At 43.7% G+C, this 126,064-nt stretch overlaps 6 protein-coding genes and 1 pseudogene across 11 annotated transcripts; 3 read left to right on the top strand and 4 right to left on the bottom strand.

The window, feature by feature from the left end:
- Nucleotides 1-23,268: 23,268 nt before the first annotated feature.
- On the bottom strand, nt 23,269-28,812 carry LOC113876210 (orphan sodium- and chloride-dependent neurotransmitter transporter NTT5-like). Its single transcript, XM_027515171.1, has 6 exons — nt 28,277-28,812; nt 27,869-28,110; nt 26,321-26,507; nt 25,730-25,931; nt 25,453-25,612; nt 23,269-23,967 (listed from the first exon to the last, which is right to left on the bottom strand). The coding sequence occupies exons 1-6, from the start codon at nt 28,385-28,387 to the stop codon at nt 23,955-23,957; spliced, it is 915 nt and encodes a 304-aa protein (XP_027370972.1). The 5' UTR covers nt 28,388-28,812; the 3' UTR covers nt 23,269-23,954.
- Nucleotides 28,406-30,158, bottom strand: LOC113875857 (orphan sodium- and chloride-dependent neurotransmitter transporter NTT5-like). The gene is made up of 5 exons (XM_027514520.1): nt 29,816-30,158; nt 29,239-29,396; nt 28,941-29,064; nt 28,591-28,766; nt 28,406-28,456 (listed from the first exon to the last, which is right to left on the bottom strand). Exons 1-5 carry the CDS (start codon nt 30,156-30,158, stop codon nt 28,406-28,408), a joined length of 852 nt encoding a protein of 283 aa, XP_027370321.1.
- A 15,914-nt stretch (nt 30,159-46,072) lies between these two features.
- On the bottom strand, nt 46,073-89,072 carry SLC6A16 (solute carrier family 6 member 16). Its single transcript, XM_027515170.1, has 13 exons — nt 88,904-89,072; nt 73,775-73,850; nt 71,904-72,397; nt 71,309-71,466; nt 70,994-71,120; nt 70,604-70,779; nt 70,258-70,368; nt 69,843-70,084; nt 50,072-50,258; nt 49,530-49,731; nt 49,229-49,388; nt 47,130-47,292; nt 46,073-46,919 (listed from the first exon to the last, which is right to left on the bottom strand). The coding sequence occupies exons 2-13, from the start codon at nt 73,777-73,779 to the stop codon at nt 46,659-46,661; spliced, it is 2,286 nt and encodes a 761-aa protein (XP_027370971.1). The 5' UTR covers nt 73,780-73,850; nt 88,904-89,072; the 3' UTR covers nt 46,073-46,658.
- On the top strand, nt 82,677-84,166 carry LOC113876209 (annotated as a pseudogene).
- An 8,699-nt stretch (nt 89,073-97,771) lies between the features above and the next one.
- Nucleotides 97,772-103,286, top strand: CD37 (CD37 molecule). Its single transcript, XM_027515169.1, has 8 exons — nt 97,772-98,363; nt 98,466-98,538; nt 99,570-99,694; nt 99,822-99,896; nt 100,413-100,517; nt 101,226-101,459; nt 101,805-101,888; nt 102,900-103,286. The coding sequence occupies exons 1-8, from the start codon at nt 98,295-98,297 to the stop codon at nt 102,975-102,977; spliced, it is 843 nt and encodes a 280-aa protein (XP_027370970.1). The 5' UTR covers nt 97,772-98,294; the 3' UTR covers nt 102,978-103,286.
- Nucleotides 101,142-117,563, bottom strand: TEAD2 (TEA domain transcription factor 2). 3 transcript variants are annotated; one of them, XM_027515165.1, is made up of 13 exons: nt 117,469-117,563; nt 115,597-115,834; nt 115,146-115,210; nt 114,623-114,685; nt 113,503-113,514; nt 113,166-113,273; nt 113,008-113,066; nt 110,534-110,598; nt 109,340-109,488; nt 106,641-106,814; nt 105,429-105,590; nt 104,592-104,744; nt 101,142-104,080 (listed from the first exon to the last, which is right to left on the bottom strand). In XM_027515165.1, the coding sequence occupies exons 2-13, from the start codon at nt 115,826-115,828 to the stop codon at nt 103,967-103,969; spliced, it is 1,356 nt and encodes a 451-aa protein (XP_027370966.1). In that variant the 5' UTR covers nt 115,829-115,834; nt 117,469-117,563; the 3' UTR covers nt 101,142-103,966. The 3 variants fall into 3 exon arrangements, with proteins under 3 accessions (XP_027370966.1, XP_027370967.1, XP_027370969.1); XM_027515166.1 differs by lacking the exon at nt 117,469-117,563 and adding an exon at nt 117,425-117,445 and having other exon boundaries at nt 103,276-104,080; XM_027515168.1 differs by lacking the exons at nt 113,503-113,514; nt 117,469-117,563 and having other exon boundaries at nt 103,276-104,080; nt 115,597-116,637.
- A 1,042-nt stretch (nt 117,564-118,605) lies between these two features.
- DKKL1 (dickkopf like acrosomal protein 1) lies at nt 118,606-123,367 on the top strand. Of its 4 annotated transcripts, none has more exons than XM_027515162.1 (5): nt 118,606-118,679; nt 119,261-119,435; nt 119,866-120,006; nt 120,139-120,231; nt 122,978-123,367. In XM_027515162.1, exons 2-5 carry the CDS (start codon nt 119,280-119,282, stop codon nt 123,287-123,289), a joined length of 702 nt encoding a protein of 233 aa, XP_027370963.1. In that variant the 5' UTR covers nt 118,606-118,679; nt 119,261-119,279; the 3' UTR covers nt 123,290-123,367. The 4 variants fall into 4 exon arrangements, with proteins under 4 accessions (XP_027370963.1, XP_027370964.1, XP_027370965.1 ...); XM_027515163.1 differs by having other exon boundaries at nt 118,643-118,808; XM_027515164.1 differs by lacking the exon at nt 118,606-118,679 and adding an exon at nt 118,832-119,012 and having other exon boundaries at nt 120,139-120,180.
- Nucleotides 123,368-126,064: the final 2,697 nt, after the last annotated feature.

The raw sequence follows: 126,064 nt of genomic DNA, 5'->3' as shown, positions 1-126,064 counted from the left end.
TATAACAAGAGGGAATCTGGACACACACACAGACACAGACACACACACACACACATGACATGGAGAAGAACACGTGAGAATGCCGATGAGATCTACAAGACAAGAACACCAAAGGTTGCCAGCAAATCACCAGAAGAGGCATGGGACAAATTCTTCCTTACAGCCCAGGGGAGGACACAGCCCTGCCAATGCATGGAGCTCAGACTTCTGGCCTCCAAAGCTGTGAGACAATACATTTCTGTTGTTTTAGCCACCCAGTTTGTGGAACTTTGTTATGGCAGCATCAGAAAATGAATACACTCAAGATTTTCTCTTTTTGGACCTTAAGTTTGGAGTGCTGGGTTCATCAGGCGCGTTCATGATACGTTTTCCTCAACCAGCAGAGAGGACTGGTGTGTTTGACCTTTTTTCTCCTTCAATTTTTTTTAAAACTATTTATTTTATTGGCTGTGTCAGGCCTTAGTTGCAGTATGTGGACCCTTCCATTGAGGCACACAGGCTTAGCTGCCCCACAGCACGTGGGATCTTAGTTCCCCAGCCCGGGATTAAACCTGAGTCCCCTGCATCGGAAGGCAAACTCTCAACCACTGGATCACCAGAGTGGACCACCACTGGACCTCCTTCATTTTTGAATTTCACTCTTTCCTCTGCTTCTGTAGTGACTCACTTTCATGTGTTTCAAATATGGATATACTTTGTGGGAAAAATATGTTGTTTTGTGTGTCGTCACTGAAGTGTCATTGTGCTATAAACAGCATTGTTTCTTACTTTTCCTCCTTTTTTTTTTTTTTTCCTTTGCTGATAGCTATACGTTGCTGAATGTGCATCAAGTTTATTGCTCCTGACTGCTGGATTGTACTGCATAATACTTATTTACATTCCAAGTAGTATGTCTCCAACTTGGTTTTTTTTTTTTTTCAAGATCGTTTTGATGATATATACATCCTTTGCATTTCCATATACATTTTAGAGTGATCTTGTCAGTTCTATGGTAAAGTTTGCTGGGATGTGAACTGCCATTTCACTTGGCAGTTTGGGGAGAACTTATATCCCAACATCAATGATTCTTCAAATCCATGAACATAACATAGCTCTTCACTTATTTAGGTCTTTCTGTCAGCAACGCTTTGTAATTTTCAGTATGGAGATCTTGCACATCTTCTGTTAAGTTTGCTGCTAAGTCACTTCAGTCGTGTCCGACTCTGTGTAACCCCATAGACGGCAGCCCATCAGGCTCCCCCGTCCCTGGGATTCTCAAGGCAAGAACACTGGAGTGGGTTGCCATTTCCTTCTCCAATGCATGAAAGTGAAAAGTGAAAGTGAAGTCGCTCAGTCATATCCAACTCTTAGCGACCCCATGGACTGCAGCCTACCCGGCTCCTCCATCCATGGGATTTTTCAGGCAAGAGTACTGGAGTGGGGTGCCATTGCCTTCTCCATCTGTTAAGTTTAGCCTTAGTATTTGATGGGTTTTGATGCTAATGTAAACGGTTTTGCTTTTTTAAATTTTAATTTAACTGCTGTTTGCCATTCAGTTCAGTTCAGTTCAGTCGCTCAGTCGTGTCCAACTCTTTGCGACCGCATGAATCGCAGCATGCCAGGCCTCCCTGTCCATCACCAACTCCCGGAGTTCACCCAGACCCACGTCCATCAAGTCAGTGATGCCATCCAGCCATCTCATCCTCTGTCATCCCCTTCTCCTCCTGCCCCCAATCCCTCCCAGCATCAGAGTCTTTTCCAGTGAGTCAACTCTTCGCATGACGTGGCCAAAGTACTGGAGTTTCAGCTTTAGCATCATTCCTTCCAAAGAAATCCCAGGGCTGATCTCCTTCAGAATGGACTGGTTGGATCTCCTTGCAGTCCAAGGGACTCTCAAGAGTCTTCTCCAACACCACAGTTCAAAAGCATCAATTCTTCGGCGCTCAGCCTTCTTCACAGTCCAACTCCCACATGCATACATGACCACAGGAAAAACCATAGCCTTGACTAGACGGACCTTTGTTGGCAAAGTGATGTCTCTGCTTTTCAATATGCTATCTAGGTTGGTCATAACTTTCCTTCCAAGGAGTAAGCGTCTTTTAATTTCATGGCTGCAGTCACCATCTGCAGTGATTTTGGAGCCCAAAAAAATAAAGTCTGACACTGTTTCCACCGCTTCCCCATCTATTTCCCATGAAGTGATGGGACCGGATGCCATGATCTTCGTTTTCTGAATGTTGAGCTTTAAGCCAACTTTTTCACTCTCCACTTTCACTTTCATCAAGAGACTTTTTAGTTCCTCTTCATTTTCTCCCATAAGGATGGTGTCATCTGCATATCTGAGGTTATCGATATTTCTCCCCACAATCTTGATTCCAGCTTGTGTTTCTTCCAGTCCAGCATTTCTCATGATGAAAGACTAGAGATCTCTTCAAGAAAATTAGAGGTACCAAGGGAACATTTCATGCAAAGATGGGCTCAATAAAGGACAGAAATGGTATGGACCTAACAGAAGCAGAAGATACCAAGAAGAGGTGGCAAGAATACACAGAACTGTACAAAAAAGATCTTCACGACCCAGATAATCACAATGGTGTGATCACTCGCCTAGAGCCAGACATCCTGGAATGTGAAGTCAAGTGGGCCTTAGAAAGCATCACTACGAACAAAGCTAGTGGAGGTGATGGAATTCCAGTTGAGCTATTTCAAATCCTGAAAGATGATGCTGTGAAAGTGCTGCACTCAATATGCCAGCAAATTTGGAAAACTCAGCAGTGGCCACAGAACTGGAAAAGGTCAGTTTTCATTCCGATCCCAAGAAAGGCAATGCCAAAGAATGCTCAAACTACCGCACAATTGCACTCATCTCACATGCTAGTAAAGTAATGCTCAAAATTCTCCAAGCCAGGCTTCAGCAATACGTGAACCGTGAACTTCCTGATGTTCAAGCTGGTTTTAGAAAAGGCAGAGGAACCAGAGATCAAATTGCCAACATCCTCTGGATCATGGATAAAGCAAGAGAGTTCCAGAAAAACATCTATTTCTGCTTTATTGACTATGCCAAAGCCTTTGACTGTGTGGATCATAATAAACTGTGGAAAATTCTGAAAGAGATGGGAATACCAGACCACCTGACCTGCCTCTTGAGAAATCTGTATGCAGGTCAGGAAGCAACAGTTAGAACTGGACATGGAACAACAGACTGGTTCCAAATAGGAAAAGGAGGACGTCAAGGCTGTTTTCCATTAGCATGTAGAAAAACTTGTTTGTTTTTGTATGGGGACTTTTATTTTTGTGGCTTTCCTAAATGCACTTATTTATTTTAGTTTTTTTTTTTTTGAAATTCTTTTAGGTTTTCTAAGTACATACTTATGCCATTTGTGAATAAAGACACTTTTAGTTCTTTCTATGCTCTATTCTTTTTATATTCCTTTTTTGCCTCCTTTCACTGCTAGGAACTTCACTATAATATTGAAGAGATGTGATGAAAAGAGATACCCTTGTCTTATTTTTATATTAGAGGAAAATGTTCAATAATTAACCATTAAGAATGACATTGGACTTCCCTGGCAGTGGTTGAGTTTCCCCCTGTCAATGCAGGGGGCATGGGTTGGATCCCTGGCCTGGGAGGATTCTACATGCTGCAGGACAGCTGAGCCCATGCGCCACGACTACTGAGCCTGTGCTCTAGAGTCTGCGAGTCTCCACTACTGAGCCTGGGCGCCCCAGAGCCTGAGCCCTGCAACAGGAGAAGCCACTGCAATGAGAAGCCCACCGCAGCTAGAGAGTAGACCCTGCTCACTACAACTAAAGAAGGCTTGTGTGCAGCAAAGACGACCCAGTGCAGTCATAAATGAAATACAGTAAATACATTTTTTTAAAAAAGGATGACAGTAACTGTTTTTCTGTTGTTGATATCCTTAACACAATGGTTTTCAACAGAGGGTGATACCCCCATCTTTTTCCCAGGGACATTTAACAACATCTGGAGACAGTTTTGGTTGTTACAACTGAAGCAGGGGAGGGCACTGATATTTGGAATCTAGTGTTTGACGTATATCTCTTATTGTTTTGTTTTTGATGACTACGCTAGAGCTGTGCTGTCTACAGTGGCCACAATAACTGTACAGCAAAGTATGATCTTTATTTTATCCACTAAAAAATGCTGCTGCTGTACAAATATGGACTTTTGCATCCTTCAATATCTTAACTGGAAGAAAAATTCCACTCTGAGGCTTTAGAAAATCCCAGTGCCTGAATGCACTCCAGACCAAGTAAATGAGAATTTCTGCGGGGGTGGGAGCACACAGACGTACGTATTTTCTAAGTCTTCCCGAATGATTCCAATGTACTGCCTGGGCCACAACCACTGACTGTGGCTCAGAATGCTCTAACGTTCCTCTCTGTGAGCTGAAACAATTGATTCTGAAAACTTCTTTACATCATTTGCAGTTTATAGAAACCTTTGGACAGTCATGGAATCTACCTGACCCAGGGGTTGAACCTGGGTCTCCTGCATGGCAGGCAGATTCTTTACTGTCCAAGCCACCAGGGAAGCCCAATATTTGGACAGTCATATAGCTGAGACTCTTTTCTTATCTATAAAGTGATGGATATTAGACTATTCCCTTCTAGCTGTTTTTCTCTGAGAGTAATGTGATATTATTCTTGCTGTTGTTGTTATTGGAGAGGTTTGAGTTTGAAGGTCCCTGAGGCTGGGGGACTGCTGAAGTAGAGGAAGGGGGACCTCTTTTTGGATCTGCAAAGCTGCGACTACTCACTGCTTGATACAGGCATGCCCGCTGGTGGTGGTCCAGAACCCCAGCACTATAAAGATGATGGACGTAGTCAGCAGTGAAGTCACCAAGTTGACCAGGATCACCAAAGAGGCCACCTGGGCATAGTTGTCACCTCCAGACTTGTAGGAGAATAAGATGATGGTGCCCATGCCCAGGCCCAGGGAATAGAGCACGTGGCCTCCTGCTTGACGCCACAGGTCCAGCGAGGCCCAGGCAGAGAACTGTTGATTGGGGTGGTGGGCGAGAGGAGTTTGGGAATGGGCTCAGAGTGCAGAACCACCAGTGGGCTGGCAGAGGGGGCAGGCTGGGGTGGAAACAGGAGGGACAAGAGATAGGCAGGGGACAGAAGGAGAGAAGATGCAGAGGAAGGAAACTCAGAGAAGGAGGGTGAAGGTTTGGAGTGCCCAGCCTCACCTCTGTGGTCACCATACGTCTGAGGCTGGTGGTTGCACCTTCCAAGAAGAGACATCGGATGAGGAAGCAGAGGAGGATGATGTAGGGAAGGAATACTGAGAAAATCAGCGTCTGGTCAGAGAGGTCGGGACAGAAAGCCGAAGTCAGGAGACATGGGCAGGAGGGGAGCATAGGACAGAGAGGCAAGTGTTATCAGGGGCCAGCAGGAGCGGAGACAGTGAGGTGAGCAGCATTAATGTGGCCGGGATGTGACAAGAGGGAGTTACAGGAGGATTATTCTAAGGAGACAACAATGTTGTGTGGGGAAAAAAAAAATCCACCAATCAGGTGGAGGCCCCGGGTAAAGATGGCTTTTAAATGGTGGTGCAGTTGTGGTTTAGTTGCTACGTCTTGTCCAACTCCTTTGTGACCCTATGGACTCTAATCCTCCAGGCTCTTCTGTCCATGGGATTTCCCAGGCAAGAATACTGGATTGGGTTGCCATTTCATTCTCCAGGGGATCTTCCTGACCCAGGGATGCATTGCAAGTAGATTCTTTACCACACCGGGGAAGCCCTGTGGTCCAGTTGGATACAATCAATTCACGGGCTTTGGTTATTCTGACCTATTTTTAAATTTAGGGATAAGAACTGCAAAGGGGAGAGGAACCAGTGAGGCTGAAGACTGGATGTAACACCTTCATAGCTGAAGGGGAAAAGAAGAAATGGAAAAGAGACTTTGTGAGAAGATGATATGCTTAATAGGAATTAAATTTTTTTTTTTTTTTTTGCTCAGAGATTGATAAGGGAAACTCACCTCCCTGCCACCATGTGCTCTACTAAGCCTTTAGTAAAACCCACTTTTGTGTGACTGGCTTATTTTGAAGGCTGCAAAGACATGGTGAGCTGGGCTTCTAGGGATGCCTGGCATGAAAGTTGACTGCTTGCATAGATACAGGGGTCAGAAGGTACAGGTAATGTTAACCAAGATAATCTGACATTACTTTTCCACAGAAGGAGAATATCCAGGTGCCAAGGGGGTGGGTTGGAAATAAGGATTGGAATAAAGTAATCTAAATGAGAAACTTTGAAGTCAGTGCCAGTCGGCTCCTTTAGGGGTTAATGGGCACTGTCAAGATGCAGGAAGGTGGGGTAAGCCAGGCTCAGGGAGTGAGGCCATGGTCTGATCTATAAGGCTGTCTGCAGGTCCCCACATGCAGTGGCATGCAGATGAGAGATGGGGAAGAGGGAACTGGGTCAGTCTGAGGTGCTCTTCTGTGCCACGGATGGGAGATGAGCGGTTCTCCTTGAGAGGAGCAGTGACCACTGCTGAGGGCAAGTACACCATCTTCCTTAGGACCCTGATGGAGTGGCTGTGTGGTCACCTCTGAGCTTACCCTCTGGGTGGGTGGGGGGGTGTGGGTCATGAGGATTGGAAAAGAGAAGTCAGCAGGAAGGAGTTAGATGGTGTGGGGGCAGGGAGCCTGAGGATCTTTGGACCTGGCAAAGGTGAAGGGGTAGTGAGACCAGCAGTCAGAGTGGCTTACCTGCATTGAAATCTTTAGCCCTACCATCATGATTAAGAAGAGGAGGAACCAGACTGTGAAGATGCCCAGGGTGAGATTCAGGACGAGGGTCTCGACCTCTTCTTCAATGTGGTTTGAGGCGTTCAGAGTGGTGTGGTACCAGAAGTACTGGTGGGTTACAGTCTGAAGGCAAGAAAGGTCTGGGGGAAGCCAGTCCCTCAGGTACCACCTCACCTGGTGGCTGCCCCTGCATGCCACTGCCTCCCCTTCAGCTCTCACTCCCTGTCTCTTGCTGCTTGGTTCCCCTGCCTCCCTTGGCTCTGCTGGGCCTCCCCCTCCCTCTCCTCACCGGTGACATTGATGTTCCTCACCAGTGGGCACTTGTCCCACGGCAGGGGGTAACGAAAGGAGTTGCTTAGGTAGGAGAGGCTCCAGGTGATGATAATGCTGTTGTACAAGCTCACCAAGATGCACACCTGGGGGTGGACATGGTGGGTCTGAGGTGGGGTGGGATGGGTGGAGATAGGGAGCCTGGAGACCATAAGGGGTGGGCTGGGATGCCCCTGGCTGGACCCTCATTCACCAGTATGCTGGCGTAGCCTATGCCGCCCAGCCAGGGGACAAGCTGCTTCCAGACCCGGATGTTGTCCACGCGCAGACATTTCCCCATGATCATCTCCATGTACATGAGGGGAACCCCGAAAAAGAGGAGCATGAAGAAGTACACCAGGATAAAGCTGCCTGAAGAAGAGAACCAGGAGCTGTGCTCAGCCAGCCAGGAGTCCTGGCCCCCCTCCTCTTAATCTCCAGTTATCTCTTCCCCCAAATCCTCGGAGCCTAGGTGCCCAGCCGGAAAACTCCTTCTTTAAACTCAGGATCCAGGTCCCTGGCCTCACCTCCTCCATTCAGATGACACAGGTAAGGGAACCGCCATATGCTGCTTAGACCAATGGAGAAGGCAATCTGGATCAAGATGTTCTCAGCTCTTTTAGTCTGAGCAAAGTAGTTTTGGGTCTTGGTGGCCAGAATCTCCTTGGCTGTGAGCTTCCAGGACGGTGTTGAGGAAGTGTGGCGTTCTTTGGGGGATTCTTCCTCTGATATTTCTTCAAGGGACTCCATGACTTTCTTCTTACAGGCCCACTAACTCCTGAGGGAATCTTGGGGTCACCAAGCAGAGCAGACGTTAAGGAACATGTCTCAGGATACCAGACTGTAAAACCCCATGACAGAAAAGGTTTTAGAGGGCTTTCCTGGTGGCTCAGTGGTAAAGAATCTGCCTGCCAATGCAGGAGACACAGGTTCGATTCCTGGTCAGGGAAGGTCCCACATGTCTCTGAGAAACTAAGCCCATGCGCCACAACTATTGAGCCTGTGCTCTACAGCCCGGGAGACACAGCTACTGAGCCCACTCGCTGCAACTCGAAGCCCGTGTGCCCTAGAGCCCTTGCTCCACAACAAGACAAGCCACTGCAGTGAGAAGTTCGAGCACTGCAATGAAGAGTAGCCCCTGCTCTCTGAAACTAGCAAGAAGCCCTAGCAGCCAGGAAGACCCAGCACGGCCAAACATAAATAAATTAACTTTTTAAAAAAGGGTTTAGACCAATGAAGGCCAGAGTTTCAATCTTGGCCCTTCTCATGAGTTACTGACTTTGAGAAGATAATTTCATTTCTCTGACACTCAGTTTTTTTCTCATCTTATAAGCAACAGATCGATTTCAAAATATTTAATAACTGTTACAGCAAGTGGGAAGTGGAATTAAATCTTTAAAGTGCTGAAAGAAAATAACTTTGAATTTGGAATTCCATTTCTAGAAAACATATTCTTCAAGAATGAAGATGAAGTAAATACATTTTCGGACTAACAAAACCATGGAGTTTTGTTGCCAGAAGCCTGGCACTACTAAAAATAATACAGACATTTCTTCTGGAAGAAGAAAATTTACCTCAGAAGAAAGGTCAGACATGCAGAAAAGAATTGAGAATAATTGAAAATATGTGGATAAAATTGAAACTGAAAAAAAATAGGAATGTAGAGAATTAAATATATAACAACAAAGATTAGGAGGGTGGTAAATGGGAATTTAATTACTGTAAGTACTTTTCATTGTCTAGTAAGAGGATAAAAGTACAAATAATATAATTTGATAATATATATATATATTTAATATGTGGGGGAATCATTAAAACAATAGTTTAAATGAATAATTCCTAAGCTATCAGAGAAAAAAAATGGACTAATGAAAAAAATCAATGTACAAAGAATTTAAGAAAGAAGAGAAAAAGAAATACAGAATAGATAAGACAAGTTCAAAACACCTAATCAGATGGTAGATTTAAACCTAAATCTGTCTCTAACACCAAACACAAAAATAAACTCAAAATGAATTCAAGAAGACCAGGTACTATAAAACTCCCAGAGGAAAACATCAGCAGGACACTCTCTGACATGTCGAAGCAAGATCTTTCTTGATCCACCTCCTAGAGTACTGAAAACAAAAATAAAAATAAACTTAAAAGTTTCTACACAGCAAAAGAAACCATGAGCAAAATGAAAAGACAAGCCACAACATGGGAGAAAATATTTGAAATGAAGAGAACCACAAGGAATTAATCTCCAAGATATACTAACAGCTCATGCAGCTTAATTAAAAACAAACAAAAAAATACTTCACAAACAGCCCAAAAATGAGGACAGGGATTTCCTTGGTGGTTCAGTGGTTAAGACTCTGCACTTCCACTGCAGAGGGTGGAGGTTCTATCCCTGGTTGGAGCACTGGTCGTGGTGCAGCCAAAAAAAATGGGTTGGAAGATCTAAATGGACATTTCTCCAAAGAAGACATACAGTTGGACAAAAAGCACATGAAAAGATGCTCACATCATTAATTATTGGGCTTCCCTGGTGGCTCAGACAGTAAAGAACCTGCCTGCAATGCAGGAGACCTGGATTCGATCCCTGGGTTGGGAAGATCTGCTGAAAGAGGGTATGGCAACCCACTCCAGTATTCTTGCCTGGAGAATCCCCACAGACAAGGAACTTGGCAGGCTACAGTCCATGGGGTCGCAATGAGTCGGACTGAGTGACTAAGCACTCAGAGAAATGTAAATTAAAACTACAATGAGGTATCACCTCAAACTGGTCAGAGTAGCCATCATCAAAAAATTCTACAAACAATAAATTGCTAAATGCTGGAGAGGGTGTGGAGAAAAGGGAATCCTCCTACTCTGTTGGTGGGACTGTAAATTGGTACAGCCACTATGGAGAACAGTACTGCTGCTGCTGCTGCTGCTGCTAAGTCGCTTCAGTCGTGTCCGACTCTGTGCAACCCCATAGACGGCAGCCCATCAGGCTCCGCTGTCCCCGGGATTCTCCAGGCAAGAACACTGGAGTGGGTTGCTATCTCCTTCTCCAATGCATGAAAGTGAAAAGTGAAAGCAAAGTCGCTCTGTCATGTCAGACTCTTCGCCACCCCATGGACTGCAGCCTACCAGGCTCCTCCGTCCATGGGATTCTCCAGGCAAGAGTACTGGAGTGGGGTGCCATTGCCTTCTCCATGGAGAACAGTACAGAGGTTCCTTAAAAAACTAAAAATAGAGCTACCATATGATCCAGCAATCCCATTCCTGGGCATATATCCTGAGAAAATCATAACTTGAAAAGATACATGTCCTATAACTTTTAAATAAATTGCTTCTTAATTAGCAATATTCCTCCATAGCAAACTTCTGACCTGGTGATTTTACTGATGAATTGTACTAAATATTAAAGAAATAAATACTACTAATCTTGAATAAAAATCTTCCAGAATAGAAAAAGTAGCGAGACCAGCCTCACCTTAATACCAAAACCTGGCAGGGAATTATGAAAAGAGAGAAAATCACATTCCTATGTCTTTCCCAAACAAAATAGTAGCAAATCAGATACATCAACACATAAGAACAACATAACATCACAACTGAGTTGAGCTTATTCCAGTAATGCAGGGAAGTTTATAAATTAAAAAAAAAATCAATCAAGATAACACAATAAAGGATACAAGTCATAAGATCATCTCAATATTTGTGTAAATTTTTGATAAAATGCAAAAACTATTCATTAAAAAAGAACTCTTAGGAAAGTAGGACTAAAAATGAAGATCCTTGAATCCTCCTTCCAAAGCAGGGGACGTGGGTTCTATCCTTGGTCAGGGAACTAAGATCCCACATGTCTCGGAGCAACTAAGCCCATGCACCACAACTAAAATTGAACATTCTTAATTTCATAGAGATTATTTACAGAAAAGCTTACAGCAAATATCAAACTTAGTGATAAAATTTTGAAAGCCTTCCCTTGGAGGTCAGTAATAAGACAAGGTGCCCACACCACCCCTTCTAGTCAAACTGAATTTAAAATTTGGGTAGGTTAATAGCATCCATGGCCCCAAATCTTCAAATTTTCCTTTATCTACTCCCTTCACAATGTTCTGAAGATCCTCTCACTAAGACAGGCTGTAATCTACTTTGCTATCACTTAACTCTAGGCTGGTGTGCTAATTCAGAGACTAGGCTGCAAAAAGCTTTGTTGCTTGCTCTCTTACTATCTCTTACTATCTCTTTTGCTATCACCATGAGGACCCATCTAGACTAATCTGCTGAAACAGAGACATATAAACCAGAGCTGAACCACTCCAGAGGTCCCAGCTCAAGCTAGCTTAGATCAGTCAGAAGCCCCACACGTATTTGCTGACCCCAGCCTAACGACTCATGAGACACAGTAATAAGTTCCTGTTGTTTTAAGTCACTGAATTCTGAAGTGATGTATTAAACAGCATTTTGATGGCAATAGATAATTGATATGAGGTCCTAGAAAGTAGAATAAGATTTTTTAGAGTATAAAGTTTGGAAAGAGAAGGAAAAGTGTCATTATTTATGTGAAAAATAAAAAAGAATCCATAAGTACATAATTGGATTAATAAGTGAGTAATAACAAGGTTGCTGAATACAGAGTTAATGGAATACTAATAGCATTTCTAATACCAACAATAAATAGATAGGTAATGAAAAAATTAAAGGTAGTGATTATAATAACATGAGGATATTTCAAGTGTTTAGGAACCAATCTAACAAAAGATAAGACCTTTATACCAAAACCTACAAATGATTACTGAGAGAAGTAAAAGTTCTGAGTAACTGGAGAGGTATTCCATGTCAACTCAGAAGATCATGGAAATGACAGAATTAAGTAATTATGATGGGTAAAATGTATATTCATATTGAAAAAACAAAATTTGACTATTATCTCACAACATACAAAAATTAATCCAGGAAGCTTCTAAAGAAATTAATATGGGAGAATATCTTCATGATGTGGAGGTTAAGAAAGATTCCTTAAACAGAACTTAGAAAGGGCTAACCATAAGGAAAACAATAGGTAAGGTGAGTTTATTAGAATTTAGTATATCTGTTCATAAACAGACATGGTTAAAACGAAGACTGAAGATCCCGTGTGCCTTAAATAAGACCCAGTGCAGCCAAATAAATAAATAAATGTTTTTAAAACTAAAATTATTAAAATTTAAAACTACAATTATTAATACATATATGTCTACTTCTTACAAATGAGATACGATTATAGAACATATATATTGGATAATACCGTTAAATGTAACACGAAAGTGAAAGTGTTGGTCAATCAGTCTGTGTTCGACTCTTTGGGACCCCATGGACTGTAGACCACCAGGCTCCCCTGTTCATGGACTTCTCCAAGCAAAAATACTGGAGTGGGTTGCCATTCCCTTCTCCAGGGGATCTTCCCCACCCAAGGATCAAACCCACCCCAAGGGTCTCCTGCATTGCAGGCAGATTCTTTACCACTGAGTCACCTGGGAAGCCCCAAACGTCAGAGTATATAAATATACATTAATATATACTCTATGAACATATATGTTATTTCTTACAGACTGGAGATTTATAGGATATATATAATATACATTTCCATTATATCATGAGTATATAATGAGTATTTTCCTAGGTAATAAGGCATTCTTTTAAAATGTGATTTTTAACGGCTACGTAATATTCTGGAGTCATTATATAAACCTGACCAAATCTACAGTCTGCTTAAATCTTCCTGAGTATGCTTCACAGCCGGTTTAGTTTAGCACCTGAACAGCCCACTGCTTCCCGCTCGACTCCCAGCCCCCACCCTACCTCCAACAGCAGCCACCCCTTGTCACCCTTTCAAGGCTTCTCACCTGCAGTTTGCTCTTTGATTCAGACGGGAGAGTACCAGGAGTCTAGAGTCAGTGAAGGCCGCGCCTATCACATCCCAACCCTACCGGCCTCAGCCCCATCTCCTGCTGTAGGGAGTCGTTGTCTCCAGGTCGGGGCCATCCGAGGCCTGGTTGAGGAGAGAAAAAGCGGGAAGAGAGGGGAGGCGAGCGGGGGAGCAGAGAGGGGGCCGGATGGGCCACCAGACTTCTGCTCTAACCGCTGGCGTTTTGCTACCCTGCTTGGGGGCCGACCCTTCCCTCCCAGGGTCAGGGCATCCTGGACCCCTAAATTCCTGGGAAGAAAGGGAGATGAGAAGCTAAATTCCGAGGTCTGCGTCCAGAGGCCGAGCGATGCAGGAAGCGGGAACAGACGCCTGGCTCCCAGAGAGGTCAGGAACTGGGACCACCCCCCACCTTTACCCGCCACTGACACGCGCATCTGGACAAGACCGGTCGCTTCTGCGGGCGCTTGGGGGAGGGGAGGGGCGGCCTGGGCACGCGACGAGGGTATGAAGGCCGGTGCAAACCATTGCAACTGGGGTCAGAGGAGGTTTTAATATCTCGCTGTAGCCGAAAGGTGAGTTAGGCAATTTACCTTGAAGATGCGCTCGCATCTGCGGTGCCTGCCTTCTTCAGACCCCTATCCCAGCCCCTGTGGACTCACTCTTCTAGGCTTCGGACCCACAGTCCGTAGACCGCTGCAGGCGTCTTGGACTTATCTCTCTGAAGGAAGCCGCATTCCCCACGGTTCCCAGAGCTTTGAAACCTGAGGATCTGCGCGCTTAGGTGTGATTCATAGTTCAGTTCTTCCCACTCCTTTCACCCCATCATCCCTGCCTTCTTGGAGCATCTTCTCTCCAAGTTTATTCTTTGAGGAGGATCCCTTGCTGTGATTAGAGTGAGATCATCTGTTGCTAGGCAGATAGTAGTTTGGTGGTATTGCATCTCCGGATTTTAAAAGGTGAATTCATTACTAAAGATGAAGCATAAAAGGAACTTAATAGTCCTCCTAAGAAATCAGAATAACACCCAAACAAGCTAGAAACAGTATAATAAAATAAAGGTGGAATTAATGCAACAGAAAGTGAAAAAAGTAAAAAAAAAAAAAAAATCTAAATAATCCAAATGCTGCTTGTGAGCCTGATTTTAAAAAAGTAAAAATAAAAGTATACATTAAGAATGAGAAAAGCAACATCGTCACCAAAATTAGAATTTTAAGGGAATCCTATATGAAATTCTAGATCAACAAATCTAAAACCCTAGAGGACACTGACATCATTTAGCAAGTTTAAATTGTTAAAAAATGATCCAAGAATTTGGGGGTAGGAGGAATCAATAGAAATGATTTAGAAGATGAGTAAAGGTCTACCATTGATACAGGCACTGGGACCAGATGGGTTCAGTGCTGAGTTTTGTTTAACCTTTAAAAAAACAGATGGTTCTAATGTCAATTAAACCATATAACTCAAAGTATGATCCATGAAGAAAAAGGCAGAGGAACCAGAGATCAAACTGCCAACATTCGTTGGATCATACAGAAAGCAAGAGGATTCCAGAAAAACATCTACTTTTGCTTCACTGACTACACAAAAGCCTTTGACTTATGTGAATCACAATAAACTGGAAAATTCTTAAAGAGATGGGAATACCAGCCCACTTTACCTGTCTCCTGAGATTTGAGATGGGAATACCAGACCACTTTACCTGTCTCCTGAGAAACTTGTATGCCAGTCAAGAAGCAACAGTTAAAACCTTACAGGGAAAAACAAACTGGTTCAAAATTGGGAAAGGAGTATGTCAAGGCTGTATATTATCATCCTGTTTATTTAATTTATATGCAAAGTAAATCATTTGAAATGCTAGGTTGGATGAACCACAACCTGGAATCAAGATTGCCGGGAGAAATATCAACAACCTTAGATATGCAGATGATGCCACTCTAAGGGCAGAAAGTGAAGAGGAACTAAAGAGCCTCTTGATGCGGGTGAAAGAGGAGAGCAAAAAAGCTGGCTTAAAATTCAACATTCAAAAAACTAAGATTATGGCATCTGGTCACATCACTTCCTGGCAAATAGAAGAGGAAAAAGTGGAGGCAGAGACAGATTATATTTTCTTGGGTTTCAAAATCACTGTGGACGGTGACTGCAGCCATGAAATCACAAGGTGCAATTAACAAGGTGCAAGCATTTGTGTATTACCTCGGAGTCAACATTATCTTCATTCAGCTCAGTTCAGTTCAGTTGCTCAGTCATGTCCAACTCTTTTCGACCCCATGAATCGCAGCACGCCAGGCCTCCCTGTCCATCACCAACTCCCAGAGTTCACTCAGACTCATGTCCATCAAGTCAGTGATGCCATCCAGCCATCTCATCCTCTGTCGTCCCCTTCTCCTCCTGCCCCCAATCCCTCCCAGCATCAGAGTCTTTTCCAATGAGTCAACTCTTCGCATGACGTGGCCAAAGTACTGGAGTTTCAGCTTTAGCATCATTCCTTCCAAAGAAATCCCAGGGCTGATCTCCTTCAGAATGGACTGGTTGGATCTCCTTGCAGTCCAAGGGACTCTCAAGAGTCTTCTCCAACACCACAGTTCAAAAGCATCAATTCTTTGGCGCTCAGCTTTCTTCACAGTCCATCTCTCACATCCATACATGACCACAGGAAAAACCATAGCCTTGACTAGATGGACCTTTGTTGGCAAAGCTTTTCAATATGCTATCTAGGTTGGTCATAACTTTTCTTCCAAGGAGTAAGCGTCTTTTAATTTCATGGCTGCAGTCACCATCTGCAGTGATTTTGGAGCCCCCCAAAATAAAGTCTGACACTGTTTCCACTGTTTCCCCATCTATTTGCCATGAAGTGATGGGACCAGATGCCATGATCTTCATTTCCTGAATTATCTTCATTACCTCCACCATAGTTTGGTCTCAGGTCAAACAACAGGGTGGGGAACACAGCCCTGCCCATCCACAGAAAATTGGATTAAAGGTTTACTGAGCATGCCCCCACCCATCAGAACAAGAGCCAGTTTCCCCATCAGTCAGTCTCTCCTATCAGGAAGCTTCCATAAGCTTCTTATCCTTATCAGAGGGCAGACAGAATGAAAACCACAGTCACAGAAAACTAATCAAACTGATCACATGGACCACAGCCTTGTCTAACTCAATGAAACTATGAGCTAAGTGAACAATGCAAAGAAATAGAGGAAAACAATAGAATGGGAAAGACTAGAGATTTCTTCAAGAAAATTAGAGATACCAAGGGAACATTTCATGCAAAGATGGGCTCAATAAAGGACAGAAATGGTATGGACCTAACAGAAGCAGAAGAGGTGGCAAAAATACATAAAAAAAAAAACTGTACAAAAAAGATCTTAATGACCCAGATAACCACGATGGTGTGATCACTGGACTAGAGCCAGACATCTTGGAGTGCAAAGTCAAGTGGGACTTAGGAGGCATCACTACGAACAAAGCTAATGGAGGTGACAGAATTCCAGTTGAGCCATGTCAAATCCTAGAAGATGCTGCTCTTAAAGTGCTGCACTCAATATGCCAGCAAATTTGGAAAACTCAGCAGTGGCCACAGGACTGGAAAAGGTCAGTTTTCATTCCAATCCCAAAGAAAGGCAATGCCAAAGAATGCTCAAACTACTGCACAATTGCACTCATCTCACATGCTAGCAAAGTAATGCTCAAAATTCTCCAAGCCAGGCTTCAACAGTACATGAACCCTGAACTTCCAAATGTTCAAGTTGGATTTAGAAAAGGCAGAGAAACCAGAGATCAAATTGCTGGATCCAACATCTGTTGGATCATTAAGAAAGCAAGAGAGTTCCAGAAAAACATCTACTTTTGCTTTATTGACTAAGCCAAAGCCTTTGACTGTGTGGACCACACGAACTGTGGAAAATTCTTAAAGAAGTGGTAATACCAGATCACCTGACCTGCCTCCTGAGAAATCTGTATGCAGGTCAAGAAGCAACAATTAGACCTGGACATTGGACAACAGACTGGTTCCAAATCGGGAAAGGAGTATGTCAGGGCTGTATATTGTCACCCTGCTTATTTAACTTATTTGCAGAGTACATCATGAGAAATGCCAGGCTGGATGAAGCAAAAGCTGGAATCAAGATTTCCAGGAGAAATATCAATAACCTCAGATATGCAGATGACACCCCTTATGGCAGAAAGTGAAGAAAAACTAAAGAGCCTCTTGATGAAAGCGAAAGAGGAGAGTGAAAAAGTTGGCTTAAAACTCAACTTTCAAAAAACTAAGTGTTGCCCTAATTGGTCCAGGAGCGAGCAACGAGAATGAAGACAGAACACGAAATCTGTTGCAATGGGTCCAGGGACCTGCAACCTCTGTTGGACTGAGGTGCAGAGTCCACTCTGAGTCCAGCTCTTATTCCTAATTGCAGACTACAAGACTTTCTCAGATTTTCTTTTTTTCAAGACTCATGCTGTGTTAATCACGTACTCCTAAATGTCATGGACTACACTGACATAGTCCAGATTTCCTTGTGTTTACCCCAGACCTTTCCCTCCTGGGCTAGTCTCAGGAATTAACAAGTGCATAGGCAGCGTAAATGCCTGGCGCCGACCCGGTGTTCCAAGGACCTTGCTTTCATGATCCCAGTCATACTCCCTTCTGGGTCTGGCCTTGGGGTTTGTAATAAGGCAATTATTCTTAGGAAAAAAGTGAAAGATAATCATTAACATAGTTTCTTAATATATGCTGTTTTCCCAGGTGCTATTTCTGTGAATATTCTGTGTACAGAATAGCTTTTCTGTACAAAAAAGATCTTAATGACCCAGATAACCACGATGGTGTGATCACTGGACTAGAGCCAGACATCTTGGAGTGCAAAGTCAAGTGGGACTTAGGAGGCATCACTACGAACAAAGCTAATGGAGGTGACAGAATTCCATTATGTGAAATTACATTATCGGGAATTCCCACTACAGAGAAGATCATGGCATCTGGTCCCCTCACTTCATGGCAAATAGATGGGGAAACAATGGAAACAGTGAGAGACTTTACTTTTTTGGGCTCCAAAATCACTGCAAATGGTGATTGCAGCCATGAAATTAAAAGACACTTGCTCTTGGAAGAAAAGCTATGACCAACCTAGACAGCATATTAAAAAGTGGAGACATTACTTTGCTGACAAAGGTCTGTCTAGTTAAAGCTATGGTTTTTCCAATGGTCATGTATGGATGTGAAAGTTGGACGATAAAGAAGGCTGAGCGCTGAAGAACTGAACTGTGGTGTTGGAGAAGATTCTTGAGAGTCCCTTGGACAGCAAGGAAATCAAACCAGTCAGTCCTAAAGGAAATCAACCCTGAATACTCATTGGAAGGCCTCATGCTGAAACTGAAGCTCCAATACTTTGGCCACTTGATGGGAAGAGCTGACTCATTGGAAAAGACTCTGATGTTGGGAAAGATTGAGGGTAAGAGAAGAGGGCGTCAGAGGATGAGATGGTTGGATGGAATCATGCACTCAATGGATATGAGTTTGAGCAAACTCCAGGAGATAGTGAAGAACATGGAATCCTGGCATGCTGCAGTCCATGGGGTCGCAAAGGGTCAGACACGACTGAGTGCCTGAACAACAACACATAAATAGCAGTGAGCTGGATTTAAAACAATTCAATCTTCAGTATTTGCCTTTTTACTAGTCCATGTGTAAATAATTGCAATTACTAGTATGTGTGGATTTATTTCTAATACTTTATCTTCTGCTTGTCCCACTTTTTCTTTATTAGCTTTCGACATTTTGTTCTGCCTTCTTTTGGACTGATTCCCACCCCCGCTGCTGGTGTGTGAATGCAGCAGCAGTTACCAGTGTTTTCTAAGATCAGTGTTGCCCGGTTCTTGCAGCCTTCTCGTTCTGGTGAATAGAGTGTGAACAAAAGTGACATGCTTCACTTTCACATCTGGCCCATAAAACTCATTCTCTTTCCACGTGCACCAGCTCACTGGAAAGAACTCCAGAACCTAGAGGAGGGAAGAGCCCTAAGATGAAAGAAAGAGCACCACCCCCATTCCAGGCTATATTGTTCTGTATTCTGGTGTAAGCAGGAAATAAAATTTGATTGTTGGAAGTCACTGAGATTTTGTTTGATCTGTTAGAGAGGCCATCATTATTTACCTTAGCTAATACAGAAATTCAGAGAAGGCAATGGCACCCCACTCCAGTACTCTTGCCTGGAAAATCCCATGGATGGAGGAGCCTGGAAGGCTGCTGTCCATGGGGTCAATGAGGGTCGGACACAACTGAGCGACTTCACTTTCACTTTTCACTTTCATGCATCAGAGAAGGAAATGGCAACCCACTCCAGTGTTCTTGCCTGGAGAATCCCAGGGATGGAGGAGCCTGGTGGGCTGCTGTCTATGGGGTCGCACAGAGTCAGACATGACTGAAGTGACTTAGCAGCAGCAGCAATACAGAAATTATAAGTTGTTCCTTTTTTAGTAGTTACCCTTGAAATTTTAACATGCATTTTTATCGGCGTCTAAAGATCAGTGTTTATCGTTCTGCTGAGTGTATCATTCTCCATCTCTAGCTATGTATTATATATAGCTGCCCGGTATTTTAGCTATTTGTCAGTTTTTTAACCATACAAATTAACTATTGCTATTATTGCTTTATAAGACTTAGTATGTGTTTACATTTACCCACATTATCATCATTTTCTTGGCTCAGCATTTCTTCTGTCTCAGGTCTCAGACCTGCCTTCTGGGATCATTTTACTACTCCTTGAGATATATTCTTTTTTAAAGTTAAAAAAAATTTTTTAATTAAAAAAAATTATTAGATTTTTTGCTGCATTGGGTCTTCATCACCATGTTCGAGGACTACTCTCCAGTTGTAGTGCACAGGCTTCTCATTGCTGTGGACTCTGCGTAGAGCATGGGCTCTACGGCACTTGGGCTTCAGTGGTTACAATGCACAGGCTTAGTTGCCCTGCAGCGTGTGGAATCTTCTTGGATCAGAGATCAAACCTGTGTCTCATGCACTGGCAGGCGGATTCTTAACCACTGGATCACCAGGGAAGTCCTCCTTGAAGTATATTCTTTACCAAAGATTTGTGGGTGGAAAACTGTTGCGCTTCCCTGAAAAATCTCTATTTTGCTTTGTCCTGGAGAAATTGGTTTTGCTGGATTTACGTTTTTAAGTTGACGGTTACTTTCACCTCTTGGCAGATACTCTTCTGCTGTACCCTGGATTCTCTTGCAGTTGATAAGAAACCAGCTGTGGACTGTCATTCCTTTTTGTACATTTTATTTATTTTTGGCTGCGTTGGGTCTTTGCTGCTGCAGGAGGGCCCTTCTCCAGTTCCCGAGAGCAGGGCTACTCTTCGTTGCGTTGCGAGGGCTTCCTGTGGTGGCTTCTTCCTGGAGCAGGGATCAAAGCTGTGTCCCCTGAATTGGCAGGCGGATTCCTATCCACTGCACCAACAGGGAAGTCCTGTCATTCCTTTTGATGGAAGAAATTTTCACATGTTGAGGTATATGAAAGTCATTCTAACTTATACATGATGTAACTTAAGCTTTATGATAACCAAAACAGCCTGCCTGTGGCCTATCAAACATATGTGGCTCAGTTCAGTTCAGTCGCTCAGTCATGTCCGACTCTTTGCCATCCCACGAACTGCAGCATGCCAGGCTTCCCTGTCCAGCAGCAACTCCCGAAGCTTGATCAAACTCATGTCCTTTGAGTCATTGTACATCTGCTTTAACCATTAAAGAAAATAATGCATTTTAAAAAGTAAAAATGGAGTAATTGCAGTTCAGGCATCCAAATTGGAGCTGGATGGCCATTGTGGATATGGTTTCAGACAGGTTCCTCCATCAACTGAGAACTTGAATTTTCTGGACTGTATCAGACTCAAAGACACCACCAGCCATTTTCAAAACAGTGTCGGCTAGCAGCTGTCAGCTGCAACCTGAGATCTCAAGGTCTTCCCGTAAAACTAGGCAACCATTTTGGGCCCCAACCAATCCTTGCTTAATAAGCATCTTTATTTCTTGCAGCCTCTGATTATAATCTTGATAAAAAAAACTTATATAGTTTTGCAGTTTTTGCCTTTATAAGCCACCTCCATCTTGTAGTCTAGCAGAACACAATTCAAGTGCTTCTTGACTCTGTATTTCCAGGGGTGTAGCTCTCAGTTTGGCTCAAATAAAACTCTTTTCCAGTCCTAATAATAGATTTTTATTGTTTCTGTTGATACTTTATAGGCAATGTCTTTTCTGCCTGGTTGCTCTTTATTTTGGGGATACTGCAGTTTCCTTTTATTTAATCTTTTCCATTTGTTATGTTTCCTCAGTCCAAGGATTTGAGTCTTTCCTTGATTTGGGGAATATGGTCATCTTTTTATTTGTCTTTGTATACTGTCTCTCCTGTAGTCTTTCAAAGGTCTCTTTTTGGAATTCCTATTAGAGGTGTGTTGAACTTTGTCCCATTATCCTCCATGTCTTTTAAATTCATATTGTTTTTATTGGAATATAATTGCTTCACAATGTTGTGTTTCTGCTTCACAATGACATAAATCAGCTATATGTATCAGTTATATGCATACATATATCCCCCCCCTCTTGGAATCTCCCCCCACACCCAGTCCCACCCATCTAGGTCACCATAGAGCATCAAGCTGAGCAGCTCCCTGTGCTATACCACAGGTTCCCATTAGCTATCTACTTTACACACAGTAGTGTATTTATGTCAAACCCAATCCTCCAATTCATCCCACCTTCCCCTGTATGTCCACATGTCCATTCTCTGTCTGCTTCTCTATTCCTGCCCTGGAACTAGGTTTATCTGTACCATTTTTCTGGATTCCACATATGTGTATTAATATAGGATATTTGTTTTTCTCTTTCTGACTTACTTCCTTGTGTATGGCAGACTCTAGGTTCATCCACATCTCTACAAATGACCCAGTTCCATTCCTTTTTATGGATGAGTAATATTCCATTGTATATATGTATCACATCTTTATCCATTCACCTGTCAATGGACACTTAGGTTTAAACTCATATTTTTAATGCCATGGTTTCTCTGTGCTACATCATTATGCTCTCTTTAGATTTGTCTCTCTTCTTAGTTTTTTAATTTGTTGTTTAACCTACCCATTGATGTTTTAAATCCAAACGATTTTTTCATTTCTAAAAGTTCTTTTTGGTCCTTTTTCAAATACCCTGATCATTTCTGAGAATCTCTTGCTCCTCATTCTTAGTTTCAACTCTTTCTTTTTGTCTTTAAATATATTCAGCACATTTATTCTATATTATATACTTGATAATTCTGATATATAAGGTTTTTGCAGGTCTGATTCTGCTCATTGTTGATGCTAATCCTCCCTTTAGGGTGCCTCATTTCCTTGCGTATTTTGTGATTTCTTTTTGTTATCCCATGTTCATTGGTAGTTTATTGGTGGGAATCCTGTGAAGCCTGGTAGAAGTTGTGTTTCCCCGAGATTATTTATATGTACTTATGACAGGTGCTGGGGCAAGGTGCTATCCACCAGACACCTTTTATGCTCATCCCAACTTGGATTTTTCAGATTATGCCAGTTGTGTGAATTTGAACCACAATTCCACGTAAGAGTTACAAATTCTCAAAAACTAAACTATTTCTCTCCTATCAAAGACAGCAACAGACATATGCATTTTATTGTTATTTAACTCTTTCACAGAGAGTACAGTCCTTAAGCTTTCTATGTACAGGGGTTTCTTTTTCTTTCATGGAACCAAGGCTTTGTCTTCACCTAGCCTTTGAAATCAAAATCCCTAACTTACCAGACAGTGGCAATTCCCCCAAAGTGATCACTAGCTTTACTACCTTACCTATCTTAATTCAAGTTTAGAAATCATTTTTGGCCTCTTAAAGATTTCTTCTAATTTATTCTAAGCTCATTTACACATTTGAAGAGGATGGTTGATATATTTTATGCTACATTTAGGTGTCTTGTAATAAAGTGTGTTTTGTCTTATTTTTTTGTCACGTTGCCCAAAATGAGTCCTCCTTGGGTTTTCTTCAGTTTCTGCAGTCAGCCTCTACTGTCCCCCTCATTCCCTGCCAAATATCCTTCTTCCAAACTCCCAGACCACCTTAGTAGAAAATACAATGTTGTGAAGTTTTAAGCCCCTTGGTATTTAAAAGATATTGACAAGGTCACCAATTAGCAGACAGTTAACTACTTTGCCATAATCAGTGACTCTACTCTATTTAGCCTAATGTACTTATAGGAAGAACCAGGAAGAGAGAACCTGGGGTTCTAGCATTTGAATTTAACAATCAATGGGAGGCAATACTGGAAACTGGGATTTTCTTTATGACAAAAGTAAAGTTTCACTGAACTGATTAATTTACCAGGATTATTTTTGCCCTGATTTCATAGGGACCAGACCTTATACACCAATTCCAAGAGGAAAGTAGCCTAGGAGAAGTAGTATCAGCATTTACCATTAACCAAATACCAGAAGTCAAGAACACCATTGTTATAGGTCTGGTGAGGGAAAGTATGGGAAACACAGGGAATGACTGCTAATGTTAATCCCTATCAGGCCAGAAAAACTCTGCCAGTCCAGCAAAACTAGTATTTGGGTCCAGTTACATTAGCAGTTTCTGCATTTGCCTCTTCTAATACAAGTTGCCAACCAGAGAGTTCCACCTTGATAAAGGAGTGATGTTGTGCCAAATGAACCAAGTCTTTATTTCCAATAGGAATTATTCACAGGAAAGAAAGTTTTCCCTCTGTTTTTGGTTTATCCATTTTAATAATCTTTTGTCTTTTTTGCCTCACCTGAAGCCGTGGACCAACCTTCGGTGAGTCCCCCTTAGCTTCAGGTTGGAAGGTTATTATGGCCGTATTGTGGCTCATGGAGACAGGAGAAGCCACCCGAATGATGACGGTGTAGAAGAAGTAGACAGGGACAGGCAGGACGGTGATGACGACGAGGAATATAAGCAAGGCTTTAGCCCATGATGGATAAATTCGGGTCACCTCATGTGACTATGGAGAAAAGGGAAGAAGGTTTAGAATGCCCAGGTTCTCTGAAGTGGAAGGCTGAAGAGGGTAGGGATAGGAGACAAACCAAGGCCACAGACTAAATAAATGAATCCCCAGGGAATCAGATGAGTGTGTCCTAGTTGTAAGAGTGGATTTAGGAGTGGGAGTGGGGAGGAAAAAAAGTGGACTGAAAAGTCTCATGTCCACTCCTTAGGGGGGTCTGGGGAGGGAGGCTCACAATTCTTGAGTCCCAGGCCAAGTAGGTGATCTCCTTCACAGACAGGTGAATCAGGGTGCTTAAAAACAGGACTAGCAGCACAAATGGAGACAGAAAACACCACAGCCAACGATAGATGGGGGAGATGGGGTGGCCCATCATGATACTCAGGTCTGTAAGGAACCTGGGAGGAAGGGTCACAAGACTTTGGGAGGCCCATTCAAGTCTTACCCAGCCTTGGTGTGGGGGTCAGTCCAAACCTAACCTGGGAGAAAACCCTTAACATTTCTTAAACCTTTCTGTTCACACCTCCACAACCAGCCTTCTTGCCACTAATTCATCCACTTTCAGTCTGGTTTCTGTCCCATCCCAGGGTTTTTCTTTTAAATCTCTCTGCTCCATCACCCTTCAGGATAAAAGCCCAACTTTCTGAAAGTAGGTTCTTTAAGCCCACACATCCAGCTTTCTTTGGTGAACCTTCTTAATCCCAATACATACAATTCAGGTTCCTTCTGCTTAGAACACCCTTCTCTCTTTCTCTCCCTTGACAAACTTCTCCTTCATCTTTCTATATTCTATTCATGCATCCTCTCCTTGACTGACTCTTCGATCTTCTTTAGATAAAAATCTGTGTTTCTAGAGTGCCCTCAGTTGCCTCCATCCTGCTCAAGGATATGTCTTTCTCCTTGGACTCTGAGAGCAGAAACTAAATTTAATTTATCTCAGTATCCCCCAGTACTCACCACAAGGCCTGCCTGGCACATAGGAGGCTCTAAGAAATATTTGAGAGTGACTGGTTGCATGAATGAACAAACTGATGCCAAGAGTCACTGTCACCTATAAACATGGCCACCCTTGGATTACACGGGGCCTCTCAAATGGTAGTGTGCATATGAATCACTTGGGGTTCCTGTTAAAACACAGATACAGATCCAAAGGTCTGGGGTGGAGCCCGAGGGTCTGCATCTCTGATAAGCTTCCAGGTGCTGCCAATGCCACTGATCCACAGAGCAAGCTTTCAGAAGCAAGGGATTACACATTTCAGATGTCCACACTACCCTGGTTGAAAGAAGAGCTCAGGAGCCCCTAGGACTTGATCTAGACTGCTCGCCACTTTCCCTCTTTATATTGATATTCCCCTGGAACCAGCATGCTCTTCTTTTTTCCCACCCTCTTGGGATCTCTCCATATGCCCTGTGATAAGAGCCTGGCAGTGAGAGCAAAAGGGACTCTTAGTTGTGTGGCAGGAAATCCTAGGATTGGGACATCACCTCCTGGCCCCATAGATCCAGGCCATGGCGATGGTCTCCAAGATGACGATGAAGAAAAGGGGCAGAGATACCCAGTAGTCATCCAGCAGGTTCACATAGTAGCTGCCGGAGGGCCTCACAAAAAGGAGGCTGCCCAGGAACATAGGCACACAGACACCCACTGGAGAGAAACATCAGATATAAATCAAGATCAGTACCGAACTTGTGCTGTGTAAGTCCCATTGGGGTTACAGTAAATGATGGCCATAGGTGGGAGTAGAGTCATAGGTCCGAGTACCTGTGAGCAGCTTTGAATGCTCCCTGAGGGAAGAGAAGGTATCCTGGAGAGGAGTGATGATGCCTTGTATGATTCCTATCACAGTGCTCAGCCCCAGGTTCACCAGCAACAGGAAGGTAACGATGGACCAGAAGGTGGGTCCAGAAAACAAAGAGACGATGTCACTAAACGTCACAATGACCACACCTGGACCGATCATAACCTGTGAATGAAGGAAAGAACGGTGAGGGCTCTGAGCTCAGTCTGGGGAGCCCTAACTCTGTTTCCATCCTCTCCCCTAGAAAACTATCTGTAGCCCTGTTCATGGCTATTATTATACTCATTTGGCCTTGAGGCATGAAGATTTCCTCCTGGTCTAGCAACTCTTTGGGGTTGGGGTAAAGAAGCTTATATGAATTCTAGTGCTTTGTGCTACAAAGGCTACAACTGCCTTATCACAAAAGGATACTATGAATCTTGGTCTTGGTTGTCCAAGATGCTTCTGAGAATTGCCTTTCCGAATTCTACAGACATCTAAGCAATGTGGAAGTTTCTGGTGCTCTGGGGGCTTTAAGGGGAACTCTACAGCCCTATCCCCAACCCCCTACCTACCTTATTCAATTCCTTAGATAAGTCGCAATCGGTCAAATTGGGTAGGATTCTGCTTTTGATGTGTTCAGGGAGGTTGTTGAGCCACTTGGGGTAGATGGCGCTCGGATCATGGTACAGACTGTCTGGAGGGTGGGCCTCAGGCGGCAGGACCTGGGCAGTGACCAGGTCCATCACTTTTTCAGCATTCCTGGGGACAGGAGTAGAATTATATAGAACCATTTGGCCTTTGATGATAACCTCCTCCCTCAGCCTCTAGATGAAGAGGGAAATTACTAAAGTTTTTGATTTGATTAAAGTAGGGCCTGCACTGAATCCTAGGTATCCAGGATCCTGCATGACACCTATTTTCATAATCACAGAAATGTTTGTGTGAGGCCAGAGAATTTCTGACTGAGGCAGACTCTTGGAGGGGTCTTTCCTACAGTACCATTGAGGGTTTTCAGATTTTTACCTCCTACTGGACAATCTCAGGATAATGTTATGGCTTCCCAGCTTTCTTGACCTGCTGGCCTCTTCAACTTCTTTACTCACAACTCTCTCAACCTTCTGTACTTCAGCTGTCCTCAATTACTAAGCCTTTTTCAACTTGCCATGCTCTCTCGATTGTCTTAGTGTCTTGGTCCCTGATGTTCTCTCTGCTTAGAACTATCCTATTCTATCCGCACTTAGTGTACCCCAATTCTACCCCCTAAACATTCTCCACTTGGCAAATTCCTCCAAATCCTGACTCAGCTCACTGTACTATTTACTCCCATGGAAATCTGTTCATGATCTCTTATGAGGGCAAAGCAACAAACTGCAGAAAAGTAGTACGGTATAGGCCAATTTTTTAAAAAATAGCATGTTTTTATAAACGGGTCTGTGAATTCGAAACACTTGAAAGAACACTCCCAGTGATTACTTGTCAGGAAACAAACTCAGCTCAGGATTGCCTCTACCAGGAAACCTTCTCTGACTTCTCCCAGTTAGTAGCTCCCTCCTCTGTGTCCATTCATCATCCCTACCACTAGTCCTCATCTAGTTTGTGATTATCTGTTTACTATTTGCTTCCTCATTTTCTTGAAGTCAGGGATGGTAGTCTAGTTTACCATTGTCTGTGCTGACAGAGCTCAACACAGGGGCTGGTAGATAGGAGATGTTTTTATAAACGTCTGACGAGCATTTTTGGAATGAACATTATAGGAGAAGAAAATGGGGACTATGGCTATAAAAAACAGGCTATGGGGACCCTGGTGCAGCAGGACCTTTTTTTGTCTAATGGTTCAGCTGAAAGTATCCTCTAATTTGTCCATGGCAGCCTCCAGTTAAGAATGGGGTGAACACACTTTTGAAAACTTCCAACTTTGGGAATTTCCTAGTTTAGAAAAGCATCTCTGAAAGAGACAGAGGTGGTAGGATTCAGGTGTTTCTAAGGTTTAGGATGCTCCAATTGGAGGACCCCATATTGACAGCCAACTTCCTTGAGTGATGGGAGCCTAGACTGGAGTTGTGTGGGCTATTTCTAAGACTGGTTTTTGTGATGATCTCCATATGAAAGATTGGGCTCACATCAAGTAACATTTTTCGTTGTTTTTTGTGGCCAAGTGGCCCATTACAGCAAATACAAACACTGTGGTAGTCAGTGAAACAAGCAAGTTGAGAAAAGCCACAGCATAGGCATCAATGACACAGTTATTGGACCGAGGGATATACGAGCTGATTGCTGTGAAGCTGCCAAAGCCGGGGCCCAAGGACAAAAAGAGCTGGTTTCCTGTTCGGCGCCACACTTCCACAGAGTACAGGGCTGGTACCTGGGAAGGAAAAGTACCATGTAAATGGGGATACATAGAGGGGAGAGACAAGCCATGATGGAAACAGAAGATGAGAAGGGAGTGAAAGAGGGAGCTAGGAGGGTTTCTATCAGACTATTAACCCTACTATTTGGATAAGAGACTTAAAGAGTGGGTGATGCCTTACCTTGGCAGCCAACAAATTCTTGAGGCCAAAATATGCGCCTTTCATCGTGAGACTCCGGATAAGAAGAGAGAAAAGGATGATGTAGGGAAGGAGTACTGAGATATACAGCATCTGAGTAGGAAGTATGATTCACAAAGAAAAGTTCAGCAGAGGCAGAAGTCTGTAGAGTAAGATCAAAGGCTATTGGGAATCAGAGGGAGGTCAGATTAGAGGGAATGAGAAGTTGGAGATGTATAGGCATCAAGTTAGGAGAATATTAGGGGATCTCAGATAGAAGGAAGTCCACCGTATTAGTAAGTCAGAGGGTAGCTCACCTTCCCAGTGGACTTTGGCCCTTTGATCATGGAGATGCAGATGATTAACCAGATCACAAGGACAGAGGCACTCAAATGCATGACTGGTTTCCCATCTATCTCAATTTCATCTGTGGCCTTCAATACCTTCCGGTACCAGAAGTATGTGGTGGGGCTGGTCCGTGCGCATTCAGAATCTGAGGTGAACTGGCCATGGAGGAAACTGCAAGGCCAGGTGTGCCTCCCCCTTCTTCACATCCACCCACTCCTTCCAGTCCCATTTCATCGTATTCTCCCAAGGATCCTTTTCCTACTTCATTCCTCTGTCCTCTCAGCCCTCCCATTTACCCTTTTCTTCCCTCACTTCTCACCAATACTGGAATTCTTTGATAGGGGGCACAATAACCAAGGTAGTGGAGACTGGAAAGACTGAACCAAATAGAAGAGATTCCATGCCATGAGCACACTGTAGTACAAGCCCACGATGATGCACACCTAGGGACCATGAAGAGTTCTGGAGATGAGAAAAAGGTAGGCTAGCCGGAGGGAGAGCTGGGGAACCGAACAGACTTCACCCTTGGAAGCGAAGTCATGGGACCCATTCCAGGATGAGGGTTAGGATGGGGATGGGGTGTCAAGGGTAGGCCTCGGCAGCCCAGGGCTCCTCACCATGAAGCTTGTATACCCTACACCACCAATCCAGGGGCTGATGACCTTCCACACACCAATGCTGCCCTGACGCATCCTCTGACCAGCTGCCATCTCCAGGAAGAGGAGAGGAATCCCAACCAAAAACATCATCAGGATGTAGATGATGAGAAAACTGCCTGTGCAGGGATTCAAGGAGGAGCTCTCAGAACCAGCCATCTGGCCTGGACTTCTTCATAGGTCCAGGAAGACATGTTCCCCACCAGTGACCTCCCTCAGGGCCACAGGCATCAAGGGTCAACTGCTTCCACATCCCTCACAGTCCCAGGTGTCTAGACCCCAATTCCTGGAAGACCAAGATACCTAGTCTCTCTCGCCTTGACCCAGGCCTCTAGCTTCACCGTTCTTATGAAACTAAGTATTCAGATATCCTGCTCCCACCCTCCCAAGGTTCCAGGGGTTCAGGTACCTGGCCCCTGCCTAGGTCAGTTTCCCAAATCTTCAGCCCCTACATATCTCAGGGATCCCAGAGTAGCCAGGACAGGTCTCTGGCTCCTCACCCCCTTGTGGGTCCATGATTTCTGGTCCCCAGGCTTACCACCTCCATTGTGAAAACACAGATAAGGAAAGCGCCAGATGGTGCTCAGCCCCACAGAGAAGCCCACCTGGGCCAGGAGATACTCAGTTTTATTGGCCCAGATTGGCCGTTCATGGGGAGCTTCATACTTTGGCCCATCTTTGTTTGGGGTCTCCAGTATGTCTTCATTATCTTCATCAGACCAAACATGTGCTGACAGGTCAAACTTCTGGCTCTCCTCAGTAGGTATCTCGGACACTAACTGGTAAGCTGAGGTAGTAGCAGTGAGGGATATGGAAGTTGAAGGTACAGACAGCTGAGATTTCTCTTCCTGAGACTCCGTGTCTTCATTAACAGTTGTCATCCTGGGTGAACTCTAATTCCTGCTTCTGCAGGGATGGGGCCTTCTTCCTCGTTGACCTTAAGGACATTAAGAACTGCAGACTTTAGGTTTATGAGCTAAAGGGAAGATGAGATTAATCCTGCAAAAAACCCCTGAGGCCTCCCCAACCTTCTTATCCTTATGTGGTAAGAATATGGAGTCTCCACTCTAGAAAAGATCTCTAGGAAATAATAACTTAAAACAATACCATCTACAATACCAAAAGGCTTAAAATAATTTTATGAGGAATAATTTTATAACGAAAAATAAGCAAGACCTTTACACACACACACACAAACTATAAAATGTTGTTGAGAGAATAAAGAAGCCCTAACATGCTCATGAATTGGAAGTCTCAGTAGTCTAACAACATCCATGTTGCCCAATTTGATCTATAGATTCAATACAGTTCTTATTAAAATCACATCAGGGTCTTTGAGAAAATCAACAAGCGAATTCTAAAGTGTATATGAAAAGCCTAAACTGGTTAACACAATCTTGATGGAGAAGAAAAAATGGAAAGACTAACTATAAAGATATAGTCATTAAAAGAGTATGGTATTGATAGAAGGATCTACGGCACAAATAAATCAATGGAGTAATATGCTACGCTGTCCAGTGTGATAACTACTAGCCAGGGACTATCTAAATTAAAACTAAGTAACATTAACAATTTAGTTCCTCAGTCATACTGCCACATATCAAATGCTTAGTAGACACATGGATACCATATTAGAAGGACAGATATAATAATTTCCATTATCACAGAAAATTCTCTGGATACCAGTGGGAGAGCTCAGAAACACACTCACACATATACAGACACCTGATTTACAACAAAGATGGCACTGCAAAGCTGTAGAGAAAGGACACTGCTTTCAATAAATGACTAGTTGCTTGCGCAATTGGATATCTATACAGAAATAAATGAACCTCGGCCTCCTCAACTTCACACATTAAAAAAAAATATATTCACAGCAGACTGTAGTTATATAAAAGGTAAAACAACAAGATTTAAGATGAAAACCCCAGGAGAATACCTGTATGACTTGAGGGTAGGCACAGATTTCTTAGACAGTAGTGCACAAAAAGCACTAGTCATAAAGGAAAAGTTTGACATATTGGACAAAATTAAAAATAGAAGTGTCTTTCAATCAAAAGTTACCATTAATTGAGTAAACACAGACAAGTCACAGAAGATATCTGCAACGTACATGATGGACAGAATCATGCCCTCTTCCAGGATATCCACATCCTAATGCCTGGAACCTGCCAATATGTTACCTCACATTTCTATGTGATTAAATTATGGATCTTGAAACGGGGAGATTATTTGGGATTATCTATGATAGACACATAGGTAAGAGAAATGGCAATTCCTGGAGAAGGAAATGGCAACCCACTCCAGTATTCTTGCTTGGAGAATCCCATGGACAGAGGAGCCTGGCGGGCTACAGTCCACGGGGTTGCAATGAGTCGGACATGACTGAGCAACTTCACTCCACTTACTCATGATGGACACAATGTAATTACTGGGTCCTTGTAAGGGAAAGAAGGAGATAGCAGGTTCCAAATCACAAAAGGAAATAGGATAGCAGAAGCAGAAATTGGAGTGATATCCTTTGAATATGTAGAAAGGAGTCATGATTCAAGGAATGTAGATGAATCCTAGTATGTGGAAAAGGCTAGGAAATGGCAAAGCTTAGGTCCTATGTAAAGAACACAGGCCTGCTGACAACTTGCTTTTAGTTCAGTGAAACTGATTTCAGATTTCTGACCTGCAGAACTGTAAGATAATACATTCATGTTGTGTTAAGCCACTAAGTTTGTAGTTATTGTTACAGCAACAAAATACATAATCAAAAAGGGCATGTTTTTCCTCTAAAATTTATTTTTAGAAAAACACCCACAAATAAATAACAAAAGGCAGGGAGGGAAAAAGTGGAGGGAAGGAAACAGAAAGCTCAAACAGGCATATTATCAAAGAAGATATACAAATGGCCAAGAAAGAGGAAAAGATACTCAATGCTCAACTTCATTCATCAATAAGAAAATGTAATTTAAAACCATAAATGAGAACAGATGGGTGTATATGTGATAAATCAAGTAAGGTAATATGTTAACTGTAGAATCTAGGTTGATGGGTATATGGATGGTCACTGTATAAATCTTTGAACATTTCTGTATGCTTAAGAATTTTTTCACAATAAAATATTTTGAAGGACACCACAATAAGATACCACTATATATCCACTAGACAAGCAAACATGAAAAAGACTGATTAAACCAAATAATGGCATGTGTAGAAACTTCTGGAACTCATATACACTGCTGGTAGGAACACAGATCGCTACAGCCACTTCAGAAAACTAGTTGAATGTACCCACATACTTTAAATATTCTCATACGTTATCACCCTTTTCAAAGTGATTATCTAACAGAAATGTGTACATAAGTGCGCCAAAAACCACATCCAAGAATGCTCATAGCTGCAATATTCATAACTGCCAAACCTGCTGCTGCTAAGTCGCTTCAGTCGTGTCCGACTCTGTGCGACCCCATAGACGGCAGCCCACCAGGCTCCCCCATCCCTGGGATTCTCCAGGCAAGAACACTGGAGTGCGTTGCTATTTCCTTCTCCAATGCATGAAAGTGAAAAGTGAAAGTGAAGTCGCTCAGTCATGTCCCACTCCTAGCGACCCCATGGACTGCAGCCTACCAGGCTCCTCCATCCATGGGATTTTCCAGGCAAGAGTACTGGAGTGGGGTGCCATTGCCTTCTCCGGCCAAAACCTGAGAACAGCTCAAATATCTTTCAACAGTAGAATTAATAAGTGAGAGTATATTCATATAAGGAGGAGACAACAGTAAAGAGTTAATTACAGGTATGTGCAACAATCTGGATGAATCTCAAAAATCTTTTGAATGAAGGAAGCCAGGCCCAGAAGAGTACATACTATATAATTCTATTTATAAGAACAGGCAAAACAAATTTATGGTATCAGAAGTCAGGATAGCATGTTCACGTTGTGACAATTTATCTAGCCATAATTATGATTTGCACATGCCTTAATATGTGATACTTCAATAAAAGTTTATCTAAAAATAAACGTTTGGGGAAAAAGCTGGATTTCTATACAAAACAATAAACAGAAAGTGGATTTTAAAAAGAAAGATAGCACAGTAGCAACAAAAACTTTATGACATCAAGAAGTAAATATAAACAACATTAAACGTCTTAAATAAAAGCAGAAATATTCTATGTTCATGGGCATAAATACTCAGCATGGAATTTCTCCCCCAAATTTATAGATTCAATGCAATTCCAATCAAAATATAAACTTTCTTTTTTTTTTCCACGAAAGCTAGCAAAGATTTTACTCTATATTTATTTGGCTGTGCCAGGCGGCATATGGGATCTTAGTTCCCTGACCAGGGATCAAACTCACATCCCCTGCATTGGAAGTACAATCTTAACCACCAGGCCACCAGGGAAGTCTCTACAATTTATATAGAGGAATAAAGTGTCAAAAATAATGAAGAGACACCGTCTGTTACTGGCCAAGGTGGAGTAAGCTAACGATATATAACCAATCCTCACTAATTAGCTAAAATCTCTGGATAGAATATAAAAAGCAACTACCTGAGGACTTTGAAAAGTAAATAGCAGCAGTCAGAATGGGTATTTAACTTGAACAATGACTTATAATGGAGAGAATGAGTGTCACACATTTTTTCCCTCCTTTGTCTCCGGTCCAAGAATAAGCCAAATCATAGAACTGTACAACAAGCACTAAATAAAAAAAACTCCAGGAGAAATCTCCTATTTCTCAAGGACCAGGAAAAGGAGCTCCTATGCCTACTCCTCCCCCCAAATAGGATGGAGGAAATACCAATTTCCCCTTCACAACCTGGAGGCTCACCTCTGAACTACACAAGTATGGAACGAATGCAAAGAAGTACAGCAAGGCTTTGAAAACCGAACAGTGTAGAAACAACTTCCCAAGCCACAGACTAACCCTGGGGTGGCACATGCTAACCCAAATAGCATCACAAAGGCTGTGAAAATTGAACTAACACTAACCACACCCATAGAAGATATGACAAAATTTTCCATCTGAACTCAACCAGGTTGATGGTCTGTTAAAACAAAATAAGCAAACAAATTCAACATTCTCCAGAGGATATTAACAGGATCTTGAGTCTCAAGACATAATATTCAAATTTTCCAGGATACAATCCAACATAACTCAGCACTTACACACACATACACACACACACACACACACACACACACACGCACAAATCTGACCATTTCCCAAGGGAAAAGACAATAGATGTCAACCCTGAGATGACCCAGATGATGGAATTATTACACAGACTTATTTTAAAATTTTTTATTATTTTTCCAGCTTTAAGGAGGTATGATTGACAAGTAAAAATTGTAGGGGCTTCTCTGGTGGTCCAGTGGCTAAACTTCATGCTCCCAGTGCGGTGGGTCCAGGTTCAATCTTTGGTCAGGGAACTAGAACCCACATGCCGCAACTAAAGATCCCCTGTGCTGCAGCTAAGACCCAGTGTAGCCAAATAAATATATACATATGTAAATACATGTATATATATATCTTTAAATTATGTATATTTATGGTATACATGTGATGTTTTGATATATGTGTACATTGTGAAATGATTACTACAATGAAGTTAATTAATGTCTCTCACCTCACACCATTAATTTTGTGAGTGTGGTAAGAATACTTAAGATCTACTTTCTTAGTAAATTTCAGATTTACAATACATCATTAACTGTAAAGTCATCGTGCTGTACATGGAGAACTTACTCATTTTATAATTGAAAGTTTGTTCTCTTTGACCAACAACTTCTTTTCCTCCTTCCCTCTGCCCCTGTAATCACTCTTCTTCTCTTTGTGTGAGTTAGACTTTTTTAGATTCCACATATAAGTGAGATCATGCAGTATTTATCTCTCTGTGCCTGGCTTATTTCACTTGGTTAATGTTCATGAGGGCTTCCCCCGTGGGTCAGCGGTAAAGAATCTGCCTGCCAATACAGAAGACTCAGGAGACGCAGGTGCAATCCCTGGGTTGAGGAGATCCCCTGCAGAAGGAAATGGCAAATACTCCAGTATTCTTGCCTGGAAAATCCATGGACAGAGGAGCCTGGTAGGCTATAGTACCGTAAGGTTGCAAAAGAGTCAGATAAGATTGAGCACAGCACACAGCACAATGTCCATGAGGTTCGCGTGGTCACAAATGGTAGTTTCCTTAAGGTCAATAATATTCCAGGGTGCACACGTATGTGTGTGTACATGTGTGTGCTATTAATACATTTTCTTTACCCCACTAAACCACTGTGGACACTTGGTTGTTTCCATTTCCTGGCTGTTGAGGTGAACGCTGCAATGAATGTGAGAGTGCCGATATCTCTTCAACATTCTGATTTCATTTCCTTTCAATGTATACCCAGAATTGGGATCGCTGGATCATATGGTAGCTCTATTCTTAATTTTTTGAGGAACTGTCATCCTGTTTTCCATAGTGGCTGTTCCAAGTTACATTTCTACCAACAGGGTATAAGGGTTCCTTTTTCTCCACATCCTTGCCAACACTTGTTATCTTGCGACTTTTTGATAATAGCCACATTAACAGACGTAAGGTGATATCTCATTGTACTTTTGACTCGCATTTCCCTGATTAGTGATTTTGAGCACCTTTTCATAAAACTATCGGCGGCCATTTCTATGTCTTCTTGGAAAAAATGTTTATTTTTGAAGTTGGATTTTTTTTTTGCCAAAGTTGTATGAGTTCCTTAGTATATTTTGAATGTTAATACCTTATGGATACATGGTTTGCAAATATTTTCTCCCATTTCATAGGATGCCTTTGTATTTTTTTGTTTCATTTGCTGAGGAGAAACTTTTAAATTTAATGCAGTTGTTCTTGCTTTTGTCCTGTGTTTTTGGTATCATAACTCCCTCCCTCCAAATCATTAGTTCTAGGAGTTTTATGGCCTCTGGTCTTCAAACAACACAGAATTGTTTTGTATGGGGTTAGATAAGGGTCTTATTTCTTTCTTTTGCACGTGAGAATCCAGTTTTTCCAGAACCATTTATTGAACAGAATATCCTTTTCCCACTGTGTATTCTGGGATCCTTTGTTTAAGATTGGGGATTCCCTGGTAGCTCAGCTGGTAAAGGATCCGCCTGCAATAAGGGAGAACCTGGTTCAATTCCTAGGATGGGAAGATCCCTTGGAGAAGGGATACTCTACCCATTCCAGTATTCTCGGGCTTCCCTGGTGGCTCAGCTGGTCAAGAATCCGCCTGCAATGCGGTATACCTGGCTTCAATCCCTGGGTTGGGAAGATCCCCTGGAGAAGGGAACAGCTACCCACTCCAGTATTCTGGCCTGGAGAAGTCCATGGACTGTATAGTCCATGGGGTCACAAAGAGTCGGACATGACTGAACAACTTTCGCTTCACTTGTTTAAGATTAGTTGACTGAATATGTGTGGCCTTATATCCAGGCTCTCTATTCTGTTCCATTGGCCTAGGTGTCCGTCTTTATGCCAGTACAATATTGTTTTGATTTACAATAGCTTTGCAATATAATTTGACATTAGGAAATGTGATGCCCCCCAGCTTTGTTCTTCTTGCTCAAGATTGCTGTAGCTATTTGAGATCCTTTACAATTCTGTACAAATTTTAAGATTGTTTTTCCTATTTCTATGAAAAACCATCACTGGAATTTTGATAGGGATTGCATTTAATCTGTAAATTACTTTGGGTAGTATGGACATTTTGACAATATTAATTCTTTCAATACATGAACACAGGACACATTTCCATTTATTTTCATCTTATTCAGTTTCTTTCATCAGTGTTTTATAGATTTCAGTGTATAGATATTTCACCTCTTTTTTTAAAATTGTGTTTCACTTTATTGCACTTTGCAGGTATTGCATTTTTTTCTAACTGAAGGTTTGTGGCAACCCTGCACTGTAAGATGATGGTTAACATTCTTTTAGCAATAAAATATTTTAAAATTATGTACAATTTTCAGACACAATGCTATTGCACACTCAATCATATGGTAGTTTTACTTTAAAATTTTGAGGAAATTTTTTTATAAAAATAGAAAAATTCATCCTAAAATTCATATGGACTCTCAAGGGATCCTGAATAGCCAAAACAATCTTGAAAAAGAAGAATAAAGCTGGAGGACTCATACTTCCTGATTTCAAACTTTACTACAAAGCTGCAATGATCAAAACAGTGTGGTACTGACATAAAGATAGACATATAGACCAGTGGATTAGAATGAAGAACCCAGAAATAAAACCCTTACATATACAGTAAATTGATTTTTGACAAGGGTGCTAAGATCATTCAATGGGAGAAGAACGGGGTATTTTCAATAATTTGCGCTGGAAAAACTGGATATCCACATGCAAAAGAATGAAGTTGGACCTTTACCTAACACCCTATACAAAAACTAACTCAAAATGGATCAAAGATCTAAATGTAAAATCTGAAATTATAAAACTACTAGGAAAAAACATAGGGCAAAACTTACACGATACTGGATTTGATTTCTTGGATATGATACCAAAGGCACAGGCAATAAAACTATATGTAGATAAACTGGACTCCATAAAAAATTTTTGTGTATAAAAAATAATACCAATAAAGTAAAAAGGTAACCCACACAATAAATATTTTCAAAACCATATGTCTGACAAGGGATCAATATCCAGAATATACAGTGTGTATGCTAAGTCGCTTCAGTTGTGTCTGACTCTGTGCAACCCAATGGATGTAGCCTGCCAGACTCCTGTGTCCATGGGATTCTCCAGGCAAGAATACTGGAGTGGGTTGTCATGCTCTCCTCCAGGGGATCTTCCCAACCCTGGGATTGAACCCATGTCTCCTGCATTGGCAGGCAGGTTTTTTACCACTAGAGCCACCTAGAGAACACCACAAATTCATTTAAAAATGGTGAAAGGATTTGAATAAATATTCTGCCAAAGAAGATATATAAATGATCAAGAAGCACATGGAAAGATGCTCAACATCACTAATGGTGGTTTCGTCGCTAAGTCATGTGCAACTCTTGCCACCCCATGGACTGTAGTGCGCAAGGCTCCTCTGCCCATGGGATTTCCTAGGCAAGAATACTAAAGTGGGTTGCCATTTCCTTCTCCAGGGGATCTTCCCAATGTAGGGATCAAACCCGGGTCTCCTGCACTGAGGGTGGACTCCTGCACAGGAGGTGGATTCTTTACCAACTGAGCTCCGAGGGAAATACAAATCAAAACTACAATAAGATACTATATCACATCCATGAGAATGGCTACTTAAAAAAAAAAAAAAAAAAAACAGAAAATAACAAGTGCTGACAAAGATGTGGAATGACTGGAGTCCTTGTGCCCTGTTGGTGGGAATGTAAAATGATATAGCTACTGTCTGGAAAATATTATGAAGGTTCTGCAAAAAATTAAAAATAAAATTGCCACATGATCCAACAATTCCACTTCTGGCTATATACCTAAAGTAATTGAAAATAGGGTCTTGAGAATTTTGTACGTTTATATTTATAACAGTATTATTCACATTAGCTAAACGTGGAAGAAATCCAAATGTCCACTGACAGATAAATTGGTAAACAAAATGTGGTATATCCATGTAATGGGATATTATTCAGCCTCAAAAAAGGAAGGAAATTGTGACATATACTACAGCATGGATGAACATTGAGGACGTTATGTTCATTGCTAAGCCAGCTACAAAAAGACAAAGACTATATGTTTCCACTTGTATGAGATACTTAGAATAGTCAAAATCATAGAGACAGACAGCTGTAGAATGGTAATTGTTAGGGTTAGAGGGAGGGAGTAATAAGGAATTACTGCTTAATGGGCAGAGTTTCAGTTTCACAAGATGAAAGAAGTTATGCAGATGGATGTTGGTGATGGTTATGCAATATTATGAATGTATTTAACCACTGAACTGGACACTTAAAAATGGTTGAGATGGTAAATTTTATATTATGTGTATTCTTCCACAATTAAAAAAAAAAGGGAAAAAATGGAATGCACGGGGTATAGCCAGCTTGGAATCAGATAAGATTGCAGTTTTAAAATTGACCTTAGAACAGATTTTTAATGAATGAAAATGAGAAATTAAGGGATCTGGAACACAGGAAGAGAAAGTCAACATAAAGGTGAATATAATACTTGGGAAAAAACAAATCTTTTCATATTTGTAGTTTATCACTTCAGACTGTTGTTAAAGAGGTTTCTTTTTTTTAATTAAGGGAGAAATAAAATTTAAAGTGGAAAATTCTGGCTTTTAGACTGGCAGCTGCTTTTACCTACTTAAACATCAACTCCTGGGATTAATCTGTTCACTGAACAAATATTTGACTGCCCGTTTGTCCTTAAAAATACATGTCTGACACTGTTCTAAGCCTTATAGACAGAGCAGTAAACAAACAAAAGTCCCACCTACCTTGAGCTTACATTCTAGTAACTTAAAGTTATCTGTGTATAAAATCTGAAAAAAAATGTACAGATTTAGAGAAAATTACATAATCTTAGCATACTATCATCTCTATTAGCTCTTTAATTTTGTGATAATTCCCTTATGCTTAGACACTAAGTTTACCCAACAAATCTGTGGGATTGTTTCACCATCTCCATTTGACACATAAGAAAGCTAAGAACAAGAAGAAAAAGCAGCTTGCCGAGAGACTCAGAGAATGACCTAAGGATATGGTATAACATGAACACAGATTTGTTTGTCTCCAAATGCTATTTTCTTCTCTCCAGGCCCAGAAGCCTCTCAAGACAGGGACTGGAACAACAGAGCCATCAGTGAGTACATCTGGGATTAGTCTCGCTGCCCATGGACCACTAACACAGTGAGAGAACATGTGAACATTTCCATTTTAGATGGGTACAAACCCTACCACAAAGAGTCCTAAAACGACGTTCGGCTCAATTTCCTACCTAGACTCTAGACCCACCAGGTCTAGGTCCACCTGCCCTACTCCCTAGGTGGGAACACACATGTAGGTCTGGGGATGGGGAAATTGATGAGAGACAATTGATAAGAGACAATTTGGGGAAATGATGAGGGTGAGGGCACGTGGGAACCAACTTCTAACTGAGAAACAAACATCAAGAGCCTCAACTGGCGATTTCCCTGGTGGTCCAGTGGCTAAGACTCTAAGCTCCCAATGTGGCGTGGGGGGCCTGGATTCAGTCCCTGATCGGGGAACTAGATCCCACATGTTGCAACTAGGGGTTCACGTGCCTCAACCAAAGATTCTGCAACTAAAGATCCCATATGCTGCAAATGAGACCTATTGCAGCCAAATAAAGAGATTTTTAAAAAAGAGAGAGAATCTAAAACCACATAGAGAAAAAAATATATAAAGTAAGATCCAAGAGGCTAAGTAAAAACTCTATAGTCCTAAATTTGAATTGAAAAAAAAAAGTATGCATTTATTATATATTTTTAGGGAAAAAAGGATTTCTTACCTGTATCTATTAAAATGGCTTACAAACAATGATCAATGCAATACAACAAACACTGCAAGCACAAAATTGTAATCTCTAAATAGGAGAAAGAGTACATCAAGGCTCTATACTGTCACTCTGCTTATTTAACTTATATGTAGAGTACATCATGAGAAATGCTGTGCTAGAGGAAGCACAAGCTGGAATCAAGGTTGCAGGGAGAAATATCAATAACCTCAGATATGCAGATGACACCACCCTTATGGCAGAAAGTGAAGAACTAAAGAGCCTCTTGATGAAAGTGAAAGAGGAGAGTGAAAAAGTTGGCTTAAAGCTCAACATTCAGAAAACTAAGATCACGGCCTCTTGTCCCATCACATCATGGTAAATAGATGGGGAAACAGAGGCTGGCTTTATTTTTCTGGGCTCCAAAATCACTGCAGATATTGAGTGCAGCCATGAAATTAAAAGACGCTTGCTCCTTGGAAGGAAAATTATGACCAACCTAGATAGCATATTAAAAAGCAGAGACATTACTTTGCCAACAAAGGTCCGTCTAGTCAAGGCTATAGTTTTTCCAGTAGTCATGTATGGATGTGAGAGTTGGACTATAAAGAAAGCTGAGCGCCAAAGAATTGATGCTTTTGAACTGTGGTGTTGGAAAAGACTCTTGAGAGTCCCTTGGACTGCATGGAGATCCAACCAGTCCATTCTAAAGGAAATCAGTCCTGAATATTCATTGGAAGGACTGATGCTGAAGCTGAAACTCCAATACTTTGGTCACCTGATACGAAGAACTGACTCATTTGAAAAGACCCTGATGCTGGGAAAGATTGAGGGCAGGAGGAGAAGGGGACGACAGAGGATGAAATGGTTGGATGGCATCACTGACTCGATGGACATGGGTTTGGGTGGACTCTGGGAGTTGGTGATGGACAGGGAGGCCTGGCGTGCTGCGGTTCATGGGGTCACAAAGAGTTAGATGCGACCAAGTGACTGAACTAAACTGAACTGAGCTGAAATAGCATTTTTCATTAAAATAAATTAGGTATTCTTGGAAAAATAACTGATTTCAGATTTGGGCCATAAAATGTAAGATAATTTCAAGGTTAATTTCATTGACCATTCAGTCAGTACCAGAAAGCAAGGAAATATTATATATACTCGGGTCTTGTCAAAAGGACTCAGGAGTCAACTTGAAGACACTCCCATGGGTCCAAGATGAGATGATTTGAGCATCAATAAGAATGACTGCAATGGACTGAAATACATCAAATAAGTTTAAATCAGTGAGTTCAGAGAGATACTAAAATAAAAAATTTCAGTGATCATATTCAGAGGATATTAGGCAATGAACTCATTTTTCAAGCTGGTAAATAAAGGAAAAGAATAAAAATTTATTTTGCTTTTCCTGTACAAAGTGTATGCCAGGGTAATGAATGTTTGACATGAAGTTCTCTTCCTAGGATTATTCCAACTAAGAAAAAAAGAAGGAATAATAAACATAGAATACCACATCTTATCTCTCATTGAAAGGTGAATCTAGACAATGATCATCAATGGCTGCTAACACCACAAAAGGAGAGCCATCTGGGCATTTGAGGGGTTTTTTTTGTCCTCCTAATTGAAATATATAAAACCAATCATGAAGTATTCTTGCCAGAATATTGAACCTAGAAGTAATAATCTTCTTCACCTAATTACCAATTTACTCGAAACACAGGAAACATAAGAATATATTAAATAACATCACAAGAGGTAATCAGCAAATTCCAGATGGCCAGAAATTGTACAGGACAAATAACCCAGTTTTATCAATAAATACATTTCAAGGGGGGAAAAAAGAGGGAGGGAGGCCTACACATTAAAAGATGCTTAAAAGGTATAGTAATGGATTGCAACATATAAATTTTATTTGGATAATGATTCAAACCAACTTTTTAAAAAGTTATGAGACAGTCTCTCAAATAGTTACACACAGAGTTAGCATATAATCTAGAAATTTCACTCCTAAATATGTCAACAGAAATAAGAACATATGTCCAACCAAAAAAACCCACTTTTACATAAATGCTCATAATAGCATTATTATTATAATAGCCCCAAAGTGGAAACAAGCCAAATGCCCATCAACTGATAATTGGATAAATAAAATGTGTTATATCCATACAATGGACTATCATTCATCAATAAAAAGAAATGTGTAACGATACATGCTACATATGGGTGGATTTGAAAACATGCTATGTGAAAGAAGCCAGTCACAAAGAATTACATACATCGCATGATTCCATTTACATGAAATGTGCAGAATAGGTAAATCTACAGGACAAAAAGTAGATTAGTGTTCATCTAAGGCTGAGGTTGCCAGCTGGGGCAGTTACAGTGCTGGCTAAGGAGTGTGGGGTTTATTTTGGGGGTAATGAAAATGTACAAAAGCTGCAATGATAGACACACAACTCTGAATATATTAAAAGCCATTGAATTGTAGATTTTAAATGAGTGGATTGTATGGTGTAAGAATTATTGATATATCTTATATCTCAATAAATCTGTTAAAAAATATAAAGCTACCAGAAAAAAATTATGAAACAATCAGAAAATTTTAAATATTGAATGGATATTTAATGATATTAAAGGATTACTGTTATTTGGTTTTGGTGTGATAATAGTTTTTCAGGTTTTTTAAAAGTGTTTTTATTTTTTAGAGAATATACTGACATCTACAGGTGAAATGATAAATTTGGGATTTGCTTCAAAATAATGGAGGGAGCTTGACAGCCAGGCCTGTCGAGCCTGGCAGCCTTGGGGAAGGGTCTTTACTACAAGGACTCCCTCCACCCTCCAGGGTCCTTTCGGGTTGCCTTTCTTCATGCCGCGGAGAAAATGCAGAAGATTGTATTGCAGCTTAAGGAAGGTAAAATAGACTGTCTCCTTCCCCCAGGCACAATTAGCAAACCCGACTCCAGAGACCCCTGTCCGCTCCGTCAAGCCAACCCCCTGGCCCGATCTCTGAGCCGAGCTTCCCTTGTGGGTCACTCTGGGCACAGCCTCTTACCCTGCTAGGACCACTCTGGGTCCAGCCCCGCCTCCGATGCAAGGTTACCTCTAGCTGGGACAGCTTTGTAGGACAGTCCTGTCCCAGACTAGCTCGGGCCTCTTCATGGATCTGTGTCTGACCCTGGGCACTCTGTGACACGTTTCCTTTCCATCCGGGGCGTCTTAGTGGGCTACGTCCAGCCTGGCCACACCTCTAATTGGGCCCCCTAATTAGGCTCTGTCCTCTCCGATGGAGAAGGCAATGGCACCCCACTCCAGTACTCTTGCCTGCAAAATCCCACGGACGGAGGAGCCTGGTGGGCTGCAGTCCATGGGGTCGCTAAGAGTCCGATATGACTGAGCGACTTCACTTTTCAATGGAGAGGCATGTAGTGGGGAAGGAGAGAGAGAAAATCATATTTGTCGCAAGTTGGTCATTATTGAAGATGGGTGATAAGTGCAAAGCAATTCACTACATTATTTTTTCATATGTGTTTGAAATTTTCCAAAATAAAATGGCCAGAGGCCACAAGACAAGAATCTTTCTCAGGTTTTACCCCTGACTTCCTGTGTGAACCTCTCTTATTGCAGGGTTCCCGATTAAACTTGAAAATGACAATATCTTTATCTCACACCACTCTTGTGAGGCATAAAAGTGAAGACGTGTAAGGTTCCCTCCCCAAGTAACAGGGCTCCATTTTGTCTAACACGGACAGGGATTCCCAAAAACAATCCAAAAGAAAATCCGCTCATCACATATACTGTGCACGAAACCCAATTTTAGACAATATGAACCCAGAGTAGAGAAACACTCTCTGTAGAAATCAGTCTGCCTATCTCTAATCACTTTCCTTTACAGCAATGTGAGATACTCCCAATTTAAACATCCTTGACGTTAGGTGTCAACGGACATTCAACAGGTGGTGTGAGGAGAGAAAGGTTTAGAGTGGGAGGCAGAAAAACACCAAGATCTTCATTCCTCTCCCTTTGGTTTATCCGGTAAAACCCTACTTTTCAATCCTCCCTGCACCGACAGGTTCTATTCCCCAAACTGGAACTGGAGCAGCAGGGTGTAAGTACAGAGGAGGATGAGCTCCCGGTTTCCCAGATAGGAGGAGGCTGAAAACTCAAGACTATTTGATCATGAGACGGTGACTGCCTCCTCTCTCTGATTCCCACCTTACCCGACTCAATAGAACGGGACTTGAAGCAGACGGATCGTTTGGATTGGGGTGGGGGGTGGGCAGGTGCGGCAGGAAGGAAGGAGCGTGGGAGGGTGGGGCTACAAGGTACCGGAGCCAATGGGTGATGACCCGGAGGTTCACATCCCTTCCAGCCCTGCAGTCTTCAAGCTTGAGCTCGAAACGTCCGAGGTCCGGATATATCTGGGATCTCTGCTCTTCCCATTCACCAGACTCACCTAGGGGTCCCACGCTCCAGTGGTTGAGGATGTCCGCTCTTTCTTCTTTTGTCACAGAAACTTACACAGGGACAACCTCCCTGTGAGTCCTAAGCAATTTGAAGTCCTGGGATCTCTTGAGCGTTTAAGGGAAACCCATTCCCTGGATCTTCGGAAGTCTCCAAAACCTCGACCCACAGCCTCCAATCCCCAGTCCCTAACGGACTGACCCCACCTCCTCTTGAGAAGTGCTTCAGCTGTTATGGAGTCACCCCTCCCACAAGTTTTGAAATACTCAGTTATCATCCACTGTGGGGGTTCCCCGGCGGCTCAGCGGTAAAGAATCCGCTTACAGTGCAGGAGACATGGGTTCAATCCCTGGGTCGGGAAAATCCGCTGGAGAAGGAAATGGCAACCCACTCCAGTATTCTTGCCTGGAGAATCCCATGGACAGAGGAGCCAAGTGTGTTAGTCATTCAGTAGTGTCCCACTCTCTTGCGACCCCATGACTGCAGCCGTCCAGGCTACTCTGTCCATGGAATTCTCCAAGCAAGAATACTGGAGTGGGTTGCCGTTTCCTCCTCCAGGGGATCTTCCTGACCTAGGGATCGAAACCGAGTCTCCTGCATTGCAGTCAGATTCTTTACTGTCTGAGCCACCAGGGAAGCCCTATCATCCACTAGGCAAATTCATTTGACATAGCTCTGTGGTAAAACCTGCCATGTCTCTCTTACCAAACAGATATGGGACCCTGATGGGCTCAGCAATACAATTTGGTAGTTCCCCAAGCTGGTTGTGTGTCAATTCACAGATACACAGTCCACAACAGTCCTGGAATCTATTGAAAATTAATTTTTAGACGAATGATAGGGTTACCACTTCCCATCAGCAAGTGTATTAATATCCTTTACATCTTTATTGAAGTCACCATTTCCTGGGTTTCTTCTGGCTCAAGGTCAATCCTTGGATAAAACAAGTCGAATAATCTAGCATTTAATTTACCATGGCAAGGAAAGGCAGGAACTCAGGGCTGGACATTTGGCTCTCAAAAGAATGGAAGCCTCATGAGAGGAAGACTGAACATCTGAGATATTTATAGAAGAAGAAAAAAAAAAATCTTCTCACACCCAGTGCTTAGAACCCAGTGGACTAATTTATTGACCAACAGCATTATTCCTCCAGATTCATTCCAGAAACTGGGTAAACCAGTTGAGAAGCAGGTTCTGTAGGCATCACCAATGGCATATAAAATGGTAAGTGTATATACTCAGGCAGGGATGGGGAAAACACAATGAAAGTAGTGACCAGGGAGGATGTGGTCTAGGAGACGAACTGCAAAGCCAGGCTCCATGAGCTCCCCCACCCCGCCCAAAAATGTCCCTATCCTTGGGAATAAAAGCAGCTCTGGGTCTAGAGACAAAGACAGTTGCAATTTGATATTGACTTGCCTATTAAGAGCTGCTTTGAGGGATATATGATGTCAGGCCAAATAAATAGTTAGGAAGTCACACTACAGGTTGATCAGCAATTTCAATATCACCTTGGAGGATTTCTTCGTTTTCGACCTCTTTAATGGGTGTCAGTTGGAAACTTAGGGGTAAGGACTTGGAGGATATCACAGGCTTGTCCCAGCTGGTGGAGTTGAAGGGAATCCCATGAGTGAAGCAATATACAAAGTATATAGGGATGGGAAGGATGACAATGAGTAAAAGGGCGAACAATGTGAACAGCCCCCAGGATGGGTATTGTCGAACAATTTCTTTTGACTGTGGAGAGATGGGAAAGGGGTTCAGAATGTAGAAGTTCCCAGAACAGGAAAGACTGGGGAAGGGGAAGGTCAGAGGAGAACCAGGACAGAGGACTAAGGGTTTTCAGGGAGTCGGAGAATGAGATGATAGTCTTTAGACCAAGAGTGGATTGAAAAATCTAGCCCCCCACTCCCTATGAAGGTCAGGGGTCTGAGGAGGGTGACTTACAGTGCTTGAGTCCCAGGCCAAATAGGTGATATTCTTCAGAGATAGTTGAAATACAGTGGTCACAGACAGGGCTAGCAGTACAACTGGAATTAGATAGGACCACAGCCAACGAATGATGGAGTACATTGGATGGCCCCACAGGTTAGCCATGTCTGCAAAGAAACTGAGAGGAAGGGCCACAGGACTGTAGAAGGGCCTTACAGTTGGGCCTTACCCAGTCTTGGAGGACAAGATCAGCCAGACCTTAGCCCCCACTTCAGCTCAAGCCTCATCCTCTATCTTCTTCTCAGTCAGTCTTCTATCCCTACTCAAGAAAAAATTCCAAACATTCCTCTACTGCTCCAAAACATTTCATGGATATCAGTGCCCTCAGGATAAAGGCCAAGTCCCTTTCATTCACTGTGAATATGAGAGTGTCTATGACATACCAGGGATTCTTCTAGTTGCTGGGTATCCATAGTGAACAACACAGACTCTAAAAGAGTAACATTTGGCCCTCCTTCAGCTTTTCTTCCCTGGAGAAGGAAATGGCAATCCACTCCAGTACTATTGCCTGGAAAATCCCATGGACAAAGGAGCCTGGTAGGCTGCAGTCTATGGGGTCGCAAGCTTTTCTTAGCTTCTTCCAGCCAATATATTCAGCCTCCTTTACTGCATGTTCTCAATCTCAATGAATACACAAATGGGGTCCTTTGGTCTAGAGTGCCCTTCTCTCTCCCTCTTTGTCTGCATATTCATCTGTCCAGACTAAGCTCAACCATCCTCTCGCCTAGGATGCTTTCCCCGACTCTCCAGATGCCTCTAAATGTCCCAGGCTACCTCTACTATAGGCTTTCCTTCTTGTACTGGGATTGTCTGCTCATACATGTCTTCCTCCTTGGACTCTGCCCTCTTTGAGAGGAGGAGCTTATTCCATTCATTTGTACCCCAGTACCACAAGACTTTCTTGACACAAAGAAAGACTCAAGATACATGTGAGTGAGTTAATGAATGAGTAAACTGACTCCAAGAACCACTGTTAGCTGAAAACCCTGCCACCTGAAACTTCTACCCTTAAATTATACCACTTAGATGACTACACATCTGCCTGTTTAAAAATTGGGCCTGGGAGTTGTTTGTATTCCTTGTATTTTATTTGGATTTTCCCACTCTTCCTTCCACAGTTATGCTTGATGTTCCTGATTATCCTGTTCCCTCTTCCTTAGTAGCTTTTCCTTGCAGAATTAGACCACATCTCTCAATCTACACCTCTCCCACCTTAGCCCGAGCCATTCAATAGCTCCCATTTGGAATATTACAATAGCTCCTAACTGCTCTCTTTGCTTCACTCTTGATTCCTCATAGTCTATTCACCATACAACAATCAATCATAGGTATCTTTTTGAAAAAACAAACCTGATAATGTCAATCCCCTTCTCAAAACCCTTCCATACCTCCTCTCTCATTCTACATAAAAAACTAAGTCCTGCCATAGCTAAAAAGTCCTACATCATCTCCCATTACCTCTCTGGTGTCAGCTCGTAACATTCTATTCTAATCTCTGATTTCCTCATTGCTCAAAAACTTCAGGAATGATGCTTCCTCTTGCTTTGGTACTTACTGTTTTCTCTACTTGGAATGCTCTCTCAAAATTTTTTCATGGTTCCTCCTCTCATTTCATTCAGGAGTCTGCTCAAATGTCACCTTACCAGAGAGGCCTTCCCTGTGATCCTATCAAAGTTATTAATAGCACATACTCCCACTCTTGATCATCTTATCTCACTTTTTTATTTTTCTCCTGTCAGTTATCACCTCTTGACATTTGTATTTGTTCATTTGGTTATTATTATGAATCTCTACCACTAGAATGTAAACTCCCTGGGGACAGGGAGTTTTACTCAATGCTTGTTTTACTCAATGCTCTGTCCTTGATTACTGAAACAGTTCCCAGCACATATTAAGCACCCCAGAAATATGTTAAATGAATGAATGAATAAAAGGTTTCTCAGAAGGCCCTGGAGTTGCCTGAAGTTAAGGGTCCCTATGTCACTGTTGTCAAGTGAAAATAGAGGCAGGCAATAAGAAAGGGGTCAACCTTCCCTATAGACCCAAGCTATCACCTGCTAGCCTCTCTGGCCCATTTCACAGCCAAGTTTTCAAATATGATGACGATGATTATAGGGAGGATTGTCCAGTAGTCAGTCAGCAGTCTGATGTAGTAGCTGCCTGAAGGTCGAGTGAAGAAGAGGCCACACAGGAACATGATCATTAAGACAACCACTGGAGGGAACATTGGATTTAGATCAAGGTCAGAGGTCTGGCTGGGTAACAAGGGCTAGGCAGAGGTGATAGACTAGGGCTGGATAAGAATCTGAATGAAGTCAGGGTCATTGATGGGTATACACATGTAGGTCAGAGTACCTGTAAACAGCTTTGTATATTTCTGGACAGAAATAAAGATGTCTTGGAGAGAGGTAATGATGCTGTCCATGATCCCTATCATGGTGGACATCTCCAGATTCAGCAACATTAGGAAGAACAGGAAGGACCAGAAGACAGACCCAGGAATGAAAGACATGGCTTCAACGAAGGCCAGGAAAGCAAAGTTTGTGCTCTCCTTAATCTGTGAAGGGGAGAAAGGGCAGGAGTTAAAGTGTCCTTGAATTTAACAAAAACAACAAAAAGTACAGAGATATATCCTATCTTTCCTGAAAATGTTCTTAAAACCCCTGTGTCACTGAGAAAACCAGATTTCCAAGCTGACCCTCTGACATGGAAAACCAATCCCACCTAGTATTACTCATAGAAGGGCATTCTGCAAACTATAGTTCTTTGCATTACCAAGGTTGCAGCTTATCCTGGTGCTTCTGGGATTTTTTTTCTGGTGCCAACAAAAGCTGAAATTTCTGTTTTACAAAAGGTTTTGAAGGAACTCTAGGACTCATTCACCTATTTTTACTGACCTTCAAAAACTGCTCCTCTAAGTTGCACTCAGGCACATGGCTGAGGACCTCCTTCTTGATGGGGTTGGAGAGGCTGTTGAACCAGGATGTGAAGATGGAGGTTGGGTTGCCAATCAGATTTTGAGGTGGCTGGGCCTCAGGAGGCAGTATCCCCATGTTTACCAGATTCAAAAGTGTTTCAGTATTCCTGAGGATAAGGAGTTGAATCACATAGAATCATTTTGCTTCTTAGAAAATGATCTGCTTTTCCCTTATCTTCCAGATAAGAAAGGACATCATGTTACTGATCTGGGTAAGGTAGAGCATAAGATTAAATCTAGAAGCCATCCACCTTCAAAGTCATGAATTGTTATGAGCCTGGATAATTTATGACCCTAAGGGGATGGGGCAGGAGAAGCCTTTCCTATAGTCTTCTTGAGTCTTATAGAGTTCTTGGAAACTCTGAGTCTCTGCTCTAATGATGGGGTCTCTTATTCACTCCCTACCTCTTATTCACGCCCTACCTCTTTCTTAGACTAACAGGTGGAAGTCAACCTTCTAAGCTTTGTATAACTGAATATCAGGGAGCATTTACTTAAGTGTACCATATGCATAACAGTCCCATGAAGTTGTACTATGCTGTGAGAAACTTCTTGCACTTTTTGATCTGGGTCCTGCTCTTTATTTTATCCCATGACCTTCTGCAGATCTACTCAGCTCACACTTAACTTCTTACAGTTTCAGGGCATGCGATGCTCTCTCATGCTCAAGACCAACCCAACTCCCACCATCATTCTTCACTTGGGCTAATTCCTATAAATCCTTAAAACTTCAGCTCATTGCTCTATAATAACTTCAATGGAAGGTTTGCTGATAATAGCAAAATGCAAGTGGCAGAGATCAAACCAGTCAATCCTCAAGGAAATCAACCCTGAATATTCACTGGAAGGACTGATGCTGAAGCTGAAGCTTCAATACTTGGGCCACCTGATATGAAGAGCTGACTCACTGGAAAAGACCCTGATACTGGGAAAGATTGAAGGCAAGAGGAGAAGGGTAGGACAGAGGATGAGATGGTTGGATGGCATCACCGACTCAGTAGACATGAGTTTGAGCAAACTCCGAAAGATGGTGCTGGATAGGGAAGCCTGGCATGCTGTAGTCCATGGAGTTGCAAAGAGTCAGACATGACTTAGAGACTGAACAGCAACAATAAAGCGGCATTTCTAATCACGTTTTAGAAAATAAAATACTATGTGCTCTTCTGGTAATAGGCAAGTTAAATATTTGAACCAAACTTCTCACTGGAAATAATTTAAAAGACTCAAAGATATTTTTAAATCTTGAAAAATAAAAATACTGACAAGATAATAAGGAATTACAGTATTGGACAAAAATCAGAGTACAAACAAAAGCAGTGGGGAAAGAAGACTTGCAAAGCAATTTTGCCTTGAAGGGTATGTCAAATACATCAAACTATACCTGAAGTGTCCAGGCATAGTTTGATGTAAAAGCACCAGAGCATGCCCAAAGTAAGGATCAGAACAGAAGGTCTTCCCCTAAATCTGGCATTTCAAAGGGTTGCACCTTCAATAATAAAAAATGAACCAGAAGCTTGCACCCAATTGTTCCACACCACGGGGAACACAAGGAGGGCTGCTTCAGAAAAGGGCAAAACAAGGGCAAATTTTTAAGGATCCTGAATGTCATAACCACAGCCAGCCCTAGTTTAAACTTGGAGCCCAAATATTTGAGCCCGGTTGTCACAAAAACTCAAGTTGGAGTCTTTCTAATGTCCCTATGTATCAAGTAAAAGCAAAAGTCCTATCTGGATGAATATACCCTCTTCTTAGGCCTTAAAGAATTCTTACAAATAATAGTCAAATAAATAGGACATGGAGAGAACCACACACATAAAAACAAGACATCATGAGAAATAACACAATAAAAATATCCCTAAAGTTACTACAAATATTAGAATTACAAAAAAATATAATACAACTAAGTTTACTATGCTTAAATAATAAAAGACAAGCTTGGAGATATTTGCAGGAGACAAGAAACTATAAGTCAACCATAACGATTTTTAAAAATGAAACAGAACCTCTTGAAATAAAAAGTAACTGAGATTTAAAAGTCAGTATGGATAATTCTAATTTCACAATTAGGCACAGGGGCACAACTTATCCTCCCACTTTAAACAACTATACAGCTGGACAAAATGTATAAAACAACTGTTTTTAGACATTAGATAACAGGCAATACAGAACTGTGATCCCTGCTGCTGCTGCTGCTGCTGCTGCTGCTGCTAAGTCACTTCAGTCATGTCCAACTCTGTGCGACCCCAGAGACAGCAGCCCACCAGGCTCCCCCGTCCCTGGGATTCTCCAGGCAATAACATTGGAGTGGGTTGCCATTTCCTTCTCCAGTGCATGAAAGTGAAAAACGAAAGTGAAGTTGCTCAGTCGTGTCAGACTCTTAGCGACGCCATGGACTGCAGCCTACCAGGCTCTGCCACCCATGGGGTTTGCCAGGCAAGAGTACTGGAGTGAGGTGCCATTGCCTTCTCCGTGATTCCTGAGAAAAGGAAAACAAATGAGGTGCACCATGTAATTATCCTGGTTTTCTGCCTGAAAGCACATTCTAATCTGCAGAGCAGAAAAGATCACAAGTAAACCATGGCAGTCTCACTGAGTTGGGGAGACAAAGAAGGAGTTCAGGGAGGCCAAAGAAGTTGAAGTTCCAGGGAAGAATTCTGGAGGAAATGTAGTTATGAAGAAAAAGAGTTCTAGAAATTTGCATCCAGTCTGTTGAGTGTGTGCTGAATTTTAAGATTCACACATACAGGATGAAAATCTGCAAGGCTATATATAAAGAATAACTCAGTTCAGTTCAGTCGCTCTGACTCTTTGCGACCCCATGAATTGCAGCACGCCAGGCCTCCCTGTCCATCACCAACTCCCAGAGTTCACTCAAACTCACGTGCATCGAGTCGATGATGCCATCCAGCCATCTCATCCTCTGTCGTCCCCTTTTCCTCCTGCCCCCAACCCCTCCCAGCATCAGAGTATTTTCCAATGAGTCAACTCTTCGCATGAGGTGGCCAAAGTACTGGAGTTTCAGCTTTAGCATCATTCCTTCCAAAGAACACCCAGGGCTGATCTCCTGTAGAAACAATAACTGGAAAACATCCAATCTGAATGGGGTATTTGGCAGACAGTCCAGGAGGGCCATGCCTTCCAAATGGGACTGAGGGACTCCTGGAGGAAAGAGGGCTCTAGACGCACCCTACTGAAGCTTAAAATCAAAACTCAAAAGTATCAAACTGTAATTACTTGCTAGAACAAAGCTCAATCAATACTCATTCAAGGAAGGCAACAAAAAGTCAGACACTCAAAAATACAGAATTCACAAAGTCCAATCTCCAGTCAAAAATTAGTAAACAAATGAAGAAAGAGAAAAATGTGACCTTGATCAGTATAAAAACCAGTAAATAAAACAGTCACAAAATAGAGCAATAAATGACAGATGAAGGACTTAACAGTCAGGGATATTAAAATATCTATTTAAAAAAAAAAACAATGTTAAAGTATTTTTTAAAAATATGAACCTAACAAGTAGAGAAATGGAAGACAGAAAAAAGAACCAGGGGAGACTTCCCTGGTGGTACAGAGTATAAGAATCCACCTGCCAATGCCGGGGACACAGTTTCAAGCTCTGATCCGGGACGATCCCACATGCCATAGAACAACTAAGCCCGTGTGCCGCCACCACTGAGCTTGTGCTCTACAGCCTGTGCTCCACAACAAGAGAAGCCACCAAAATGAGAAGCCCACACACCACAGATAGAGAGCAGCCCCCACATGCCACAACTAGAGAAAAGCCCATTCAGCAACAAAGACCTATCAGAGCCAAAAATAAAAATAAATAAATGCTTCAAATTAGTTTTTAAAAAATAACACTTGATGAAACAAAAAGAGCCCCACAATATACTAGATAAATTGAAGTATAATTAAGAATCTTCCCACAAAGAAAATTCTAGGCCCAAATGGCTCACTGGCATATTCTGTCAAATAATTTGAATCAGAAATAATAATATTACAGAGATTCTTTTGGAAACCAGAAAAGGAGGAGCTATTTCCCAGGTTGTTTTATGAAGCCAGTATTACCTTGATAGTAAAACCATGCAAGGACACTAGAAGAATATCGCACATCAACCTAGATTCAACATCCTTAACAAAAGTCAACAGACTTAATCCAGCTATAGATAAAAATATAATACACCATGATCAAGTGGAGTTTATTTCAGGAATGCAAGAATGTTTAAACATTCAAAAATCAACCAATATCATGGATCACACTAAAAATACAGAAGAAATAAACAATCAACTCAGTAGTTGTAGAGTAACTGTATAACAAAATTCCAGCATTCATTTATGTAAAAAATTGCACAAAACAAGGAATATAAGGGAACTTGCTTAACCTAATTAAAGACATCTGGGGAGGAAATCCTGCAAATAATATGGTACATACTAGTGATTCACTGCTTTCCCCTGAAAATGGCAAAATGCGTGAATGTCCATTCTCACTCTTTCTATCCTCTACTGGAGATTCTAGTCAGTGAAATAAAGCAAGTAAAATAATTTTGTTAGAGGTTAGAAAGGAACAAGTAAAAGTCTTCATATGCAGATATGTGATTGTGTATATATAAAAACCTAAAGCTACAAAAATAAGTGAATTTATCAAGGCCAATACCCATAAATTAGTTATATTCCAATATACTAAGAGTGAACAATTAAATGATTAAAATTTCAGAATATTATTTACAATAGAACATAAAACACAAAATCATTATAGAAAAACTTTACAAAATATTATAAGACATGCCATATATTGAAATTTACAGAATACTACTGAAAGAAATTAAAGAACATATAGGTATATACCATGTTCTTAAACAAGAAGACAAAATTTTGTTAATTATTCGTTCTTCCCAAAATGATCCATAGATTCAACGCAATCTCAACAGCACAGCATAACTCTTTTTGTAAAAAAAAAAAAAAAATTGACAACCTATTTCTAAAACTTACATGGGGGACGTGGCCAAGAGGGTGGAGTACAAAGACCCTGAGCTCACCTCCTCCCACAGGCACACCAAAACTAAAATTATTTACAAGGCAATTATTGATATGAACAACAAGAAGATTAGTAGAAAAAAATCTTCTACAACTAAAGATATAAAGAAGGAAATACAATAAGATGGGTAGGAGGAGTGGAGACAAGGTACAAGCAAGACCCCAGGGCAGGTGACTCACAAGTGTGAGGATAATTACAATTGTAGAGGTTCTCCCCAGGGAGCAAGGGGTACAAGCCTCTCATGGGGCTCTCCATCCCCTAGGTTCTGTACTGGGAAGATGAGACCCCAGAATCTTTGGCTTTGAAGGTCAGTGGGGCTTATTTCAGGAGAGTCAGGGCTATGGGAAATAGAGATTCTACTGTTAAACGGTGCACACAAAATCTCATACACTCCAGGACTCAGGGCAGAAGCAGTAATTTGAAAAAAGCTTGAGTCAGACTCACTTGCTGAGGGAGGAACCAAGATGGCGGAGGAGTAGGACGGGGAGAACACTTTCTCCCCCACAAATTCATCAAAAGAGCATTTAAACATCGAGTAAATTCCACAAAACAACTTCTGAATGCCAACAGAGGACATCAGGCACCCAGAAAAGCAACCCAACTCTTCGAAAGGAGGACCTCATCAAATGCCTCCATACCGACACTGAAACCAAGCACCACACAAGGGCCAATGAGTTCCAGGGCAAGACATACCAAGCAAATTCTCCAGCAACAAAGGAGCACAGCCCTGAGCTTCAAGATACAAGCTGCCCAAAGTCACCCCAAAACCATAGACATCTCATAACTCATTACTGGACATTTCATTGCACTCCAGAGAGAAGAAATACAGTTCCACCCACAAGAACACCGACACAAGCTTCCCTAACCAGGAAACCTTGACAAGCCACCTGTACAAACCCACACACAGCGAGGAAAAGCCACAATAAAGAGAACTCCACAAACTGCCAGAATACAGAAAGGACACCCCAAAATCAGCAATTTAAACAAGATGAAGAGACAGAGGAATACCCAGCAGATAAAGGAACAGGATAAATGCCCACCAAACCAAACAAAAGAGGAAGAGATAGGGAATCTACCTGATAAAGAATTCCGAATAATGATAGTGAAATTGATCCAAAATCTTGAAATTAAAATGGAATCACAGATAAATAGCCTGGAGACAAGGATTGAGAAGATGCAAGAAAGGTTTAACAAGGACCTAGAAGAAATAAAAAAGAGTCAATATATAATGAATAATGCAATAAATGAAATTAAAAACACTCTGGAGGCAACAAATAGTAGAATAACAGAGGCAGAAGATAGGATTAGTGAATTAGAAGATAGAATGGTAGAAATAAATGAATCAGAGAGGATAAAAGAAAAACGAATTAAAAGAAATGAGGACAATCTCAGAGACCTCCAGGACAATATTAAATGCTACAACATTTGAATCATAGGGGTTCCAGAAGAAGAAGACAAAAAGAAAGACCATGAGAAAATACTTGAGGATATAATAGTTGAAAACTTCCCTAAAATGGGGAAGGAAATAATCACCCAAGTGCAAGAAACCCAGAGAGTCCCAAACAGGATAAACCCAAGGCGAAACACCTCAAGACACATATTAATCAAATTAACAAAGATCAAACACAAAGAACAAATATTAAAAGCAGCAAGTGAAAAACAAATAACACACAAGGAAATTCCCAAAAGGATAACAGCTGATCTTTCAATAGAAACTCTTCAAGCCAGGAGGGAATGGCAAGACATACTTAAAATGATGAAAGAAAATAACCTACAGCCCAGATTATTGTACCCAGCAAGGATTTCATTCAAGTATGAAGGAGAAATCAAAAGCTTTTCAGACAAGCAAAAGCTGAGAGAATTCTGCACCACCAACCCAGCTCTCCAACAAATACTAAAGGATATTCTCTAGACAGGAAACACAAAAACAGTGTATAAGTTTGAACCCAAAACAATAAAGTAAATGGCAACGGGATCATACTTATCAGTAATTACCTTAAACGTAAATGGGTTGAATGCCCCAACCAGACTCACTTGCTGATCTTGGAGAGCCTCCCAGAGAGGAGGAAGACAAATGGGACTCATCCTGGGGACAAAGACACTGGTAGTAGCCATTTTGGGGAACTCATTCTAACACGAGGACAGTGGAGCTGGCAAGTGCCATTTTGGAAATGTACCTCTAGCTTATTAGTCCCAGGACCCAGATCTACCCACCAGTCAGTTGGCACCAGTCCTGGGATGCCTCAGGCCAACCAGGTAGCTTGATGGAGACCCAGTCCGAACCACTAGAGGGCCCAGGATTCAACCCCACCCACCAGAGGACAGACAACATACTGGAATCTTTTATGACCAAACACTATGCAACTAAAAATCAACTACAAGGAAAAAACTGCAAAAATTAAAAAAAAAAAAACCCACAAACACACGAAGGCTACACAATATGCTACTAAACACGGAAAGAAATCAAAGAGGAAATTTTAAAATACCAGGAGATAAATGAAAATTAAGACACCACAATCCACAACCAGTGACAAAAGAGGCAAGAGTACACAATGGGGAAAAGACCACCTCTTCAATAAATGGTGTTGGGAGAACTGGATAGTTACAAGCAAAAGAATCAAACTGAATGACTTTTTCACACCACATACAAAAATAAACTAAAAATAGATTAAAGACTTAAACATAAAGACCTGAAATCAGAAAACAGCTAGAAGAAAACTTAGTATACTTTTTGACATCAGTCTTAAGAATGTATTTTCTCAGGCAACAGAACAAAAGCAAAAATAAACAAATGGGACCAAATTAAACTTAAAAGCTTATGCACAGTGAAGGAAACTATTAATAAAACAAAAAAGGCCACCTATTGTATGGGAAAAGATATTTGCAAATGATATACTAGCAGGGGGCTAAAATCCAAAATATACAGAGAACACATACAACTCAACGTAAAAACAACCCAATTAGAAAATGGGCAGAGGACTGAGTAGACATTTTTCCAGAGAAGACAAACAGATGGACAACAGGCTCATGAAAAGATGCTCAAGATCACTAATTATTAAAGAAATGCAAATCAAGACTACAGCAAGATATCACCCAACACCTGTCAGAACAGCTATTATCAAAAAACAACAATAAAAAGTGTGCTGAGGAAGTGGAGAAAAGGGAACCCTTATACATTGTTGGTGCAATGTAAACTGCTACAGCCACTCTGGAAAACAGTATTGAAATTCCTCAATAAATTAAAATAGAACTACCATATGATCCAGCAATTCTACTCCTGGGTATTTACCCAAGAAAATTAAAACACTAATTTGAAAAGATATATGCACCCCATGTTCATTATTACTTACAATAGCCAAGATATGAACTCAACCTAAATGTCCTAATAGATGAATGGATAATAGGTAAAACTGAATCTCTTTGCTGTACACTTGAAACTAACACAACATTGTTAATCAAGTATGCTCCAATATAAAATAAAAAAAATTTTTTAATTGATGAATGGATAAAGAAGATATATATATATATATATATATATATATATACATACACACACACACATACACAAACCAAGCTTCCCAGGTGGCCCTGCTGCTGCTGCTGCTAAGTCACTTCAGTCGTGTCCGACTCTGTGCGACCCCATAGACGGCAGCCCACCAGGCTGCCCCGTCCCCGGGATTCTCCAGGCAAGAACACTGGAGTGGGTTGCCATTTCCTTCTCCAACGCAGGAAAGTGAAAAGTGAAAGGGAAGTCGCTCAGTCGTGTCCGACTCTTCGCGACCCCATGGACTGCAGCCCACCAGGCTCCTCCGTCCATGGGATTTTCCAGGCAAGAGTGCTGGAGTGGGGTGCCATTGCCTTCTCCGCCAGGGGGCGCTAGTGGTTAAAAAAACAAAAAACAAAAAACACACCTGCCTGACAACGCAGATGTAAGAGACTCAGGTTCAATCCCTGGGTCTCGAAGATCCCCTGCAGAAGGAAATGGCAACCTACTCCAGTATTCTAGCAGGGATAGTTCCATGGACAGCCTGGCGGTCTATAGTCCACAGGGTCGCAAAGAGTTGGACACGACTGAGTGACTGAACAACAACTATATATATATATATATATGTAAAATGAAATATTTACTCAGTCACAAAAAATAAGGAAATCTTGCCATTTGCAACAATACAAATGGATCTAGAGGATATTATGCTAAGTGAAATAAATCATACAGAGAAAGACAAATGTTGTATGAAATCACTCATACACGGAATTTAAAAAACAAATGACTGCACATAACTAACAGAAACAGAGTCATAGATACAATCATAGTTATAGAGAACAAACAGATGGTTGCTAGAAGGGAGGTGTTAAGGCAGGAGAGAAATTGGTGAGGGAGATTAAGTTACAAAATAAATGAGTCATAGGTATAAACTGTACCATGTGGAGAATACTGCCAATATTTATGTAATATCTTTGTATGGTGACAGATGATATCTAGACTTACATTTTGAAATGTAGAGAAATAGTGAATTACTGTGTTATGTGCCAAGAATGAACACAGTGTTGTAGGTCAATTATACATCAAAAAGAAAGAAACTCATAGAAAAAGAGATGAGATGTGTGGTTACCAGATGCATCGGGGCAGGGGGCAGGAGGAAGTGGATGAAGACAGTCAAAAGGTACAAACTTCCAGTTATAAGATAAGTAAGTACTAGGATGGACTGAATCGGAGGTAAGTTGGTGAACTTAAATATAGATCAATAGTGTTATACAATCTGAGGAGCAGGAAACCATATTTTAGAACATAGTGAACAGAGCCTCAGGGGCTTACAGGATGTAACAGAGTTTAACATACATACACGTAGTTTAGAGTTCAAAAAGGAGGAGAGAATGAGGCAGAAAAAATATTTAAAGAGAGAATGATGGTTAAGTTCTCAAAGTTGGTGAAAAATACACATTTACAAAGTTACAAAGCTTAGCCAATTCCAAGTAGGATGAACATTTTTTGAATGTCTTCTCATCAGAAATGACAGAGTTCAGATGTACATTCTACCCTACTTTTATCTGATGCAACTGAAAGTCCTGTACACGAAAGGACTCTGAAAAGTAAGTGGTAGCGACAGGCAGCTCAGAGAAGGAAAGCCAAATTCAAAGTACCACTGTATTAGCAGTGAATTTACAATGATTTTTCCCAATAACATCTCCTGACCTGGACTCAAAAGTAGCCTGAAACCAAGAACTATCTATCGAGTATGGACATAATTCCAAGAGAAAAGTCTGATATTTCTGGCCCAAGGAATAGAGGCCTCAAATTTCAGAGAGAACAAGAGAAATCCCCTAATTTTTCTTGTTCTTTTCTGTTTTATCAAACATGTCAGACAATCCTGCAGCGACAGAGGTGGCTGGACGAGCACCTATACATCTGAGATGGAAATCCTCCTCTGACCAAATAAACTGTGGTTCCAAGTACACGCATAAGGGAGGAAAATCCATGTTACTTTAAATATTTTTTCTATTGTCTCAATATGTAGCCCTGGAGGCAGATGGAGTTGATGAAATGAGTAGCAGAGCAGGGAAACTAAAGCTCTAGTTTTCTAGGCAGAAAGCCAAGTAGCAGGGCTTCTTAAGAACTGGAAAGTGTTGGGGAGACTTCAGATAAGAAGGAGCTGAAGAAGGCGACCCCATAAAATGTTATATGAAATTCTTGGTAGCACAGGGTTATATCTGACCCTGAACAGCATTCCAAAGACTGGGACAACTAGAAAATAAGGTATATCACTGCCCAGCTTCCAAACTATTAGTGGCACACAACTAAATGGATCCAAACAGCACTGAAATTAAAAACTGAACTGACATTGGAACCACAGCCCACAGAAGATGGGAAGAAACTTACAACATAAATCTAGCCAGGGCAGTTCTCTCATAAAACTGTAAAAAAAAAAAAAATTCTCCAAAGAAAATGGATACAGTCTCATATATGTTTAAAATAACTATATACAACACAAAATTACTTGATGTATAAAGAATCAGGAAAATCTCAATATGCCACAAGGAAAAACATAATCAACACATAACAACCCCAAAATGACATAGAAGTTTTTACTATCAGACTTTAAAGCAATTATTATAATCATACTCTGAGAAGTCAGAGTGAACACTCTTGAAACAAGTAGAAAGACAGACTATCAGCAGACAAAAGATACAAGAAAAATACTAAGTGGAAAATTTTATAACTGAAAAATACAATAACAGAAAATTCACTTGACTGGCTAAATAACAGAATGAAGATGACAGAAGAAATAGTCAGTGGCCTGGCTGAAAAAGTTCCCTGAAACTTTGGAATTTGGTCAAAGTCATAAAACTTTAGATTCAAGAATCTCAATGAAACTTAAACAGGAGTTGATAAACCTGAAAAACCTATGCCTAGACACATCAAAATCAAACAAATGAAAACTAAACATGAAAAAATCTGGAATATATGGATTTGTGTATGCAGTTTGCTGTATACCTGAAACTAGCAACACTGTATATCAACTATACTTCAGTTTTTTACAATTGTTTTTAATCTGAAAGCTGCCAAAGAAAAACAACACATTATATACAGGGGAACAACAATTTGAGTGACTGTGTTTCTCATCAGAAATGGAGACCAGAAAGAAACAGTACATTTTTTAAGTACTGAAAGAGAAGGATTGTCAACACACAATTCCTCCAAGAAACAAGTGTAAAATCCTCACTCACCTAGAGCCAGACATCCTGGAATGTGAAGTCAAGTGGGCCTTAGAAAGCATCACTATGAATAAAGCTAGTGGAGGTGATGGAATTCCAGTTGAGCTATTTCAAATCCTGAAAGATGATGCTGTGAAAGTGCTGCACTCAATATGCCAGCAAATTTGGAAAACTCAGCAGTGGCCACAGGACTGGAAAATGTCAGTTTTCATTCCAATCCCAAAGAAAGGCAATGCCAAAGATGCTCAAACTACCACACAATTGCACTCATCTCACATGCTAATAAAGTAATTCTCAAAATTCTCCAAGCCAGGCTTCAACACTTTGTGAATCTTGAACTTGCAGATGTTCAAGCTGGTTTTAGAAGAGGCAGAGGAACCAGAGATCAAATTGCCAACATCCACTGGCTCACGGAAAAAGCAAGAGGGTTCCAGAAAAACATCTACTTCTGCTTTATTGACTATGCCAAAGCCTTTGACTGTGTGGATCACAATAAACTGTGTAAAATTCTGAAAGAGGTGGGAATACCAGACCACCTGACCTGCCTCTTGAGAAACCTGTATGCAGGTCAGGAAGCAACAGTTAGAACTGGACATGGAACAACAGACTGGTTCTAAATAGGAAAAGGAGTACGTCAAGGCTGTATATTGTCACCCTGCTTATTTAACTTATATGCAGAGTACATCATGAGAAACGCTGGGCTGGAAGAAGCACAAGCTGGAATCAAGATTACCGGGAGAAATATCAATAACCTCAGATATGCAGATGACACCACCCTTATGGCAGAAAGTGAAGAGGAACTGAAAAGCCTCTTGATGAAAGTGAAAGAGAAGAGTGAAAAAGTTGGCTTAAAGCTCAACATTCAGAAAACCAAGATCATGGCATCTGGTCCCATCACTTCATGGGAAATAGATGGAGAAACAGTGGGAACAGTGTCAGACTTTATTTTTTGGGGCTCCAAAATCACTGCAGATGGTGATTGCAGCCATGAAATTAAAAGATGCTTACTCCTTGGAAGGAAAGTTATGACCAACCTAGATAGTATATTGAAAAGCAGAGATATTACTGAGAGAGTCATTTCCTAGGCAGGTTGATAGGGAGTCTAGGGGTCCCCAAAGAGAGAGGGGTACATTCTTTGGATTATATAACCTCATTATTAACACTAGCAAGCGGGTACTCTTTCTGCCCCCTTCTGATGCCTATGTCAGAAGCTTTCTCTATCTCCTTTATACTTTAATAAAACTTTACTACACAAAAGCTCTGAGCGATCAAGCCTCGTCTCTGGCCCCGGATTGAATTCTTCTCCTCCGGGGGCCAAGAATCCCGGTGTATTCGCGTGATTCAACAACAACCTTTCATTACTTTGCCAACAAAGGTCCATCTAGTCAAGGCTATGGTTTTTCCAGTGGTCATGTATGGATATGAGAGTTGGACTGTGAAGAAAGCTGAGTGCCGAAGAATTGATGCTTTTGAACTGTGGTGTTGGAGAAGACTCTTGAGAGCCCCTTGGACTGCAAGGAGATCCAACCAGTCCATTCTAAAGGAGATCAGTCCTGGATGTTCATTGCAAGGACTGATGCTGAAGCTGAAACTCCAATACTTTGGCCACCTCATGTGAAGAGTCAACTCATTGGAAAAGACTCTGATGCTGGGAGGGATTGGGGGCAGGAGGAGAAGGGGACGACAGAGGATGAGATGGTTGGATGGCATCACCGACTCGATGGACATGAGTTTGAGTGAACTCTGGGAGTTGGTGATGGACAGGGAGGCCTGGAGTGCTGCGATTCATGAGGTTGCAGAGTCTGACACGACTGAGCGACTGAATTGAACTGAAAAGGCATTATTAGATGAAAGAATCTCAAAAAATTCATTGCCAACATATCTTTAATATTAAAGAAATGCTAAAAGTTTTTCAGATGGAATGGAAATAATACTGGAGGGAAAATTCAAACTTCAGAAACTAAGGAAGAGCAACAAAAATGATATCCAGGTAAATATAGCAGGGTATTTTTCTCCTCTTAAGTTGGAGAATACGTATGTCAGTTGAAGGTAAAATGTATAACATTGTTTGATAGAATTTTCAGTGTATGTGGTACATATGACAACCATAAAACAAAGTGGGGAAGACAAAGGGTCTTATTATGATTATACAGTTTTACATGTCACTTAAAGTGTTAAAATATTAATTCTAATTAGACTGTAAAAAGTGCACATTTTTATTGGGTTGTTTGCCTTCTCATTGAGTTGAAAGATTTCTTTACATATTCCAAATAACATGTAGTTGATCCTTCAACGAAATGGGGGTTAGAGATCTCCCTGGTGGTCCAGTGATTAAGAATCCATCTGCCAATGTAGGGGACACAGGTTCAATCTCTGATCTGGGAAGATTCCACACGCTGCAGGGTATCTAAGCCCCTGTGCCGCAACTAGAGAAAGATCTATCACAGCCAAAAATAAAATAAATTTTTTTCAAAAAAGCTCATTGAAAGTTATCTATTTTTTAAAAATGGGATGTTGGGAGAGCCATCCCTCTGCACGGTTGAAAGTCCACTTTTAACTTATAGTCAGACCTCCACATCTGCAGCTCCTCAGTATCCAGTTCTGTATCCATGGATTCAGCCAATCGCAGATCATGTAGTAGTGTAGTACTATTGAAAAAACTCCACGTATAAGTGGGCCTGTGCAATTCAAACTTGCATTGTGCAAAAATCAACTGTGTACAGAATATATAAATTCCTCCAATTTTGTAACATGTACTTTCATTATCTTAATGGAATCTTTCAAAGAGAAAATGATTTTAATCCCAATGGTGTCCAATTATTAACCATAATAAGGGCTCTCCTACTAGCAGCAATGAGAACTCTATGAAGTATAGAAAAATAGCAGATATACAGAATGGCAGGCAATACCACTAGGCCTAAGGCAAATTAATAAGAAAGGAACAAATGTGAAAGAGTGATTTCTAGGATATCTTTTTAAATTCTTTAAAACTGGAAAACAAGAGTATATATAGTATCCCATCTTCTGTGTAAGAAAGAAAGTAAATAAGAAGATACACATTTTTCTACTTATTTTTACAAATACAAGAAGGATAAAGTAAAAAATAATGAGTTTTCTTCAGAGGACAGGTGAGAATAGGGTTGAAGAATTGGTTGAGAATTGGGTGAAGGTCAGTTCAGTTCAGTTCAGTCACTCAGTTGTGTCCAACTCTTTGCAACCCCGTGAATTGCAGCATGCCAGGCCTCCCTGTCCATCACCAACTCCCAGAGTCCACCCAAACCCATGTCCATCAAGTCGGTGATGCCATCCAACCATCTCATTCTCTGTCATCCCCTTCTCCTCCTGCCCTCAATCTTTCCCAGCATCAGGGTCTTTTCAAATGAGTCAGCTCTTTGCATCAGGTAGCCAAAGTACTGGAGTTTCAGCTTCAACATCAGTCCCTCCAATGAACACGTAGGACTGATCTCCTTTAGGATGGACTGGTTGGATCTCCTTGCAGTCCAAGGGGCTCTCAAGAGTCTTCTCCAACACCACAGTTCAAAAGCATCAATTCTTCAGTGCTCAGCTTTCTTTATAGTCCAACTCTCATATCCATACATGACTACTGGAAAAACCATAGGGTTGACTAGATGGACCTTAGTTGACAAAGTAATGTCTCTGCTTTTGAACATGCTATCTAGGTTGGTCATAGCTTTTCTTCCAAGGAGCAAGCGTCTTTTAATTTCATGCCTGCAGTCACCATCTGCAGTGATTTTGAAGCCCCCAAAAATAAAATCTCTCACTGTTTCCACATCTATTTGCTGTGAAGTGATGGGACAGGATGCCATGATCTTCGTTTTCTGAATGTTGAGCTTCAAACCAATTTTTTCACTCTCCTCTTTCACTTTTTTTTTTTTTCTCCTCTTTCACTTTCATCAGAGGCTCTTTGGTTCATTTTCTGCCATAAGGGTGGTGTCATCTGCATATCTGAGGTTATTGATATTTCTCCCAGCAATCTTGATTCCAGCTTGTGCTTCTTCCAGCCCAGCATTTCTCATGATGTACTCTGCATATAAGTTAAATAAGCAGGGTGACAATACACAGCCTTGACGTACTCCTTTTCCTATTTAGAACCAGTCTGTTGTTCCATGTCCAGTTCTAACTGTTGCTTCCTGACCTGCATACAGGTTTCTCAAGAGGCAGGTCAGGTGGTCTGGTATTCCCACCTCTTTCAGAATTTTACACAGTTTATTGTGATCCACACAGTCAAAGGCTTTGGCATAGTCAATAAAGCAGATGTTTTTCTGGAACCCTCTTGCTTTTTCCATGAGCCAGTGGATGTTGGCAATTTGATCTCTGGTTCCTCTGCCTCTTCTAAAACCAGCTTGAACATCTGCAAGTTCAAGATTCACAAAGTGTTGAAGCCTGGCTTGGAGAATTTTGAGCATTACTTTACTAGCGTGTGAGATGAGTGCAATTGTGTGATAGTTTGAGCATCTTTGGCATTGCCTTTCTTTGGGATTGGAATGAAAACTGACGTTTTCCAGTCCTATGGCCACTGCTGAGTTTTCCAAATTTGCTGGCATATTGAGTGCAGCACTTTCACAGCATCATCTTTCAGGACTTGAAATAGCTCAACTGGAATTCCATCACCTCCACTAGCTTTGTTCGTAGTGATGCTTTCTAAGGCCCACTTGACTTCACATTCCAGGATGTCTGGCTCTAGGTGAGTGATCACACCACCGTGATTATCTGGGACAGTGACATTTCTCTGTATCTTCTTGTATAATTTTGTCTTTGGAATCCATATTAATGTTTAATAAAATAAAATTAGGGGCCCTAAAATGTCATACAAACAGAAACAAATGAACATAACTGTATTTCAAGTGAATAACGTAACTACACTGAACTGAGGAGAAAGAACTAGCCCAAGTTAGTTTTGAACACAGCATTCTGGCCATAAAGTTCAGGATAAAGACAAGTTGTCAGTGAACACTGGAACATAGGATCAGTGTAGTGTGTGTGTGCATGCACGCTCAGTCGTGTCCTACTCTTTGCTACCCCATGGACTATAGCCCACCAGGTTCCTCTGTCCATGGGATTTCCCAGGCAAGAACACTGGAGTCGGTTGCTATTTCCTCCTCCAGAGGATCTTCCTGACCCAGGGATCAAACCCACGACTCCTGTGTCTCCTGCACTGCAGGCAGATTCTTTACCACTGAGCCATCAGGGAAGCCATATTCTAGTATCAGAATTAAGCAATGGGTGTGTGTGAGAGACAGACAGACACAGAAAAACACTGTGGAAAGCAATTTGCATTATCTAGTGAAGCAGAAGATAGATGCAGTAGATTGAAGAAACATGGTCACGATATTTAACAGCTCTTCCATCAAGAGACAAAGTCTATTTTTCCACTCCTTGAATCTGGGATGTCTTTGTGAATTCCTTTGACCAAAAAAAAGTAACAGCAGTGACAACTGGAGCAATCTCATGCTTAGGCTTCAAGACATTTTTCTGATTCCACCTTTATTCTCTGTGAGCTGCCATATGAGGAAGCCTAGGCTAGCCACAAGGTGAGGCCTCCTGGAGAGAACAGCCTTTGCTGACCCGCCAACTGTGCAAGCAGAGTGAGCCCAGCTACCACCATACACAGCAGAGCAGTGCTGCTCCAGCTGGGCCCAGCTGAATGCAGACATGTGAGTTAACCCACCCACACCCAGAAGAAGAACTTTCCAGTAAACCCACAGAATCAGAAGGAAATAATAAACCACTGCTGTTTTCAGCCACTTACTTTTGGAGTGATATGTCTCACAGTAATAGATAACTACACTCCAACAATTTCACTTATACTTATATACCCTTGAAAAATGTACACACAGGTAGTGCACTGAGGAAAATGTATAATGTTTAGAGAAACATTGTTTCAATAGCCAAAAACTAGAAAGATTGTACAAACATTCACTAGTAGTAGAATGGGTAAATAAACTGTGGTATGTTCATTTACTGGAATATTATACAGCACTAAAAAAAGCACAGACTAGAGGAAGATACATGGCACCCCACTCCAGTACTCCTGCCTGGAAAATCCCATGGATGGAGGAGCCTGGTAGGCTGCAGTCCATGGGGTCGCTGAGGGTCGGACACGACTGAGTGACTTCACTTTCACTTTTCACTTTCATGCATTGGAGAAGGAAATGGCAACCCACTCCAGTGTTCTTGCCTGGAGAATCCCAGGGACGGGGGAGCCTGGTGGGCCGCCGTCTATGGGGTCACACAGAATCGGACATGACTGAAGTGACTTAGCAGCAGCAGCAGAGGAAGATACAACAATACGGATGAATCTTTCAAGGACAGGTTGAATTAAAAAAGTAAAACACAAAAGAATACAAAGAATATGTGTATGTAAATGAACAAATTAGACTACATAAATGGATACATTAAACTACTGCTTTGTATAAATGTTCAAATTAAACTATATTGCTTAGATAAGCATACATATAAGAAAATGGAAAGAAAACAAAGAACTAATTATCATAAAAGTCTTGATAATGGGTACCTCTAGGAAGGAGGAAAGAAGTAATAATTAGAAGTCCCTCTATATGTATGCAATATACAATAAATGTTTTTTAAAATATTAAAAATACCATTACACTCCTACCAGGCTGGCAAAATTTTAAAGTTTGACCAAGCTTAATCGAGTGTTGTGCAGAAAGTGAAATACACGGAATTCTCACTATCATAAACCATGTTGAAAATCAGACAACGTATGTTAAGTCTATAGGTGTGCTAACCCTACCCAGCAATTCCATTCTTAAACATATATATTAGAGAACTCTTGCAGGTGTGCGTCTGAATATGCCCAGCCTTCTAGAAGGAAAACAGTGGCCATTTGCATGGATTAGGATTACCAGCGATAAATTCAGCTTAGGTTTGCCTCCTCTGGGAGTTCTTCTCTGAGTAGCTTAGGAGGAATGAATAGCTCTGTATTTTGTCCTCCCCATGACTTCTGCTCCTCGTTATCATGAGTTTAAGACCATATAATCAAGTATCTAATTCCCCTCCCCTTCTCCTTCCAAATCTTAAAACTCAGTGAAGGCAAGGTCTATGGTCTGATTCACCTGTCCAATCTTCATGTTATACAAGGAGTACTTTCTAAATGTTTGATGAGTGTTTTTGAAATTAATGCCTAAAGTATTAAAAATGGGGATGAATTAAAGAATAAAAATAATTTAAAAATAAAGGCTTTAGTTCTGAGAGTCCTTTTAGGGTTAAGTATGATAGACTGGGTGTTCATTGGAAGGACTGATGTTGAAGCTGAAACTCCAATACTTTGGCCACCTCATGCGAAGAGTTGACTCATTGGAAAAGACCCTGATGCTGGGAAAGATTTGGGGCAGGAAAAGAAGGGGACGACAGAGGATGAGATGGCTGGATGGCATCACCGACTCGATAGACATGAGTTTGGGTAAACTCCGGGAGTTGGTGATGGACAGGGAGGCCTGGCGTGCTGCGGTTCATGGGGTGGCAGATAGTCGGACACAAATGAGCAACTGAAATGAACTGAACTGATGACAGACCAACAGAAATCCCTAAATTTAGGAGCTGACGGTAAAGAATGAAGGCATTCAAGAAGTGGAGAGTTCTACAGATGACTGTGGTTCTGGATGCGATCTGGGACTGGAGTAACCTTGAATGCTTTCATATCTCTGTGGTGGTACTCTGAGGTAAACAGTTGGCATTCTCAGAGTTTGAAGATTTCTAGGACTAAAAAAGGGCTCTAAGAAGGATACTATATGACAGGGATTCTACTGTCTGTTTTTCACTCTAGGGAAAAGTAGAGGCTTGCAAGTACACCTGAGATTGAGATGTGTGAATGTAGGTCTTTGTAGAAACTTTAAGGTTAGGCTCCCTGTGTTTTGTAGTTCCCTGAGGTTGGGATCCTCAACTAAGAGGTTGGCCTTACTTCTCATTGCAGCGGTGCGTGAGTTGTGTGGCCCAGAAGCCCAAGACAGAGAAGATAAAAGGTGTGACAAGCATCATGGAGATCAGGTTAGCCAGAGCCACAATAACGGCATCATTGAGACAGCTGCTGGATGATTGAATGTGCGAGGCTATGGAGATAATGGAGCCAAAGCCGAGGCCCAAGGAACACAAGACTTGGTTCCCTGCTCCGCGCCATACGTTCACGTTGTATATAGCTGATATCTAAAAGGGAGAAGACAAGTGTTAAGGGAAGATGTCAAAGGAGAGGAGAATCTTAAAAGGGTTAAAATGGGGGAGAGGGGACACAGAGAGAGATAATGGGGAAAGGATGCCCTAAGAATAAGCAGGAAATGTCCTCCAAAGCCTGAGAGGGGAATGAGGAAGATACACCTTACCTTGACAATTGTCATATAGTGAAGGCCAAATACTGCCCCTTCTAGCATTATACTCCGCACGACAAAACAGAGCATTATGAGACCGCTGCTTGATACCAAGACGCACATTACCTGAATTGAGAGTGGGACAAAGCATGTACCAGTGGGAGTCAACAAATAATCAGCAAAATCAAAAGTTCTGAATCAGAAATAAGGAGGAGTTAGAAGGCAGCTTCTAGCAGGGGTCAGGGGCTACTGGGAGTAAAAAGTCAGAGGGAGTGAAAAATTAGGAAACCAAGGAGTAACAAAGTTAGGTGAGGACCAAAGCATCTGAGAATGTCAAGATATAAAAAAAATGGTGGCTCACCTTCCCAGTCCACTTGAGCCCATTAAGCATGAAAACACCAAGAAGACACACGGACAGGAATAAAGGCAGGCACAGACTGAACACTGGTGGCCCATCATCCTCAATACTGTCTGAGGCCTTCAGAGTCATCCGGTACCAGAAGTACAGGGTGGGTGTCGTCCGTGCACATTCAGGATCTGAGGGGACCTGGCTCTGGACATGCCTGCTAGACAGGATGACCCCTCCCCTCTTCTTTATCCCCCCCCACTTCCCCCTCTTCCTTTCCCTTCCCCCCATTTCTTCTTCCTTCCACAATCTTCCTCTTCTTTATCACTCCTTGCTCCTTTCTCCTCTTCCAAATTTCCTCCTACCTCTCTGTTTCCCCCTTCTCATCGTTCACTTCCTCCTCACCAAAGCCACTGGCGTTCTCCAGTAAGGGACATTTCTCCCATGGGACAGGATACTGGAAGGACTGACTCAAGTAGAAGAGGATCCAGGCAGTGACCACATTCAAGAACAAGCCGTTGATGAAGCACACCTAGGGGCCAGGGAGGAGGTGGCTGGGGAGGAAGGGAGGGATCAGGAAAAAGGAGGGGATTTGACAGAGGATTGGGGAACTGAAGGGATCTGACCCATGGAAGTGCAGTCTTGGGACCCATTCCAGGATGAGGGTTAGGATGGGGATGGGGTGTAAAGGGTAGGCCTGGGAAGCCCAGAACTCCTCACCATGAAGCTTGTATACCCTACACCACCAATCCAGGGGCTGATGACCTTCCACACACCAATATTGCCCTGACGCATCCTCTGGCCAGCTGCCATCTCCAGGAAGAGGAGAGGAATCCCGATCAAGAACAGCAAGAAGATGTAGATGATGAGAAAAATGCCTGTACAGGGGATTCAAGGAGGAGCTCTCAGAACCAGCTGGCTTTTTGGTACCTGGACTTCTTCATGGGTACAGAAAAACTCGTTCCCCACCAGTGACCTCCCTCAGGGGCATAGGTATCAGGGGTCAACTGTTTCCACATCCCTTACAGTTCCAGGCGCCCAGTTCTTTGGTCTCTAATTCCTGGAAGACCCAAACATCTAGTCTTCACCTCCACCCTTGACCCAGGCTTCTAGCCCCACCATCCTCCTGTTCAGATATTCTGTACCTCTAACCCCTCTCATGATCCTTCACGTTCAGGCATCTGACTCCTATCCTGCTCAGAATACCAAGTCTTTATCCTCTACAGGTCCCAGAGACCTTGGGAGTTTGAAGTCTAGACAGGCCTCCATCTTGTTAGCCCCTTGTGGATCCGTGGTTCCTGGTACCCAGACTTACCACCTCCGCTGTGAAGCCACAGGTAGCAAAAACTCCAGAGACTGGCCGGCCTCATGGTATAGCCCATCTGGGCCAGGAGGTACTCAGCCTTGTTGGACCAGAATGGACGAGTAATGAGGACTTCACTCTTCTCCTTCTCTGGCACCTGAACTTTCTCAGGTAAGAGTCTCTGTTTCAGGACTGGGGCAGCCTCTGCCTCCGTGACAGGGGTTGCCTTGGGATGGCTGGCCCTGCTCTGAGCCTCAAAAGCTTGCGTCTCCCAGGCCTGAGCCCTCACAGCCCGGGCCTCAAAAGCCTGGACCTCGGAGACCCAGGCTGTCAGAGACCAGGTGGCAGTGCCCTTGTCTTCCAAAGCGTGACTTCCGGGGGAGCTTTCAGCAGATGAGACTTTGGCCAACGATGTTCCTGAAGCCTGGGCGTCTGTTGTAATTTCAGGCAGACTTTCAGGAGCAGCTCCAACTTTCGCAAGGGAGGATTTGATTTTGTGAGTAGACCTGAAGGACACCAAAAACTAGATTTTAGGTTTTAAAGTAAAAAGATGACTGAGTTACACAACAATCCTCAACACCTCCTAAGGAAACCTTCCATTTCTGTCCCTGTGTGTATATGCTAAGTCACTTCAGTCGTGTCCGACTCTTTGAGACCCCATAGACTGCAGCCCGCCAGGCTCCTCTGTCCATGGGATTCTCCAGGCAAGGATACTGGAGTGGGTTGCCATGCCCTCCTCCAGGGGACCTTCCCGACCCAGAGATCAAACCCACATCTCCTGCATTGGCAGATGGATTCTCTGCCACTGAGCCACCTGGGAAATCCCAGATTTTACCATGCATGTGTGCCTGCTAAGTGGCTTCAGTCATATCCGATTCTGTGCAAGCCTATGGACTGTAGCCTGCCAGGCTCCTCTGTCCATGGGATTCTCCAGGCAAGAATACTGGAGTGGGTTGCCATGCCCTCCTCCAGGGGATCTTCCCAACTCAGGGATCAAACCCGCATCTCTTATGTCTCCTGCATTGGTAGGTGGGTTATTTACCACTAGCACCACTGGGAAGACCCATTTCTGTCTCTTCCACCACTGAAATTCAAAGCACAAAAGAATCTTTCACGTAAGTTTTACTTCTTAGAAACGTTTCAGTGCAAGGGATAAAGACAAACAGCCAAGCTAATAGTGAGGAATTCCACTCAAAAAGTTTCTGAAAACTTTGAGGTACACTCCATACAGAGGATAGTACTATTTATAGTGGGCTTCTGAATCAAAGAAAGGACTTTAATACTAAATCTGCCTGGTAAGCCAATCTTAGGAAAGCTGTTGTACTTCTCTGAGCTGTTTCACCTGTAAAACACTCAGGTTTCTGCTCAATTATCACCTCACCAGAGACGCCTTCCCTGCCAGCCTATCTAAAATAGTAGCTGCTGCTGCTGCTGCTGCTAAGTCGCTTCAGTCGTGTCCGACTCTGTGCGACCCCATAGACGGCCACCCACCAGGCTCCCCCGTCCCTGGGATTCTCCAGGCAAGAACACTGGAGTGGGTTGCCATTTCCTTCTCCAATGCATGAAAGTGAAAAGGGAAAGTGAAGTCGCTCAGTCGTGTCCAACTCTTAGCGACCCCATGGACTGCAGCCTACCAGGCTCCTCCGTCCATGGGATTTTCCAGGCAAGAGTACTGGAGTGGGGTGCCATCGCCTTCTCCGAAAATAGTAGCTACCTACCCACAACTCTACCTACCCACAACTCTCTCCATCAAACCTACTTTTATTTTTCTTCATAGCATTTCTCACCTCCTGATGTGATTATCTCTTGACGGTTAGTCTAGTCACATCTAACCGTGCTCCCCACCCCACTGCTCTGTTCCCAACAAGTGGATGGTGCTTTACCTCATATCTAGGGCCACTTTCCTCTCTGTTCTCTGTACTTCCACCACTCTGACCTGTTGTTGGCTCTTCAAATGCTCTACAAGAGAATAGAAAAGGAAAAAAACAAGATGTGGAAGAGGGGAAGAGAGGGAACTGGAGTTTTCTTTCAAAGGAGGAAAGAGTATGCCACCCAAAAGCAGAGGCAGCGAGTAGGTGCCAAGACAGCACAGGCACATCTAGGGCACAAGGATAAATCAACTGTGAGACACACTGTTTCCAAAGAGTTCTTAAGTAGCTCAGGAAATGCTTACATTTCAATGATAGGTTAAAAAAAAAAAACAACTCAGATATAAATTTCCATCTTTAGTTCTATTTCTACTACATTTTAAAATGCAATGAAAAAAAAATGCAATGAAAAAAAAAAGAATTAAAAAAACGCAAAGAAAGTCCAAAAGAAAATAAATTAATATATAGAGGACAAGGATTATAGGTATTTTTCTAGCCTTCCCTCTGATTTTAAATCAGTCTAGTAAATTGTCTAAAAGTGTTACTTAATTATCAATAAAAATATATATCAATAAATAAAAACTAAAAATAAAATAATGATACTGGACACAGAAGTCAAATTGAAAGAGCTCCCATCAGCCAAATCTTGGACAACTGGAGCATCAAGATAAATAATAACAGATAAGAACACACAGAATAAAATAAGAATCTATGAATCCACAGTGATATAAATAAGGAAAAGGAAAATCTCTTCCTTACAGTAAAATGCAAACTAATAAATGCATAGGAATGATGAAATTAGAAAATTATCATTTGCCATGAGTAATAATTGACTCAAGCAATAATTGTTAATCATTGCTCACACAAGAAAGTTTGACAGGGACAGAAATGAGTGCTTAGTATAATGTGTCTCCCCACAGGATACTCTCCTCCCCACCAAATAGAAAAATAGTATCTTTACAGTCTTAAACACTACCTTAACCACATAGTGAAAGTCAGTTGATACCATCTGCTTCCCAATCTGAGGCGCTGAGAAGAACACAACATCATTTCAGTGGTATTCTTGCCAAAAATGTGCGACCAGAATCTAATTATGAAGAAATAGCAAACTGACGGACATTCTATAATGTAACTGACCTCTAGGCATTAAAAATGTTGAAGTCAGGAAGACAAGAAAAGACAAAAGAATTTTAAGTCCAAAATTACAATTGTAAGCCTGAAATTATGTCAAAATAAAAAATTAACGCTGGAACTTGAAAAACATCTGGGTTGGACTTCTAGTGTCTGATTCTCATGTAAGGAGCTTGTAAGGAGGGCCTGCCACTCCATCTTAATAAGAAAAAAATCTGAACAGACTGAAAAACCAGCAACTCTTGTTGGATCCCTAAGGGAAGTGAGGACAGAGGGAAAATCACTGCCCTTAAGACTGGAGAGACAGATAGGCAAATACAAAAATTCACTGAATAACAGAATATCAGAGGAAAAAATCCCCTTGGGTTTCCAGCAAGGGAAGGGGAAAAAAGAACCATGCTAGTGTTATCGTATTTTCATAATTTAAAAATGAAGAAAAAGAACCATTTTGAACCACTCTAGAATACTCTGTTCTTAATGATGCCTCCCCTCAAGAGAAACTAGTTAACCAGAGCCTCATCTGTTAATATCAGAGTCAAATTGACCTAGGGTAAGGAAATACCCAACTCCAGCCCACTCTAGACACCCTGTCTCACCTAAAAGGGAAGGGGAAAAACAAAAACCTGAGAAACATTTGTTAAGTTCACAGTCCAGAAACACAGGCACTAAAAGACTGAGATCTAGTCACAGGATTATTGAACATTTCCCCTCGTCCTACAACTCACCACATTACTAAAGGCTGATTTATAGTAGTTTACCATTACAGCAAGTTCAGGCTATCAAGGTAAAAATTAAAAGGCATACCAAAAAGTAAAAAAACACAATTTGAAGAGAGAACAAGGATTAACCAGACATGGTTAATTAACTAACCAGACATGGTTGAGATGTTGAATCATCAGACCAGGGATTTAAAATAACTATGAGTAATATGTTAAGGGTGCTAATAGATTAAGTAGACAGCACACAAGAACAGATGGGTAATGTGAGCAGAAAGATGGAAATCCTACGAAAGAACCAAAAAGGACTGACAGAGATTTAAAAATACTGTAACAGAAATGAAAAATATTTTTGATGGGTTTTATTTGTAGACCAAACATGGCTGAGAAAATCATCTCTGAGCCTGAGAATATCTTGAATAGAAGCCTCCAAATCTGAAAAGCAAAGAGAACAAAGACTGAAAATCAGCAGGCAGAAAATAAGTAAAGATATAGTTAAACTCAACACCACCACCAATCAAAAGGATATAATTGGCGTTTACAGATTACTTCCTCCAGTAACAGCAGAATACACATTTTTCTCAAGTTCATTCACCACAACAGACCACATTCTGAGCCATAAAACACCTTAACAAATTTCAGATTTGTTATTTGAAGTCATACAATGTCTGCTTTCAGTCCACAATCAAATTAAACTAGAACTAGATGAAATAGACTGATTCTTTGAAAGATACAGTCTTCTAAAACTCATACAAGAAGAAACAATCTAAATATGTCTGTCTCTATTAAATAAGTTCAACAAATAATAACCTTCCAAAACAGAAAGCACAAGAACCAGATGGGTTCACTAATGAATTCTACCAACAATTTAGGGAAGAAATTATACTGATTTTCTACAATCTCTTGGAGGATAGAAGCAGAGGGAATAATTCTATGAGACCAGCATTACCTAGACACCAAAACAAAGATATTACAGAAAAAGAAAACTATTAATTAATATCTCTCATAAACATAGGTGCAAAAATCCTCAACAAAATATTAGCAAATACAACCCAACAATGTATAAAAAGAATTATACATCATGACCAAGTAGGACTTATCCCATGTATCCCATGTATACAAGGCTGAATGAATACAACATTCAAAAGGCAATTAATGCAACAACAGGCCCATGAAAAGATGCTCAACATCATTAATCATTAGAGAAATGCAAACCAAAACTATAATGAGGTACCACCTCACACCAGTCAAAATGGCTATCATTAAAAAAATCTACAAATAACAAATGCTGGAGAGGGTGTAGAAAAAAGGGTCTCTACCCCTCCTACACTGTTGGTGGGAATGTAAATTGGTGCAATCACTATGAAAAACAGTATGGAGGCTTCTCAAAAAACTAAAAATAAAGTAGCCATATGATCCAGGAATCTTGCTCCTGGGCATATATCCAGACAAAACTATAACTCAAAGAGATACATACATGCACTCCAATGTTCATAGCAGCACTACTTACGAGAGCCAAGACATGGAAGCAATCTAAATGTCTATCGACAGATAAAAGCATAAAGAAAATGGTATAAATACACAATGGAATACTACTCAGCCATAAAAAAGAAAGAAAGAATGTCATTTAATGGGTGGACCTAGAGATTATCATGTGTGCTTAGTTGTTCAGTCGTGTCCGACTCTGCGACACCACGGACTGCAGCCCACCAGGCTCCTCTGTCCATGGGGATTCTCCAGGCAAGAATACTAGAGTGTGTTGTCATGCCCTCCTCCAGGGGATCTTCCCAACCCAGGGATCAAACCCAGGTCTTCCACACTGCAGGCAGATTCTTTACCTTCTGAGCCACCAGGGAAGCCCAAGAATACTGGAGTGGATAGTCTATCCCTTCTCCAGGGGATTTTCCCAACCCAGGAATCAAACCAGGTCCTCCCGCATTGCAGGTGGATTCTTTACCAGCTGAGCTACCAGGAAGCCCAGAGATTCTTTACCAGCTGAGCCCAGAGATTACCAGCTGAGCGACCAGGGAAGCCCAGATAAGCGTAAATCAGAAAAAGAAAGACAAATAACATAGGATACCATTTATATGTGAAATCTATCAATAAAGTAAGACACAAATGAACTTATCTATGAAACAGAAACAGATTCACAGACACAGAGAACAGACATATGGCTGCCAAGGAGGAGATGGGGTGGGGGAGGATAGGACTGAGAGTTTGTAATGAGTAGATCAAACTGTATATGAAAACCATATACAAGATGAATAAATAACCATGTCCTATTGTATGGCACAGGGGACTATATTCAATATCCTGTGATAAACCCTAATGGAAAACTATATGAAAAATATATATGTGTGTAACAGGATCACTTTGTTGAACACCTGAAACTTAAAATTTTTAAAAAATAAAATTGTCAAGCAGAACCGCATTAAAATTCACTGCATGGTCTAGTGATAGAACAAAGAGTCAGTAAACTTCAAGATGCACTCATATAAATCATCTAATTTCTGAAAGAAAAAGAGGGAGGAAAATATGAAAGTCATAGTCTTAGGGACCTGGGTGGCCAATCAAAAGATCTAACAATGGATAAGCAGAGGCCTTAAAGGAGAGAAAAGAATGAAAATAGGTCAGAAAAACATATTTGAAGAAATAATGGCAGAAAACCTCCCAAACTTGGTCAAAGAGATAGATTTTTATTTAAAGAAGCTTAAAGAGTACCACATAGGATAAACACAAAGAGAAAAATGTCTAATATGAGCACAGTCAATCTGCTGGAAATCAAAGATAAAGAGAAAAATCTTGAAAGCAGCCAGAGAAAAAGAACATATTACATACAAGGGAACAATACTAAATACTATGTACTTGTCATCAGAAGTTATGGAGGCCAAAGGGAATGGAATAATATCTTCAAAGCACAAAAAAAGGGGAAAAAAGACTGCCCATCAGAATTCTATAATCAATAAAAATATCCTTTAAAAAAAAAAAAAGAAGCCGCAGACTTCCCTGATGGTCCAGTCATTAAGAATGGACCTGGCAATGAAGGGGTCACAGGTTCAATCCCAGGTCCAGGAAAATCCCAGATGCTGCAGGGCAGCTAAGCCTGTGGGCCACAATTACTGAAGCCTGTGCATCCTAGACGACTCCGCAACAAGAGGAGCCAACACAACAAGAAGCCTGTGAACAGAAACTAGAGAGCAGCCACGGCTCAGGGTAACTAGAGGAAGACCACAGGCAGCAACAAAGACCCAGCACAGCCAAAAATAAACAAATAATTAATTTAAAAAATAGATAAAAAAATTTTTTTAAGTTTGTTCTTTAAAAAGGAGACAAAACAAAAACATATTCAAATAAAGAAAGACTCAGAGAATTCATCACAGCAGACCACAAAACAAAAGATGATGAAATTAGTTCTGAGAATGAAGGTAACAATATCAGAGGGAAATTCAGATCTTCAAGAACAAATAAAGAACGTTGGAGATAGTATGTATGTGGGAAATAGTAAAACTATATTTTCCCCTTCTTTAAAATACATGTGAATTTTTAAAACAAAACTTACTTGTGAATTTTTAAAACAAAATTATGATTTTAAAAAACAAAAATTATAATTGTACCAATCATAAAGAAGAACAAAATAATGCCATTTGCGGCAACATGGATGGACCTAGAGATCATCATACTGAGTGAAGTAACTTAGACAGAGAAAGACAAATATATGGTATCACTTATATTTGGAATCTAAAAAATGGTACAAATGAACTTATTTACAAAACAGAAATAGTGTCATAGAAAACAAACTTATGGTTACCAACGGGGGAAGGGAGGGACAGATAAATTGGGAGATTAGGACTGACGTATACACACTACTATATATAAAATATATAATTAATAAGTGCAGGGAACTTTACTTAATACTCTGTAATGATGTATATGGGAAAAGAATCTAAAAGAGTGGATATATATATATATATATGTATAACTTATTGAGAGTCCCTTGGACTGCAAGGAGATCCAACCAGTCCATCCTAAAGGAGATCAGTCCTGGGTGTTCATTGGAGGGACTGATGTTGAAGCTGAAACTCCAATACTTCGGCCACTTGATGTGAAGAGCTGACTCATTTGAAAAGACCCTGATGCTGGGAAAGATTGAGGGCAGGAGAAGAAGGGGACGACAGAGGATGAGATGGTTGGATGGTATCACCGACTCTATGGACATGGGTTTGGGTGGACTCTGGGAGTTGGTGATGGACAGGGAGGCCTGGAGTGCTGCAGTTCATGGGGTCACAGAGTAGACACGACTGAGCTACTGAACTGAACTGATTCACTTTGCTATACAGCAGAAACTAACACAATATTATAAATCAACTACACTCCAATAAAAATTAATTAGAAAACAAAAAGTTTATAAGTTGTAGGTTTTATATTGCATAGTAGATGTAAAACACATTGAAAGCAGGGGGGCATACACTGGACATATACAATTGCAAGATATCTACATTATATATGAATTGATAAAATATTCTCTCTAAATAGACTATAAAAAGTTAAGAATATGACTTGTAATCCCTAGACAACTGCTAAATAAATGTTACAAAGAGTTACAGTTACCAAGGCAAAAGATAAATTAAAATGAATACTAAAAAACTATTCAAACTATCTAAAAGAAGATAGAAAGGAAAAATGGAAGCCTAAAATGGACAAAAAGAAAAATAATGAAATGGAAAACTAAAATCCAACCATATCATTTACATTAAAGGTTTTTAATTTAAGCATTCCAATTAAAAGGCAAAATTTGTCAGGATGAATAAAAAAGCAAGACCCAATTATATGCTGGTGAAGAGATATGCTGTTAAGTTCAAAGATACAGATAGATGAAAGTAAATTACTAGAAAAAGTTATATCATGCAAAACTTTTTTCGAGTAGGTGAGTCTTTATTTTTCGCACACCATTCTCAAACACTATCGTGTATGTGTGTGTGCGCTCAGTCACTAGGTCATGTTCGACTCTTTGTGACCCCACAGACTATAGCTTGCCAGTCTCCTCTGTCCATGGAATCTCCCAGATAAGAAGGACTGGAGTAGGTTACCATTTCCTTTTTCAGGGGATCTTCCCGAGCCAGGGATTGAACCCACAATGGCAGGCGGATTCTTTACCACTGAGCCACCAGGGAAGCCCAGTGGCCCTATTAGTATAACAAAATTATGTTTGAGATAAAGAATATTATCAGATAGAAAGAAGGACGTTTATTCATAATAAAAGGTCAATTCATCATGAAGGTAATATTTACAAATGTGTTCAAACATAAAAGTCTCAAAATACATGAAGCAAAAGTTTACAAAAATTAAAGAAAAAATAAATTCCAAAATCATAATATTAATAGAAGTTAGCACTCTTTCAGTAACTGGCAGGAAAAAAGAAGATGAAAATATCAGTAAAGATGAAGATCCAAAAACGCTATCAGCAGCTTTGGCCTAACTGATATTTATACAATCTCAGAATTGCAGAACACATATCGACCATAAAACACATATCAATAAATTCTCAAGGATTAAAATCACACAGAGTATATTCTCTGACTACATGTTAGTAAATTTAAAATCAATAACCACATATTTAAGAAAACTTCAAATACTTGGAAATTGAAGAAAATTGGGACTTTCCTTGGTGGTCCAGCGGCTAAGACTCTGTGCTTCCAATGCAGGGGGTCCAGGATTCAATCCCCAGTCAGGGAAGTAGATTCCACATTCTGCAACTTAAGATCCTGAATGCCACAACAAAAATCAAAAGTCCTGTGTGCCACAACTGAGACTTGGCAAAGCCAAATAAATAAAATATTTTTTAAAAGAATATATTACTAAACAATTCAGAGGTCAAAGAATAAATCACAAAGAAATTATAAAAATTTTAAAACTAAAGGATAATAAAATTATAAAATGCCAAAATTTGTGGAATATAGCAAAAGCAATGCTCTGAGAGAATTTTATAACTTTACACACTGATATTAGAACAGAAAAGAGGTTTAAAGTCATTGTCTGAGGGACTTCTCTGGTGGTCCGGTGGTTAAGAATCCACCTGCCAACGCAGTGGACACTGGTTCAATCCCTGGTCCAGGAGCTCAAATCCCACATGCCATGGGGCAACTAAGCCCATGTCCCACAACTACTGAGCCCACGTGCCATAGAGCCCATTCTCCACCATAAGAGAAGCCACCACAATGAGAAGCCTGGGCACCGCAACTAGAGAGTAGCCCCTACTCACCATCACTAGACAAAGCCCGAGTGCAGCAACGGAGAACCTGAGCACCACCCTGAAGACCCAGTGCAGCCAGAAATAAATAAATAGAGGACGGAACAGAAAACAGACTACTGATGAAAGTAAGAAAGCCAAAACTGGTTCTTTGAAATGATCAACAAAATGGGTAAACCCCACAACAGATTGATGGGACAAAAAGAGATATGCACATCACCAATATCGGGAATGAAAGAGGATTATTACCGCATATCCTATAGACATTAAAAGGATAACAAGAAAATATTTCATGCCAACAAACAACTTAGATGAAATGGGGGAATTCCTTAAAAATACAACTTAACAAAACTGATATCCAATGACATGGGAAATCTGTATAGTCCTATGACTATTAAATAAATTGCATTCCTTATCAAAATCCCTCCCACCAAGAAAATTCCAGGCCCAGATGGTTTCAATTAGTGAATTTCATAGAATATTGGAAGAAAAAAAATAACACCAAGTATAAGTACTTCTGAAAACAGAAGAGGAAACACTTCCCAGTCCATTTTATAAGGCTGCTACTGCTAAGTCACTTCAGTTGTGTCCAACTCTGTGTGACCCCATAGACGGCAGCCCACCAGGCTCCCCCGCCCCTGGGATTCTCCAGGCAAGAACACTGGAGTGGGTTGCCATTTCCTTCTCTGTTTATAAGGCTACCATCACCCTAATGACTAAACTTGATAAAGATATTAGTAAAAGAAACCATTTAAGACAAATATCTTCATGAACATAGATGAAGACAAAAATCCTCAACAAAAACTACAAATGAATCCTGAAATATACAAAAGGGGTAATAACTAATGATAACATGGAGTTTGTCCCAGAAATGCATGGTTGATTTAACATACAAAAGTAGCAATGTAGGGAACTTCCCTGGCAGTCCAAAGCTTAAGATTCCGTGCTCCCAATGCAGGTGTGCTGCTTTGACCCCTGACTGGAGGACTAAGATCCTGCACATCCCACCACATGGCAAAAAAAGTAGCAATGTAATTCGGAAATAAACCCATAAGCATATGGACTTTGATTCTTGAAATAGAGTACAAAGACATCCAACTGGAAAAGAAAGGTCCTTTCTGGAATAACTGAATTATACAAATAGGAAAAAAAAGAATGAAACTCAAATCCTATTTCATGCTATACACAAAGACTAATTTTATATGAATCATCAATCTAAATGGAAAATCTAAAACTAAAAAGCATTTAAAAGAAAACCTAAGAGCCTCAGTCAGGCACGGAGTCACTTGTGGAAGGAACATCGTGATGGTTGCCCAAGGAGAACCCAAAGTTCAGTTCAAACTTATAATGGTTGGTGATGGTGGTACTGGAAAACTACATTCATGAAACGTCATCTGACTGGTAAATTTGAGAAGTATGTAGCTACCTTGGGTGTTGAGGTCTATCCTCTCTTGCGTTCCATACCAACAGAGGACCGATTAAGTTCAATGTATGGGATACAGCCAGTCAGGAGAAATTTGGTGGACTGAGAGATGGCTATGATAGACAAGCTTAAAGTGCCATTATAATGTTTGATGTAACATCAAGAGTTTACTTACAAGAATATGCCTAACTGGCATAGAGATCTGGTACAAATGTGTGAGAACATCCTGATTGTGTTGTGTGGCAACAAAGTGGATATTAAGGACAGAAAGGTTAAGGCAAAGTCAATTCTCTTCCACCAAAAGAAGAATCTTCAGTACTATGACATTTCTGCCAAAAGTAACTACAACTTGGAAACTCCCTTCCTCTGGCTTGCTAGAAAACTGATTGGAGACCCTAACTTGGAGTTTGTCGCTGTGCCTGCTCTTGCCCCGCCAGAGGTGGTCATGGACCCAGCCTCAGCAGCACAGTACGAGAGTGATTTAGAGGCTGCTCAGACAACTGCTCTCCTGGATGAAGATGATGACCTGTGAGAAAGTGAGGCTGGGGCCCAGCGTCAGAAGTCTAGTTATATAGGAAACTGTCCTGTGATGTCAGCGGTGCAGCGTGTTTGCCACTTTATTAAATAGCTAAGCAGAACGTGTGCTTAATCTTTGGATGCTTAAGGAGATGGATGGGCTTTGGAGTGAATGTGGCAGTTTAAAAAAAAAAAAACCTTCATTTTTTTTTGACCTGCATATTTAGGTGTTTTGGAACACAGTTGTTTCCTCCTTGAGTTTCAAATATAAGACTGCTATAGTCACATGACAATACTGAGAAGTGGAACCTTGTTTGTTATTGTCATTCCCATTCCTTTTCGTTTAGAATCAGAATAAAGTTGTATTTCAAATATCAAAAAAAAGAAGAAAACATGAGAGAGTACCTTTATGACTTAAGGGTAGGCAAAAGTTTCAAATGTAGAACATAAAGTGCAATAATCTTTAGAATTAATCATTTAGATTTCACAAAGTTAAAAAACTCTGCTCATCAAGAAACTTAAGAAAATTAATAGGCAAAGTCAGAGACTAGGAGAAAATGATCCCGAGATACATCGATGACAAAAGACTTGTGTTTAGGGAATATAAAGAACTACTGCTTAATTAAAAGATATAAAACAGTAGTAGGGGTATAAGAAGTACAAACTACTATGTACATAATAAATAAACTACAAGTATATATTGTACAACACAAGGAATATAGACAATATTTTTTAATAACTATATACCGAGTATAACCTTTAGAACTTGTGAATCACTATGTTGTACATTTGCAACTCATGTAATATATCAACTATATGTCAAATTTTAAAAGATGTACAATTAGGACTTCTCTGATGGTCCAGGTGTTAAGAATCCACCTGCTAATGAAAAGAACACAAGTTTGATCCCTGATCCTGAAAGATTCCACATGTCTCCAGGCAAATAGGCCCATGCACCACAACCACTGAGCCCACACACCCTAGAGCCTGTGCTCTGCAACAGGAGAAGCCACCAGTGAGAAGCCCTTGCGCTGCAACTAGAGAATAGCCTGTACAGCAATAGACCCAGCACAGCCAAAAATAAAAATAAATAATTAAAAATTATAAAAAAAAGAAAACACATAACCAGTATCAGGAATAAAAGAAGGGGACATTATTATAGATGCTGCAGATATTAAATAAATAATAATAATAAATATTAACATTATTGTACCAATAAATTTAAAAAATAGATGAGATACTCAAATACCTTTTAAAAATTAACCAAAGAAGTATCTCAGGAAAAATAAAGAACCCCCAAAGTCCTGTAGCCATTAAATAACTTGAAAATCTTTTAAACACACATGTGTTCATGCACACACTTACACACATACATATACAAACCTTTCTAATACCAGGTTGTCAGCAATGGCAAATTTTACCAATGTTTAAGAAAGATATACTTGTCTATAAAACAGAAAGAGGAACACTCCCCAACTTATAAGACCACCTCAACCTTGATACCAAAATTTATCTGAAAATTTTGAGTTTCAGCCAAAAAATAGCTGAAATACTTCTGAATAAAAACAAAGTGAGAAGTCATGCTCTAACAAGTATTAAGTTTTGTTATAAATTTGTAGTAAGACAGTGTGAATGGATACAAGGACAAACAGCCTAGTGGAAAAGAATAGAGAGCCTAAAATTAGACCCATCCTTATACGGAGTCTGATACATGAGAGATATGCCTTAGCAGATCTGTGAGTAGGGGCTGAACTTCTCAATAAACGGTGCTGGACCAACTAGGCGTCCATACAGGGAAAAAAAAAAAAAAAGGCCCCTACCTCAAATGACTGTCCATGGGGTCGCAAAGAGTTAGATACAACTGAAGCAACTTAGCAAGCATCTCAAAGGGCGTGCAAAAATTAATCTCACGTGGAAGAAAGAAGTAAATGTGGAAAAAAAATACTATAAAATTCTAGAAAAGAATGGAGGCTCACTGTTATACTACTCCAGGGAACAAAATTACTGATGATGCAAATGCTGCCCTTTAAAGCACAACACCTTGGTGTTTCTCGTAAAAGACACAATGACCATAAAATTTCAATTTGAGGACTTCCCTGGTGGCACAGTGGATAAGACTCCACCTGCCAATGTAGGGGACGGGAGTTCAATCCTGGGTTAAGGAAGAACCCACGGGCCATGGAGCAACTAAGCCCATGCACCACAACTACTGAGCTTGTGCTCTAGAGCCTGGGAGCCACAGCTACTGAGCCCACGTGCTGTAGCTACTGAAGCTTGCCCATCTAGACTCCATGCTCCACAACAAGAGAAGCCACCACAGCGAGAAGCCTTCGTACAACGCAGGCCCAGCGCAGCCAAAAATAAAATAAACAATAAAATTATTTTTAAAACTTTCATCTGATACATTCTACTACATTAAAATTTAAAACGGCTTTTCATCAAAAGGCTCCAAAAGGAGAATAGAAAGAAAAACTGTAGAGTGGGAGAATATATCCACAACCTACATAACAACAAATGACTAATATTCAAAAGATATAAAGAACATTACAAATTAGGAAGAAAAGGACAGACAACCCAATAGGAAAATGGGCAGGGGGCTGGAGAAGCACTTCAAAAATACTGTATAATATTTAAATAAGTATTAAATAATTCATTTAATTAAATTATTCCAATAAACATTACAAATTCTATGTCATTAACAGTCAATGAAAGGTAATTAAAATAACAATGAAATACCACTGCACACCAACCAGATTGGGAAAAAAATGGAAAAGTTTAATAATATCAGGTGTTGATGAGATGTAAAACAACCAAAAAGTCTCATCCTTTGTTAATGTCAGTGTAAATGGTTATAACTACCTTGGAGAACAACCTAGTACCAGCAGTAAAACTGAATACACACACACACTATGGCCCAACAACTCCCAATGTATTCTCTAGAGAAACTCTTTCACTTGAGCCAAAGAATACAGTAATAATTAATGATAACATATTGTGCTTGCTTTATGTCGGGCACTGTTCTAAATGCTCTATATTTTTCAATTACATTACTCTTCACCATAACCATGTAAGGTAGGTACTATTATTACTCCCATTTTACAAAAGTGAAAAAATTGAAATACGAAGCAACTTCTTCAATTGTACACTACCAATGAGTGGTAGTCAGGATTTAACACAGTTTGGTTTCAGAAACAGCTCTTAACCAACTACATTCTTCTACTTCTCACAAGAATGTTTTCAGAAACATTATTCATAATTGTCACAAAGCTGAAAAACACAAGTGCCCATCAACAGCAAAATGCATAAATCATAGACTTTTCAATCAAAAGAATACTATCCATATGTGAAGAAAATAAAGGAACTACAGCTACATGCAACAGTATAAATAAATTTCACAATGTTGAGCAGAAGAAGCACAATATAAAATATTCTAGACAGAGAATCCATAGTTCTAAGTTGAAAACAGAAGCAAAATCATGGCAAAAGTATAAAGAAAATCAAGGAGATGATCAGCACAAAAGTCAGACTTGAAGTTATCTCTAAAAGGTAAGAAGGGACTATGAAATGATAATGACAGAAGATCTTCCAGAGCCATGGTAACATTTATTTCTTGATCTGGGTGGCAATTACACAGATATAAGCTTTATAATTATTCATTTAAAACTCTGTTTATACATTCTATGCCCTTTGGTGGCCACAGATTTCATGATTTAGAACGTTAGAAATAAAATATAAAGAAAAGAAGAAATGGCCAGAGAACAAGGAGAAACATCAGAAGGAAATGCTGTCACAAAAAGGAAAAAGTAGCAAAGAACCTCCAATTATCAACACAAATCAAGTAAGATAAACCCTAAAGTGTATCCACAGGGAATTCTTTCATCTGGGTTTTTTTTTTTAAGTGACTTTTATTCTTTAAAGGTAGTTAAAAACCCATGTAGCATATTATGTTATCAAATGTTAAATCATTCATAACAGTATGTGTCTTAGTACTTCTTACTTTTTTTAATTTTAATTGGAGGCTAATTCCTTTACAGTATTGTGGTGGTTTTTGCCATACAGTGCCATGAATTTGCCAGGGCTGTACATGTATCCCCCTGCCTCCCCTCACCCCATTCCCACCTCCCTCCCCATCCCATCCCTCTGGGCTGTCCCAGTGCACCGGCTTTGAGTGCCCTGCTTCATGCATTGAACAGAAATCTTAATTCGATTTGTTCAAAAATTAACCAAGTTGAGGAAGCTGGAGATATTTCTCAGATAGCCGGCAGCTTACCTAAGAAAGGCAAATCTTCACTATTACCAGATGGTTTGCCAGCAACTGAAATGAACCATAACTCAAATAACAGGAAGTACTTCTGATCCCCCGTACTTCTGATCCCCCTAATTCTTGCTAACACTGACCCTGACACTGAGTTCCACTAAAAAAAGGAAAACTGTGTTTATGAAAAATAAATCCACCTTTCTTAAAAACATTCAAAAAGTGTAAACTGGTCAATTTACCAGAATCTAGAAGTTTTTTGGTAAATTGGTAAATTTGACTCTTACTGAGAGAACTAATTTTGGGCGAACAGATTCTGCAAACGGGCCACCTGCAACCCCCTGAAAGCCCCTTTGTGTTCTAGCAGCCGAGAGGCCCTGATGGTGGCCCAACGCCTGAGACCCTACCTCATCCTTCCCCGCAAAGACTCTCCTCAACCACTGCTTCCAGGGATCTCTCGGAGCTCCTGGAAGTGCCCCTTTACCTCTTTCCCTGTAACTATAAACCCCAAAACGAAAGGAACGAGCTGGTGTCCAGCTTCCTCAAGAAAAAAGCAATAACTTCGTCCCCAACAGGCCGGTGAAGGCCCGGTCTCTGCAGCCTGGGGGCCTGAACCCATCGGCTCCCCTGGTTGGGCGGGGACCGCGGCCTGCGGGTCGCGACTTGGGACGGCCTCAAAGTCGAATCTGGTGAGCGAAGGGGCTGACACCAGTTTCCCAGGTTCTAGGGGAGAAAAAAGGAGGGTCCTCTCAGGCCGTTTGACCCCTCAGCTCCACAGAGCCCGGGCAGTCTGGGAGGCTCCGGACGGTGGCCAGTTATCCCTTGGCTGAGTCCGATGACGTCCAACCTCACACACCCGAGATTTATGAACGTTTCAGGGATCCCATAGGCGCCAATTTCACCTCACCCTCGAGGCCTGGGCTCTTCAGTCTGGTCAGTCAGGCGAAAATGAGCGTGTACAAGGCTCAACTGAGAAGCTTAGCGACCGAGGCCTCAGGCCCCACAGGCCTCATCTCGCGAGGCTCCTCGCTCTACCTCTTGGCGCCTTTCCCGCATTCTTCTGCGCGCATGCGCGTCCCGCGTGCAGGCGCGAGCGACTCCGTGCCTCCGCTCTTTTCAACAGCTATCTCCCTCCCTGTACATGTAAGTGCATGTACCCACATGCGCCTACTTCCACGCATGCGTCCGTCCATCCCGCCTTTCCTTATGTTCCCATTTAGACCGGGTATCCAATCCCTTCCCTTTCTACCTCCTGGCACTGTTCAGTCCAGGCTCTAAGGCGAGTCCCTAGTCTGGAGCACTGGCTTCACTTCCACGTCCCTGAGTAATGTGGAAGCAAGGGTGAGGTGGAATCGTTCTTCACATTCATTTCTTCTTGCCTTCTAACCTTTTGACAGTAATACTTAAGGCTTCCATACTACTAGCCAAACCCTAAATATATGTCCTATAAGACAGATGGGGATCTTGCCTTCAGAGTTCAGTAATATGCTGGGCTTACAGAGAAGATTCTAAAACCCAAGATTTACTCAAAATTTCTGGTCTTAGGACTGCTTTGATATTCTTAAAAATGAAGGACCTCAATTATTTTTGTGGGTTATTTTTATATAGATTGTGTTTATGTGAGCTATATCTATCAATATTAAAATGAGAAATTTCTGAAATATGTATTGGCATCATAACACAAAAATCCATTGCTTTAACATAAATAACATTTTTAATAACTAATTTCCACACCAAAAATAACAATCCCAAAGAAGGGCAATGCCAAAGAATGCTCAAACTACCGCACAATTGCACTCATCTCACATGCTAGTAAAGTAATGCTCAAAATTCTCCAAGCCAGGCTTCAGCAATACGTGAACCGTGAACTTCCTGATGTTCAAGCTGGTTTTAGAAAAGGCAGAGGAACCAGAGATCAAATTGCCAACATCCACTGAATCATGGAAAAAGCAAGAGTGTTCCAGAAAAACATCTATTTCTGCTTTATTGACTATGCCAAAGCCTTTGACTGTGTGGATCACAATAAACTGTGTAAAATTCTGAAAGAGATGGGAATACCAGACCACCTGACCTGCCTCTTGAGAAACCTGTATGCAGGTCAGGAAGCAACAGTTAGAACTGAACATGGAACAACAGACTGGTTCCAAATAGGAAAAGGAGTACGTCAAGGCTGTATATTGTCACTCTGCTTATTTAACTTATATGCAGAGTACATCATGAGAAACGCTGGACTGGAAGAAACACAAGCTGGAATCAAGATTGCCACGAGAAATACCAATAACCTCAGATATGCAGATGACACCACCCTTATGGCAGAAAGTGAAGAGGAACTGAAAAGCCTCTTGATGAAAGTGAAAGTGGAGAGTCAAAAAGTTGGCTTAAAGCTCAACATTCAGAAAACCAAGATCATGGCATCTGGTCCCATCACTTCATGGGAAATAGATGGGGAAACAGTGGAAACAGTGTCAGACTTTATTTTGGGGGGCTCCAAAATCACTGCACATGGTGACTGCAGCCATGAAATTAAAAGACGCTTACTCCTTGGAAGGAAAGTTATGACCAACCTAGATAGCATATTCAAAAGCAGAGACATTACTTCGCCAACAAAGGTCTGTCTAGTCAAGGCTATGGTTTTTCCAGTGGTCATGTATGGATGTGAGAGTTGGACTGTGAAGAAGGCTGAGCGCCGAAGAATTGATGCTTTTGAACTGTGGTGTTGGAGAAGACTCTTGAGAGTCCCTTGGACTGCAAGGAGATCCGACTAGTCCATTCTGAAGGAGATCAGCCCTGGGATTTCTTTGGAGGGAATGATGCTGAAGCTGAAACTCCAATACTTTGGTCACCTCATGCGAAGAGTTGACTCATTGGAAAGGACTCTGATGCTGGGAGGGATTGGGGGCAGGAGGAGAAGGGGATGACAGAGGATGAGATGGCCGGATGGCATCACTGACTTGATGGACGTGAGTCTGAGTGAACTCCGGGGGTTGGTGATGGACAGGGAGGCCTGGCATGCTGTGATTCATGGGGTCGCGAAGAGTCGGATACGACTGAGCGACTGAACTGAACTGAACTGAGAAGAGTATTTTACATTTTTGCAAATCTCTTTTAACACCTGGCTTAATAGACGACAGTTGCATTATCATATGTGCTTGGGGTGTTGGGGGTGGTGCGGCTTGTCAAAATAGTTCACATGCTGTAGCTTCCAAAATACATCGCTGTATACTCAAGAGAAAGTGAGAGTGACATGGCAAATAACATCTTAATAGTATTATGAAAATAATTTTCACTTCATGAACCCCTGAAAGTGTCTCAGGAACCACCAGCAGTCCTTAGGCCACATTCTGAGGACTACAGGCTTAGATCATTATGACTGAACAAAAAGATATAAAGAAAAATGCTAGGTGCTATAAAAATACATCACAATCTGAGGGAAATTATCCAATCCTTCAACTCAGAGACCTAATTTGGAGAAAGCATGACTGAGTCTAAGCTCATACTACTCATCACACAACAGGCCAATAAATCCAGAGACAAATTGCTGGGGCAGGAATAGAAACTTTATTTGGAAAGCCAACATACCAAGAAGATGGTGGACTAGTGTCCCTAAGAACCATCTTACCCAAGTTAAAATTCAGGCTTCTTTTATATTAAGAGAGGAGGTAGGGTGTAGCTGGTTGTTGCAAACTTCTTGGTGCAGGAATCTGTTCTTGAAGCTGTCCATGTGGGTCTGGTCACAGTGTTCCTATAAGCGTCCAACAAGACAAGTTATTTTCTGTTCTGCAGCTCTTTATCTTCATATGAACGGAAGAGTGTTATACTTCTAAAGGTCAGAGCCTTGAGAATGGACTATCGTGTATTTCAGGCTATAGGCAACATTCTTTTACAAAGGTGCGGAGCCAGGATGACTAAGCACAGGGAATAGAGCACAAAGTTTAGACCTAAAGGAATAGATCCGATATGCAGTTAGGGTTGTTCTTCTCTGTTACAAGAGGAGTTCTCTGAGGAAGTAACACTGGAACTGAGACATAAAGGATAATTTACTAAGTGTAAAATGGAATATGAACATCTCAGTCCCTGAGGCTATGCAAAGGCCCTGCAGCAGGAAAATTTGTGAATTCTAGACACCAGGAAAAATGTCAGTCAGTAATTGTTTTAAATTGTATCTATTTTTGGTTGTGCTGGGTCTTTGTTGCTGCATGGGCTTTTCTCTAGCTGCAGAGAGTGGGGGCTACCCTGTAGTTATGGTTCAGGGCCTTCTCATTGCAGTGGCTTCTCTTGTTGTGGAACACAGGCTCTAGGTGCACGGGCTCAGTAGTTTCAGCTCCCAGGCTCTAGAGCACAGTCTCAGTGGTTGTGGCACACAGGCTTAGTTGCTCCATGGCATATGGGATCTTCCTGGATCAGGGCGCTAACCCTTGTCCCCTGCATTGGCAGGTGGATTCTTTACCACTGAGCCATCAGGGAAGTCTCAGTAAATATTTAATGAATGATGTACCCTACACTGCCCTAGACCCTCAGGATGCTGTTGTGAAAAAGATTTTACATTTTAGTTGCAAAAGCAGGAAACATAAACAAATAAGAATTTCTGAGCATGGGAGTGCTGTTAAGAAAGCAAGACAGAGTGTTATCAGGGGACAAGACAGAGAACTGTAGACAGTAGTCAAGTAAGACCTCTCTGAGGAAGTGACATTGGCAGAGACTTGAAGGAGATGAGGAAAGCAACCAGGAACAACATGAGGAAGAGCATTCCAAGCAGAGGGAACAGCAATGACAAAGGTCTGGAGGCAGAAGTATACTTGATAGGTTCTTGAAACAGTAAGGAAGCCAATATAACTGGATCCCAGTGATTGAAGGGAAGGTGGGTAATAGGTGAGATAAGAGAAGTAATAAGGGTCAGAGTATTTTATGGAGGCCCTTGGAGGTCATGGTAGGAAGTTGGGTTTTTTTCCCTGAGTGAGATAAGAAGCTATTAGAGGGTTCTGAGTCAAGAAGTGACTCATGTTTTAACAGAAGGATTCCTATGGCTTCTAGGCAGACAATAGGATGTGTGTGGGCTAAGGGTAGTTTCCAGGCATTCCTTGGCTTATATCTGCATAACTCCAATCTCTGCCTCTGTCTTCTTCTCCTCTAGGAGTGCCTTTGCTTTGAGTGTCTCTTTTAAGAATATTTGTCATTAGATTTAAGGCCCACTCAGATTATCCAGAATAATCTCATTTTGAAATCCTTAACTACATCTTCAAAGACCCTTTTTCCAAATAGGGTTAAAAAAACAAGTAGGGTCACATTCACAGGTTCCAGTGGTTCGGACAAGAACATTGAGTCGGTGATGCCATCCAGCCATCTCATCCTCTGTCGTCCCCTTCTCCTCCTGCCCCCAATCCCTCCCAGCATCAGAGTCCTTTCCAATGAGTCAACTCTTCGCATGAGGTGGCCAAAGTACTGGAGTTTCAGCTTTAGCATCATTCCCTCCAAAGAAATCCCAGGGCTGATCTCCTTCAGAATGGCTGTGAATTTGAGGGACCACATTCAACCCACTACAGTAGGTCTGGGATGAGGACTGAGAATATTAACAAATGCCCAGCTGAGGCTGATGTGTGGGGACCGCAACCAGTGATATAGAGAAGTCAAGTAAGATGGGGACCAAGAATTGACCACATGGATATCATTGGTGACTTTGACCAAAGTGGTTTTGGTGAACAAGTCAGAATGAAAGTCATATTGAGAGACTTGGAAGAGAGGAAGTAGCAGTGAGTATAGCCAAATTTTTAATGGATTTTGTTATCAAGAAGAGGAAGAAATGGGACAGAGGTGTAGAAGGATGTGTGGTCAATGAATGAGTTTTTAGATGGAAGAAATAATAGCATGATTGTGTGCTAATAGGAAAGTATTGGTAGGGAGGGAAATTTTGATGATTCACAGGAAGGAGTCAACCATGTGATACCACACTAACAGAATGAAGGATAAAAAAGCATACGATCATTTCATTAGATGAAGAAAAAGCTCTTGAGAAAACTCAACATCCTTTCATGATAAAAATTTCCAACAAATTAGGTATAGACGGAATGTAACTCAACATAATGAAGACTATATGAGAAACCCTCAGCTAACAGCATACTCAATGGTGAAAGGTTAAAAACCTTTTCTCTAAGATCAGGAACAATACAAAAATGCCTGCTCTCACCATTTCTATTCAACATAGTCTTAGCCACAACAATTAGGCAAGAAAAAGAAATAAAACTTATCCAAATCAAAAAGGAAGAAAATTATCTGTTTGCAGACAACATGATCTATTGTAGAAAACCCTAAAAACCTATAAAAAAAAAACCCTGTTAAAACTAACAAATGAATTCAATAAAGTTACAGGATAAAAATCAACAGAAAAAAGTCAATTGCATTTCTATACACTAACAACAAACTATCTTTAAAAAAATTATGAAAGCAATTCCATTGGTAACTGTGTCAAAAACAATAAAACACTGGAAGACCTGTAAATTGAAATCTATAAGACACTGAGGAAAGAAACTGAATAAGACACAAATAAATGCAAAGATATCCCATGTTCTTGGACTGAAAGAACCAATATTGTGAAAATCCCCAAAGTGCCCAAAATAATCTACAGATTCAGTGTAATCCCTATCAAAATTCTCATTGCATTTTTCACAGAAATAGGAAAAAAACTATCTTAAAATTTGTATGGAACTACAAAATACCCTGAATAGCCAAAGCAATCTCAAGAAAGAACACGATGGGAGACATCGTACTTCCTGATTTCAAACTTTGTAATATATACAAAGTCATAGTGATCAAAGCAATATGGTAGTGGCATAAAAACTAGCACATAAACCAGTGAAACATAATAGAGAGCCCATAAATTTACTCATGCATATACAGTCAACTAATTTTTATAAGGGTGCCAAGAACACATGATAGGAAAAGAACAGTCTCTTCAATAAATGGGAAAACTGCATACCCAGATGCAAAAGAATGAAACTGAACCACTATCATACGCCACTCACAAAAGTCGAGAAGGATTAGACTTAAATGTAAAACCTGAAACTATAAAACTAGAAGAAAGCATAGGAAAACAGTTCCTTGAGTTTCACCAAATTGGTCTTGGTAGTAATTTATTGGATAAGACACCAAAAGCACAGGAAACAAAAGCTAAAATAAACAAGTGAGATCACATCAAACCAAAGATCTTTTGCATACCAGAAGAAACAATCAAGGGCTTCTCTGGTGGCTCAGTGGTAAAGAATCCACTTGCCAATACAGGAGACACGGGTTCCATCCCTGGGAAGGTCCCACATGCAGAGTAACTAAGTCCATGCACCACAAGTATTGAGCCTGTGCGCTAGAGCCCGGCGTTGCAATTACTGAAGCCCAAGCGCCCTACAGCCCGAGCTCTGCAACAAGAAAACCCACTGCAATGAGAAGTCTGCATACCGCAACTAGAGAAAAGCTGGTGCAGTAACAAAGACCCAGCCCAGCCAAAAATAAATAAATACAACTTTTTTAAAAAAGGAAATGATATATTGAAAAGACACCCTTTTCAATGGAGAATGGGATAAAATATTTGCAAACCATGTATCTGATAAAGGGCTAACATTCAAATTACATAAATAATTCCTATAACTCAACAGCAAAAAAAGCCAATAACTCAATTTGAAAAAATGGGGGAAGGATTTGAATAGACAATTTTTTTCTGAAGAAAACATCCAAGTGGCCAATAGAGGCATGAAAAGGTGCTCAGCATCACTAATCATGTGTGTGTGCACATGTGTGTATGCTCAGTTGCTCAGTCGCATCCAACTCTTTGCAACCCCATGGACTATAGTCCACCAGACTCCTCTGTCCATGGGTTTTCCCAGGCAAAAGTACTGGAGAGGGTTGCCATTTCCTTCTCCAGGGGTTCTTCCTGACCCAGAGATTGAACCCACATCTGTTACGTCTTGCATTGGCAGGCGGATTCTTTACCACTAGTGCCACCTAGGAAGCCGCACTATTCATGAGGGAAATGTAAATCAAAACTATCAAAACCATAAGATACCACCTCGTAAGAGTTAGGATAGCTGGTATCAAAAAGAGAAGAGATATCAAGTCTTGGCAAGGATATGGATAAAAAGGAATCATTGCGCACTTTTGTGTGAATGTAAATTGGTGACGCCACTATGGCAAACAATATGGAGATGCCTCAAAAAGTTAAAAATAGAAGCACCATATGCTCCAGCAATCCCACTCTGGGTATATATTTAAAGGAAATGAAATCAGTTTCTTGAAGGGATATCTTTTCACTCATGTTCATTGCAGCATTATTCACAATAGCCAAGATATGGAAGCAATCTAAATGTCCTTCAACAGATGAACGGATCAAGAAAATGTGATATATATATATATATATTTCTAATATATGTATTACAATGGAATATTATTCAGCCATATAAAAGAAGATAGTCCTGCCACTTGGAACAGTATGGATGAACCTGAGGGGGACATTATGCTAAATGAAATTAGCCACAGATAGAAAGGTAAATACTGGTATCATTTATATGTAGAATCTTTAAAAAAAAATTTAAGTCCAATTTCATAGAAACAGATTATAGAATGGTAGGATGGGTTGGGGAGTAAGGAAAATGGGGAGACATAGATCTAAGGGTATAAATGTTCAGTTATAAGAGGAGTAAGTTCTGATCTGAGGGTCTAAATGTACAGTATGGTAACATAGTTAATACACTATTGTGTGCTGGAAAGTTGCTGAGAGTACATTTAAGTGTTCCACACACACACACACACAAACACTGTTTACTATGTGAGATGAAGAACATGTTAATTATCTTGAGCATGGTAATCATTCCACTATATATATGTATATATATAATACACATATATAAAATCGTCCCGTATACTTTAAATATACATAATCATACTTGTCCGTTATTCCTCAATAAAATTGGGGCTAAAAAAAAGAAAGCCTAGAGTTAAAAATCAGAATATTACTAATATGAATTGATTTTTTATGACATTAATAAGAAAATAAATTACATTTAGAGCCTTAAAAAAAAAAAAGGTAGATGAGATTGCTCAGAAGAGAGAGGGGGAACTGGCTCTCTAAGGAGGTCTGGTTTTCCTGGGTACATGTCGAGATGGTAGGAACATCCATAATGTTAAATAAACATCTATGGGGATTTGGGACTTGACAAGTGAGAAGCCTGCAGGATGTCAGGGGAGATTTCAGAGGCTGCTGGCTGTGGAGCTCAGGCCTAAAGATGATCAGGTATTGCAAACCTGGATCTAACGGCCAAGGTCCTGGGCTCAGTCTTGACTCCTGTGGGGCCTCCCCTTCTTGGGGCCTCGTTGCTGAAGCAGGAAGTACTGCCCTAGGCTCAGCTTCCGCTCTGGGTGTTTTGGTACTGCCAAATCACCCCTTTGCACTGGGGATCTTCCCACTTGGGGCCTGCAGCACTTTCACTTCCCCCAGGTGCCCAGCCCCTGCCCCAGCACATGGGAGCACCTTGGTCTACCTTGTTGCTAAGAACTGGACACAGATTCGGAGAGCGGGAAATGATAGGAAGGTGGGGGTGGGTAGATAAACAGAAGAAGAAGGAGAGCCATGCAGATAACGGGCCAGAAACCAGAGAGGAAGAGGATGCAGACCTGGTGGGGAAGGGGACAGAGAACTAGAGGTAAAGAGAGTGATAAAGATCCACAGAGAAAAGAACAGAGACCCAGAGATCGCAAAGGCCAGGAAGTGGTGGAGGGGTGGGGGGGGCGGGGGGCAGAGATGAATGCAGAGATGGCAGGTCTTTGCAGGCAGTGAGGTCAGAGTGTCTGTGAGGTCGGCTGCTGCCCAGGGCCAGCCTGGGGTCCTGGTGCCCAGAGTAGGTGGGCTGCAAGTACATCAGGATGCCCTATGGGTCACCCAACCTGAGCCATGGAGATCTGGGAGGAACTGCCTGGCATGTCCTTGGTGCCCATCAATTCCAAGACCCCTCAGGTACTGGGGTGTGCATCCCAGTGGGTCAGGCAAGGGGAGATGGGGATGAAGACCCAGAAGAAAGTCACCCTGCATGTAGAGAGGCAGGGGGTGGGGCTCCAGCCCCAGCACTTCCTCTTTCTCTGAGTTCTTCCTTTCTCTTCTGTCTCAGTCTCTCCCCCTCTCTCTCTCTCAAGGTCTCTCTGCCTGTTCTCCCTACTGCCACCACCCCTTCTGTCCTGTCCCTCCCACCGGTGTCTCACCCCTCTAGGAGAAGATGTCAGCCCACGATGGCTGCCTCAGCCTCGTCAAGTACCTCCTCTTCGTCTTCAACCTCTTCTTCTTCGTAAGTTGCCTCTTGGCTCCGGAGCCCAGGCCCCAGCCCCTGCCGTAGCCACCCCATTTCATTCCCCTGTGTCACCCACCAGCCATACTCTCCTCTCCCCAGGTCCTAGGCAGTCTTATCTTCTGCTTCGGCATCTGGATACTCATCGACAAAACCAGCTTCGTGTCCTTCGTGGGTAAGGGGGCTGAGGCAGTCCGGGGCTGGGTGGGGACGTTGTGGGTCGGGGTGGGGGGGTGGAGCGGTCTTCCTGGAGCAGATATGAACAGGGCTCTCCTCCTAGGGGACTCCTAGGGTCTCCCTCATCCCAGGGAGGCCTGCAGTGCCCAGCTTTCTTGTTTGATCTTAGGCTCTGCTCCACTCCTTGCTACGGCCACAACTTCTGAGCCTCAGATTCTTCCTCTGGCAAATGAGTTGTGCGTACCAATAACAATAATAGTGGCCATTTCTCAGGGACTTAGGTACCAGACAGCTCAGTGTCACACTTTAGGTGACATGTAGGTGTCAGATCTTGGGCAGAGATGCTCACCAGATTCTCCCATAAGTCTTCCCTCTCTTGAGGTTCAGAGAGGGGAAGTCACTGGATGTCACACAGCAAGGAAGTAGAAAAGCAGATTAACACTAATAATCATTGTAGGAAAATAATACTGGGTAGTAGTCAAAATCCCAATAACTCATATTTAATAAATGTTTACAAGATTTATTAAATATGAGGAGGACTAGAGGACTGGTGTAGAGGAGCAGACTGAACACATGTCTCCCATGTGTTCCTCAAAACAACTTTAGGAAATAGATATCATTATTCCCTAGGTCTCAGGGAGGTTTAGGTGGCTGATCCAATGTTGCAGAACTAGTGATGAGGCTGAAACTACCGAGGGTGAGGAGGGGCTGAAGGAGGAAAGCGGGACTGAGAACAAGAGGGAAAGACAGAGACCAGGAAGAAAGAGGGACAGAGATCCAGAAAGAAGGGAACACAGACCTAAAGACAGAGAGGGCCAGAGACCAGCGAGAGGTGGGAAGAATTCCAGGAGACAGAGATTCAGTGTAGGACAGGGACAGAGACTCAGAGAAAAGGATACCAGGAGACCAGGAAGAGGCCCCCCCACCCCAAGTTTACTGTTCCCCTCTTGGGAGGTGTGTGGGTGGGGAATGGGGCTGTCTGGAGCTGTGCACATGGAGCCCAATGTCACTGCCTCCCATTTCTCCCAGGCTTGTCCTTCATGCCCTTGCAGATCTGGTCCAAGGTCCTGGCCGTCTCAGGAATCCTCACCATGGGTCTTGCCCTCCTGGGCTGTGTGGGGGCCCTGAAGGAGTTCCGCTGCCTCCTGGGCCTGGTGAGTTCCCCTCCACCCTTCCACCTCTAGGATCGTTCACATCTTGTCCTTAAATAGAGCCCTGGCAGCCCCTTCATCTTGGGGAGTTCAGCCTGACCTGCCCACTCTGTCTTCCTCCCTGCTCCAGTATTTTGGGACACTGCTGCTCCTGTTTGCCACACAGATCACCCTAGGAATCCTCATCTCCACTCAGAGAGTCCAGGTGAGCTCATCTTCTCCTCTCCTCACCCGAGCTAGTGGGTGGGGAGGGAGAGAGTGGAAACAGACAGAAGCAAAGGCAGACAGGGGCTAAGACAGACAAAGATAAATAACAGAGAGAGATAGAGAAGACAGAAAGACAGAGACTGGTAGAGAGACACAGAGAAGGATCTAGAGACAGACAGGGTCAGAGAAAGACTCACCAACACAAAGGAAGACAGAGATCCAAAGGGAAACAGAAGCGAGGAAAGAAAACCCTTGGAGAAACAGCTCCAAGAAAGAGAAACTTAATGAGATCGTGGGAGACAGTGGAGACCCGGAAAGACAAACGGGGGAAACAGGCAGAGGGCGGTTTGGAGGGACAGAGACATAGCTAGCCATTCAGTGAAACACCGAGGCTGCCACGAAGATGCTCAGAGACCACCAGAGGCTGGGACGGCTACGGAGTGGCTGGGGTGGGTTGGAGCAGAGGGCAGTGGGGAAGCAGGTGGGGGATTCAGCCTCACTCTCGGCCTATCAGCTGAAGAAGAAAGTGAAGGACGTCGTGCAGAAGACCATCCAAAACTACCGCACTCATCCGGAGGAGACGGCGGCGGAGGAGAGCTGGGACTACGTGCAGTTTCAGGTGCATGAGGCCCCGCCCACCAGGATCCTTCCCTCTAGCTCTGGGATTCTGACTTGGCTCCGCCCTCTGCCTGGAGGAGACTTGGCCCCGACGGGATCCAAGCTCCCAGCTCTAGGACCCTAACGTAACCCTACCCACCTAAGCCACCTCCAGCCCGTGGAGACTTGGCCCAGTCCCCCAGCTCTCAACCCCTGCAGTGACTCCTCCCCCTGGCTCGACAGACTCCGCCCTCAGTCCCAAGGCCCTAGCCTGACCCCACTCTCTGCCCAGTAGCGACTCTGGTTCCCAAGGGACCAGGCCCAAGCGAGATTCCTTTCCCTGGTCACTCACATGGCCCCGCCCTCCCATCCATTATCCCCCTACTTACAGCTGGTTTGTACTGCCTACCTAATCCTCCAAAGCACGATTCTGCAGCTCTTTCCCCAGCCTCAAGACCCCCGCCCCCATGACACCTCTCTCCCAACCTCATGTACCCCTACTGTCCCTTGGCCCTGCTGTGATCCCACCCCAGCCCAGTTTTGTTAGCCCTCTACTCCTCAATATGACCCAGTACCCAGTCACACCCATCACCTAGTCCTCTGATCCCCCAAAGCATCTTGCATCTCTCTAGTCCTTGTTCCTGACTTTTTTTTTTTTTTTTGGTAGTTGCTTTACAATGTTGTGTTAACTTCTGCTGTACCCTGTTCCTCTGACTTTTGTTCTTCTCAGCTGCGCTGCTGTGGCTGGGAGTCTCCTCAGGACTGGTTCCATATCCCCAGCATGAGACGCAACGAGTCCGAAGGGGACCGCGTGCCCTGCTCCTGCTATAACTCATCGGCGACCAACGACTCCACAATCTTCGATAAGATCTCCCCCCAGTTTAGCCGGCTCGGATCACTGGCGCAGCCCCGACACAATGTAGAAGTTTGCTCGGTCCCCGCGAACAGCTACATCTACCAACAGGTGGGGAAGATGTGGAGCGCAGGACCAGAGGGGTCTGACAGGGTGGGCCTACGGGAAAGGGCTGTTTTACAACAGGGGCAGAAGCCCTACAAGGGGCGAGACCTTTTGGAAGGGCGGGGGCCTAAAGAAAAGGCCCAGGCGAAAGGGCAGAATCTGGAACGCTGATACCTGGGGATGAGGTCTTCAGCTTGGATGGACTGAAGCCCAGAGACTAGAGACCCCTGATAACTAGGGAATGGGGTGGTACCTGAAAGAGGGGTTAAGGCGGGACTGAGGACAGTGGGCTCCGGGCTTGAGGGCAAATCCCAAAAGTAACCTACCTATAACCTGTCCCTGTATCCTCAGGGCTGCGAACGGAATCTCTCCAACTGGTTGACCAACAACCTCATCTCCATAGTGGGCATTTGTCTCGGCGTGGGTCTACTCGAGGTGATCTGGTCCCGCCCCCACTCGCGATTGGCCTAGATGGCCCTGCCCCAAATTGCGCGTCCAACCAGTCTCTGGGAAAGGCGCATGCATTGATAGAAGTACAGCCAATCCAGGCCTTCCTGGGACTCCACCTGGCCTAGCCTCTGTGAGCCCTGATTGGTTGCACGGGAGCAGGCGTTCCCGCCCTTCCTCACGAGGCTCCCATTGGTCCTCCTTGATATCTGGGGATATACCTTGCTATTGGCCGCAATATCCCCCTTTCCCCGCAGGTGAGTGTAGCGGGGTTGAGCCTGCTATTACCGCGCAGCCTGTTGCACCGCGAACCCCAGCCGCAGGTGCCGGGTGCCTACAGTTCGAGCTCCGGGCGCAGCGGCGTGCTGAGCAGCAGTGGGCGTAGCGGCAGTCTGTGGGGTGGCTGGGGCATGGCTGACGCCTGCCCCAACTGGGGGGACAAGGCCCCGCTGGGCAAGCTGCCTAAGGTGCTGGGGCTCTGGTTGCTTTGGGATCAAGACGAGGAACAACTTGAGACCAGAAGTGCAGGCGCAGAGATGGAGGCCGAGATGGAATTAGAGGCAGAGACGGAGGAGGAGATAGATGAGTCTCCAGAATAAAGGACCCTGGGCTTTCTCTGGATCACACTCCTTCTCAGACTCTAGACCCTATGCTAGACGGAGCTGAGCTCCCCCTACCCCGCCCTATTCGCCCTTCCTGCTTCAAACTCTATTCCCACCCCTCCCCGGCCTGCCCATATCTTTGGTGTCCCACCCAATTACCCCTAGCCCTTTTACACTAATGCCGCCACATTCTCCAAACTGCCGTCCCTGAGTCTTTCACCACCAGGCCCACCTCCTACCTACTCCCTTCTCCACACCTCCCAAGGCAAAGCCCCGCCCAACTCGCGGGTCCTCGTTTTCTGCCCCTGGCCCGACCCCCTAGATTTTTTTCCCTAGGGACCCCCCGATTCTCCTGGCACTCTCTCGACCTCTCTGACCTCGTCTCCTTTCTCTGTAGCTCAGCTTCATGACGCTCTCCATATTCCTGTGCAGAAACCTGGACCACGTCTACGATCGGCTCGCTCGGTACCGCTAGGCCCCGCCCTTCCCGAAGCCCCATCCCGACCCCCTCAAGTGTCCAGGGCATTTGAGTTCCCTGTCGCCTGTAAATATTTGTTTAATCCCCAGTTGGCCCCAGCCACTGAGCCCTCATTCCCCTCGGGGACCCAGGTGTCTGCCTTTCCCGCTGCTGTCACCTTGCCCCCCGTGGGACCTGGGGTTTCCGGCCACCAGCTTCCTGCCCTGAAAGACACCTCATTTCCTTGCCTCAGCTGTCAGCCTACCACCTCCCACTAGATTTATTTTTAGCCCAAGCCCCAAATAAATCCCCTGCGTTTTGGTAAAATAGCTTTATCCTCTGTCAAAACACAAACCAACACATTTGAGCGGGGGTGGGGAGAGGAGAGGGAGGCAACACAGTCTAGCCCCACGGCACATTTAGAAGAGGGCATGAGATTAAAAAGCCTCACCCCACTGCTTGCCCAGCTGAGAAAAGTCACAACCCTAACACCCACTTATAAATATCTCGTTATATTAAAAAAAAATAATAATATATTTCCAGGGCCCACCTGACTCTGCCCCTGCACAGAAAGGGTTAACCTTCAATATTTGATGTCAGGGTTCCCGGGATGGAGGTGGTAAGAAGAGGGAGATTGAGAAGAGGGAGATGTGGAAAAACAGGGAGGGACGAGCTCATGTGTCACTGGGGCCCTCCAAGACATCCAGAACAAAGAAAAGGGAGGGCACCTGTCTGAGACAGAAACCAGTGCTATCCCAGGGGTTGTCTCACTCCTGTCCTCAGTGCCTAATGCTCTGGGGTGATCTGTCCTTTCAGACACCCCTGTGAGGTTCCAAGATCAGGATCCGTCTTCCCCTCTCAGTCCTAGCCCATTCCACTCACCACCCAGCTTTTACAGTCCTAACAGGGAGCAGTCCCCTCCCCACGTAAGAAGCATGGGGAAAGCTGGAGGTCCTGCCTGGGAGGAGAGGGTATTCTGGAGGGTGAGCCACTTTTGGGGTCCCCCTTCAGTCCCTGACCAGGCGATAAATGTGGTGCTGGGCCCCCCGCTCACTGGTGGAGACTTCAAAGACATAGGCGGTGCAGAGCAACAGTTCCTGGGTGTCTCTGTTTGTCACCACCTGTCAAGGAGGCCAGGAGAAAGGGGTTTATGCTTGGAACAGAGAGCAGGGAACACTGTGGACCCCCCAACCAAGATGTCATGGGATAAGGGGTCCCCACCATGTCATGTTCCCCCAGGTCGACGGGATGCCCCACATGCCAGGCTCTAGGTCTGAGGGTCTGCAGGGAAGGGCCTCACATCACATGGTGTATCATGTTACAGGGTCATCACACTCCCCAGACTTAAAGGATATCCTACCATACATAACATGTTCCATGGGCTCAGGTTAGGTTCCCTGTGAAGGGGGGTCCCCTAAGCTGAAGATCCACTGTGGGGCGTCCTTCAGGTCAGTTTTCCTCTTATGAGAATGCTGTGGAACCCCCACGATATCAGTTTCCTGGGTAAAGGGGTCCCCTAAGTGACGGGTCAAGCGTGAGGTGCCCCCGTATCAGTTTCACAGGCTGAGGGTCAGTCGTGGGCACTCCCCTCCACATCAGGGGCCCTGCTCAGGCAGGGAACCAGCGCATCACCTGCAGGATGGTGAAGTTCTCCAGGACGCTGTTCATCATATAACGCTCGGGCAGCTGCCGCAATTTGTGCAGAAAATTCACCAGGTACTCGCACATGGGTGAGCGCAGCAGGCGGTACACGAACCTTCCATCCTCCAGCTGGGCACGCTCCGTCTGAACCAGGGGTTGGGAAAGTAGGGAGGACAGTGACTCAGAGACACAGGGGTTCACCCCCAGAGTCCGAACCCACTCTGTGCGACTTCTCAGATGCCACACCCACTCCCCATTGCCGTCTGCTCTCCATTGCCCCATCTGCAGTGACCAGAGATGAAAGCCTGAACCCTCAGGTACCCAGTTCAGGATTACTGAGCCTGCAATGAAGGACCCCTCTAGCCTCTCAGAGCTGTCCTCTGAACCCTCAAAGACCTCTGAACTCATGGGATCTCCAGGTCCTCAGATACCCTCAAACCCTCCAGAGATCCCTCCATGAGCTCCCCAAACCCTGTATGACCTCTGTACTTGAGACCCCTCAAGACCTCAGCAACCTCTAAGTGTGACCCCTAACCACCGTGCCCTGAGGATTCTTTCATATCCACAAGAACCTTTTGAATCTTAGTGACAGTAAATCTCTGTACCACACAGTAACCTTAAACCCTCAAAGTGACCCCTATAGATAACTTTGGAACTCCAGATTAGCTCTAAGTCCATGTGTGAAAGAGGCTAGGGTACCCCCGCCCCACCACGCAGACCCTCAAAGGCCCGGAGCTGTTGTAACTCCTGGGCCGTTTAGTCTGCACCCTCCCGAGTAGCAGATGGCTGGGTGCTTACCCACCCAGAGTGCCACCCCTCCAGCCTCACCTCCACCTTCTCCACCACCTGCTTGCCGAAGGAGCAGACCTTGGAGGAACAGGTGAGGGTCATGTGTTCCAGGCTCTCATACTGGCTGCTCACTCCATAGAAGCCACCGCTGCTGCCGCCTGCCCCCACCTCCTCACCACTTGGGCCCCAGTTCAAGTCCGCCTGGGGGATGGGGAGGTACAGGTAAGTTGGAAGGGATGGCCCTTATAAACAGTGGGAACTCTTCTCAAGTGGGAACTCTGCCCCGCAGGCTGGTGACGCCTATTGCTTTGCAATCAACCATCTGTCTTCCTTAACAAAGTCCCCACCTCTCCAGTTTCTGGAAAAAAAAACCCACCCTTCCTTCCAGCAGTTGGGTCCCCCAATGTCCCTGACCCTCTCTCCCCGGTAACTTCCCCATCAAAGAGGCCCCGGAATTCAAGTTTTTCTCCTGAAACCTCCAGCTCAGGAGGTCAGCCCCTGCCAAGAGCCTAGTTACTAAGGAGGTAGCTATTCCCTAGCAACCAGAGGCTCTCCCTCAAGGCCCTTCATGACCCTGGTTGCTAAGACAAGCGCCTACTCCCTAGCAGCAGGGCCTGGTGAGGTCTGGGGAAGCCCGATGCCTCTGGAAAACTCTCCCAGGCCCTTTTGTCCAATTCTCAGAGGTCACATCCCATCATAATCCCAGTGGCCAAGTGGACAAACAGCCCAGGGATCGAACCCTCACCCCCTGCAGTGGAAGCGCAGAGTCTCAACCACTGGACCGCCAGGGAAGTCCCAAGGCCAGACAGTCTTAGGAACAGGGCCTGGTGGAACCCAGCAAAGCCTCATCCTCTCTTTAGAAACCAAACACTCCAGGATTCATTTGCTAAGGGGATGGGGCCATTCATCAGCAACGAGGCTTGGTGTGGTCAGATGGGACACAGGGAAATCTGAAATGCCACAAGCCAATCCCCAGGGCCGTATCAGTCGCACGACTGGGTGTAGCAAAGTCTAGTGGAGTCTGCGGAGGATGGAGGTCCCCACACCTGCACTGGTCCCATCCATCCCACCCTGGGGGCAAAACTCCTTCCTGTTCCTTGCTGCTAAGGGAGCTGACACTGGGAGCCATGAGAACTGGTAAAGCTCAGGCTGACCTGGGCAGGTCCTGAGACTGTCTCCCTTAGAGCCAGTGGCCTGAGCTGGGAGGCCACGTGACTTATGAGCCCTTTTGTTTTTAGTGGTGGAACTCACCCAGAATTTGACCAGGAAGAAGGCATGGGGGGGCCCACGATCATACAGCTCCCGCAGACCGCCCTTTTTCTCAGGGAATTTGTCGTAGATCTGCCGGACATCCACACTCTCGAGGGGGGGCGCTCCAGGGCTGGGGCAGTGCTGGCTGATGTGTACAAACAGGTGCCTCTGGTACTAAGGAGGGACGGCCAGGGGTAAGGAGTGGGAGATGGGCTGGACCCCCAGTCCTCACTGCCCAAGCCCATCCCTCACTCCATCACCATCTTCCACAGCTCCTGCAAACTGTTCCACTGGGCCCAGCTCTCAGGCACTGTCCCCACTCCCTGCTGCCCTTTCACTCCCACAGTCCATCAGGCCCCAAGCCCTGTCCTTAGTGCCCAGTTCTCTGCCCTGTCGCCTGATCTCCATCCCCACAGCCCTTTCCTCTCCCACCCTCACCCCAGCCTTCTCCTTGGCCTCCCAGCCTCCAGTCTCTCCTCTCCAGTTCATCACTCACATGGCTCCAGAGCTGACCAACCCTGCTCATAATCCTCCCATGGCTCCCCAGTGCCTCCCAGGACAAAGCCCACAGCCCCTCAACCTGACCCTATATTAAAAACGTTTTCATGGATGGATGGATGGGAATCCACACAGCCCACATCAGGACTTCCTATCTGTTCCTTTTTTTTGGGGGGGGCTGCACCAGGTCTTAGTTGCCATATGTGGGATCCTCAATCTTTGCTGTGGCATGTCGGTCTAGTTCCCTGACCAGGGATCAAACTCCGGCCCCCTGCTTTGGGAGCGTGGACTCTCAACTAGTGGACCACCAGAGAAGTCCCTCTGCTTCTATTCTTATCACTTCTGTTCATACCCTGAAAATATTCCCCTTCTTCTTTTCCAGAACTAATCCCCTCTCTGATCTTCCCAGGCTCAAGTCCATCCAAATCTGCCTTTTCCTGGAAGCCTCCCTGGATCGCAATCAGATGGCATCTCTCTACCCTCCCTTTCCCATGGTTCCCCATAACCCTCTAGACAAAGCCTGGGTCCCTCACTCAGCTTGGCAATGCCAGCTTCTCCAGAATCAGCTCCCACCATATTCGATTATTTGTTTTCCTGAAAACTTCATGCTGTTTCTATCTCTGTGTCTGAAGCATCCAGTTCTGCACATGGCAAAATCCTATGTAACCCTCAAAACTCAACTCAAATGTTGTCATCTCAGGGATGTCTTCACTCACTCCCCAGATATGATTCTTCTGTACACTCAGAAACACATGAGCTTCCCTTATCCCAGTACATACATGACATCTATCAAAACTGCAGGGACTATTCTGGGTCCCAGGGCTACAAGGCAAAGTCTCTGACCTCAGGGAGCTACTGGCAGAAACAGGAAAATTTTTAAATCTTTCCTTAGATGATAGAACCTTCAGAGAGTGATGTATGCTATGAAAAACTAAAGCACAGGGATGAGGGGAAGAGTGATGGTAGTTGGCATTTCCATAAAGTGGCATGGGAAAGCCCATCTGAGAAGATAATCAAGCAAAGCAATGAATGGGTGGAAAGAGAGAATGGGGATATCTGGGATATCTTGCACATCCAGGTGCAAAGGCTCTGAACCAGGAGCGGGTCTGGCATGTTTCCAAACGGGCGTGGAGGTCAGTATGGCCAGACCAGAGTAAACAAAGTTGAGAGGACAGGAAGTAAGGTCAGAACAGGAATAAGGGCCAGACCACCCAGAGCCTTGTCGGCAACTGAATGATGCTAGCTTTTGCTCAAAGTGAGATGGGAGGGTTTTAACCTAATTTGACGGGTTTTACCAGGACCACGATATACAGAAACTGGTGTTTAGATCTCTGTGGCAGATACTGCTGTGTTCACAAACCCCATTTCCTTTTCCCACCACTAAACTACACTTCCCAGGCTCCTTTGCAGTTAGATGTGACCATGTGACTAAGTTCTGGCCAATGGGATGTGAGCAGACCTGATAGTCGCCACATCCAACCCAGACTCATAAAACTTGCATAGTTCTTGACTCTCTGCCTTCCACCATCTGCCAGCCAGATGCAGAGCATCCAGCAGCATCTTCTAGAGTGCTAGAAAATGGCAGAGCCACAAAATGGAAGAAGCCTGGATTTCCCAAATCATTCTGTGGAAGGCTCCTTAACGACCAGCCATATTGAAATGTCAATGAGTGAGAAACTTCTATGATGGTCAACCCCTGCAGGTTGGGAGTTATTACTTCTAACAGTCAGTCCACTTGGGCTGTTATTGGCACCTGTCTTCATCCTAAGCCAGGAAAGCTCACACCTAGAAAGATTTTCTTCCCCAGGTTCCCAGTATCCACCACAAAGCCTAGTGCACAGTTGGCATTCAAAAATGTTTACTTAATGAATGAGCGATGTCCTGAGGGATTTCTCTGGTTTTCCCAACCCATGACCCCATGACCTCCCAGTTCCTTTATTCTAGTAGTTCTCAAAGTGTGGTCCCTGGACCAGCAGCACCAACATCACCTGGTAGCTTGTTAGAAATGCAGATTCTCAGATCCTACACCAGATCAACTGAATCAGAAATTTTAGGAGTGGACCTAGCAAACTATGTTTTAACAAGCTCTCCATGTTATTCTGATGCATGGTAAAATTGGAGAACCACTACTTTATGCTTGCCCTCGCTAGAACCGTCTTCATTCCAAAACCCTCCTGTGACTATGCCAAAATTGTACTCACAGAGTCAGTTGCATCCGGTGGTTCCACAAAGGCCGAGAACTCCACCAGCTGCAACCGAGCAGTGCCCAGAGCCCGAGCCTGCCAGGCTGGGGGTGATGGGGCAGGTGGGGGCAAAGCGGGAGGTGAGAGGGCTTGGGGGGGCTCGTACCCTAGAGAGAGAGAAGAACAAACAGTAAAAATTGCTAATGTTGATTGACTCTGTCAAGCACTGTTCTCTCTTGCCTGCCTCCTCTTAGAAGCTGAAAAAGCTAAATACTCACTTTCCCAGCCTCCCTTGCAGCTAGAGGTGGCCATGTGACACAGTCCTAACCAATGAGACGTTATGGAAAATCTGCTGGGGGGCTTCTGGGAAGGAGTTTCTTCCTGAATGAAAAAGATAGAACTTTGGGAGGAGAGAGCATTTGGCTCTGGCCAAGTCCTGCTTGGGATGTGATGCCTGGAGTCACAACAGCCATCTTGGGATAAGACAGAGGCCACTAGAGAGATGCCAGTCCTGGTATTGCTGAGCTGCTAAACCAGCAAAGGAGCAGTCCACCTCCAGACTTTTTGTTACATGGAATCATAAAGCCTTTACTATTTAAGGCACTATTAATTTGGATATTCTGTAACTTGGAGCCAAAAGCATTCCCACTTGATGAATCTGTGAAACCTGAGAGTTCTTTCACCAATGTGAGTTCTTAGGACCACCCAGCATGGACTTCTGGAAATCATCTTTGCTACCAGGTGGACAGAGCCTGCCAGAGAATGAAGCCACCTTAGAGGAAAGCAGCACCAAGCAACTCCTGTTGCTACCATTTGAGCTCCTGTATCCAGCCATGCCTGAAGCCCTAACTCCTGAAATTTCAGTTACCTGAACCAATAGAATCTCTCCATTTTGTTTTTTACTTTTTTGGGTCATCTAGCTTGAATTAGATTTTTATCACTTGCAGCTGAAAGAATCTTGATTAACATATCAATGTCCCTGATATCCTTCAGGTTAGCAAGTGATCAAACATAAACCCAGTAGATCTGGTTACAGAAGCAAGGATCTCAACCACTACAAATTCTGGGACATCTTTCCACACTCCCACAGGCCCTGCCTCAGATCTAGATCTCAATAAGACAGTGTCCCCTAACTCATGGAAGGTAGAAAGAAAGGCAGCTGGAGCTGAGAAGAGAGGGGAAAACAAGGCAGGGCAGAGAAAAGGCTCTTACCTGGGAGGTCAGTAGATGGAGGAGTCAGTGACAAGGAGAACGGTGTCTGCGAGAAGGGCTTCACACTGAAGGAGAAAGGAAGCTGGGGGTCAGCAAGAAGGAAAGATGCTAATCATACCAGCTAACAATTACTGAGGGGCCATGGCAAGCCAGACCCTGTGCAAGCACATTATGGGCACGATTTCCTTGAAGACTCACAGCCTATCAAGGTAGGTGTGATGATTGCTCTTCTCATTTTGTATAGGAGGAAACAGACAAACAGGGGTCAACTGACCTGCCCAAAGTCACACAGCTGGTATGGCGGAACCTGGGTTCAAACCCAGATCAGCCCCAACCACAAAGCCTGTGATCTTAAGGGGCCCCCAACTTTTCTGGCACCAGGGGCCGGTTTCATGGAAGACAGTTCTTCTCCAGACCAGAGGTGGGAGGGAGGGGAACAGTTTCTGGATGATTCAAGTACATTACATTTATTGTGTGCTTTATTTCTATTATTATTACATCAACTCCACCTCAGATCATTAGGCATTAGATCCTGGAACTTGGGGACCCCTGGTCTCGAGGATATTCTGGTACCTCTCACAAAATGGCAGAAAGAGAACACAAATGGGGTCTCAAGAGGTGGGAAGAAACCAAAACATAGGGAACTTGGAGAAAGAGGAGGCTGAAGGCTCAGGAAGGTAGGGAGAAAAAGACCAGCGGGACATCAGGCCAAAGTTCAGGGTAAGGGAGCAGTACAATAGAATCTAAAACAGTGCTGTCCATCTCACAATAGCCAAACATGGAAGCAACCTGTGTGTCCATCAACAGATGAACAGGTAAAGAAAATGTGGTACATATATACAGTGGAATACTACTCAGTCATAAAAAAGAATGAAATAATGCCATTTGCAGCCACATGGATAGACCTAGAGATGATCAGACTAAGTGAAATAAGTCAGACAGAGAAAGACAAATACTATATTATATCACTTACATGTGGAATACAAAATATGACTCAAAGGAACTTATCTACAAAACAGAAGCAGTCACAGACCCAGGGAACAGATCAGCAGATACAAACTATTATATATAGGATGGATAAACAACAAGGTCCTACTACATAGCACAGGGAACTATTTTCAATATCCTCTGATAGACCATAATGGCAAAGAATGTGCAAAAGAATGTATATATATGTGTAGCTGATAACTTTGCTATATACCCAAAACTAACATTGTAAATCAACTATACTTCAATTAAAAAAATTTTTTTAATAGACATTCTGAAAAACATAATACTGAGAGAAGAAAACTAGCATATGGATCACACTTCAATTTTGTGTTTACATAGGTGATGATTTAATTAACATTCATTGTCCCACATTTGACTACTAACTCCATAAAGACGGGATCCCGGTACCCAGGGCAATGCATGCTGAACCACCTCTCCTTCCAGCCCAACCTCCTCCCCTGCAAACCTGTGGTTCCTTTGGCCCCCAGAGACTTGTTCAGACAATTTTCTGTGCCCACATACAGCAGCAGCTCCTAATGAACTTTCTTCTCTCCCAGCCTGGACCCCACAGCCTGTCTTTCTCTGGTAAGACTCGCCATGCTCCTGCCTCACCATCCTGAGGCCACACTGCTCCACCAATGCCCACCTAGCCTGGATCCACTGCCACCTCTCTGGGCTGAAGACTCCATGAACCTCTGTGGCCCATTTCTAGTCTTCCAGACCGAAGGACAGGGAAGTCTGGTGTGCTGCAGTCCATAGGGTTGCAAAGTGTTGGACACGACTAAGCAACTGAACAACAAACAACAGGACTAGAAGCATATCCTGTCACCCTCAGGGCTCTCGGAGATGAAAAGGGGCCCATTTCCTTCCTTCTGACCCTGAGAGAAGATAAGGATCCCTGCTCTACCCTCAGGCCCAAGAACCACCTTTATGGGATGACAATGAGCCTTCCCATGAGCCTCTGGGGCTCCACTCATTCCTCTGGACCTACAGAGGTTCCCAACACTTTGGATCTACAACTGCCTTTCCCATGAGCCTCTGGGACTCAGACAATCTCTCTGGGAGGCCATTACCCCCATGGACATCCTACAGGACTCTCACATTCATCAAATCCCACTCTGAGCTCATTTCCGCCCCAAACCCACTCCTCCCCCAGGCTGCACATCTCTGGATGGTCCCACCTACCCCAGTCACCAGCCAGACCCCAAGCACTGCCCTTGCCTCCTCCCTCCTTACCCCAGCAGACCCCAGCCTCATTTCTCCTCCTCCTATCTCTCTGTCCCCGCTCAGACCAGCTCCTCTTCTCCAGACCACTGCCCCAAACTCCTCCTTGGGATCCAAATCCAGACAGCCTGACTCCAGAGGCTACCTTCACAAGGGAGTTAGGAGCTGGAAGGTGGAGCAAGAAAGGTCTGGGTAGGGAGGAGGGAGGGGGTTGTAGGGGGATGGGGAGCAGGTGCTGAGCTGGAATAGAAAGAACTTACTCAGGAACATTCCACGGGGGCCCAGAACTCCCCGACCAAAACTGGAAAAGCTCCGGGGTCTGAAAAAGAGACAAAGAAGTGTGGTGTCAATCAATTTCCTGTTGCAACTGCAACCCCTTCCCTCCAGCCCTGAACCCCACAATTCCCGCCCAGGCCACCTGAGGACCGGCGGGACCCAGTTTGGCCTGCAGGGAAGGTGCTGAGATGAGCTGGGCAGAGGACATGGTGGCCATTGTCTGGAAAGCCTTGTCCTTGGAAACCTGGTCCTGGAGGAGAAGTTGGAGGTCCATGTTAATGGGGAGTCCCAGTGGATACAGGAAGGGTGGGACAAGGACAAGGCAGGGCAAACCTGGGGAGATGCAGAGTTGGGGAGTCAAGACAAAGCGTTGGGGCGGGTTTAGGTCCCTCTCACTACAGCCCCCTGCCCCTCCTGGCCTCCTCAGGAATGTTTGTCTGGGTAAGGGAGCGAGTGGGAGGATGGGCAGGGGGACTTACCACATTCAGGGCCTGCCCATGGTGGGGGGGGGAGGGTGCCAAAGAAGGAAAGAAAACATAACTTAGGAAATGAGGCCCGGACTCCTCCCATCCAGCCCCTCAACACACACCTTCCTGCCCTCCCAGCCCCTACAGCCCAGCCACCCTGAGCTGAGCAAAGGGAGGAAGGGGGAGGAAGGGATGAATATGGAACAAGAAATAGAGAAGGCCAAACCTAGAGGGGGAAAGGGGCTCCCCCATCCGGAATATAAGACAGCAATGAGGGTTCCTAGGTTTCAGAAATAGCCGGAAGTGAAGGCTTCTGAATATGCAGACCACAGGAAATGAGACTATTAGACCCGGAGGGAAGAGACGCTGAAGGTTTCCCAGCCCAGACAGGGCAGAGGAGGAACAGCAAGCCCCAGAAAAGACCAAAGACTGGAAGTGAAGGTTTTCAGACTTAGAAAGGGAAGGGGACCTTCTGGATACAAAAAGACCAGGAAGCGGTGGTCCCCAAGTCCTAGGGAAGAGCAAGAAAAGACCTCAACTCGGAAGAGAAGAAAAACGAGGATCTCAGGCCAAGAGGGCACAGGAAATCCAGAGGATGCAAAAAAAAAAAAGTAAAGGGATATGAACATCTCCAAAAGGAAATGAAGATTTCTGGGCACAGAAAGTGCAGGCGGGCCACATGGGAAGATGAACCAGGAGACGAAGAGGAGATCTTCACAGCACAAGAGGGGAAAGAGCAATGACACCAGGGAGAGAAGAGGGAGAGGAGGGGAAGGAAGACAGGAGCAGTCAGAGGAGAAGCCCAACACCCCATCCTTCTGGCCTGTCCTAAGCTAAATCTCAGTCCCACTCTCTCTATGACATTTTTCTACCCAGGGTCTCTGTTCACCCCCTGGCTGGGCCACGAACCCCCCACCTTGGGTCTCTGCTCTCCTGCCCTGTATGCCTCTCTGGGTGACTCTGTCCCCCTCTCCAGGTCTCTGCCCCCACACCCTGGGTCTCCGCTCTTTCTCTGGATCTCTACTGCCCTCTCTCTCTCTGGGTCTCTGTCTCCCCTCTCTGGTGCCTGTCCTCCTCTCTCAAAGTGCCTGCTTCCCTCTCAAGGTGTCTGTCACAGTTCCTTGACCTCTACCTTGAGCTTGGACTGGATTTCCCTCGATTTCCTTCGGGCCAAAACCTGGATGTGACTAGAGACCTGAAGGGAGAGACAAAGAAGCAGATTCAGGCCACAGCCACTCACGCCTTGCATCCCCTACCCCTTCCCTCCCTCCCCCCATCCAGGTGCCCCCATGAAGCTGGTGAACACGAAAGATGACAAATACACAGAATGGGCCCGTCATCTCTGCGCTTCGGAACAGATGTGTCCATAAAGACCTTTCTCTTCTCATGAACACTACTAATCATCCCCAGATCCAGTAAATCCAGGTCTTATTTCCCTTTCACACCTTGTTCTCTTTGGCCCTCTGTTCAGTCTTACCCTCTGGTTCCCATGCAACTGCTAAGAGAACTATATACCAAAACAGGCGCAGTTAGCGCACACTAACCAAGGTGCAGCACATGAACAAGCCGCTCCTCTAACCTGAATCTGCCAGGAGGATGAGAGCCTAAGAAGACAAGCCCACCCCAGACAGAAGCCCACCAGACAGTCCTGAAACCTGTTTGCGAGTTCGGGTCTTTCCCGTCCTCAGCTTGATGTAGCGGGCAATCAGTTCATTCCGACCTGAAAAGTCAAAGATGGAAGAGAGTTAGACCTTCAGCAGAACTTCCCAACAAAGAAGACACCAGGGAAGGAGAGAGACGCAACATATCCTCAGCAAGCCGCGGGCTACACAGGAGAGGAGTTATGACTGCAGGCTTTGGAGCCAGGCAGCCTGGGTTCAGATCCCAGTTCTGCCACACACTGGCTCTGTGTGGCCTCAGGCAAATCACTTAGCCTTGCTGGGCTTTGGGTTCCTCATCTGTGCAAACGGTGATGCTAACTCCTACCTGAGTTATCGTGAGCACACGATGTGCTTTTATGTGAACAGTGATTAGAGCTTCCGCCAATGTTCCTTAATATTTTTACTAACCGGTGGGGGCTAAGGCAAAAACGAGGGCTGGACTCACCATACATCTTGCCTTCATCAGACAGGATGATTTTCCGCCGGCCACAGGGCGGGTAGATGGCCAGGGCCTCCTGGAAGCTCTGCTCGATGTCTGGACTCCAGACACCTTCTGCATCTGGGCCCCCGTCGCCCCCCGCCCCCTCACTGCCGCCGGTGCCCTCCTCGCTTCCTTCCTCACTTCCTGTCCAGCCGCTGCCATCGTCCAGAGGGGCCCCAGCGCGGGGTTCCCCCATCTGGGCCTGGAGGAACACAGAGTTCAGCAAGGTTCCCCGGATCCACCCAGAGAGACCTCAGAACAGAGGTCCAGATCACTGGGTCTGAGGGGAGAGGCTGGGGGCACCTGGACTCCCGGATCTGAGGGAGGAGGGGGCTGGAGGCTGAACTCCTGGATCTGAGGGAAGCAGGAGACTGGGAGCCTGGATTCCTGGGTCCTGGAGAAAAAGGGGCTGGATTTCTGGGGAAGTTTAGGGTGAGAGGGTTCTCCTCTGTATTCTCAGTGGAGCCTAGATTGTGATGAAGTCTTGAAGACCCCAGAACAATGCCTAGGGTCCAGGAGGGCTGAAACTTTGGCTGTGGATTACTGGTTTAAAGAAGATAGGCGTCAGAGCCTAGCTGCAGGGAAGGGGGACGTGGGTGAGATCTTCTCAGTCCCATGCCAAGAACAGGTGCCAGGGTGTGAGCAGCAGCTGCTAGAAAAGGAGGGGCACAGGCCCCAGGAAGGCTGAGGGCAGATCCAGACACAGAGACTCAGAGAGGACAGAGATCCAGAGAGAGGAAACACAGACCTAATGTCCGGGGACAGAAACCCAGAGGGAGGGGGACCAGAGATCCAGAGACAGGGGGACAGAGACCTAGAGAGAGAAGGACAGAGACTCAGGGCAGAAACTCAAGCCAAGACCAGGAAAGACCCACAGAACCACAGACTGGGGGGCAGGGGCGCCCTGCCATCAGGAGAGCCAGAACAAAGGGCCCAGGCGTCCCCTCCCCCAGTTTCCCACAACCCCTATCAGGGGAGGGACTGGCCAGCGAGGGCGCCTCCCCTCTGGCCCCCAGCCCCGCCCCTTCCCTCCCCTCCCCCCCGTCCCTGCGCCGTGGGCTCTGATCCAACTCAAGTTCCCAGTGACTTTCCGGAGGCCGGGAACAGGGGGAAACTTTTTCCAATACAGTCAGATCCCGCCTCCCTGGCGGCTCCACGTCTTCCACGGCTTTCCCAGGACCCCAGAGTCCGGACTCCCATCCCCCTCCTCCCTCGGACCCCGGAGCCCCGGTCCAGACAGACAAAGACCCCAGGCCGAGCCCAGTGGCGCTGCGGCATTCAGGACCCCCGTAGGCCAAAATCCCAGCCCAGCTCTCCCCCATGTGGCCAGACAAAGGGACGGAGGAGCCGAGTCAGAAAGGTTCCCCTTAATTTCCCGCCCCAGGTCCCAAACCTCCAGAGAGACAAGATAAGGATCCAGAAAGTCCCGGAGCCCCCTTTGGGCCACCCAGGAGGCCTCCTTTCTCCACGAGGAGGACCAAACGTCCATAAATGACACGCACAAATCAATTCGGTCAGAAACAAGCATGGGGCCCTTTCTCACTTGAAACCGACACCTCCACAGACACTCACACCCCTCAGCGTCCCCAGCCCTTACTCCCAGGCGCACACTCCCAAACTCAGACACATCAACAGACACCCCAACTCTGGCGAAAGTTGCAACTCCACACTTAGACTCGGTCAAGAGCGCAAATTCCGGCCCCCCGGCATAAAGAGGGCGGCAAGCAATTCAGAGACCATCCCACGAACACCTCAACTCATAAGGTGTAACTTCCCACTCGAACTCACACACCCCAAAGCACGATCCCCGACTCCCGCCGGCGCCTTCCTACCTACCTCCCGGCCTGGGGCTGGGGAGCCGCGGGCGGGCGGGGCTGCGAGGGAGAAAGTTGCCCGGGAGCTTTGTTTGGGAAAAGTGGGAGGGACCGGAGGGGGGGCGGGTCCCGGCGCCGGACCGCGGGAAGGGGGATCCTACGGTGACAGTTTCGGGGAGGATTTTTGCTTTGGCCAAAGAGAGGTGAAGTCTAGCTGGGGCCTGTGAGAATTCCGAGATTCTGATGCTTGGATCCCAGAGAGAGGAGGGGAATGGAGGGTCTGGACACCTGGGTCTGAGGGAGAATTGATTGGGGCCCGGAAACCTGGGACTGAAGGAAGAGGAGACTGGGGGCCAAGATTCCTGAATTTGGAGGAGGAAAGGTCTGGGGCCCTGGCCTCCCAGCCACCCTCCAGTGTAGTTTGTGTGTTGCAGATGTGGAAGTGACTGATGTTAATAGAAACACAAAAGAATCTTCCCTGTTCAACCTCAAGTGTATTTTTGAGGATATAAGTATGGAGATGGGTTTCTTGTTGATTTCCATTGGTTTCTCTTCATTGATTGGCCTCCTTGTGACCTCATCAGAGTTAAGGATCTTGGGCAAGACGACTGGGAGTTTATTGGAAGTTCACGAAGATGCAGACTCCCACATCCACATGCACTAGTGGACTAGAGGTGGCCGCTGTCCCAGGACCAGGAGAGAGCCTTGGTTGCCAGAGGAGAGAGATGAGAGTCCCTTAATTATATCCCTTAAAGATGAGTGTTCAAACTGACAAGACTAGAGGGGCTGGATCAAGAATCTCATGTCCTGAGGAAGAAGGGAGCCCAGGTTCCGGGTTCCCTGTAAGGTGGGACATAAGGCTGTCTTTAGGGTTTCTAGGGAGGAATTTTTTGGTGGAACCGTGGAGTTCAGCGTCCCTACATTGCCCCCTGTTGAGCGCCTTAATCGTTTCAAAACCTAAAGACTACGAGAAGGGACACGGAGCTTTCAAAGATAGATACAAAACTAAGCAGTGGGCGAATCAGAAGGACTGTTCGGACACCTGTATTTCAAGAGCAGAGGGAGCCTAGGAATGGAACTGAGGGCTCTAGGGACAAGATCCAGGGCACAGAGGCGTGGCCTAGATGTGGGGCGTGGCCCTAAGTCGGGGCGGGGCCACCTTCGACTGGAGCGAGACTCCAGCACTTGGCCAGGATCAGAGAATACCGGCCACACTGAGTCTCCAGGGCAGAGGTCAGCCGACAGGGACGCGGTCTGACTATGGGGGTGTGAATTTGAAATCAATGCCCCGCTCTGGCTTAAGGGGCGTGGCTCCTACTCATGGGTGAGACTACCCAATAGTGGGCCGGCCTCAGGGGTGAGGTAAGCAGATGGGGCGTGGTCAGACAATAGGGGCGGGTCCAGGGCTCGCGGAGCCCCTCCAACGCTCCAGTATCCGACCTGGGCTGGAGAACAGAACTGTTTGGATTTAACAGTCCGTGGACGGCGGGAGTCTTGAGTCCGGTGACCCGGCTGTGGTCTAGCATAAAGGCGGGGCCCAGAAGAAGGGGCGGGGCGTGGGAGAAGGTGAGGAGGAATGAGATCTGGATACGAATGTGGGAGAAGGAAAGAAATGAGATAGATCCATTGTGTGAGACCGAGCCCTGAAGAGCCGGGTCTGGGGGGAGGGGAGGGACCGGACTGGACCGGGGGTGTTGGCGTAGAAGGTAAGGGGAGGGGGGCAAATGGCCGGAGTCTGAGGAGTTTCCGGACCAGGGGTCGGGAAGTGTCCTTGTCTAGGGAAGGGGGAGCTCTGACCCCTGTCCTCGCCGCAGCCTCCCGGCCCGCCCCGCCATGTGGCACCAGCTATTCCCGTTGCTGCTGCTCTCCTCTGCCTCGGTGCCCCCCTCCACTGCAGCCCCGATCCGCGATGGTGACGTCCAGGAGAGCTCCTCAGGTTTTCTAGGTCTTCAGAGTCTACTCCAAGGCTTCACACGCCTTTTCCTGAAAGTAAGCGGTGGCCTGGGTTGGGGGAAAGAAGAGGTACAGAGAAGAGGAACAGGGGTGACAGATGGTGACTGAGGGACGGAAAGAGTTCAGAGAAGAAAGAGTGGGAGAGAGGGGTCGTGGCCAGGTAGAAAGATAGACAAGAAGAGAGGGAGTCAAGGGGCAGAAAGATGGATGGAAAGACCGAGAGATAGGAAGAGAGGGAGGGAGACAGAGGGAGGGAGGGAGAGGGAGGAGAGGGCAATAGGGACAGAGAGACAGAAGACAGATGAGGGGCAGGAACAGAAAGGTGATGGGACATATGGAGGCAGGAGGTGACCGAGTTAGGCCCTCAGGGTCAGAGGATGGAGAGAGAAGGGGGACCCTAACAAGGCTCCAGGTATCCTGGGGAGTCTGGATGTTCCACAGCTCACTGATTCCACCTCTGGCCCAGGATGACCTGCTGCGGGGCATGGACAGCTTCTTCTCTGCCCCTATGGACTTCCGGGGCCTCCCTAGGAACTACCACCAAGAAGAGAACCAGGAGCGCAGGCTGGGAAACAACACTCTCTCCAGCCACCTCCAGATTGACAAGGTGCCTATGCCAGGAAGTCCCTCCTGGAGTATCTCCAAGATCCCTCATGTTGCAGTATCTGGTGGAGGTGGGGGTGAGGAAGGCAAAGGAGGAAGGCAGTTTTGTTCTCACTCTCTCCTCCTGTCCTCACAGGTGACCGACAACAAGACAGGAGAGGTGGTGATCTCCGAAAAGGTGGTGGCATCCATTGAGCCAGGAGAGGGGAGTTTGGAGGGTGACTGGAAGGTTAGGACACACCCCTGGCAGTGTCCAAGCCCAAACATTTTCTGTAGTTTAGCAAGAAATGATAGATTAATGAATTGACTCTCCCACTCCCTCTGTGCTGGACTTCCTCTCTCAGGGCCTCAGTTTTGTCATCTGTCAAAAGGGACTAACCAGCTTTCGGAAATGAGGTTTACAACCTCAGAGATACATCCTCTCTTACTTTAAACCCTAGAGGATTTTGTAAACCAAAGAAAGTGCATTTTTCCCCAAATAAGATTCACCCTCATAAACCTCAGAGTGTTTTGATCTCAAAGTACTCAAACCTCCAAGTATTTTTTCATCTGTCCCAAAGAGCTTGGTAAATCTCTCCCTTGTAAACGTCAGAATGTGATTTTTTAAATAATTCCTAAGTACTTTATGAACCCCCAATCCTTTGTGCATCTCACCTTCGTAAACCTCTAAGAGCAATTCTGATCACAAAGTGCTTTTTTTTTAACCTCAAAAGGTTTAAGAACCCTTAAGTGCTTAGTAAACCCACATGGTTCTCCCATACACATTCCCAGTTTTTTATTTTAAAAACTTCAAATCTACAGAAAAGTTTTTTTAAAAAGTACAGTAAACCTGTATCCCCTTTCCCACAGAGCAGGGTTTCTCAACAGCATCACTGTTGGTGTTTGGGGCCATGTAATTTTTTTGTTGTGGGGGCTGTCCTGTGCACTATACAATGTTTAACAGCATCCTTGCCTCCACCGCTGGACGGAAGAGGCACCCACCCCCTCCAGCTGTGACAACCAAAAATATCTCCTTGACCTGATTCACTACCTGTATAACATTTTACCAGATGGACTCTTTTTTACCTTTTTATTTTTGAACCATATGACAGTAAATGATTGACATCATGACACTTCACCCCTAAACCCTTCAGCAGATATCTCCTTCACCTCCATGACCATAGTTCCATTTTTACACCCAAGAAATGTAACATTGATACCCATTATCTCAGGGCTTCCCAGGTGGCTCAGTGGTAAAGAATCCATCTGCCAATGCAGGAGACACAAGAGATTCTGGTTCAATCACTGGGTCAGGAAGAACCCTTAGAGGAGGAAATGGAAACCCACTCCAAAATTCTTTCCTCGGAAATCCCATGAACAGAGGAGCCTAGCAGACTACAGTAGATGGGGTCACAAAGAGTCGGACACGAGTGATCGACCCAGCATATACACACACACACACACACACACACACACGTCAATTATCTCTGTATTTGTTTTCTAGGGCTGCCATAACAGTCTCACAGATTGGGTGGCTTCAACAACAGATGTGTATTTCTCATAGTTCTGGAGGCTAGGTGTCCAAGATCAAGGTGTCAGCAAGGTTGATTCCTACTGAGGGCTGTGAGGGAGACCCTGTTCTGTGCCTCTGCCCTAGCTTCTGGTGGTTTACTGACAGTTACTTAGTGTTGTTGGTGTGTAGATGCATCAGCCCCATCTGTCTTTATCTTCGCATGCAGTTCTCTGTGCATTTCTAGGTCCAAATTTCTAAGAAACTGGTCGTGTTAGATTAGAGCCCACGCTAATGACCTCATCTTACCTAATGAAAACCACAGTGGTCTTATATGCAAAGAGGTCACATTCTGAGCTATTAGGGCAACCTCTTTGGCACCACGGATGAGTTTCATGGAAGACAGTTTTTCCAGAGACCGGGGTGGAGGTGGTTTGGGAGAGGACTCAAGCACATTTATTGTACACTTTATTTCTACTATTATTACTCAGTTCCACCTCAGATCATCAAACATGAGATGTCAGAGGTTAAGAACCCCTGTACTAGGGTCCTAATGGACCTCAACACATGAATTGGAGAGCAGGGATTACAATTCAATATGTAACCATCTCCTATAAGGCCTCCCAAACCTCAAGTGACTGAAACACAGACTCTGATTCAGTAGGTGGTTGGTGGGGGATTGCTCATTTGCATACATAAAGGCTCCCAAGTGATGCTGATGCTGTGGGTCCACAGCCCTCACTTTGAGTCACAAGGACCAAACAGACACTGAAATGTCCCTGCTGGACCGAAAGCTGTCCACAGGAGCTCATATGATTTTTGACCCAGGATTCAGTCAATTTTGATCCAGGATCACCCGTTGCAACTATGCTCATGATTCATTAATCCCAAAGAGCTTTGTACATTTCAGATTACTTTCTAAACCTCAGGGGGATGCTTAATCTGGAAGTGCTTTTGAAACCTCCAAAATGTGTTTTAAAACCCAGAGTATATTATAAACATCAGAGTATTTTTATTTCTAAAACACAAGTCCTTTGTAAAAAAGACAAAGTGAGCTTTATTGGACTGGCCCAGAAGTTTGGGTTTGTCCATAAGCTTGTATGAAAAGGGCTTTCCTGGTGGCTCCAACAGTAAAGAATCTGCCTGCAATGCAAGAGACCTGGGTTTGATCCTTGGGCGGGGGTAGGGGGAGATCCCCCGGAGAAGGGACTGACAACCCACTCCAGTATTCTTGCCTGGGAAATCCCATGGTGAGCTACAGTCCATGGAGTCCCAAAAAGTAGGACACGACTGAGTGATTAACATGCTTCTATCAGTTCAGTTCAGTTCAGTTCAGTTCAAGCAACCCAAATTAACTTTTTGGTCAACTCTGTAATTCCCAAAGTATTCCCTAGGTGGCAGAGTGGGTTGAGTATGCCAGGGGAGCATCCTGAGGCTGACCCTTGGAGTTTGAGAGGGTCTCCTTGTTCCCCGCCCCCTTCCACAGGTTCCTAAGATAGAGGAGAAGGAGGCCCTGGCGCCGGTCCCGAAGGCCGTGGACAGCTTCCACCCGGAGCCCCATCCCCGAGTGGCCGTCTGGATCATGAAGCTGCCACGGCGGAGGTCCCACCAGAATACCCAGGAGGGCGGCCACTGGCTGAGTGAGAAGCGACACCGTCTGCAGGCCATCCGGGATGGGCTCCGAGAGGGGACCCGAGAGGACGGACTTGAAGAGAGCGTGCAGAGCTCCTCTCACTCCAGGCTGCCCGCCCGCAAGGCCCACTTCCTGTACATCCTCAGGCCTTCCCAGCAGTTGTAGGGGTGGGGCCCGGGGAAGCCTGCCTGTACCCTCCACCAGACCCCAGCACCATATGGAAATTAAACCTTTTTTCCAGCAGCACCGTCTCCTTTTGGGATCTGTCCCCAGGCCTCAGCCAACCAAGCCTAGCTTTGAGCATGGCCTCTGGCTGAGCTGTAACTTCTTGCCAGCGTCCCCAGGTTGTTCCCTCATTCAGACGCCATCTGTCTTCCAACTGAGCAACTCTGTCATCTCCTCTGTCACCTCTGTCCCACCTGTACCCTCTGCTTCCATCTCTGTTACCGCCTGCTCTGCTTGCCCTCGGGCTCCCAACTCTTACTCCAGTCCTTTCTGTCCACTCTGCATTAGCTTCCTATCCCTGCCACACAAACCTAGCCACTGAAAACAGTGCAAATGTATCCTCTCACTAATCCATAGTTCAGAAATCCAGGATGGCTGGGCTGGTCCTCTGTGCAGATCTCACAAAGGCAACATCAAGGTGTTAGCCAGCAGGGTTCTTACCTGAGGCCCCGGGATGCCTCTGTTTCCGAGATCATTCAGGTTGTTGGCACAATCAGGTCCCCTGAAGGTTCAACTGAGGTCCCTACTTCCTTGTTGGCTGTCTTCTGGGGCCACCCACTCTTAGCTCCTGGAGGTCTCTCTACAGTTCTTGTATGTGGGTCCCACACCTCAAATCTCACAAAAATACACAAAAATTTTCTCTGAATGTCCCTTCTGCCCCATCTCCCTTATGCCTTCCTCCTCCTCTTCTAGCAGGACAGAGTTCTCTGCCTTGAAGGACTCACAGGATTGGATTGGGCCCACCTGGACAGCATATGAAACAGGTTCCAGGAATTAGAGGGGGGCCGTCTTTGGGGGAGAGGACTTCCCTGGGAGCTCAGCTGGTAAAGAATCTGCCTGCAGGAGATCCTGCTTCGATTCCTGGGTCTGAAAGATCCCCTGGAGAAGGGATAGGCTAACCATTCTAGTATTCTTGGGCTTCCCTGGTGGCTCAAATGGTAAAGAATCCACCTGCAATGTGCGAGACCTGGGTTCAATCCCTGGGTTGGGAAGATCCCCTGGAGGAGGGCACGACAACCCGATCCAGTATTCTTGCCTGGAGAATCCCCATGGACAGAGGAGCCTGGCAGGCTACAGTCCATGGGGTCGAAAAGGGTTGGACACAACTGAGTGACTCAACACGGCATGGCGTCTTTGGGGAAAGCCATTATTCTGCCCACTGCATGTCCAGACTGTCACCTCCAGCCCCCAACTATGCATGTACACTTCCATCTCACATCCACACCACTTGTTTCCACTCTCATCTTTTTTTTTTTTTCCTGGCCATGCCACACAGTGTTGGATCTTGGTTCCCAGACTAAAGATCAAACCCATGTGCCCTGCATTGGAAGTGCACAGTCTTAACCCTTAGACCACCAGAGATGTCTTCCTCATTTTTATCTTCTCCTTCCCTCTCAAATCATATGCTGACTCCATCTTGACTCGCTCTGTTTCTCTTTCCCTTTGTCCCTCTGTCTGTCCCTCCATGCCTGGCACTTCAGACTCCATCTTTGAGAGCTAGGCCTGCTGCCTCAGCCACCTGGAAACTCACAGTCCCTGTCTTGGGCACCCTGTCCACTTTGCCCATTCCTTCCAAATCCTTGGAGCAACTCCTATTCCCTCCAGAACACCTCCCTCAAGACACACCATTGAGAAGGCACATCTGGGTCTTTAGGTGCTGGGTCCTGCAGGGGAGGCAGACACAACGTGTGTTTTCCCCCCTCGAAGCCCAGGTTCCAGTTGGAATCACCCTGCACAGAGACTCAGCACATTCAGGAAACTAGCAATATGTGAGTGTAAATAAAAGAGAACTTTCTTTTGGGGGGAAAAATAGATTTTTTTTTTATTATCCCAAATAAGCATCAATATGTCTTCATGGAGAATATCAAAACCTGATTGGCCTTTCCATACCTTCTCTCCCCAACCCACCCCCAGTCCCATTCACTTTCCCACCATTGACAACTATTTGTGTTTAATGTTTATTTTTGGTAAGTGTATTTTTGGTATATTAGTCAGCTAGGACTGCCCTAAGAAAATACCACAGATGTGAGTGACTTAAACAAGAGACATTTATTTTCTTACAGTTCTGGGGCTGGAAGTCTGAGATCAAGTTGTTGACAGGTATCATGTCTTCTAAGGCCTCCCTCCCTGACTTGTAGGCAGCCATCTTTGTATCTTCATGTGGTCTTTTCTCACGCACGCACACATCTGTGTCCAAATTCCCTCCTCTTATAAGGACATCAGTCATTTTGGATTAGGGCCCACCCTAGAGAACTCCTCTCTTTTTTAAAAAGAAAGATATTTATTTCTTTGGTTTTGAGGGGTCTTAGTTGTGGCATATGGGATCGTTAGCTGTGGCATCTGGGATCTAGTTCTCTGGCCAGGGACCGAACCCCAGCACCCCCCTGTATTGGGAGCACAGAGTCTTGACCACTGGACCACCAGGAGGTCCTGAGAACTCATCTTAATAATTCTTTTTTTAGATTTTTTTCTAATGTGGACCATTTTTAAAGTCTTTATTGGGTTTGTTACAACACTGCTTCTGTTTTAAGCTTTGATTTATTTTGGCTGCGAGGCATATGGGATCTTAGCTCCTCAAACAGGGATCAAACTCCATCTCCTGCACTATATGGCAAATTCTTAACCACTGGACCTCCTGGACCTCCAGGGAAGTCCCATCATCTTAATTATCTCTTTAAAGATCTTTTCTCCAAATATGATAGAATTCTGAGGCAC

The sequence above is a fragment of the Bos indicus x Bos taurus genome, chromosome 18 (assembly GCF_003369695.1).
Source record: "Bos indicus x Bos taurus breed Angus x Brahman F1 hybrid chromosome 18, Bos_hybrid_MaternalHap_v2.0, whole genome shotgun sequence".
Taxonomy (NCBI): domain Eukaryota; kingdom Metazoa; phylum Chordata; class Mammalia; order Artiodactyla; family Bovidae; genus Bos; species Bos indicus x Bos taurus.
The sequence above is the reverse complement of the archived record's forward strand: the minus strand, read 5'-3'. Positions and strand labels throughout refer to the sequence as shown.

Excerpts from the sequence above, each read along its gene's own strand:
- CD37 (XM_027515169.1), top strand. The coding sequence starts at position 98,295 with ATGTCAGCCCACGATGGCTGCCTCAGCCTCGTCAAGTACCTCCTCTTC. Across the intron at positions 98,539-99,569 it reads CAGCTTCGTGTCCTTCGTGG|GCTTGTCCTTCATGCCCTTG; the intron begins GTAAGGGGGCTG and ends CATTTCTCCCAG. Across the intron at positions 99,897-100,412 it reads TCTCCACTCAGAGAGTCCAG|CTGAAGAAGAAAGTGAAGGA; the intron begins GTGAGCTCATCT and ends TCGGCCTATCAG.
- LOC113876210 (XM_027515171.1), bottom strand. The coding sequence starts at position 28,387 with ATGCTGTATATCTCAGTACTCCTTCCCTACATCATCCTTTTCTCTCTT. Across the intron at positions 28,111-28,276 it reads AGAATTTGTTGGCTGCCAAG|GTACCAGCCCTGTACTCTGT; the intron begins GTAAGGCATCAC and ends TTTCCTTCCCAG. Across the intron at positions 25,932-26,320 it reads TATCTAAGGAATTGAATAAG|GTTATGATCGGTCCAGGTGT; the intron begins GTAGGTAGGGGG and ends CTTCATTCACAG.
- LOC113875857 (XM_027514520.1), bottom strand. The coding sequence starts at position 30,158 with ATGACAACTGTTAATGAAGACACGGAGTCTCAGGAAGAGAAATCTCAG. Across the intron at positions 29,397-29,815 it reads GTGTTTTCACAATGGAGGTG|GCAGTTTTCTCATCATCTAC; the intron begins GTAAGCCTGGGG and ends ATCCCTGCACAG. Across the intron at positions 28,457-28,590 it reads GGCCAAAGTCCACTGGGAAG|CCTTTGATCTTACTCTACAG; the intron begins GTGAGCTACCCT and ends GATTCCCAATAG.
- SLC6A16 (XM_027515170.1), bottom strand. Across the intron at positions 47,293-49,228 it reads TGGGCCAGAGAGGCTAGCAG|TTTCTTTGCAGACATGGCTA; the intron begins GTGATAGCTTGG and ends CCTTCCTCTCAG. Across the intron at positions 46,920-47,129 it reads TGGCCTGGGACTCAAGCACT|TCAAAAGAAATTGTTCGACA; the intron begins GTAAGTCACCCT and ends ATCTCTCCACAG.
- TEAD2 (XM_027515165.1), bottom strand. The coding sequence starts at position 115,828 with ATGGGGGAACCCCGCGCTGGGGCCCCTCTGGACGATGGCAGCGGCTGG. Across the intron at positions 105,591-106,640 it reads TCTTCCTGGTCAAATTCTGG|GCGGACTTGAACTGGGGCCC; the intron begins GTGAGTTCCACC and ends CCCATCCCCCAG. Across the intron at positions 104,081-104,591 it reads AGAACTTCACCATCCTGCAG|GTGGTGACAAACAGAGACAC; the intron begins GTGATGCGCTGG and ends CCTCCTTGACAG.
- DKKL1 (XM_027515162.1), top strand. The coding sequence starts at position 119,280 with ATGTGGCACCAGCTATTCCCGTTGCTGCTGCTCTCCTCTGCCTCGGTG. Across the intron at positions 119,436-119,865 it reads TCACACGCCTTTTCCTGAAA|GATGACCTGCTGCGGGGCAT; the intron begins GTAAGCGGTGGC and ends CCTCTGGCCCAG. Across the intron at positions 120,007-120,138 it reads GCCACCTCCAGATTGACAAG|GTGACCGACAACAAGACAGG; the intron begins GTGCCTATGCCA and ends CTGTCCTCACAG.